At 39.3% G+C, this 144,179-nt stretch overlaps 7 protein-coding genes across 8 annotated transcripts; 1 reads left to right on the plus strand and 6 right to left on the minus strand.

The window, feature by feature from the left end:
- Positions 1 to 14,493: 14,493 nt before the first annotated feature.
- On the minus strand, positions 14,494 to 17,358 carry LOC145776896 (N-acylethanolamine-hydrolyzing acid amidase-like). The gene is made up of 4 exons (XM_082588113.1): positions 17,196 to 17,358; positions 16,245 to 16,322; positions 14,840 to 15,028; positions 14,494 to 14,656 (listed from the first exon to the last, which is right to left on the minus strand). The coding sequence occupies exons 1-4, from the start codon at positions 17,336 to 17,338 to the stop codon at positions 14,494 to 14,496; spliced, it is 573 nt and encodes a 190-aa protein (XP_082444239.1). The 5' UTR covers positions 17,339 to 17,358.
- A 7,015-nt stretch (positions 17,359 to 24,373) lies between these two features.
- LOC145777173 (N-acylethanolamine-hydrolyzing acid amidase-like) lies at positions 24,374 to 30,420 on the minus strand. Its single transcript, XM_082588486.1, has 9 exons — positions 30,200 to 30,420; positions 29,784 to 29,849; positions 29,400 to 29,588; positions 27,926 to 28,052; positions 27,266 to 27,430; positions 26,748 to 26,923; positions 26,292 to 26,421; positions 25,089 to 25,223; positions 24,374 to 24,898 (listed from the first exon to the last, which is right to left on the minus strand). The coding sequence occupies exons 1-8, from the start codon at positions 30,361 to 30,363 to the stop codon at positions 25,110 to 25,112; spliced, it is 1,131 nt and encodes a 376-aa protein (XP_082444612.1). The 5' UTR covers positions 30,364 to 30,420; the 3' UTR covers positions 24,374 to 24,898; positions 25,089 to 25,109.
- Positions 30,421 to 53,759: 23,339 nt separating this feature from the next.
- Positions 53,760 to 59,040, minus strand: LOC145776897 (N-acylethanolamine-hydrolyzing acid amidase-like). The gene is made up of 4 exons (XM_082588114.1): positions 58,786 to 59,040; positions 57,847 to 57,912; positions 54,106 to 54,294; positions 53,760 to 53,922 (listed from the first exon to the last, which is right to left on the minus strand). Exons 1-4 carry the CDS (start codon positions 58,926 to 58,928, stop codon positions 53,760 to 53,762), a joined length of 561 nt encoding a protein of 186 aa, XP_082444240.1. The 5' UTR covers positions 58,929 to 59,040.
- A 6,919-nt stretch (positions 59,041 to 65,959) lies between these two features.
- LOC145777070 (N-acylethanolamine-hydrolyzing acid amidase-like) lies at positions 65,960 to 72,698 on the minus strand. The gene is made up of 9 exons (XM_082588357.1): positions 72,509 to 72,698; positions 72,094 to 72,159; positions 71,715 to 71,903; positions 69,520 to 69,646; positions 68,858 to 69,022; positions 68,341 to 68,516; positions 67,884 to 68,013; positions 66,680 to 66,814; positions 65,960 to 66,489 (listed from the first exon to the last, which is right to left on the minus strand). The coding sequence occupies exons 1-8, from the start codon at positions 72,670 to 72,672 to the stop codon at positions 66,701 to 66,703; spliced, it is 1,131 nt and encodes a 376-aa protein (XP_082444483.1). The 5' UTR covers positions 72,673 to 72,698; the 3' UTR covers positions 65,960 to 66,489; positions 66,680 to 66,700.
- A 28,624-nt stretch (positions 72,699 to 101,322) lies between these two features.
- LOC145777071 (N-acylethanolamine-hydrolyzing acid amidase-like) lies at positions 101,323 to 108,230 on the minus strand. 2 transcript variants are annotated; one of them, XM_082588358.1, is made up of 9 exons: positions 108,018 to 108,230; positions 107,748 to 107,813; positions 106,998 to 107,186; positions 105,946 to 106,069; positions 105,466 to 105,630; positions 105,055 to 105,230; positions 104,344 to 104,476; positions 102,345 to 102,479; positions 101,323 to 102,119 (listed from the first exon to the last, which is right to left on the minus strand). In XM_082588358.1, exons 1-8 carry the CDS (start codon positions 108,179 to 108,181, stop codon positions 102,366 to 102,368), a joined length of 1,131 nt encoding a protein of 376 aa, XP_082444484.1. In that variant the 5' UTR covers positions 108,182 to 108,230; the 3' UTR covers positions 101,323 to 102,119; positions 102,345 to 102,365. The 2 variants fall into 2 exon arrangements, with proteins under 2 accessions (XP_082444484.1, XP_082444485.1); XM_082588359.1 differs by having other exon boundaries at positions 107,647 to 107,813.
- Positions 108,231 to 134,624: 26,394 nt separating this feature from the next.
- Positions 134,625 to 136,466, plus strand: LOC145776898 (uncharacterized). Its single transcript, XM_082588116.1, has 5 exons — positions 134,625 to 134,715; positions 135,067 to 135,273; positions 135,601 to 135,727; positions 135,958 to 136,043; positions 136,317 to 136,466. Exons 1-5 carry the CDS (start codon positions 134,671 to 134,673, stop codon positions 136,464 to 136,466), a joined length of 615 nt encoding a protein of 204 aa, XP_082444242.1. The 5' UTR covers positions 134,625 to 134,670.
- A 4,304-nt stretch (positions 136,467 to 140,770) lies between these two features.
- Positions 140,771 to 143,527, minus strand: LOC145777204 (uncharacterized). Its single transcript, XM_082588525.1, has 3 exons — positions 142,508 to 143,527; positions 142,062 to 142,223; positions 140,771 to 141,138 (listed from the first exon to the last, which is right to left on the minus strand). The coding sequence occupies exons 1-3, from the start codon at positions 142,653 to 142,655 to the stop codon at positions 140,987 to 140,989; spliced, it is 462 nt and encodes a 153-aa protein (XP_082444651.1). The 5' UTR covers positions 142,656 to 143,527; the 3' UTR covers positions 140,771 to 140,986.
- Between the last annotated feature and the right edge of the window lie 652 nt (positions 143,528 to 144,179).

Raw genomic sequence — 144,179 nt, forward strand, 5'->3', positions numbered from 1 at the left:
GACAAAAACAATCATTTTCTTCGTAATACTGTATTGGTTCACCTCTTGCTTTACGTTGACTTGATGCGAAAACCAATGATCAAAAAAAGATTTAAACGTCCGTTCAAATTACATGTAAGTAATGTAACTTAAACGGGGTGGCTGCCACCCCGCCACAACGGTTACGGAGTGGCGTGGCCACCCCGTAAGTCGGCGCCAGTGCTAAGAGGTATATATCAGCATCTGTAGCGCACTATTTAAAGGTAGGCTTCCCAGGGTGCACCGTAATTTGTCCCCTGAACACTTAGCCCCCGATTTCATCCCCTGAAAAGATCGAGAAAAAATTACAACAGAGTCGAAGTCACTTTTTTCGAATCTTTTCAAGGGCCAAAATAGGTTGCATCCTTATTGAGAAATGTTTCTATTTCTAACCAAGGGTTAGGAATTAGGTTAGGGTTAAACATGTTTCTATTTGTAACCTTAACCCTTAATAAGGATTCAACCTATTGCCTATTGGTTAGGGTCAGGGATAGGGTTAGAAATTTATAAGTGTTTTCTATATCTAACCTTAATAAGGATTCAACCTATTTTGTCCCCTGATTTCGGGGCACGAAGTGTTCAAGGTACGAAATAGGTTCCATCCGGCTTCCCATGTATAGCTGCAGTCGTGCAATGACATCCCGAGCATGACAGTAGTGGTCAAAAGTGAGAAAAACTAACTGGTAAAGGTGATCAGGTACTATGACACTTCCTCAAATGGGCGATCAATCTAACACAGAAAGCAATCATTAAGAAAATAAATCAATAGTTTTTTTTCAAGTCTAAACCTTAAACCATTTGACCAGGTTAACACTCACAATAGTATTTCAAAAATTTACTTAGTATAATTTATGTTGTGGAACCGGTTTTCTTCCTATAGGATTCATCAGCACAACTGGATCGAAACGAAAAAATTACAGAAGATTACTATCAGCACAACTAGCCCAAAAAAAAACGCAAATTTACATGTTAAATAAATAAAAAAATAAAAGTCACTAAATGTCCAAAACCTTCATATCTTAGTATTTCATATTTCATATCTTCATATCTTATATATAAGAAGGTTTTGGACATTTAGTGACTTTTATTTTTTTATTTATTTAACATGTAAATTTGCGTTTTTTTTGGGCTAGTTGTGCTGATAGTAATCTTCTGTAATTTTTTCGTTTCGATCCAGTTGTGCTGATGAATCCTATAGGAAGAAAACCGGTTCCACAACATAAATTATACTAAGTAAATTTTTGAAATACTATTGTGAGTGTTAACCTGGTCAAATGGTTTAGACTTGAAAAAAAACTATTGATTTATTTTCTTAATGATTGCTTTCTGTGTTAGGTTGATCGCCGATTTGAGGAAGTGTCATAGTACCTGATCACCTTTACCAGTTAGTTTTTCTCACTTTTGATCATAGATTGGTTTTTCTAGTTTTTCCATCCCTTGTCACCTATTTCGGCCGCATTGATTGCTAACCTTTTGCATCTTGCAAGTTTAGCATGATGATGTAATAGAAGCGTTTGTTCCATATTGCACCGTCATAAGCATTTCTTAATCATACTTGTAAAATTCATCTCAATTATTCTACTTTTTACTGCTGCTTGTACGGACAGTTTAAGTAAGTTAACGTATCAAATTGTTGCAATATTTTCTGTATTTGGTATATTTAGCAATACTATGAAGAAAAAAAAGAAATGAAAAAGAATAAAGCAAGGATATGAAGGTTTTGGACATTTAGTGACTTTTATTTTTTTATTTATTTAACATGTAAACTTGCGTTTTTTTTGGGCTAGTTGTGCTGATAGTAATCTTCTGTAATTTTTTCGTTTCGATCCAGTTGTGCTGATGAATCCTATAGGAAGAAAACCGGTTCCACAACATAAATTATACTAAGTAAATTTTTGAAATACTATTGTGAGTGTTAACCTGGTCAAATGGTTTAAGGTTTAGACTTGAAAAAAAAACTATTGATTTATTTTTTTCATGACAGTGGTGGGAGCTAAACAGAGAACGGTGTAGTCTATATTCTTAGTAGTAGTTTATTACCATAACACAAGCCAATTTGACACATCGGAACAAAGGAGAATAAGACCAGGCTGACGAAATTGAGCCAACAATAGAATTTAAACTGATTGAAGTCCGGAATGGCCCGTTTCAGCGAGTCCGATTCGGCGAGTCCAATTTGGCTAGTCCGATTCGGCGAGTGCCCTATTCGGCGAGAGCCCTTTTTGGCAAGTTCCCTATTCGGCAATTTTTTGAATTTTTTAAAAAAAATATTGGGTACCATAGCCTAATTATCATTGCCGTTTTAGGGTTAGGGTTGGAGTTAGGGGGTTAAGGGTTAGGGGGTTAATGGTTAGGAGTTTAAGGGTTAGGGGTTAAGAGTTAGGGGATTAAGGATTAGGGGGTTAAGGGTTAGGGGGTTAGGGTCAAAGGTTAGGGAGTTAAGGGTTAGGGGGTTAAGAGTTAGGGGGTTAAGGGTTAGGGGGTTTAGGGGGTTAAGGGTTAGGGGGTTAAGGGTTAGGAGGTTAAGGGTTAGGGGGTTAAGGGTTAGGGGGTTAAGGGTTAGGGGGTTAAGGGTTAGGGTGTTATTTGAACGTTTAGCAACGTTAAAACGATGTAAAAGTGGCAATGATAATTAGGCTACGGTACCCAATAATTAAAAAAAAACAATTTCAAAAAATTGCCGAATAGGGAACTCGCCGAAAAGGGATCTCACTAAATAGGGCACTCGCCGAATCGGACTAGCTGAATAGTAGCAGACCCATATAAGTCCCCCCTTGGTAACTCATGACAAAGACAGGACTCGACCAAACATATAGGGTGAAACTACTTTTGCTTTACTGTTCACACACTTCAATCCACATGTTTTGGTCAATTCCTCTTTGTCATGAGTTACCAAGGGGGGGGGGGGGGACTTGTATACCACCTTCCAATTTCATATAACTGGATTTGGTAAAGACCATATGAGTATACGTGACTCATTACCGCTTTATCTAAGCATCTTAGTGTTTTATAAACCAAATGGTGGTTTCCTGAAAATAATGTTGATTAGACCTCCCCAATCCCCGGACTTTCTTTTGTTTTCATCTATATTGTGACTTTTCTGCATGGGTTTTCAATGCTGATTTCAAAAATATGCATAAAATTTTTTTTCGATCAACATCTGGGAAGTTATTCGCTGTTGCTTAGCAACAACTTTTCAAAAAAATTACAAAAATCCCCTTTAAAACCCCTTTACTTTTAACCTAGTATGCTGATATCTAGATTATCTGAAAGCATTTCTTCTGCTGAAGAATTAAAAAAAAAAATTATTAAAATTGGACAATCGGTACCAGAGCTATGACCGTTTAAGTACCCAGATTATGCAGTCACGCATGACTGATTTTTGTTAATTTATTGCCAAATGATACTAGAAAAATGGTAAAAGTTGCTGTCAAGGGGTTTTTGGGGGTAAGGAGTTCAAAAAATATATTAAAAAGTGTCTCAGAGCAACAGTAAAAAAGTTATTAAAAAATTGATACGAACAGTCATGCATGAATGATTTTGTCGCTGTCGCTTCATTCCTACAACGAGATGTATTTCTTTGGCACCACAAACGTTAAATGCATGGAGTCATATACAGTATAACATGGAACCGATCATCTCAATGTAGCTAACATCTGGGTACCCATTGCACTTGATGTTAAAAAAAACAAAAAAACAATGAATCTTCAAAAAAAAACAAAAAAACAAAAAAGCAAAAAGGAAACGACAATCACGTTATAAGTAATTTATCTTTTCCTCTTTCTTGCTGCAAGTATCATTGGCTTGCTGACACAGCTCGCGATGTAGGCTTGCAACAATAGGCTACGGTATGTTCTGGTCAGATAGATCTCGAGATCCTTACCAAAGTTAAACAGGATGTTTAAAATATGATCGAAATTTGTACAAAAATATAAATGTTTACTTTCCTCTTGGCCGTTTTCCGAGTAGCCTACAGTATTTTACCACATAGACAAATCTTAGAGTTCAACTTATCTTATGAATCATTATCATAAGTTACGATGAGGCCCAACAGCTTCATCTGTCTCATTTCTAAGGTAACGCCTAGAACATCACATAACTAAGGCGAAAGAGAAAATTGAATTGAGTCCTGTCTTTGTCATGAGTTACCAAGGGGGGTGGGGGGGACTTGTATACCTGGGACTGGTATATAAGCCCCCACTCCCCCTGGTAACTCATGACAAAGACAGGACTCAATTCAATTTTCTCTTTCGCCTTAGTTGTGTGATGTTCTAGGTTTTTCCCATTTCTAAGAATCTCAGCAGCAGGGTTGCCAGGTCTGCTTATGGAAAAAATGCCAAACAGTTCAGTTCATTTATTTATTTGTCACAAACACAAACATGAAAAGAATACAAAGTATACAATAATAATCGGTTGTGTGTCATATGACGAGGAGACTGCGAAAAGACCAAACGGTCATCTAGTCAGCAGCCACCTCAAGCTTGGTGATGTAGGCCTAAATAACATATATACAGTAAATACACAAACACACATACAAAAAAAGAAAATCAAACAACTGGTCAAACAACTGGTCAAAAAATGCCAAATGACCTAAAAAAATGCCAAATAGGCAAAACGCTGTGAAATCGAACGTTTCTTTTAATAAGTAATGGATTCGGTTAAAGATGGATAAAACCATAAACTGCAACAAAGCTCAGCCTACACTTGCTGCTATTGCACAACCTAGCTATCTTCATTCTTGAGAGTATCGTACCGGTATTCTTCAAAAAAAAAAAAGAATTTTGAAGAAATGCCAAACAAGATTTTTTCATGCCAAACAGCATAAAATATGCAAAATTTGGCAATAAAAATGCCAACCTGACATCCCTGCTCAACAGCCCATCTGCCGTTTATGGCCTATCTTCTAAAAAACTACTTTACTAAATAAATAATTTAATAAACTGTGAGGTAGTAGTAGGCCGACATCTGAAGTGAAAAGCAATATAGTGGAGTAAAAAATAAGGGGATGACAAGGTCTTCTCAACAGAAGGTATGATCATTGTTTTATATTGATTTTGGCCTTGATAATTGTTAGTCATTTGCTTTCCAGTAGATCGAGCATATTTTTCAATAGCATAAAGTAAAGCATTTTTTTTACAAGTTCTCTTTTCTCATTATAAAAGGCTCACCTACAGTTATTAAGCGTAACAGGTCTTTTCTTGAGCCTATCTTTCAACAAATCTCCTTTCAATTTTAAAATTGATAATTGGTCTTTTCTTGTTCAAGCTGTAGCCTACGTCGTTTTCATCATAAACAAGTTTCTACATTTTTTAGCTACACATCTGTCAACCGAGTTGCAACCATATGCAGCTTAGCATCCGGAAGGGCGTGGTCGACAGGCTTCACGAGATAAATTGTTACCCTACGTCATTTATCGTGATGATAACTTATCAAATCTATCGCACTTCTGGACCGTTTATTTTACTTTATAATTTCGCTTTTTATGACGTACCGTAGCCTACTAGCAATGCGGCTGTTCTTCTGATTTTTTCTTTCTATTAAAAAATTGCTTCACTGTTTTCTATCTCAAAACACGTTACTATATGTAGATTGTAGAACGTAACGGGAAGCAGACCCACTCACTTTCACCAAGAAGCACATTCCACTCCACTAAACTTAAATGCACGCCAGGGCAGGACACAGAATGAGAATGAGGTCTTTGCCACTACCACACTACTTTTTTACACAAACGCAAGAAATTGCTCGCAGTCATGTCAATGGAGAAACAACCCTCGACGGTTGAATGATCCTGATTTTAAAAGATCGGTACAAGAAGACAAAACTGATTGATATGTAGCCTTTTGTGAGATTTGTGATCAGGCCCGGATTTAGAGGGGGGCAGAGGGGGCAGTTGCCCCGGGCCCCCCCGACTTCTGAAGGCCCCCCCCTATGTGGAAAAAATGTGATTTTGAGTTTTTTTTCCTTTTGGCCTTTAAAGTTTTTTGCAAAATGCTGTACAGTACTGGACTGATGCTATTGTAGACGTAGGCTAGAGATGGCCTTTTGCGCCGTAGGCGCGGACAATTTTTGGCACAGGGGCCCCCGATCTAAAAGTTCCCCGGGCCCCCCATCAGCTAAATCCGGCCCTGTTTGTGATAGCCTATTAAGTTAAAGATCACGAATTGAAAAAGAACAGTGATTTAGTAAACATGTATCTTCTTTAAACTGTTGATTTCAGAGTCGTGTTATTCTTCAACTTGGCGGAAAATGGGTCGCTGAGGTTCAATTTTGCAATCTTGTGCTTTTGTATTCAAATCTTGTGCTTTTTTTTCTTAAATCTTGTGCTTTTTCCGAATTTGCTGTGGCAGCATTGATTGTACCGGTAACCTGAAATCGCCTAGGCCCAAAGATATGTATTACAGAAACAGTATATCCATGGTTTCATCACAAACGTCAAGGACCTCCTAATTAATCGACCGTTACAACTCTGATGTTGCCGTTTTACGGATCTTTACAATCACTGCGTATCCTCTGCAGTCAGCTTCAGCTCAAGACATTTTGCTTTCAATCAACATTACAAGAGGATGCACTACGACAAAATGATCAGCAACGCTTCAATCAGTGCGGATCGCAATACCTCATGCAAATCCACAAACTTTGCAGATTTACGGAATCATCGACGACTCACGGAAGCACGAAACTTCTCAGCCAGAAGATACTAACTGCAGTGTTATTTATTGTTGTATTTCCAGATGTTTAATCTAAAATAAACAATAATAACAGTAGGCCTAGTAGCCAACCAAGTGAGAAAACCATTTACCTCTTGTACTTACTAATAATAATAATGTTATGGTTTTATTTATTGTCGCTCTACAACAGCTAAGGTCTTTTAGCGACAGGGCTCATTTTTTATACCAGGTTTACGGTGTTATCACATTATTACCCGACTCATTCTCACTGCGCTATGCAGGATAGAACACAATCGGTAGCCTACCGCTATTAAAAGTCTTCGGTTTGACCCGACCTGGAATCGATCTCAGATCTACCAGCACCAGAGTCGAAGGCGAAACCACTCGGCCACTCAGCTGGTTCTTGTACTTACTGATTCAGTGTATAAAAGCAACGCAATATATCATCATCATCACCATTTTCAGCCTGTGAGAGCCCACTGCAGAGCGTAAGCCTTCCCCTTTTCATGCCAATTTACAATTACAACGCAATATATAGTAAGAAAGAAACGCAAAACAATCAACTGAGGAATGTGATACAGAACGCTTGATTGATTACACGCGCAGTGCGGTGGTAATCAATTCCAGCGTCTGTACCAGAAAACGCTGAATGTAATTATGCAATGAGGCAGGTCACAAGTTACATAATATCAACGTAAAAATGACAACCATAACACCTATTGAATTAATGATGATGATTTAAGAATCGAATTACCGCCGGCACTATCGCGACAGGGTCTTACAACCCTCCCACTTTAGCGTCGACGTAGCTTCCAGGTGGGGTATTATGTAACAACCCCATATCACCAGCTACAGTACCCAGCCTACGTCACAGCTTGATAGAACTGGATTTCGTAAAAACTATGGTAGCCACTTTAACAAGTAGAAGTTCTGCCACTGCGAATGACTACAATGCAACCGCCAACCAATCAGAACATGTTATAAGAGGCTACCGTCCAATTGTGATGTTTCTAGCACTCAGCCAGAGAGGCTTGTTTTGAACTTTATTTGGTAATTACAGAAGAAAAAAGGGCAATAGCAGTGGTAGGAATCGAACCCGCGTCAATGAAATAACTAATTTCTAGCCCTAACCCCTAAGCCAACCAGCTGACAGAAAATCCATCACTTGATTTGCTTTGTATCATCTTCTTTTCGCTCTTTTTCACGTCAAAGAAAACGTAGCTTATGATTGGTTGGCGGTGCATTCTAATCAATTGCAGTGGCAGAATTTTTCCTTGTTAAAGTGGCCACCAAAAACTATACGTGGCTCATTATTCATCTTAGTGTTTCATAAACAAATGGTGGTTTCCTAAAAATAAATAATGTTGATGCCTCGGAAATGCATGCGAAGAGTGGCCCAAAGACTATACACAAACAGAGTGTTGTTATTTCCCCTGATCATTTATCGGACTTTTATGATCAGCGATATCGTGTTTGAGTTGTTGGGCTGAGTTCCTGCTACACTCGACTGCCGAGAAACACTCGTTTTATATATGTCGGAACCACAGGGCCTCCGAGAGAAATCAGCACTGGTCGGGAAACAATACGAAAAATGGGCCCCATAATATTTTTTAGCAAATAATGCGTTGCATGTTCGTGTTAAGCTGAAATTAGCCTACTTTCCTCAGCATGAAAAGAACTTCGTTCAACGTAAAAGTCATCATAATCACTGGATTACACTTGCAGCAAAAATGCCATTGAGGCAAACTATTTTGTCTAGAAAGCTTTGTAAACACACAATAGGCCTACAGGCAATGAAAATAGTTCAACCAAGCATTTAATTCAGGAGTGTCCAAACTTTTTTCCAGGCGAGCCAGATTTGATAATAAGAGTTCGCAGACCAACAGCCACAATAATTTTTCTGAAAACTGCAAGTTGAATTTATATGATTTTTGTGTGTCTGCAGGCCAAAAATAACACATTGTATGACAGCAGGCGCGGGCCATACAAAAACGTCTCGTGGGTCGGAGTTGGCCCGTCGGAGTTGGCCCGCGGGCTGGACTTTGGACATCCCTGATTTAATTCAACCCTTTCTGGACTTTTTGCAATGCAAAGTTACGGATCACAGCATCAAATGATAAAATTTTGCGACGTCTGAATTGCTGCACAACATATATAGTTAGGCTTTTCAATCGGTTTTGAGTCATAGGCCTACTGGAGCGCAAACAATTCTTTACAAATTTCAGTAATTGCTAAAACCACGTTCTCAAAGCGCAACCGTTGGAGGTAGCTACCGGATTCCTTGTGTAGGGATTATGGGGTGGTTCGTTCTGGTTTGCAGCTAAAGCTTGCTGTGTGGCTGGTCACAGCGGTAAACCATAATCTCTTCGTGGGAAAATTGTAACATAAGATTCCCAAATCCGTTCGTCTGCATGTAATGACCGAAAAATAAACACTCTTTTGAAACGTCTATTCAAAAGTGTATTCCTGTAAAATTAGCCCGCGGCTAACGAAAATGGGACGCAACACCGTACGCCTCTAAAACTGTCACTACAGAACAGATTACTGGATAAAAGACGGAAATTTTGTCCAGCTAGCAAGCACCAAGCAAACAGTTAAACTTGCGACTGACTTCCAACAAACAATTTTACGAATGACTAGAATAATTTGCGATATCTCAAATGCACGTAGACAGTAACTGTGACGCAATAATGAAAGACATTTATGAAGTCATTCAAACAGGTGTTCAAGCGGCTAATGCAATATTTCATCAGGTCTTACGACCGATGGTGCAATATTTGGACATTTTCTAGCAATTTTCATGACGTAAGATGCCAGCTAGGTTAAGTAGACCATAATGGTTTTTATATGACGTTTGATTTGGTGAAAATTGTCGGGAACATAGCGGCCCCTAGTTATGACAGTCTGACATGGCATAACTAAAAAGAATTGACGACAATTGTGAGCCAATGAATAAAAACACATGATACACAAATTGTTTGAATCACTCACGTTTAAGTTAATACGTAAATACAAAGGGCATGCAAAGAATGAACAACAATACGAATCATACACGACGATACATGAAATTGGTACCATAAGTACACGCTAAAATGACGCTATATACAATGGTTGCGATAATAACCGACTATTCTGGGCTCAGACAAGGGTCGGCCACCGCAGACAAAACCAGGCTCAAATCCTAACACTTAGGTGTTCTTTACGGGGGCGAGGCACGAAATATCCCTCAACACGTAGTCTACTTTCATTTTCCCCGTACTCTCATCATAGTTGCAGATGGCAACTTTAGCTCTACGAACCACAGGCTTCCCTTTCCTAATTTGTGAAACTACCTCATGCACCCTTCCAAGTTGATACTTCCCACGTTTACCAATGTCTTGGAGAGAACCTACCACTACAAGTTGACCAGGCTCCAAATTCTCGGCCATTTTTAACCATTTTTTCCGGCCCTGAAGCCCTGGCAAGTAAAAATCGATCCATTTACTCCAAAACTGCTGAGAAAGTGACAAATTGAACCGATAATCCCTTCTTAGTTGGTCACGATCATGTGGTTGCCCAACAGCACAGTATGGGTCTAAGAATGGGGTCAAAAGTGAGGCAGGGGTGATGACAGTAAAATCCCTAGGGTCGTCACTCAAAGGTACCAAAGGGCGTTCGTTCACGATCCGAACGGCACTGCCTGTGTACGTAAGCAGTTCAATAAAATTGGGCTTACGTACTGAAGAGTCCAAAATGTGAAAAAATGCAATTTTAAATTGTTTTACCATTGCCTCCCAGGCGCCACCTTGCGCCGGAGCATACGGAGGTATAAATTCCCAGTTTATCTCTCTCTGTCTCAGGGCGTTGTGAAATTCAGCTGATTCTATCAACTCGGGTAACTTCTTAGATGCTGCCTGAAAGGTGCTTCCATTATCGGAATAGATAGCATTAACCTGCCCACGGAAATCTGTAAACCTAGTAAAGGCAAGTAAAAAGTCGCTCAGCGACAATGACGTAACCAGCTCAACATGAATAGCGCGAGATGCCATACATGTGAACAAGAGTCCCCAAGCTTTTTTGTGACTTCTACCTTCAACAAAGGTCAAAGGTCCAAGATAGTCTAAGCCGCAATCAAAAAAGGGTTTCCTATGGGCAGTTGTGCGAGACAAAGGTAAATCAGACATGAGCTGCCTTATAGGCCGCGCTTTCTCAATCGCACATACACCACAATCATTAAGATACCTCTTCACGGAGGCATTACCATTAGCGATCCAAAACTTCTGTCGCGTAGACAACAAAGTGTGCTGTACTCCACAGTGCGCATTTCCATTATGATGCGACAGTACAACAAGCCTAGTGAAGGGGTGTTTCGAAGGCAAAACAATCGGATGCTTTGCTTCTAGAGAAATCTCTGGAGAATTACTTAAGCGCCCTTCAATGCGGATTACACCAGCATCATCTACACAAGGTTTGTACTTTTTAAGTGAACGCAATTCTTTCAAGCGTTCCTTCTCACGTTGTGAAGCGCCAACACTACCCCGCTTTATCACTTCCTCAAGGGCATCCGGCGATCGTTTGGTCATTAAATGTACCACATCGCCATACACGCTTTTCTGAACAAACTTCACAGTTAAGTCTAAGGCTCTATTAAGATAAGAGGCGTCCAGTTTTGGCTTCACAAAGCTACGCTTTCTCGTTTTACAGCACAAAAATTCAACAAAAGCAACCAAATAAGCGATTCTCTTTTTCATAACATACAAAGAAGGTGCGGCCTCGATCAATCTGTGAAGGCCACCCTGTCCAACGTCAAGCGACTCCTCTTCGTCACGAAGATTTAGGCTATGGATAGGTACTGAAGTGACATTTTCTACAGATGGAATTTCTTCACATTGATAGAGAAGACTAGAACCATTCAACCACAACTCTCGAAATTCTTTCTTTGTAATAAGATTTGGCCGTGTGCCAACATCAGCTGGGTTCATATCGGTAGGGCAAAAACGCCAATCCTGGGCTCCAGACAACAATAAAATATGCTCAACTCGACGCGTGATAAACTTATTCAAACGTAAATCAGGGTTTTTAACCCACTGCAACACGGTCCGAGAATCACACCAAAAATACTTAAGGCAGTCGGGCATCTTCAATGCCTCGTAGGCCTGCTTCACGAGTCTTGCTGTATTCAAAGCGGCAACAAGCTCTTTCCTAGCTATCGGCCTTTACAACAATGGTAGATTTACCCAAAACGAAAGACACACTAGGAACTCCATTAACCAGTCTACGTAAGTAAACAACAGAAGAGAAAGCTTGATTCGAAGCATCACTAAACCCATGCAATTGATATGAAACAACGTCATCCGGACTACACACACCAGAGTTTGCAAAATACCATCTCGGTAACGAAAAATCCTTAAGCAGGTCCAAAGAGCGAAGCCACGACTCCCACTCTTTAACAAAGCTATCAGGGACCTCGGTGTCCCAATCAAACTTGTCTATCGCCAATTGCTGAAGTATCAGGCGTGCTTTTAGAAAAAATGGCGCTCCAAAGCCTAGCGGGTCAAATTTTTGTCCAAGCTGACTGAGCATACTTCTGCGCGTGTGTTTAGCTAAGGGCTTTAAAGAACATGCGATACGCATCTCGTCAGACTCGGTTTGCCACACACAACCCAATGTCTTCGCTGATGGCAAAGTCATATTTTCAGTCTGAAAGTCAATGTCACGAATCAAAGGTGAAAGCATCTCATTATCCAAATTTGACAAGACAATCATAGCCTCCTTGTTAGCACTCCACTTAACAAGTTTAAACCCACGGCTATCAAACAAAGCAATTGATTCATGAGTGATTTGCTCAGCTTTCTCTAAGCTATCAGCCGAAAATATAAAATCATCCATGTACATATTATCTGCAATATTGCAGAGAGTTAGTTCACCAGCACCGCTGGGATTCTGCTCGATCATTTTCTTTACAGTCAAGCAAGCGATGTATGGGCTACTCTTTATTCCCCAAGGTAAATAACTCGGGCAAAAAATCTGTTCCTGGAATTGAAAAGTTGTCCAACAACAAATACTTCACACCAAAATCATAACTTTAGAGGAGATTTAACAAACATTTAGAACAAGGGATTTATTACACTAAAGCGGTGAAGCTCCCAAGGAGGACAGAGATATATTTGTTGAGATTACCTCCATCTGATCTTGATCAGTTAATTGCTGTCTCGTGACTTTAAAGACGACAACTATAAAGTATATTGAAAAGTGCTATAGCGATAAGACGAAGGCAATTGCGGATATTTCGGTTCAACATATTTGTGTGAGCAGACGTTCTCAGGTATAAACTTAAACTGTGTATGTGCATCTATGTACATATGCAACTATGTGCATGTGGTCTATGTACATGTGCAACTGTGTGCATGTGGTCTGTGTACATGTGCAAATGTGCGCATATGCATCTGTATGCATGTGTAACTGTGTGCATGTGCAACTATGTGTATGTGTATGATGCCAGTGGCGTACGCAGGGGGGGGGGCCATTGGGCCATGGCCCCCCCCCCCCCTTAAAATTTTTTTGTAGTTAACGACGTAGATTAAGGCATTTAATATGTTTTTCTTTGCTCTGTCAAAGCAATTACTGTAACAATGTTGTTTTATAGACTAAGCCAATACGAAATACATGGGGGGGGGGAGGGTTACAACTCCACTTTGGCACGCGTGTGACGTTACGATATTGAGAATGATGCTTTCAGTCTCTTTATGCTTGGGAATGGTGCTTTCAGTCTAAAAAAAAACTTGCCTAATTTTAAACAAAACTGCATTAAAAGAGCGAGTTTTGCCAATACCAAACATTCAAACATCTCAGCCAGGAATTAACAACAAGAAAACATAGAGACTTAGCTTTATTTCCGAAAAATGCCAAAGAAAACATGATCTTATCCTTTTGCTATGCCACCTGACAGCGCCATTTTACAGGAATATTTATACCCACGTGTTTGTTGAAAATACTCTAAGAATGCACCAAATTCAAAGTAAGTTTTCAAAATTTTCTGGGGGAGGGCCCCCAGACCCCCCGCTGCTGGGGGTCGTCTTCAGAGAAAACGCCGACGGGCTTCGCCCGCCGGTGGTCAAAACCCCCCCTTTCAAAATCCCTGGCTACGCTACTCTCAATGGCCCCCCCTTGAGAAAATCCTGCGTACGCCACTGTGTGTATCTGTATGCATGTGTATATATGTACATGTGCAACCGTGTGCATGTGCATCTACATGCATATGCAACTGTGTGCATGTACATCTGTGTGCATGTGTATCTGTGTGCATGTGCATCTTTCTTTACGCAAAACAAGATTGTCAGAGGCTATCGAGCCGCGAGCATTTTTGCACTATCGAATCCGGCCCACCTGGGAAAAATTTTGGACACTCTTGCACTAAACAAACAATAAGTCCACTGGTCTAGCCTGGAAGGGCTTGGTATGCCAACGTGGTGATGACGTCATCAAAAAAATGATGTGAATGAATTAGGGATTGTAGATCATAGGGATGCGAAACTTCATCCGCTTTTGGCTTATCCGCAACACTAGAAGGGTTACGTTTTTTTGTAATTTACAAAATATTTTACTTTTTATGGGTTATATAAGAAGAGTGAAGTTGCTTTTAAAGTAATTTAAGGTTTTTAGTTGAAAGCAAGCCAGCAGTAAAGCGTATAAAATATGTCAAATTGGCAATTGACCCTTCTAATGTTGAAGGAACAACGGAGTTGCGCGTCCCGTAATGTACCGTCCCTAGAATGAATGAATCGCTACAGAGTTGCGCATTGTGGCCAGCTGAAATCCGTTCATGTTGTCACAGATGCCACGTAATAAAGTTTGTTACGAATACCTTTCCCTCCTTCTCGAAGTTGACTTGCATCGTCAATGGTCTGAGACGGTCCGGAACCGCGTAATCCAAGTTCCGTCCATGAATGATCCTTCCAATCCTATCGACAGTCACAATGCTGGTGCATGCCCTGCAGTGATCAAAAATTGTTTCATAATATGAAGGATTTCTTGAAATTGTTGATATAATTCTTCATTACTTTACCTACAAATAAGCTCGTTACTGCTGCTTCAGTAAAATTATTTTATTCAGACAACTTGGTTGATTGTTCAATTTGAAATAATCGAAAAAATAGAAAAAATAATATAAATACTTGAAGTGGCTGCTGTTGAAAGCTGAAATGTCGTAAGCAAGATTGGCCGCCACAATTTCTCCCAGTCCAATATTAAGGGCAGCACTGACTCCTCTCATTTCATCGGCAAATGGATGGGGGATGTAGCGGTCGAGGTCGGCGGCCACCGCTTCAACTATTTCAACAAGAATCTTGGAAGGAAGATACTTGCTGAAATATAAAAGCATAACTCAATATCAGATATGTGTAAATCAGCTTTGAAATTGATCAAACGTCAAAGAGTATAACTTTTTAGAAATCAAGCCTTCATTCATTCACAATGTAGTAGAAACAAGACCTCATCTTGTAATAATGAGATGTCGAGAGGTATGTTCACTGGAGAAATGTGGCCATGGGTTCCAGTGGTGGCTCGTGGCAACTTTTATTGGATAGGCTGCAAAAATCATTTACATAGTTTTACATTACATTCACCTATTTTACAAGGGTAAGGTGCAGCCACAGGTGGGTTCACTGTCTGGAGGAGTCAAAAATCTTTAGTTTGTTTCGAGATGAATTTCTATCCAAGCCTGCTCACAACAAAATGGTGACTAATACCGGTCGGTATGACGCAACTTCAAACAAGTGCACACGGCATTTCAACCAAGGCCTATGCTTTCTGCTACCAAAAGTGTGTTTCAGTTCTAACACATGTTTCAGCACAACACATTAAATCTTGAACTACCGGGGATGTCCTCGCAAGGCTTGGTTGGGTCAGGCTTAACCACCTGCAAACTGGCGTCGGCCGCTTTCGTCCGGACATGCACAAGTGGGGCCTGGCTCCTTCATCAGATTGCAAGTGTGGTGCCACTGAACAGACCACAGACCATGTCATCCACCATTGCCTAACTCACCGGCCTCCACACGGTGCGCATGGTCTGAGGGTCCTGGATGACGAGACTGTTGAGTGGCTGATGCTTTCCTGCTCTCCAATCTACCCTGGAAAGATCTGCTCATACGCCGATGAGTGATTGGGCCTTGTTCATTGGCTTCCTTGCCTTCCCGTCCACTTAATCTAAATCTCCAACCACCAGGTGTCAGCCTGGATGCGACAAAGAAAGAAAAAAAGGACAATGCCGCAGCCAGAAAGAAAATTTAAGGCGGAAGAAACTGTTGGAGGGCAAACAGTTACACTTCAAATACAGAGTTTGTTTAAAAACAAATAAAGAATTAATGATAGCTACTGATTGCAGCCAAACATTTATTAAACGTCATTCAACATGTAACATGATGTCATTAAAACGTTGTAATAGCAGTAAAAACCCATTTTTTGGGAAAGGCAATATGCGATTTTGGGTCTTTGATTGCTTTCCCAACATCCGCGGCTACGTCGTTAGTGAAGGTTTGTTTGCGAACAGCAGTAGCTAGGCAAATTAGTTGTCAAGACAACGAAACGTCGCAACTGGTCAAGGCGTTGATTGCAGCTTTGACGTCATCTGGGTTGAAATGACTGAGAGCCTCTGTCCACCTGGAAACAATAGAATAATTGTGACGCATGTGGCAACTTTAGCCAATCGCAAACGGTGGGGTCCGGTTATCGAAGCTTTTGGATGTTTTTTTTTTGTAGTAGGCTAGGCTAGAAGAATGAACTTAGACAAAATACAACGTGGCCGAAAAAAAATCAGTTATAAAATAAAATCTAGCAAACAGTATAGTCAGGCTTCATATTTCGCTTTTAAAGGATTTTATTTTTAAGGGATGGAAGATTGCCAACTGTTATCTAATACAGAGATGTACGTATACGCCGCAAATTCTACGCCGCACACTGGCGGCGTAGACTTTTTGTTTACGCTAACGCTTGCGGCCACATTTTTTTGGATAGTTTGCGCTTGAGGCTACACCGTAAAGTTTTCGCGGTTTTTTAGCGCATAGCGTCAACGCATACTTTTTAATGTCTTTTTTTCGCTACAACACGTTAATACCTTCCAGCGCTGCAGTTGAAAGAATGTTTTCAATGGGCAAAGACATATTGGAACCAAAACACAGCAAAATGTCAGATGAACACTTTCAGATGCTTAGGTATCTTCGTGGAAATTCAAAATAAAACTTGTTTGTTTCGAGTGGTTTATACCGTGTGAATGTTTGGCACCTAGCAAACAAAATGAGTTTACGCTAGTGTATGCGCTGACGCCACCAACTTTTTTTACAAGTTACGTTGACGCATACGGCGTATGGTTTTTCGAACGTTTGCGTTTGCGCTGACGGCGTCAATATTTTTTGTATGCACGTACATCACTGATCTAATATAAGGGAAAAACTTATTTGCTATGTAGAAAAAGTGTAAAATTATCACGATAAACATATTTTTTAGTAATAATGACGCCATAAATCTGCAACCAACCTTTCCTTGGCAGGTAAGTCGAGATTCACGGTGAAGGTTTTTGCAGGAATGGCTGTTGCGTCATCTTTAGCTATAGCGATTTGATCGGAGGCCGGCCAACCGACGACACATCCGGTGAGAGCAAAAACTAGAAGCAGTCTCATCGCTTTGAAACAACCGTAAAGTTTTCTAAATCTACTCAAGAGGTATTCGATGAAGAAAGCCAAGCAGCGTTGGCTATATCATGAACTATTGTATCAGTCAGAGTATATAATAGCCTCTCTTGCTCAGTAAATCTTAACCCTCCCAGACTAAAAGACTTATGCCTCGCCCACTACAACCTATGTGTTGGAAGGGGTAAAAGAAAGTTTCAGGGGAGTAAAGCATCTGTTGGAGGAGGGAAACGTCCTTGAACATGCGAACAGTATTGAAACGTTGCAGGCTTAATAGCAGACTAAAACATATTTTTGAAAGGCGAGATAAAACTTTGGGGGGCAATTGTTCTTTGACCCTCCCCGTGGCTACGTGCCTGCTACATTGCAACCGTTGTTTGACAACAAGAATGTTGCATATCACAAATACGTTTCCAGCTGAAAGACATTGCCTTAATTTGTGAAACCGAAAGTTACCCTGTTTGTTTAAACTAGGTTCATGCAATTCGTATTCTACCGCACTATAAGATAACCCTGGCATTGAACTTTTGTGCCGTAACAATCACCTTTGCTATCGCGATATTCTTCCTACAACGCGACCAGAAACAAACGCCGCTCCTACCACTGGAAGCGACAGCTAACTTTGCTTGCACCAGGAACAAATACCAAACACGATTCTGGCAACTGATTAACAACCAGCGCTATGCATGAGTGGTTTTGTAACAAGACAATTTGATGCGTTTAATTCAGTTCGTCGGTAACGTTTCAACCTTTAGGGTGTTCCTTTCCTGGTGGCGATGTTTCACGACTACGCTGAGAAACTACTGGAGCAGCTGCTCTTTTTCCTCTTCATTTAAGGCAAGCAGACTTTCCGCTCCGTTTGCGTTAGCTCAGTATGACGGCCAGAGTTGATTCTTGCTTTGAACTTTGAAAATTAAAGAAGAGAAAGAGTGTTCCCCTGAAGACCATCAACACTTTTGATAACGCATCAAGATCGATCAACATAGTCGTAACATATGATAATAATAATAATCGTGTGTTTATTTGCGCCCATTGCGATAACATACAGTAGGCTACACTGCGATCACAGATGCGATACAACAGACGACAGAAAGCAGCGAAGTGACATTTAGTCTTCGAGTCAGCTGCTTCCTTTATGTTGGCTTGCCATTAAGTGTCTTTGCCGAGACACAGCCGCGTGCTCTGGAGCGGTGTCGAACCCACGTCCTTTTGAACGTCACGCAGTCGTTAAACTGATTGTTTTGCTTTGGTATCATGCACGTTATAACGTTTGTTGCTTCCAGGGGCGCCGGAACGATTTTTGACTGGGGGGGCAAGATTACAAAAAAAGGGCACTTTTGTTAACTAAAAGGCCATTTTTTTTTCAAGTTTTAAGATAAGATATAGCGACAATGCTAATCTATCAGCTCACTATGTATTGAGTAATGATAGCCCACAAGTGTCCGGTATACAAAGAAGGGTATCATACTATGTTATAATGATGTCACCTACTGTCAAGCTTTAAAGCAGCCCGCGGCCATGGCCGCTAAGTAGTGCTTGAATGACCGCGGGTGCTACCTCCTCAAATCGGCCAAGTTTGGCTGCCGGTCTCTTTTAGCCAATTATTTAATTTCGCAATAGAATGATCGTGGATTAACTGTCGAAAATATGTAGTGTTAAAGAGTGACGCAAAATTAGGTCAGCGCGTTATAATCGCCACTGTTGCATTGTGCGGGGATATTTGTTATTGATTGAATATATCCATCTGCGATCACCAGCGCTGTAAGTCTTGTTTGTAATTCTCGACGTTTATTTTAACAAAGTCTTAATCCGAAGTGCTAATTTACATCGGCTGGCAATATTGTCGTTTTTATGTCGATTCGATGTTGTCGGACATTGAATCGTTGTTAAAAAGGAGAACTAGATTAGTTGACATCCGAGGGGAAAACATTTTTGATCATATTTTGCAAAAATTATGCTTCTTTTAGTAATGTCCTTCACATCATTGAAATACTTATTTTATTACCTTGCCGTCATCGTCAACACATGTCATGTCGAACGTTGTTTTTCGTTGCTAAAAGAAAAATTCTAGGGGAGTGGCGAACTTTTTTAAAATCAGCCACATTGGAGACACTTGTGCGAGTGTCGTTAGATAGTCCCGCAGAAGGCTACTGGATTACAATCTCGATTAAGCAGTTATTGCGTGGTGCACCGATTCTATTGTAGGATGTCGCCCAGGCTTCAACAATGCTAAGTGATCATTTTAGCATTGTTGCAAGTTTACTTCTATTTGCTTATGCTATCGTTATTTTGGCCGCCAAGCACGCAGATTTGGCCGCCGAGAAGGAGCTCCCGGTAGGCCACGAAGGGTGTCGAAAAAAAAGCTAGTTTTAAGACCTGTAGCCTACTGTGTTGCAAAATTTTGTGCCGTAAATATTATTTTGAGGCAAAAATGAAAGATTATAATTAGGCTAAAAGCGAATAGCAGAAATTGTTATATTGCAAAATGTGCAGTAGCTTACATCAGGGTTTCCCAAACTTTTTTGGGCCACGGACCACTATTTGTAAATCTGTTTATTCGCGGACCCCCAATACAAAGGTAAAAATAAATAAAACCAAATTTTGTTTATTTAAAAAACTGACAACATCAATGGGACGGACGGGATTGCTTCTTATTGCATAAGTCATCAATTCTCGGAGTTATTTGTGAAAGACAAACTCGTAAGCCAGGGTCCACGGAAAGTCTGAACCTGTATTTTGTCTTCATGTTGGTAAGAGCTGAAAATGCTGTCTCAATCAATCAATCAATCAATCAATCAATGTTTTATTTGTCAGTAACAGGAACATAGGTACATGTTTGAAATATGCAATATACACAGTACAAAAGTTACACAAGTTCCCATACTGACAGGGAGACAACGAGACGACCATACGGTCTACTAGTCAATTGCCACCCTACGGAAATTACGATTTTGCCATTTAAAATAAGCTTACAAGAGAAAAAATAATAATTGAAACGTTCCCGCGCTTCAAGAACAGCATACGCACAAAAACAAAAAAAACATATTGATGATAACATAGGCCAAAACACAAAATTCCATGAAGCAAGCAGAGAATAATCAAGCTTCCGAAGAAACTGACAAGTTGGTTTCCATAACATATCACTTACGATGCACTGTAGCTTTGTAAAATTAACGTTTTGATCTCTTTTTTGAAACAATGAAATGATAAGTTTTTTAGCCTACTTGGAACCTCTGACCAGAGCATTGAACCCAATACCTGCATGGACTTCTTACCAAATTCTGTGTTTGATCTATTTATAAAATAGTTGTTGCTTGTTTGATATCTTGTGTTATGCTGATGAATAGATGAAGCATTTGTAAATAAATCACAATACGTAGACGGATACTCATTCATATGAACTTTGTAGGCTACATATGTTTTTTTATTTCAATGTTATGTATGTCTTTTAGTTTCAAGATGTTCATTTTGAAAAACAAAAAATTAGTGTGAGCAGTGGCGTACGCAGGATTTTGTCAAGGGGGGAGGCCATTGACAGTAGGCGTATAGCCATAAATTTGTAAAAGAGGGGTTTGACAAGGGCGGGCGAAGCCCGACAGCGTTTTTGCCTGAGAGGACACCCAGCGGCGGGGGGTCAGGGGGGCCTCCCCCAGAAAATTTTGAAAATTACTTTGAATTTGGTGCATTCTGAGAGCATTTTCAACAAAAATGTGGGTATGAATATTCCTGTAAAATGGTGCTGTCAGGTGGCATAACAAAAGGATAAGATCATGTTTTCTTCGGCATTTTTCGGAAATAAAGCTAAGTCTCTATGTTTTCTTGTTGCTAATTCCTGGCTGAGATGTTTGAATGTTAAGCATCATTCCCAAGCATAAAGAGACTGAAGGCATGATTTTCAATATCGTGATGTCACACGCGTGCCAAAGGGGGGTTGTAACCCCCAAACCCCCCCTGGCTACGCCACTGGCCATTGATATCCCAGACGTCTTCATGATATCCCAGTATGGTTTTAGTTTAGACTTTATCCATTTTTTCTCTCACAATAATAGGCTTACAGAACACTACGGGTGGGGTTGGTGGATTGGGCCATGTATTTCGTATTAGCTTAGTCTATAGAACAACATTGTTAATTGCTCTGACAGTGCAATCCAAAACATATTAAATGCCTTAATCTACGTTGTTAACTACTAAAACATTTTTAAGGGGGGGGGGGGGGGGCCAGGGCCAAATGCCCCCCCCCCCCCCTGCGTACGCTAGTGAGTGTGAGCATAGTAATTTTGTTTCGTAATTATTCTTATAACCTTTTTTTGTAATTTTATTAAAGGATCCAGTGCACTGTCACAGGCCTTTCCCCAGCTTGAAATACAATATTGCAAATGACATTAAATCAAAGCGTGATACACATCTTTTAAAGTGTCTGTGTTGACATAATTCTGAGTTTAAGCAACGCCATGGCCATGAACCTTTTGCTACTTTTCCGCAAATTTTATCTATGTGATATTTCCATGTTAATTTGTTATCTATGTAAACGCCAAGGTATTTTATTTGATCTTTTTGTTGAATGCTTGTGTTACCAATGTTAATGTTAAAATTTTTTATGTGTTTTTTATTTGTTATTAGCATGTATTCAGTTTTTGAGAAATTTAACGATAATCTATTAAGCTTCAACCAGTTGTAAACTTTTTGCATTTCGGCATTCACATTGTTCTGCAAATTTATTTCACATTTGTCGCACATGGTAAGTTTGGTGTCGTCAGCAAATAGTTTAACATTCATGTTTGTTGAATTTGGTAAGTCATTTATATACAGTAAGAAAAGAAGGGGTCTCAATGTCGATCCTTGGGGCACACCGCAGGTAACCTGTCTTGAGTTTGAAGAGATTCCATTGACGACCGTGTGTTGTAGACGATTGCTGATATAGCTTTTTAACAATTGTAATGGAAGGCCCCGAAAACCATATGTTTGCAGTTTCTGTATGAGAATAGTTTGATCAACTGTGTCGAAGGCTTTAGCTAAAACACATGTCTCACACATGTAGGTCGTGGCAAAAGGCAATAAAATCTTAGTTGCCTTTAGCGATAGCAATGGGTATTCCTCCACAACACTCAACCAGAAAGATGCAACAGCTGTTTGATTGAAACTAAGCATTATACTTCGATCAGATGATAATTCGGCTGATTCTTCTTCTTCTCGTCCTGACAGATCAGTCTTTGTAACAACAAAAGGGTTTAAAATCCAGTCAAAATTCTCATATGTCTCTTTTCAAAAATACTTCTTGAAATGTGCAGAAAGAAATTCCAAATGTTGTGTAACGTCAGAGAAAATCAACTCTGTATTAATTGAGGGTTTGTTGGTAATGTAGTCACACAGAACAGGAAACGTAAAATGCACAATATTATCATTTATCCTTGTTTCCCATATGTTAAGTTTCTTTATGAATGCTGTTATTTTGTTTGTTTGCGGCAATTATCTTTGACAGGGTACGTACTTTACAACGTATATGTGTGACTTTTTAATTTCTTGTCATATCACCATGGACCACCTGTGCAGTCGTCGCGGACCACAGTTTGGGAAACCCTGGCTTACATGACCTTAAAAGGGCACCATTGCCCTCCCTGCTCCCCCATCTGCAGAAAAATCGCCCCCCTCGCTTCCGCGCCCCTGGTTGCTTCTACCTTCTTTTAGACCTCAGTGATGTTCAGGGGCGTTGACAAGGGGGTCTAGGTGGTACTTTTGGACCCGGAATATTTAAGGGGCCCGGATTTAAAAAATTCCCCGCGACTGCAAACATCATCAAGATCTTAATATAATCAGATCTAAAGGAATTGCCATCAGAGGATAAAACAGCCATTTCAGCAGTCAGATGGTAAAGTACCGGGCCCCCTTCTGGGTACCAGGCCCACTTCAGCTTTCTGGTGGTAAAATAGCCACTTCAGCCACCAAGCAGTGAAATAAGACTTTAGTCTATAGTGATTTCCCTAACCACGAATATTACCTGAAACACGAATTTCAAAATAAACAGGCTAATATTTGTTCAAACTCAAATGACACAGGTAAGAAGGTTGCTTTCCCTATTTTTGCACTAAAAATTAGACCAAAACCTCTTTTCAGATTGCAGCAATTAGTAAGTGTTTGACCTCGGACCAAACTCCTTTCACAAATCAAATTGAAAACTTTCTGACTGTCTGCACTAACTTTGCTATAAATTCTCTTCTTGTGAGCCTGGAATGACCAGTGAAACATCAATGAAATCGGGAAGTAATCAGGGGTGGGCATTCACATTCCAGGCCAATTTGCGGCCATTTCCAGAGTCTAGCATCATGTTACAAATAAAAATTCGAAAAAGCAACCGCTAGATATAGTAGCCTAAGTTTTGCGGTTCAAGAAATTTTAAATTTGCGCAAGATTTGTTGAATGACCATGCTTAAACGACATCAATGAAAGTTTGTACACAACCTTTATATTCATAACTTTGGCGATTAAGGGGGCCCGAAAATAAATTGGTACCGGGCTCGAGAAATCCTGTCAACGGCCCTGATGATGTTTGGCATATGCTAATTTGTTTTTAGTTGTGATGGTCAGAATTGAATACAAACTGAACCGTACTACTGGCAGTAGCCGACAGAATGGTACTGTACCAACCTTAAAGCTAGACTCCCCCAAACCAATGTATGCACATTGCACAACGTTGCCATTTTAGCTTATTATGTCTGCTGTTGCTGCGTTTCAACTTGGGCCTAAAATCTTCCTCCAGGTGGTAACTTACTTATAACCTACCGTTGTCTGCCGGTCAGTAAAGTTGTGATTGATGCGTCACAGAAGTGCGATGATGACGCATTGAGTTGCTTCATACTGGAATGTGTTGCCCTGTCAGTGTGTTTGGTGAAAAAAATATGAAAGAATGTGGAATATCGCGATCTTAACTTATATTAGCATTTCTAGGCAAAACTAATGCGAAATAGAATTGGTCTGGAATATATCGCAAGAATGTGAAGATGGCCTCACACTTGTCCACTGGATGTGACTTTCAAGATATGTTTTATTGCACTTGACGTATGGTAGGCTAAAAACACACCAACAGTATAATGAATCAACAACAATGAAAACTGGCCGCATACGTAATTAACAATATGGCGTCCAGCTCCCTTGTGGCTTCATGATGACGTCATAAGCGCAATGAAGCAAACACAGGAAAGTAGCGACGACAAAGGTAAATATCCTACACATGCAATACCGTGCAAACTCCTGTGTAACGCAGTAAAGTGAATGATCAGGGAACATCAGCTTCCCTCCATAGAAGCACGAACGTTAGTGAAGCAGACAGTAAAGATATTCTTCTGTGAGGCAACAACGGGAATTAAGACGAAACACTGTAAAGATAAAATCTACATCTAATGATTTGAAACTTTTTAAGGAAGCGTCAACAAGTGCAGTGTATTAATGACGTCATTGAATCCTACGTCATGGCTGCGTGATGAAACGCGAGTAGCAATGTAGACCTTGTGGATTCGTGATGGTGGATTGGTCGATGGGTGAGCATGATGAAAGAATCTGCAGAGGCAATAGAATGGTAACAATGTGGGATAAAACTTCACTATCTTGCATACGAACAGTGCTGCGCTTTGTAAAACAGTTAAAACGTAACAAGCCAGAAACTGATGTAGCTTTGTATCTCCCATTTCTAGGAGGAAGTTTAGTGAGTCATCCCGACAATTGATGCCGTGTCCTTAAACGCGATTACCTCAGCGGCAGAAGACAAGTCTCACTCGGTTGGTCCATCGAACCTGACCATTGTCTTGTACGCGCCGGCATCGCTAGCGCTCATGATTGTTGTGAAGGTTGTCTGCTCGTTCAGTACGGGAGGGGTGGACAGGACCTGAATACAAATGCAGGGGTGATTATGAAGGGGTGGACAGGACCTGAACACAAACGCAGGGGCGTGGTTACGGTGGACAGGATCTGAACACAAATGCTGGTGGATAATTAATCTACTCATGAGATGAGGAAGCTGGATACTTCTGCTACTGAAATAATTATTATTATCCACCTTAGCTGCCTGGGAACGATCTTTATCTTTAAACCAGGGAGCGACCGTCCGCTCATTATCGAAATATTTCCTCCATATCGGCGCAATTGTGGCAGGGACAACTGTTTCAGCTGCTGAGCACCGCCAGCACAACATTAACCCGGTCGACCGTCGTATCATCCAACAGGCAAATGGTGTGGTACCTATGTATGACGCTCAGTAACTGCTGCCCATGTACTGGCTGTGTTGATTTATCGGAACTTTGCCTTCCGTGCATCACAATTGTCGCAAATTTGATGTCATAATTCTACTTTCGCTCCAATGTCATAACAGAAGTCATAGTCATCAAGAACAGTTATGTTGCCAGACAACCACAAAGGAGGGTTTCTGTCACAAAAGCGAACAGCCTTCTAGAACAAAGAGCTAACCAAGAAATGAGGAAAGCAGCATTCCTAATCGGCCAATACATGGGAATGCACAGGGACAAACTAAATGGGAAACTTTCGCGGTTTGCAAAGAATTTAAACAGAAGTGAAAGCGGCAATCCCGATTCCGCGAACATCAGAGAAGCCAACAATGCACAAACCCTACAAACGAGCATCGACTAATGGCGTCGTGCTGATGTCACAATGCAGGAACTATAACCGTAAGTGGAAGCGTCGTCTGATGGGGAAACGTTTCCAAAGTGGTCATAGCGCGATTGCCGCCAGGTCACAAGACAAAACAATAAAGTTTACATTCAAATATAGACACATACAAACAAATAACATTTTGTTGTCGATTTCGTGACAAAGCAATGTTACACGAAACAGGCTTCATCGCTTTCACGCTTCATACCGGCACGATTTAGCGGGAAGCATCACGTGACCAGCCGAACATTGCGGAATAAGCGGGAAAAATAGTTGCCTAGCAACAAACCTGGTACAGTCGATCCGTGTCCATCTTGTCCTTCCCCACAGCCATCATGGACTTAACTGCAGCGTGTCGCCGGTTGTCGGACTTGGGGGGTTTCTTCCAGGGGTCGTAGTTCGTCTCCACCAGAAACCACCTGAAAGAGATGTGGTTACCATGGATACCCTCCATACCCCACCAAGTGACCGGGGTGAGGCCTAGAGCCGCTCAAGTTATTCAGTTCAGGAAGTTGAAAGTCTCAGTCTCCAAACTTAGTTTCATTTTTTCCTTTTCTCGTCGAGGGAACTGACACTGCAACATTTGCATGTTTTAATTGCAGTAAATTTTTGAAGGGTGGAAATTCCATAATCATAAGTTGACTAAATGTGCGTTCTCGGATGCTTTGCGATGTCATACAGTTTGACGTCAGAGGCTTGCCCGACAGCAATTATGTCACAACACATAAACAAATCAGTAGCTCACGGATGCCTAGGGTAGTTGTCCATATGTTTCACCAACGCCACATCCTCCCCATTCCGCACCACCAAGGCCCCCTCGCTGGGGCGGATACCCCCCAGGATGAAGTAGACGGGGGCGTCCGTGGGGGTGTTGATCAGTTGGTTGAGGGCGCTCTTGTAATCTGATGACTCATCAAGGACCTGAAGGTTCAACACAGTGTTGCCAGATGAGTAATTAATTTGGTTCAACAAAACAGGTACTTGTCGCCACAAAGGGAGCTGATGCTGCGGAATTGATCTTCCATACAGTTACTCAAAGTCTAAATACAAAGTCTGCAGACGTTGAATTACTATAAGACTGAAGATGAACATTTTTAACTGGGGAGAGACCTGCGGCCAAAATAATAATAAATTAACAAACTGTTTGACACTGCTCATAATATTTTCGCACATGTTCACAAACTGCGCAATGCGCGTATGCTCCAAATCTCTTTTCATGGTTTAACCCATTTTTATTGTTCAATCACAAAGAGCTTGGATTACCTTTCGTGCAGCAAAGAAAGTGATGTGGCCGCCCTCCAATGACGTAATAATGTTTTTCCACAATGTTCCATAATTTCTCTGATCGCCGCTCAGTGAGAATGCTCCATGGCGAGTTCCAGTGGTCACTCCAACATAGCCAATATATGAACTTGCTGTGTAAACTGCCTAGAAATTTGCATAAAGTTATGCTTTCACTTAATTGAAATAGGGACTGGAGGGAAAAGTTGGCCAGCTGCGCATTAGTGTATCTGTGGTTCGACCTTTGAAAGGGCGCCGGTTCGACAACGCTCAAGAGCATGAGGCTGTGTCTTTGGCAGGACACTTAAATGCATGCCTGAAGGTGGACACAAAGATTGGCTTCCTTGCCTTCCGGTCCACTCAATCTAAATATTCAACTGGCGGGCGTAAGCTTGGATACGACAAAAAGTGTTGGTAATCACTTCTTTAAGTTCTTTGCCACCTGAGTCATAAATCATAGGAACAAGGTCGAAAGTGAAACGACACAAGTGACTGCCGTATCTATTGTGGTATCTTATAGCCTACCGAATGACAAGTATCTTAGTCTGGTCACCCGGTACGAATCGGTTTCACTGCTGCAACGCCATTTTAACTTTTTGAAACTGAATAAAGACCCAGCCCATCGTTATATTTACAACCGACCTTTCCATTCCTTTGAAATTCCACCTGAATTGTGAGGTTCTTCAGAATCTTGGGAAGAATATAATCAAGATTGCGGCCATGAATAATGCGGCCTGTCTTATCAACGGCAACAATGCTTGTGCAAGCTCTGAACAACAACTTGCCAATTAACTTCCACACCAACTTCATGAAAACGTTACCTCGTCGGTAAACTGCGAGTTTCGCGGCATGTCTCAATTGTCTCAACATACAAGGATGTACAAACTAAAGCAAAAATAAATTGTTTAAAAGCTTAATTAATTTTTTCATGTGCAATCAACGCACTTAAAACAAGCCGTTGTTGTACTCCATCCGTGCAAGGCAGGTGGATGAGTGAAATTGACTGTATTAAAATGTTGCACCATAGGCATACGAAGCCGAGAAACGTAATTAGACTTAATGTATTCACGTTTATTACTGCATAGTAACATTCACAGAAAACAAAACTAAAACTAAATTTCAAATCAAACGTTTTCGACATCACATTTTGGCAAAGTGTTTTGATTGTGGGAAATGTGATAAAGAAAAAGATTTACTTGAGGAATGAGGATAGCAATTTGTAAAACAGAGGATAGAGTTACTCTCATGGCATGAAACAGTGACATATTTCTGTTATTTGGGTGATCAAATAAATGGAAACGGTGGATGCTAAGCAGCTGTGATAAGAAAGACAAGGCTGGGTTGGGAAAAGTTCAGGAAATGTGGGGATTGGGAAAATGTTATACCGTACGGAAAAAGTTTTTGTTAAAAATGAAAGGGAAAGGATATCAGAGTTGTGTGCGGCTTGTACTATTACATGGCAGCGAAACATGGACATGGATATTATTAAGAGAGAGTGAACTGGCTATTCTGAGAAAAAAGGAAAAAGCAATGGTGAGAGCAAAGTGAGGGGTGAAAACGAGGTAGGAGAAAAAGAGTGAAGAGCTGATAGATACGCTAGCAACGAGGAAGACTATTGAACAACTTGCAAGGGCAAATGGCGTAAGATTGTATGAACCTGACCAAGGAGAGAGGAAGAAAGTTTTCTTTGAAAGGCTTTGACTTTGAAGGTAGATGGGAAGAGGAAACGGGGACGCCCAAAAAGAACATGGAAAAAACAATTGAATGAGGCAGACAAAGTCGGACTGAAGGAGGAAGATGCACAGGATGGAAGCAAGATGGAGAATAGGAGTTAAGGCAATCGCTACAAGCAAAGAATTGGCCACCCCCACTAGTGGAGGACAAAACCGAATTTGGATGATGAGGATGTCCTTTTTGGGCATACTATATATATACAGTAATTTTATGTACATCTGAACAAAAAAATTGTTAAACATTAATTATCAATTAAAATGAAATGTATTGAACTGTTTCTGCAAGAAAATTTTTTTCTTGATAGCCGAGCTTGAATGACTGCACAAATTAATGACTAAATGAGCTAAACACTTTGCAATACCAAATATTTTGTATGACTCACTTAATGCTGCTATTAGCGTACGCTGTAAAGTCATAAAGGATGTTGGTGAGGACAATGTCACCCAGGGAGATTCCAGTCGCCGCACTTAACCCCCTTATTTCGTCAGAATATGGCTGAGCTATGTAGCGATCCAAATCACCAGCGATCCGTTCAACGGCAGCCGCCATCTCAGGGGATTTAAACATCGGCCTGAAAGCAATTGGTAAAACACTAAAAGTAATGTTTGCAAAATCCAAATAAAGATAGAGCTTCGATGGAGAGTTTGTCTTACAGAAAGTTTCAATAAGGCTTTCTTTGTTTGAAGATAAATATTGTGCAGTAGCCTATCAAACAAGCCGAATGGAAATGTGTCTTTGTAATGGCTGGACCTTTCTTTAAACTTACCGGAGCAAAGCTTGGATTCCTTGTGCAAAATAATTGACATCAAATTGGTGAACCAATGCGCGCCACCTGAACAAACAAAATAATCAGTCGGCTAATCAAACAGGAAACATTGCCTCCACCTGATTCAATGTATTTTTCACATAATCTAATGTTGATATGCCAAACTACCAGAACATCACCGTCTTCGGTGATGAAATGACAATCAGACAGTAGGTTATTGCTAAAACATACCATATCAAGACATTTTCTGATATCTCACCGCAACCCTGAGCAATGGGTTCAAATGAGATGCCTGGCAAACAATCAAATTCAAAACAAGATCTTAGTTGAATATAAAACTTCAAAGCAAAAACGAAACAAGAATAATTGTAAGTTACAAAGTTCCCCATATCAAAAGTCACCAATATCACACCTACCGATCCATTGGAGCCTGATCAAGGTTGACAACGTATGATTTAGCTTGTGTGGCATTGTTCTTATTCTCCATCTTATCCATCGTTAAGACATAGTTTGAACGACTAGGCATCGATGACCCAAAGTGAACAACCAACAATAGTGAAAACAATTGACACAGATTCATTGTGATTGTTAACACGATAGATGACAATGAATCTTCATATAAAACAAAACTGAAAAACGTGAAATAAACAATTTTATAGTCAGCTGATGATGAGTGCAATTAAATAATAAAATAGAATATTAAATAAAAAGAATGGAGCTCAATCCATCAATGGTTGGAAAGATCTGTCATCAACATCATCAACCAATTTTGATTAGGCCTATACAGGCCATAAACTAATTCCTCATGTTGAGAGTGTCTAATCCTCACGTTGAGAGTTGGGTTGGCAAAGTCCATGGACTACAAGGCCATGCTTTACAAAAAAGGTAATATTATTATTAGTTCTTCCTAAGTCAGTTTCGATCTACCTTGACCCGGCTGTGCTGCACCTGACCTGCGAGATCCAGCTGTTTACAGTCAATGTTTACAATAACAAGTATATATAGCCTACCATACATAAAACCAGCCATGTTTTGTTTAACACTTGTATATTCATTGATAACTGAACAGAAGCTAAGAGGTATATATCAGCATCTGTAGCGCACTATTTAAAGGTAGGCTTCCCAGGGTGCACCCTAATTTGTCCCCTGAACACTTAGCCCCCGATTTCATCCCCTGAAAAGATCGAGAAAAAATTACAACAGAGTCGAAGTCACTTTTTTCGAATCTTTTCAAGGGCCAAAATAGGTTGCATCCTTATTGAGAAATGTTTCTATTTCTAACCAAGGGTTAGGAATTAGGTTAGGGTTAAACATGTTTCTATTTGTAACCTTAACCCTTAATAAGGATTCAACCTATTGCCTATTGGTTAGGGTCAGGGATAGGGTTAGAAATTTATAAGTGTTTTCTATATCTAACCTTAATAAGGATTCAACCTATTTCGTCCCCTGATTTCGGGGCACGAAGTGTTCAAGGGACGAAATAGGTTCCATCCGGCTTCCCATGTATAGCTGCAGTCGTGCAATGACATCCCGAGCATGACAGTAGTGGTCAAAAGTGAGAAAAACTAACTGGTAAAGGTGATCAGGTACTATGACACTTCCTCAAATGGGCGATCAACCTAACACAGAAAGCAATCATTAAGAAAATAAATCAATAGTTTTTTTTCAAGTCTAAACCTTAAACCATTTGACCAGGTTAACACTCACAATAGTATTTCAAAAATTTACTTAGTATAATTTATGTTGTGGAACCGGTTTTCTTCCTATAGGATTCATCAGCACAACTGGATCGAAACGAAAAAATTACAGAAGATTACTATCAGCACAACTAGCCCAAAAAAAAACGCAAATTTACATGTTAAATAAATAAAAAAATAAAAGTCACTAAATGTCCAAAACCTTCATATCTTAGTATTTCATATTTCATATCTTCATATCTTATATATATATAAGAAGGTTTTGGACATTTAGTGACTTTTATTTTTTTATTTATTTAACATGTAAATTTGCGTTTTTTTTGGGCTAGTTGTGCTGATAGTAATCTTCTGTAATTTTTTCGTTTCGATCCAGTTGTGCTGATGAATCCTATAGGAAGAAAACCGGTTCCACAACATAAATTATACTAAGTAAATTTTTGAAATACTATTGTGAGTGTTAACCTGGTCAAATGGTTTAGACTTGAAAAAAAACTATTGATTTATTTTCTTAATGATTGCTTTCTGTGTTAGGTTGATCGCCGATTTGAGGAAGTGTCATAGTACCTGATCACCTTTACCAGTTAGTTTTTCTCACTTTTGATCATAGATTGGTTTTTCTAGTTTTTCCATCCCTTGTCACCTATTTCGGCCACATTGATTGCTAACCTTTTGCATCTTGCAAGTTTAGCATGATGATGTAATAGAAGCGTTTGTTCCATATTGCACCGTCATAAGCATTTCTTAATCATACTTGTAAAATTCATCTCAATTATTCTACTTTTTACTGCTGCTTGTACGGACAGTTTAAGTAAGTTAACGTATCAAATTGTTGCAATATTTTCTGTATTTGGTATATTTAGCAATACTATGAAGAAAAAAAAGAAATGAAAAAGAATAAAGCAAGGATATGAAGGTTTTGGACATTTAGTGACTTTTATTTTTTTATTTATTTAACATGTAAACTTGCGTTTTTTTTGGGCTAGTTGTGCTGATAGTAATCTTCTGTAATTTTTTCGTTTCGATCCAGTTGTGCTGATGAATCCTATAGGAAGAAAACCGGTTCCACAACATAAATTATACTAAGTAAATTTTTGAAATACTATTGTGAGTGTTAACCTGGTCAAATGGTTTAAGGTTTAGACTTGAAAAAAAACTAAATATGATTTATTTTTTTCATGACAGTGGTGGGAGCTAAACAGAGAACGGTGTAGTCTATATTCTTAGTAGTAGTTTATTACCATAACACAAGCCAATTTGACACATCGGAACAAAGGAGAATAAGACCAGGCTGACGAAATTGAGCCAACAATAGAATTTAAACTGATTGAAGTCCGGAATGGCCCGTTTCAGCGAGTCCGATTCGGCGAGTCCAATTTGGCTAGTCCGATTCGGCGAGTGCCCTATTCGGCGAGAGCCCTTTTTGGCAAGTTCCCTATTCGGCAATTTTTTGAATTTTTTAATAAAATTATTGGGTACCATAGCCTAATTATCATTGCCGTTTTAGGGTTAGGGTTGGAGTTAGGGGGTTAAGGGTTAGGGGGTTAATGGTTAGGAGTTTAAGGGTTAGGGGTTAAGAGTTAGGGGATTAAGGATTAGGGGGTTAAGGGTTAGGGGGTTAGGGTCAAAGGTTAGGGAGTTAAGGGTTAGGGGGTTAAGAGTTAGGGGGTTAAGGGTTAGGGGGTTTAGGGGGTTAAGGGTTAGGGGGTTAAGGGTTAGGAGGTTAAGGGTTAGGGGGTTAAGGGTTAGGGGGTTAAGGGTTAGGGTGTTATTTGAACGTTTAGCAACGTTAAAACGATGTAAAAGTGGCAATGATAATTAGGCTACGGTACCCAATAATTAAAAAAAAACAATTTCAAAAAATTGCCGAATAGGGAACTCGCCGAAAAGGGATCTCACTAAATAGGGCACTCGCCGAATCGGACTAGCTGAATAGTAGCAGACCCATATAAGTCCCCCCTTGGTAACTCATGACAAAGACAGGACTCGACCAAACATATAGGGTGAAACTACTTTTGCTTTACTGTTCACACACTTCAATCCACATGTTTTGGTCAATTCCTCTTTGTCATGAGTTACCAAGGGGGGGGGGGGACTTGTATACCACCTTCCAATTTCATATAACTGGATTTGGTAAAGACCATATGAGTATACGTGACTCATTACCGCTTTATCTAAGCATCTTAGTGTTTTATAAACCAAATGGTGGTTTCCTGAAAATAATGTTGATTAGACCTCCCCAATCCCCGGACTTTCTTTTGTTTTCATCTATATTGTGACTTTTCTGCATGGGTTTTCAATGCTGATTTCAAAAATATGCATAAAATTTTTTTTCGATCAACATCTGGGAAGTTATTCGCTGTTGCTTAGCAACAACTTTTCAAAAAAATTACAAAAATCCCCTTTAAAACCCCTTTACTTTCAACCTAGTATGCTGATATCTAGATTATCTGAAAGCATTTCTTCTGCTGAAGAATTAAAAAAAAAAATTATTAAAATTGGACAATCGGTACCAGAGCTATGACCGTTTAAGTACCCAGATTATGCAGTCACGCATGACTGATTTTTGTTAATTTATTGCCAAATGATACTAGAAAAATGGTAAAAGTTGCTGTCAAGGGGTTTTTGGGGGTAAGGAGTTCAAAAAATATATTAAAAAGTGTCTCAGAGCAACAGTAAAAAAGTTATTAAAAAATTGATACGAACAGTCATGCATGAATGATTTTGTCGCTGTCGCTTCATTCCTACAACGAGATGTATTTCTTTGGCACCACAAACGTTAAATGCATGGAGTCATATACAGTATAACATGGAACCGATCATCTCAATGTAGCTAACATCTGGGTACCCATTGCACTTGATGTTAAAAAAAACAAAAAAACAATGAATCTTCAAAAAAAAACAAAAAAACAAAAAAGCAAAAAGGAAACGACAATCACGTTATAAGTAATTTATCTTTTCCTCTTTCTTGCTGCAAGTATCATTGGCTTGCTGACACAGCTCGCGATGTAGGCTTGCAACAATAGGCTACGGTATGTTCTGGTCAGATAGATCTCGAGATCCTTACCAAAGTTAAACAGGATGTTTAAAATATGATCGAAATTTGTACAAAAATATAAATGTTTACTTTCCTCTTGGCCGTTTTCCGAGTAGCCTACAGTATTTTACCACATAGACAAATCTTAGAGTTCAACTTATCTTATGAATCATTATCATAAGTTACGATGAGGCCCAACAGCTTCATCTGTCTCATTTCTAAGGTAACGCCTAGAACATCACATAACTAAGGCGAAAGAGAAAATTGAATTGAGTCCTGTCTTTGTCATGAGTTACCAAGGGGGGTGGGGGGGACTTGTATACCTGGGACTGGTATATAAGCCCCCACTCCCCCTGGTAACTCATGACAAAGACAGGACTCAATTCAATTTTCTCTTTCGCCTTAGTTGTGTGATGTTCTAGGTTTTTCCCATTTCTAAGAATCTCAGCAGCAGGGTTGCCAGGTCTGCTTATGGAAAAAATGCCAAACAGTTCAGTTCATTTATTTATTTGTCACAAACACAAACATGAAAAGAATACAAAGTATACAATAATAATCGGTTGTGTGTCATATGACGAGGAGACTGCGAAAAGACCAAACGGTCATCTAGTCAGCAGCCACCTCAAGCTTGGTGATGTAGGCCTAAATAACATATATACAGTAAATACACAAACACACATACAAAAAAAGAAAATCAAACAACTGGTCAAACAACTGGTCAAAAAATGCCAAATGACCTAAAAAAATGCCAAATAGGCAAAACGCTGTGAAATCGAACGTTTCTTTTAATAAGTAATGGATTCGGTTAAAGATGGATAAAACCATAAACTGCAACAAAGCTCAGCCTACACTTGCTGCTATTGCACAACCTAGCTATCTTCATTCTTGAGAGTATCGTACCGGTATTCTTCAAAAAAAAAAAAGAATTTTGAAGAAATGCCAAACAAGATTTTTTCATGCCAAACAGCATAAAATATGCAAAATTTGGCAATAAAAATGCCAACCTGACATCCCTGCTCAACAGCCCATCTGCCGTTTATGGCCTATCTTCTAAAAAACTACTTTACTAAATAAATAATTTAATAAACTGTGAGGTAGTAGTAGGCCGACATCTGAAGTGAAAAGCAATATAGTGGAGTAAAAAATAAGGGGATGACAAGGTCTTCTCAACAGAAGGTATGATCATTGTTTTATATTGATTTTGGCCTTGATAATTGTTAGTCATTTGCTTTCCAGTAGTTCAGTTCAGTTCAGTTGTTTTTTTATTTCTGACCATCATATCAACACAATACACATCAACATAGCAAAGGTCAAGAAAAAGGTAGAAGCGACAAAACGCGAACGTTAAAACGTGCTTGTGATCGAAGTAAGTTATTGAGTTGAAAAAAATTTGGCACGGTCGCAACACCTTCAGAAAAATTTAAGATATAAAGGGAAAATTAAAAAAATAAATAAATAAAAAATGTTACAAAACAAATAAACATATAGCCTATAGGCTATAACTTTATTAGCCTACATAACTTTAGCTGATATATTGAAGATTTGTATGGACAGTTGCTATGAAGATCGGCCATGGTGCGTTATCAAGAGTGCTGATGGTCGTAAGGGGAACACGTCTTGATGCGTTTAGCTCATAGCAAAGAGCAAGGCAGGCAAAGAAAACCCCACAAAGAAATCCTACCACGGGCAAAGCCATTTCAAGCGCAACGCACCAGGCCTTGCACGACTCACAAAATAGATAGGCTATAACTTGACGACATGAAACAATGACAAAAAAACAAACTAGCAAAAAACAACATCATCATCTTGCGGAAATTCAATTATACCCAGGGAAGTTATGTCTTAAAGATATCAAGCGTGCTTTGATAAAAGTTGCGTTGATAAAGCGATAATTTTAGACCCCAGTCAGCTAAACTCGCCACTTCCACACCGATCCAACGTTAGCTAACGTTGTATTAATGCAAAAATGACAGGCATCGCCAGCTGGGATGTAGTAGTGGTATGTCCCAGTAATATGATAAATTTGGGTTACCGTATGTTTTACACGTTAAACCATATTAAAGTGACAAAAAATATCCAATTTGGCATATTACGTTAAAAAAAAAAAAAAAAAATAGATAAACAATCAGACAATAGCATGACGATCCAGTCCAAGATATTGAAATAAAACAACTGGCCACCGCTTCACCGAAAGATGGAGATTGGTCAAAAAGGATGGAAAAACTTCTGCAGACTCTGTAGAACTTCTGTGGACAAAAAAACACAAGAACCAGAAGGCCAGTAGGAATACTTACAATCTTACTATTTTGCTAATAAATCTACACACATTGGCTTATCATTGCTGGGCAAAAAAAAAATATATATATGTATATATATATATCTTTTAAATCAAAAATATATTTATATATATCTATATATATATATATTTTTATATATCTTTTATATATTAGTATGTTTGGTGCATGATGTAATACTTAGATGGGATTATTTCAAGGAAGATTTAGCTTGTTTATTTTTGATTTAAAGCCTTTTACAGGTTTACATTCATTTCTTATAGTAGGGGGAAGCTTGTTCCAAACTATTGGCCCCATGTACCGTATTGATTGTTTGCAAGTGTTAATTCGGCAATATATCGGAATATAAGGAGAATTACTTCTTGTTGTTAGGCTACTTGATTGTTTACACATAAGTATATCATTGAATGTTGTGGGAAGCAGCTTTTTTGAATATTTAAACATAAAAGTTGCAATCTCTGTAGTTTTCATGTGGTTAATTGATTTTAAATTATTGAGTTCCATTACACCTTTTATGCTTTCTCTGCGGTCAATGTCAAATACAGTACGAAGAAAGTTATTGCATGTACGTTGTAGCTTTTGCAATATATTTTTGTTTTCATGACACCACGTTGAGATGCAATATAATATCTGACTCTCAACTAGAGAATGGTAAATGGAGAGAAGTGCTTGTTTGTTTAGGAAAGGCTTAATTTTTTTTGTCACGCAGAGTGTTGATCTTATTTTTTGAAGCAAGATTTCCATATGAGATTTCCATGACAAATGCTCGTTTACAATTATTCCCAGAAACTTTATTGAGGCAACTTGTTCTATGTTGCTTTTTCGAATATTCAAGGGTGGGTGGTATGATAGTGTCTTGCTTCCTTGACTTGAAAATAATATATGTTTGGTTTTGGTGACATTTAGAGACAATCGATTTGTTGATAGCCATTGATCTATGCATACAAGTTCTTGATTTGCCGTATCATATACCGTAGAAACGGTTTTATTTTTATATATAGGCCTAATGGTGGTGTCATCTGCAAACATAATTGCAGTTCCGTGTTGAATGCAGTTAGGAAAGTCATTTACATAAATCAGGAATAGAAGAGGGCCTAAGATAGACCCTTGTGGGACACCCAAAGATATGTTGTTAACATTAGAAGATAGTGTGCCATTGAAGACCACTCTTTGTTTTCTATTACTCAGGTAACTCATGAACCAATCATAGGCCACGCCTCTTATTCCGAAATGATATAATTTAGCTAGCAATATTTTATGGTCAATGGTGTCAAATGCTTTAGATAAATCAAGAAAGATTCCTAATGCAGGGTGGTTGTCATTGAGTATACTAGTGATACTATCTATTAGCATTGAAGCAGCATGGCTTGTGGAATGATTTTTTCTGAAACCAAATTGATTGTTATAGAAAAATTTATGTCTAATTAAAAACGAGTATAATCTGTTGTACATGAGTCTTTCTAATATCTTTGAAAAAACAGGTAGTAGGCTGACTGGTCTGTAGTTGTTTGAATCTTTGCAGCTACCCTTTTTAAAGATAGGTATCACCTTCCCCAACTTAAATGAATTTATGAATTTTCCACTTGTTAAAGATAAGTTAAATATATGAGTTAAAGCATGCAGTATGTTGTTTGGGGTTGACTTTACAACTATGGATGGTATTTCATCGATGCCACTGCTAGTTTTTGCTGGCATTGCATGAATAATATTGCTTATTTCATTTAAAGTAGTTTGATAAATATAAATTGTCTCAGAGCATGGAGAATCAAGATATGTTGAAAATATTGTATTTGATTTGGGAATTTTTTTTGTAAGGGAATGGGCAACACAGGAAAAGTGATCATTGAAGTGATTTGCAATAGTTAATCTGTCAGTGACTGTACTATCATTTATTTTGATGCCATGGTTAGTCTTAGACTGGGATTTACCTAATAGATTGTTGATTGTTCGCCAAGTAGCTTTCATATTAAACTTTTGCTTTTCAAATTCGGATTTATAAAATTCCTTCTTTTTTTGCTGAACTGTATGGAAGTATAAGTTTCTTGCAGAGGTGTAGTTCTGTTTGGAGTGAATAGTTTTATTTGATATGTACTTTTTAAACAAACGCTCTTTTCTTCGTAATAGATGTAGTAGTTCTTTATCAAACCAAGAATTATTCTTTTTTAAAGGTGTTTTTTTCAAAGGAAAATGCTTATTAAATTGACTGGTATATTCTCCTATGAATGACTCATAAGCTTCATCAGCATCAGTTTGATTTAAGCAACAAGTGATGTCCATATTTTCCAGAGCATTTGAGAAATTTTGTATGTTTGAGAGATTAAATGATCTGGTATATTGATGACATGTAACTGAGGGTTTTCCAATGTTAGTACAATACATAACTGGGAAGTGGTCTGAGATTTCATTAATTAGAATTCCACAGCGAGTTTCATTACCTGTTTGCACATTGGACCATATTTGATCTAAGACTGTTGCACTGGTGTCAGTTATTCTGGTAGGTTTATTAATTAGTGGGTAAAAAGAATTTGAAAACATCAAGTCTGTAAAATTGCCTACAAGTTCTCTTTTCTCATTAGGATAAAAAGCTCACCTACAGTTATTAAGCGTAACAGGTCTTTTCTTGAGCCTATCCTTCAACAAATCTCCTTTCAATTTTAAAATTGATAATTGGTCTTTTCTTGTTCAAGCTGTAGCCTACGTCGTTTTCATCATAAACAAGTTTCTACATTTTTTAGCTACACATCTGTCAACCGAGTTGCAACCATATGCAGCTTAGCATCCGGAAGGGCGTGGTCGACATGCAGGCTTCACGAGATAAATTGTTACCCTACGTCATTTATCGTGATGATAACTTATCAAATCTATCGCACTTCTGGACCGTTTATTTTACTTTATAATTTCGCTTTTTATGACGTACCGTAGCCTACTAGCAATGCGGCTGTTCTTCTGATTTTTTCTTTCTATTAAAAAATTGCTTCACTGTTTTCTATCTCAAAACACGTTACTATATGTAGATTGTAGAACGTAACGGGAAGCAGACCCACTCACTTTCACCAAGAAGCACATTCCACTCCACTAAACTTAAATGCACGCCAGGGCAGGACACAGAATGAGAATGAGGTCTTTGCCACTACCACACTACTTTTTTACACAAACGCAAGAAATTGCTCGCAGTCATGTCAATGGAGAAACAACCCTCGACGGTTGAATGATCCTGATTTTAAAAGATCGGTACAAGAAGACAAAACTGATTGATATGTAGCCTTTTGTGAGATTTGTGATCAGGCCCGGATTTAGAGGGGGGCAGAGGGGGCAGTTGCCCCGGGCCCCCCCGACTTCTGAAGGGCCCCCCCTATGTGGAAAAAATGTGATTTTGAGTTTTTTTTTCCTTTTGGCCTTTAAAGTTTTTTGCAAAATGCTGTACAGTACTGGACTGATGCTATTGTAGACGTAGGCTAGAGATGGCCTTTTGCGCCGTAGGCGCGAAAAATTTTTGGCACAGGGGCCCCCGATCTAAAAGTGCCCCGGGCCCCCCATCAGCTAAATCCGGCCCTGTTTGTGATAGCCTATTAAGTTAAAGATCACGAATTGAAAAAGAACAGTGATTTAGTAAACATGTATCTTCTTTAACTCGACCTGTTATCAGCCGGGACCTGATGGTCCCGCCCTTCACTAGTTTTGAAATTTTATATAGAAGGAATTTTCCTAAAGCGCTCATATTTCTTGACTTTTACTTTTTATCATTTGAGCATCGTTTAAACCTAATTTGGGTATTTTTGGAACATTATGTGGTTCACAATAAGCATTTTGTCACAGGTTGTTCAGAAATTTTGTATAAATTCCTATATTTTGGCAATCGGCCTCGAAATGACTCATCGCTTTTGCTATTGTATACACAGTGGCCGCAGTCAACCGCGAGTCAAGTCATCAGTCACACCTTTAAACTTAGAACTAAGCGCAATGGGACTCATAGTGCAATTTATCGTTTTATCTAAATCCCAGGCAGTTTTTGTTTCGTCATTGCACAATCTCGGCAAGTGAAGTTGACCAGTTTTTTCGAAGATTCGACGTGTTCAAAACATGAAAAGCAAACTTTGGCTACTAGGAATGATCCGTTACTTTAGTTTAGTATTTACACTTTGCTACTTCTGAAAAGAAAAACAGGGCTAATCACAACCGAATCATCAACCACAGTTATCCACAAAGCCTTGTACCATTATGTGTAGACGACATCAGAAGAACGGGTTATTCCAAAAAAAGAAATAATCTCGGCAAAGTTTCTGATCGTCGCTCCAAATGCAATATGCCTTTTTGCGCAAAGCACATGTTGAAACTATGTATGTCATGCCATTCATGACATGTTGGCTACAGTTGAGAAGGAGCGATCTTTCTGGCGTAAGCACTACCTGACTACTCACAACAGAACAGCGAGCATTGTGTTTCTCTAGTCTAAATGCTTGTAAACTGAATTTTTCATAACTCCACGATCATTTGTGTGTTGATCCAGAATTGTGGTACATTTCATTTTTAATTATGTAAAAGTAGAATTAACTATTCTTACATTGTTTCGACATTGCCAGACTCAGGTTAAACAACCCAGACAGAAAAACCCGTCATTTTTACATTGATTCAACGTCTGAAAAATGACGGGTTTTGCTGTCTGGGAAATTTAGCAAAAAGCAGCAGCCCAGGCAGAAAAGTTGGCTTTTATATCGTTTCAACGTTTAGCTACATTGAAAAGTATCCAAAAGAAGCTTTTTTTTCTGATTCTAAAACATTTTGGCAGGTTGAAATGAAAGCTACACTCTATGTTATGAAATAAAACGCCTGAAAAAACAGCTGACTGAAAATCGTGTTACCGTACCTATACTTCTAACCCAGCCAGTAAATCAACCACTTAAAACAATGATTCGACGTCTGCAGACGTTAAATAAATGTAAAATGGACCAATTTTGCTGGCTGGGAAAGAATGTGATAACCTAGAGTTCTTTCAACCAGAAAATCAATCTGCGAACGTTGAATCAATGTAAAATAATGATTTGCTGGCTGGGACGCGACAACTATTTTATGCTTTCATTCATCTTGATTTGTCATGAGAGACACTGCGATGCTAAGCAGCCATGACCACATGTGGAGAAGCTATCAGTGCAATTCATCACAATAAACTCAAAATCGCTTGATGTAGCATGAATATGAAAAATGCTGTATTTATTGTAGAAAAAAATAATTTGTTTCAAAGTATTTTTGTGAATGTTCACAAATCATCAAAATTAAAATTCGAACGAAGAAAATCGGACATAAAATGACTAAATGCCAGCAAAATTCGCGTTTTTAGAGCTTTTTTGCAACATATGTCTTCAGAATACACAAACTAAGCATTTATTTCGAAAACAAATAATTACAATATAAAATAAAAGCATTTGACTATGTACATGCATATTTTCTCAAATGTGCAATATTTAGCGGCTGAGTTATAACCCATTAATCAGGGCGTGGCCAAATGGTCCCGTCTCGTGCTTTTCGCGTGTCTTTGCAACGAATACCAGAAAGGGTTAAACTGTTGATTTCAGAGTCGTGTTATTCTTCAACTTGGCGGAAAATGGGTCGCTGAGGTTCAATTTTGCAATCTTGTGCTTTTGTATTCAAATCTTGTGCTTTTTTTTCTTAAATCTTGTGCTTTTTCCGAATTTGCTGTGGCAGCATTGATTGTACCGGTAACCTGAAATCGCCTAGGCCCAAAGATATGTATTACAGAAACAGTATATCCATGGTTTCATCACAAACGTCAAGGACCTCCTAATTAATCGACCGTTACAACTCTGATGTTGCCGTTTTACGGATCTTTACGATCACTGCGTATCCTCTGCAGTCAGCTTCAGCTCAAGACATTTTGCTTTCAATCAACATTACAAGAGGATGCACTACGACAAAATGATCAGCAACGCTTCAATCAGTGCGGATCGCAATACCTCATGCAAATCCACAAACTTTGCAGATTTACGGAATCATCGACGACTCACGGAAGCACGAAACTTCTCAGCCAGAAGATACTAACTGCAGTGTTATTTATTGTTGTATTTCCAGACGTTTAATCTAAAATAAACAATAATAACAGTAGGCCTAGTAGCCAACCAAGTGAGAAAACCATTTACCTCTTGTACTTACTAATAATAATAATGTTATGGTTTTATTTATTGTCGCTCTACAACAGCTAAGGTCTTTTAGCGACAGGGCTCATTTTTTATACCAGGTTTACGGTGTTATCACATTATTACCCGACTCATTCTCACTGCGCTATGCAGGATAGAACACAATCGGTAGCCTACCGCTATTAAAAGTCTTCGGTTTGACCCGACCTGGAATCGATCTCAGATCTACCAGCACCAGAGTCGAAGGCGAAACCACTCGGCCACTCAGCTGGTTCTTGTACTTACTGATTCAGTGTATAAAAGCAACGCAATATATCATCATCATCACCATTTTCAGCCTGTGAGAGCCCACTGCAGAGCGTAAGCCTTCCCCTTTTCATGCCAATTTACAATTACAACGCAATATATAGTAAGAAAGAAACGCAAAACAATCAACTGAGGAATGTGATACAGAACGCTTAATTGATTACACGCGCAGTGCGGTGGTAATCAATTCCAGCGTCTGTACCAGAAAACGCTGAATGTAATTATGCAATGAGGCAGGTCACAAGTTACATAATATCAACGTAAAAATGACAACCATAACACCTATTGAATTAATGATGATGATTTAAGAATCGAATTACCGCCGGCACTATCGCGACAGGGTCTTACAACCCTCCCACTTTAGCGTCGACGTAGCTTCCAGGTGGGGTATTATGTAACAACCCCATATCACCAGCTACAGTACCCAGCCTACGTCACAGCTTGATAGAACTGGATTTCGTAAAAACTATGGTAGCCACTTTAACAAGTAGAAGTTCTGCCACTGCGAATGACTACAATGCAACCGCCAACCAATCAGAACATGTTATAAGAGGCTACCGTCCAATTGTGATGTTTCTAGCACTCAGCCAGAGAGGCTTGTTTTGAACTTTATTTGGTAATTACAGAAGAAAAAAGGGCAATAGCAGTGGTAGGAATCGAACCCGCGTCAATGAAATAACTAATTTCTAGCCCTAACCCCTAAGCCAACCAGCTGACAGAAAATCCATCACTTGATTTGCTTTGTATCATCTTCTTTTCGCTCTTTTTCACGTCAAAGAAAACGTAGCTTATGATTGGTTGGCGGTGCATTCTAATCAATTGCAGTGGCAGAATTTTTCCTTGTTAAAGTGGCCACCAAAAACTATACGTGGCTCATTATTCATCTTAGTGTTTCACAAACAAATGGTGGTTTCCTAAAAATAAATAATGTTGATGCCTCGGAAATGCATGCGAAGAGTGGCCCAAAGACTATACACAAACAGAGTGTTGTTATTTCCCCTGATCATTTATCGGAATTTTATGATCAGCGATATCGTGTTTGAGTTGTTGGGCTGAGTTCCTGCTACACTCGACTGCCGAGAAACACTCGTTTTATATATGTCGGAACCACAGGGCCTCCGAGAGAAATCAGCACTGGTCGGGAAACAATACGAAAAATGGGCCCCATAATATTTTTTAGCAAATAATGCGTTGCATGTTCGTGTTAAGCTGAAATTAGCCTACTTTCCTCAGCATGAAAAGAACTTCGTTCAACGTAAAAGTCATCATAATCACTGGATTACACTTGCAGCAAAAATGCCATTGAGGCAAACTATTTTGTCTAGAAAGCTTTGTAAACACACAATAGGCCTACAGGCAATGAAAATAGTTCAACCAAGCATTTAATTCAGGAGTGTCCAAACTTTTTTCCAGGCGAGCCAGATTTGATAATAAGAGTTCGCAGACCAACAGCCACAATAATTTTTCTGAAAACTGCAAGTTGAATTTATATGATTTTTGTGTGTCTGCAGGCCAAAAATAACACATTGTATGACAGCAGGCGCGGGCCATACAAAAACGTCTCGTGGGTCGGAGTTGGCCCGTCGGAGTTGGCCCGCGGGCTGGACTTTGGACATCCCTGATTTAATTCAACCCTTTCTGGACTTTTTGCAATGCAAAGTTACGGATCACAGCATCAAATGATAAAATTTTGCGACGTCTGAATTGCTGCACAACATATATAGTTAGGCTTTTCAATCGGTTTTGAGTCATAGGCCTACTGGAGCGCAAACAATTCTTTACAAATTTCAGTAATTGCTAAAACCACGTTCTCAAAGCGCAACCGTTGGAGGTAGCTACCGGATTCCTTGTGTAGGGATTATGGGGTGGTTCGTTCTGGTTTGCAGCTAAAGCTTGCTGTGTGGCTGGTCACAGCGGTAAACCATAATCTCTTCGTGGGAAAGTTGTAACATAAGATTCCCAAATCCGTTCGTCTGCATGTAATGACCGAAAAATAAACACTCTTTTGAAACGTCTATTCAAAAGTGTATTCCTGTAAAATTAGCCCGCGGCTATCGAAAATGGGACGCAACACCGTACGCCTCTAAAACTGTCACTACAGAACAGATTACTGGATAAAAGACGGAAATTTTGTCCAGCTAGCAAGCACCAAGCAAACAGTTAAACTTGCGACTGACTTCCAACAAACAATTTTACGAATGACTAGAATAATTTGCGATATCTCAAATGCACGTAGACAGTAACTGTGACGCAATAATGAAAGACAATTATGAAGTCATTCAAACAGGTGTTCAAGCGGCTAATGCAATATTTCATCAGGTCTTACGACCGATGGTGCAATATTTGGACATTTTCTAGCAATTTCCATGACGTAAGATGCCAGCTAGGTTAAGTAGACCATAATGGTTTTTATATGACGTTTGATTTGGTGAAAATTGTCGGGAACATAGCGGCCCCTAGTTATGACAGTCTGACATGGCATAACTAAAAAGAATTGACGACAATTGTGAGCCAATGAATAAAAACACATGATACACAAATTGTTTGAATCACTCACGTTTAAGTTAATACGTAAATACAAAGGGCATGCAAAGAATGAACAACAATACGAATAATACACGACGATACATGAAATTGGTACCATAAGTACACGCTAAAATGACGCTATATACAATGGTTGCGATAATAACCGACTATTCTGGGCTCAGACAAGGGTCGGCCACCGCAGACAAAACCAGGCTCAAATCCTAACACTTAGGTGTTCTTTACGGGGGCGAGGCACGAAATATCCCTCAACACGTAGTCTACTTTCATTTTCCCCGTACTCTCATCATAGTTGCAGATGGCAACTTTAGCTCTACGAACCACAGGCTTCCCTTTCCTAATTTGTGAAACTACCTCATGCACCCTTCCAAGTTGATACTTCCCACGTTTACCAATGTCTTGGAGAGAACCTACCACTACAAGTTGACCAGGCTCCAAATTCTCGGCCATTTTTAACCATTTTTTCCGGCCCTGAAGCCCTGGCAAGTAAAAATCGATCCATTTACTCCAAAACTGCTGAGAAAGTGACAAATTGAACCGATAATCCCTTCTTAGTTGGTCACGATCATGTGGTTGCCCAACAGCACAGTATGGGTCTAAGAATGGGGTCAAAAGTGAGGCAGGGGTGATGACAGTAAAATCCCTAGGGTCGTCACTCAAAGGTACCAAAGGGCGTTCGTTCACGATCCGAACGGCACTGCCTGTGTACGTAAGCAGTTCAATAAAATTGGGCTTACGTACTGAAGAGTCCAAAATGTGAAAAAATGCAATTTTAAATTGTTTTACCATTGCCTCCCAGGCGCCACCTTGCGCCGGAGCATACGGAGGTATAAATTCCCAGTTTATCTCTCTCTGTCTCAGGGCGTTGTGAAATTCAGCTGATTCTATCAACTCGGGTAACTTCTTAGATGCTGCCTGAAAGGTGCTTCCATTATCGGAATAGATAGCATTAACCTGCCCACGGAAATCTGTAAACCTAGTAAAGGCAAGTAAAAAGTCGCTCAGCGACAATGACGTAACCAGCTCAACATGAATAGCGCGAGATGCCATACATGTGAACAAGAGTCCCCAAGCTTTTTTGTGACTTCTACCTTCAACAAAGGTCAAAGGTCCAAGATAGTCTAAGCCGCAATCAAAAAAGGGTTTCCTATGGGCAGTTGTGCGAGACAAAGGTAAATCAGACATGAGCTGCCTTATAGGCCGCGCTTTCTCAATCGCACATACACCACAATCATTAAGATACCTCTTCACGGAGGCATTACCATTAGCGATCCAAAACTTCTGTCGCGTAGACAACAAAGTGTGCTGTACTCCACAGTGCGCATTTCCATTATGATGCGACAGTACAACAAGCCTAGTGAAGGGGTGTTTCGAAGGCAAAACAATCGGATGCTTTGCTTCTAGAGAAATCTCTGGAGAATTACTTAAGCGCCCTTCAATGCGGATTACACCAGCATCATCTACACAAGGTTTGTACTTTTTAAGTGAACGCAATTCTTTCAAGCGTTCCTTCTCACGTTGTGAAGCGCCAACACTACCCCGCTTTATCACTTCCTCAAGGGCATCCGGCGATCGTTTGGTCATTAAATGTACCACATCGCCATACACGCTTTTCTGAACAAACTTCACAGTTAAGTCTAAGGCTCTATTAAGATAAGAGGCGTCCAGTTTTGGCTTCACAAAGCTACGCTTTCTCGTTTTACAGCACAAAAATTCAACAAAAGCAACCAAATAAGCGATTCTCTTTTTCATAACATACAAAGAAGGTGCGGCCTCGATCAATCTGTGAAGGCCACCCTGTCCAACGTCAAGCGACTCCTCTTCGTCACGAAGATTTAGGCTATGGATAGGTACTGAAGTGACATTTTCTACAGATGGAATTTCTTCACATTGATAGAGAAGACTAGAACCATTCAACCACAACTCTCGAAATTCTTTCTTTGTAATAAGATTTGGCCGTGTGCCAACATCAGCTGGGTTCATATCGGTAGGGCAAAAACGCCAATCCTGGGCTCCAGACAACAATAAAATATGCTCAACTCGACGCGTGATAAACTTATTCAAACGTAAATCAGGGTTTTTAACCCACTGCAACACGGTCCGAGAATCACACCAAAAATACTTAAGGCAGTCGGGCATCTTCAATGCCTCGTAGGCCTGCTTCACGAGTCTTGCTGTATTCAAAGCGGCAACAAGCTCTTTCCTAGCTATCGGCTTTTACAACAATGGTAGATTTACCCAAAACGAAAGACACACTAGGAACTCCATTAACCAGTCTACGTAAGTAAACAACAGAAGAGAAAGCTTGATTCGAAGCATCACTAAACCCATGCAATTGATATGAAACAACGTCATCCGGACTACACACACCAGAGTTTGCAAAATACCATCTCGGTAACGAAAAATCCTTAAGCAGGTCCAAAGAGCGAAGCCACGACTCCCACTCTTTAACAAAGCTATCAGGGACCTCGGTGTCCCAATCAAACTTGTCTATCGCCAATTGCTGAAGTATCAGGCGTGCTTTTAGAAAAAATGGCGCTCCAAAGCCTAGCGGGTCAAATTTTTGTCCAAGCTGACTGAGCATACTTCTGCGCGTGTGTTTAGCTAAGGGCTTTAAAGAACATGCGATACGCATCTCGTCAGACTCGGTTTGCCACACACAACCCAATGTCTTCGCTGATGGCAAAGTCATATTTTCAGTCTGAAAGTCAATGTCACGAATCAAAGGTGAAAGCATCTCATTATCCAAATTTGACAAGACAATCATAGCCTCCTTGTTAGCACTCCACTTAACAAGTTTAAACCCACGGCTATCAAACAAAGCAATTAATTCATGAGTGATTTGCTCAGCTTTCTCTAAGCTATCAGCCGAAAATATAAAATCATCCATGTACATATTATCTGCAATATTGCAGAGAGTTAGTTCACCAGCACCGCTGGGATTCTGCTCGATCATTTTCTTTACAGCCAAGCAAGCGATGTATGGGCTACTCTTTATTCCCCAAGGTAAATAACTCGGGCAAAAAATCTGTTCCTGGAATTGAAAAGTTGTCCAACAACAAATACTTCACACCAAAATCATAACTTTAGAGGAGATTTAACAAACATTTAGAACAAGGGATTTATTACACTAAAGCGGTGAAGCTCCCAAGGAGGACAGAGATATATTTGTTGAGATTACCTCCATCTGATCTTGATCAGTTAATTGCTGTCTCGTGACTTTAAAGACGACAACTATAAAGTATATTGAAAAGCGCTATAGCGATAAGACGAAGGCAATTGCGGATATTTCGGTTCAACATATTTGTGTGAGCAGACGTTCTCAGGTATAAACTTAAACTGTGTATGTGGTCTATGTACATATGCAACTATGTGCATGTGGTCTATGTACATGTGCAACTGTGTGCATGTGGTCTGTGTACATGTGCAAATGTGCGCATATGCATCTGTATGCATGTGTAACTGTGTGCATGTGCAACTATGTGTATGTGTATGATGCCAGTGGCGTACGCAGGGGGGGGGCCATTGGGCCATGCCCCCCCCCCCCCCCCCCTTAAAATTTTTTTGTAGTTGACGACGTAGATTAAGGCATTTAATATGTTTTGCTTTGCTCTGTCAAAGCAATTACTGTAACAATGTTGTTTTATAGACTAAGCCAATACGAAATACATGGGGGGGGGAGGGTTACAACTCCACTTTGGCACGCGTGTGACGTTACGATATTGAGAATGATGCTTTCAGTCTCTTTATGCTTGGGAATGGTGCTTTCAGTCTAAAAAAAAACTTGCCTAATTTTAAACAAAACTGCATTAAAAGAGCGAGTTTTGCCAATACCAAACATTCAAACATCTCAGCCAGGAATTAACAACAAGAAAACATAGAGACTTAGCTTTATTTCCGAAAAATGCCAAAGAAAACATGATCTTATCCTTTTGCTATGCCACCTGACAGCGCCATTTTACAGGAATATTTATACCCACGTGTTTGTTGAAAATGCTCTAAGAATGCACCAAATTCAAAGTAAGTTTTCAAAATTTTCTGGGGGAGGGCCCCCAGACCCCCCGCTGCTGGGGGTCGTCTTCAGAGAAAACGCCGACGGGCTTCGCCCGCCGGTGGTCAAAACCCCCCCTTTCAAAATCCCTGGCTACGCTACTCTCAATGGCCCCCCCTTGAGAAAATCCTGCGTACGCCACTGTGTGTATCTGTATGCATGTGTATATATGTACATTAGGCTGGCGCAAAATCTCGAAAAAAAATTTTTTTTCTTTTAAACTTTTTGTCAGTTTGGAATATTGTTCCTTTTAGTAAATATATCTCCTACACCAAATTTCACGAAAAAATATTAACGTTTGACCCTGGTTCACCTGGTTTGAATTTTTTCAAAATATCGAATTTTCGCTTATCCCTGAAACTGCTCACCCTCTATCTTCTAATGCACTCATCTTAATGGACACAATAAGAGGCAGTAACACAAACTTGTAGCAAGCAAAGTGGTTTAATTAGCAACTCCATGAACACTGACACATGTATTACTCTCAAAATGTCAAATTCTACGACATTTCAGACATGATTTTCTTTGTGCACCCTTCACGTAGTAAATATCTACTGCTTTCAGTTTCTTGAATCATTTGACGATGTTTATCGATTTTCATAGGCCAACAAAACTTTTTTTTATATAAAGACATGTGAGAGTCATTTTAAGGTATTTCGAGGCCCCTGATTCTGAAAATGCACTAGGTTTTCTCGAATTGGCTTTAGTTTTTGAGTTACAGCAAAAATATTTTTTTCGCTATTTTGAGACCCTATAGATTTAACGTCGTGTCGTTTACTACATACACAAAACTGGAAGTAATCCCAGGCACATTTCTGAGTTGTTTAAACGCTATTTGGAACCAATCACGTTGATTACAACCCAAACAAACAGCTATTTAAAGGGGTACTAAAGGAAAAACTTGACTTGGCGATTTTCCACGTTCTTTGTGTTTAACATGCTACCATAAAACGATTTTCAATAAAATTTTGCCCCATTGCGGTCTGACCACCATTGTGGGCGTGCTTTTGTCAGAGCTTTGAAAATGAGATTGAGCCTGAGCAACGAAGCGTGCGACTGTGCAGTCTACGTCATAAAGGCTAGCAATCAACCGATCACGCAATAATTGTTACTGCGGGCGATTTGACTGTAGGCTATGTATGTATTTACATCAAAACAGCACATTTTAACATCAAAACAGCAGACAGTTTGCTCAAAACATCAGATTGGTAACGTGGCTTTTGTTATTGCTGGCCTTTATGACGTATTCTCGAGCAGTGTTTGCACGTTTTGGTCATTTTGAAAAAAATGAAAATAAATGAAACTCTGGACTTTGGGCCTTGCCAGCGCCATTGAAAACAAATTTTTTTCGGTAATTGTTTTTGAAATGTATTCTTGAATGTTCAGTTTACTCATTTTAATGCTTAATTCCGGTTTGAAATTTTCCTTTAGTATGCCTTTAACGTTTACTGGCCTAGTACCAATCAAAATATGATGTGAAGTAAGCCTGAGGATACAAGATGTAGAATATATAACTTGCGTTTTGCATTAATATATTTGTTGATTTCAACAGTCTCAGACTTACTAAGTAAGCTACTAAGTACAAACAAAATGCATACATTGTTTTGCTTAACAAACTAGACAAATAAGCAAAACAAAGCTATCGATGAACGAACAAACGCAACTCTTTATTATGATTGGCCTACTGAGCAACACCCATCAAGGTACGAAGGCCATTTATATAATTACAGAATACAAAGTTATGTTCTTCAGTAAAGTAGCTGCTTAGAATGTTATCCTTGCTGCGGAAGAACGTAATCTTGGCCTTGGAGTCAAGAATGCCATGTTCATCGAGATGAGGAGCCAAGATTGCAGCTACCACTTTTGATAACTAAATCTTTAACTACTACAGTAGGTGGTAGAAATGGTTTTGAGAAAAAAACTTGACCTTGCTCCAAAACATTACTGAAGGTATTGAGGCTACTCTCAGTCACGCCCGTTTTCCTATTGTTTCAAGCAAATCACCACTTGAAACTAGAGAGGGGAAACAAAAAACAGAAATAGCAACATCCATCCAATGACTGCCTTGCACACTCCATGTAAACATGATGTTCCAACTTCCTTCGAACACCCTCACCGTGCAGAAGTATCAATTTTCATGGTGATTCCACGGCTCTCTTTATGCCATGGCACTCTGAACTTCTTAGCCTTGAGCCCAGAAACGGGTTTGAGTGCAATGATTGCATACTTTAGGAGGAACCCAGGACTTATCTTGATCACCCAGCTTCATGTCAAAGTAATAATAATAATGCTTGTTTTTATATAGCGCTGTATCTATCGCAGAATGTGTTGGTCCTCTGCGTTGCCTCATGCAGCAAAATATATCTGGGTTGTTTGTACATCATCCTACTTGTCAAAGGCATATTTTATTAGCCTATATGCCATTTATTTAGCCTATAGACCAGAAACAAAACTTCTTGCAGCAAAGACTTGGCCTTAGCAAAGGCTTAGCATAAAACTTCATTTGTACAAGTATCCATTTCAGTAGGCCTACCTTTTCAATGTAAAGCGGCATTCATAAACACATGACTTTCGGGATATTTTTCTTGTGATGTAGGCCTACTGATTCACAACTGTTTTCATTGAGTATTTATGTCTCCCATACGTTAAACACAGTTCATTTCAACCTTTGCTTGCGTTTTGAACTTTCGTGCAATATGAACCAATTGAACTAGACAAGTGCGATTATGACATCATAATGGTAAACAGGGCTGAAAATAAGTAATTTGCTAATTGAAGGCTTTTGAGAAACGATTTCAAAATACTTTCATTGTCGAATATCTCGAAAACTAGAGCCAATTCGAAAAAAATAAGTGCATTTTCGGAATCAGGGGCCCTGAAATACTTTAAATCACTCTCATCTTTTGTGCCAAAATTTTTTTGTTTGTCTATGTTGTAGATTCACTGACTGCGAAAAGACTGTAAAATCAACTAAAATGACACTAAAAGCATGCACTATTAGTGACTCTCAGACTTGGAGTAGGGTGAAGATGTTCCACGTGGAAGTTAACAGAGGAAGTGACGTCAAAATCACGTTGTCAAATTTTGAGAAATCCTCTCTTCAGATACTGCTAAACCACTTCGAAATGTACTAATTTTTCAGAAAAATTCAGAATTTCTCCTTGGGTGAACCAGGGTCAAAGGTCAAAACCCAACAAAAATTTTTGGTTTACAAATATCAGTGAGCAAAATGGAACATTATTCCAAACTGACAAAAATTTTAAAGAACATCAAGGAAAATGAGCCACCCTAATGTACATGTGCAACCGTGTGCATGTGCATCTACATGCATATGCAACTGTGTGCATGTACATCTGTGTGCATGTGTATCTGTGTGCATGTGCATCTTTCTTTACGCAAAACAAGATTGTCAGAGGCTATCGGGCCGCGAGCATTTTTGCACTATCGAATCCGGCCCACCTGGGAAAAATTTTGGACACTCTTGCACTAAACAAACAATAAGTCCACTGGTCTAGCCTGGAAGGGCTTGGTATGCCAACGTGGTGATGACGTCATCAAAAAAATGATGTGAATGAATTAGGGATTGTAGATCATAGGGATGCGAAACTTCATCCGCTTTTGGCTTATCCGCAACACTAGAAGGGTTACGTTTTTTTGTAATTTACAAAATATTTTACTTTTTATGGGTTATATAAGAAGAGTGAAGTTGCTTTTAAAGTAATTTAAGGTTTTTAGTTGAAAGCAAGCCAGCAGTAAAGCGTATAAAATATGTCAAATTGGCAATTGACCCTTCTAATGTTGAAGGAACAACGGAGTTGCGCGTCCCGTAATGTACCGTCCCTAGAATGAATGAATCGCTACAGAGTTGCGCATTGTGGCCAGCTGAAATCCGTTCATGTTGTCACAGATGCCACGTAATAAAGTTTGTTACGAATACCTTTCCCTCCTTCTCGAAGTTGACTTGCATCGTCAATGGTCTGAGACGGTCCGGAACCGCGTAATCCAAGTTCCGTCCATGAATGATCCTTCCAATCCTATCGACAGTCACAATGCTGGTGCATGCCCTGCAGTGATCAAAAATTGTTTCATAATATGAAGGATTTCTTGAAATTGTTGATATAATTCTTCATTACTTTACCTACAAATAAGCTCGTTACTGCTGCTTCAGTAAAATTATTTTATTCAGACAACTTGGTTGATTGTTCAATTTGAAATAATCGAAAAAATAGAAAAAATAATATAAATACTTGAAGTGGCTGCTGTTAAAAGCTGAAATGTCGTAAGCAAGATTGGCCGCCACAATTTCTCCCAGTCCAATATTAAGGGCAGCACTGACTCCTCTCATTTCATCGGCAAATGGATGGGGGATGTAGCGGTCGAGGTCGGCGGCCACCGCTTCAACTATTTCAACAAGAATCTTGGAAGGAAGATACTTGCTGAAATATAAAAGCATAACTCAATATCAGATATGTGTACATCAGCTTTGAAATTGATCAAACGTCAAAGAGTATAACTTTTTAGAAATCAAGCCTTCATTCATTCACAATGTAGTAGAAACAAGACCTCATCTTGTAATAATGAGATGTCGAGAGGTATGTTCACTGGAGAAATGTGGCCATGGGTTCCAGTGGTGGCTCGTGGCAACTTTTATTGAATAGGCTGCAAAAATCATTTACATAGTTTTACATTACATTCACCTATTTTACAAGGGTAAGGTGCAGCCACAGGTGGGTTCACTGTCTGGAGGAGTCAAAAATCTTTAGTTTGTTTCGAGATGAATTTCTATCCAAGCCTGCTCACAACAAAATGGTGACTAATACCGGTCGGTATGACGCAACTTCAAACAAGTGCACACGGCATTTCAACCAAGGCCTATGCTTTCTGCTACCAAAAGTGTGTTTCAGTTCTAACTAGAGTTGTAAATGCAAAAAAAACGAACCGTTTTTTTTTAAAAAAAACGTGTTTTTTTTCAAAAAAAACTTGGGCCAAAAAAAACACGCGTTTTTTGTTTTTTTTTGTTTTTTTTGTTTTTTTTCATATTTTTCTGGAAAAGTTGCAAATTTTTTACAATTTGCAGCTTAGTTTCATTATAGTGTTCTTGAAAAACATTAAACTAGTAAAATTGGTTTTATTGGTGTGCTGAAATTCCAAAGTGTGTGTGCTTGGCAGCAGCATATGTTTTTTGCATAGCCCTATACCTATAGCCTACGTTGTTTCACTTTCTTTTTCATTCTCAGGCATGTTTATGGCAGTAGACCTGACAAACATTGAATTAATGCAATTTGATACATGACATAATGTAGATGAGTTGATTTATTTTTCCTTTTATGGAAGTGCCCTTTATGGAAGGTAGCCTACGATGTTAGTATACCGGTAGGCCTACTGGTTATTTTTGTACACACTCAATGGGTTGACAAAATTTTGGCAAAAACAAGATGGCAGTATTCAGAACACACATTCCCTTGTTTGTGGTAATTTACTAATGCAAGCTATTGCCAATAGCTTGTTTAAACATGTTTTTTAACTGATAGCTTAACAACGATGTTTATGCTTTATAAATGTTGAAGCAGAAGTATTCTTTTCGTGTGTTGTAAGGTCTTAAACACTTTGTCATTGATGCTTCCTGCAGATCATTTGTGACATAATGCAAGAGATCTTATCACTGATATTTTTAGCTGTCAAAAGTAAGTGAATTTGTCAGAAAAGGTTTAGGTTAATGTTTCTTTTAAATGCCCACCACCCATGTTAACTATTGCTAGTAACTACCAACCATGAATGAAGAAAATTTCCCTTTAAAGTGGAGTTTTTCAGCATTGCTCAGTGTTCACATAGTGAATAAATGCTTCATAATACTTTTCCTGACAAGAATAAAGTTTTACCCATATTAGGCTACCGCAATGCAGGATAAAGATACAAAACAAACATCAAAGATGAAAACTTATTTTATTTGGGAACTACGCTGGAGTAAAAAGGAGTGAGAATTGACCTCTTGTCGTTACGCACCAATAAAACCATGATGCGTAACTTTAATTTTTTTTCTATTGGGCAGAGGAAAGATTGATGAAAAGTTTGGCAAAAACAGAAAAGTGATAAAGTCTCAAAGTCCTGAAAACTACAGTAGTTCAATTTGAATGGATAAGTGCAACCATACTTCTTTTAAACATGTCTATGACAGCACAATGGTGTGATTAAGGGAAAACAAACATGACTATGACATCACAAAGGAGTATTGAACCTCTTCAGGGAAAATAAAAAAACATCAAAATGTTTCCATCTTTTACTACATTTAAATGTGATTTGGGCTACAAGTTGGGGCTTTAGCACTACACTGCTTTTGCCAAACTTTTCATCAATCTTTCCTCTACCCGATTAAAAAAAATTTTTTTTTTAAAGTTACGCATCATGGTTTTATCGGTGCGTAACGACAAGAGGTTAATTTCTTTTTATCTCAAAAAGTAGTCGCCAAAACTTGTTTTAATGTTCATAAACAGATAGCCCACCCCAGAAAACATGGGGTAGAGGTAAAAATTGTCCAAATATGTTGAGCGGTTCTTGAGATATTGCCATTTTTCTATTGCTCCTTATCTATGAAGCCACCTAGTGGCTAAGGTTACTACACTTATAACTCGAGAACCGCTTGTGTGATTTTCATCAAGTTTGCACCAAATGCACATCAACTGGAACAACCTTTTGGCGTTGTACTGGAAAAGGTGTGGAGTGCTGGTCAAAAGTGCCTTTGTTAAGTAGAAAAACAGGACACTGACCACCTGGTCTTAACATGCCCATTAACCAAAATCCCAGGTGGCTTCGAAACTGTACACGAGTGTGGTACTGCATTTAACAACTGGCTCGACCAAATTCCAGACAATACTTGAGATGTGCCAACCATAGGACACTGTTACTACTATTTGAGACAGTGAGAAATCTTTATGGCTCGTGTGTTGAGACTTGGGATCTACAAAATTGCAATGAAAAAATAGGCCTATACCAGACATATAGTCTGATTTAAAGTAAGTTATACGAGTTATGAGACTGCTTCTTTGTTGAAAGAGACGCTATTGCAATGAGTTTACCCTAATTGCTGCATATTGTGACATTTAATGTCAAAATAGGTAAAAAAAACAAAAAAAACAAAAAAAACGAATAAAAAACAAAAAAAACAATAAAAAACAAAAAAAACGAGCTCGTTTTTTTTAAAAACAAAAAAAACCGTTTTTTTACATCTCTAGTTCTAACACATGTTTCAGCACAACACATTAAATCTTGAACTACCGGGGATGTCCTCGCAAGGCTTGGTTGGGTCAGGCTTAACCACCTGCAAACTGGCGTCGGCCGCTTTCGTCCGGACATGCACAAGTGGGGCCTGGCTCCTTCATCAGATTGCAAGTGTGGTGCCACTGAACAGACCACAGACCATGTCATCCACCATTGCCTAACTCACCGGCCTCCACACGGTGCGCATGGTCTGAGGGTCCTGGATGACGAGACTGTTGAGTGGCTGATGCTTTCCTGCTCTCCAATCTACCCTGGAAAGATCTGCTCATACGCCGATGAGTGATTGGGCCTTGTTCATTGGCTTCCTTGCCTTCCCGTCCACTTAATCTAATCTCCAACCACCAGGTGTCAGCCTGGATGCGACAAAGAAAGAAAAAAAGGACAATGCCGCAGCCAGAAAGAAAATTTAAGGCGGAAGAAACTGTTGGAGGGCAAACAGTTACACTTCAAATACAGAGTTTGTTTAAAAACAAATAAAGAGTTAATGATAGCTACTGATTGCAGCCAAACATTTATTAAACGTCATTCAACATGTAACATGATGTCATTAAAACGTTGTAATAGCAGTAAAAACCCATTTTTTGGGGAAGGCAATATGCGATTTTGGGTCTTTGATTGCTTTCCCAACATCCGCGGCTACGTCGTTAGTGAAGGTTTGTTTGCGAACAGCAGTAGCTAGGCAAATTAGTTGTCAAGACAACGAAACGTCGCACCTGGTCAAGGCGTTGATTGCAGCTTTGACGTCATCTGGGTTGAAATGACTGAGAGCCTCTGTCCACCTGGAAACAATAGAATAATTGTGACGCATGTGGCAACTTTAGCCAATCGCAAACGGTGGGGTCCGGTTATCGAAGCTTTTGGATGTTTTTTTTTTGTAGTAGGCTAGGCTAGAAGAATGAACTTAGACAAAATACAACGTGGCCGAAAAAAAATCAGTTATAAAATAAAATCTAGCAAACAGTATAATCAGGCTTCATATTTCGCTTTTAAAGGATTTTATTTTTAAGGGATGGAAGATTGCCAACTGTTATCTAATACAGAGATGTACGTATACGCCGCAAATTCTACGCCGCACACTGGCGGCGTAGACTTTTTGTTTACGCTAACGCTTGCGGCCACATTTTTTTGGATAGTTTGCGCTTGAGGCTACACCGTAAAGTTTTCGCGGTTTTTTAGCGCATAGCGTCAACGCATACTTTTTAATGTCTTTTTTTCGCTACAACACGTTAATACCTTCCAGCGCTGCAGTTGAAAGAATGTTTTCAATGGGCAAAGACATATTGGAACCAAAACACAGCAAAATGTCAGATGAACACTTTCAGATGCTTAGGTATCTTCGTGGAAATTCAAAATAAAACTTGTTTGTTTCGAGTGGTTTATACCGTGTGAATGTTTGGCACCTAGCAAACAAAATGAGTTTACGCTAGTGTATGCGCTGACGCCACCAACTTTTTTTACAAGTTACGTTGACGCATACGGCGTATGGTTTTTCGAACGTTTGCGTTTGCGCTGACGGCGTCAATATTTTTTGTATGCACGTACATCACTGATCTAATATAAGGGAAAAACTTATTTGCTATGTAGAAAAAGTGTAAAATTATCACGATAAACATATTTTTTAGTAATAATGACGCCATAAATCTGCAACCAACCTTTCCTTGGCAGGTAAGTCGAGATTCACGGTGAAGGTTTTTGCAGGAATGGCTGTTGCGTCATCTTTAGCTATAGCGATTTGATCGGAGGCCGGCCAACCGACGACACATCCGGTGAGAGCAAAAACTAGAAGCAGTCTCATCGCTTTGAAACAACCGTAAAGTTTTCTAAATCTACTCAAGAGGTATTCGATGAAGAAAGCCAAGCAGCGTTGGCTATATCATACATGAACTATTGTATCAGTCAGAGTATATACCTAATAGCCTCTCTTGCTCAGTAAATCTTAACCCTCCCAGACTAAAAGACTTATGCCTCGCCCACTACAACCTATGTGTTGGAAGGGGTAAAAGAAAGTTTCAGGGGAGTAAAGCATCTGTTGGAGGAGGGAAACGTCCTTGAACATGCGAACAGTATTGAAACGTTGCAGGCTTAATAGCAGACTAAAACATATTTTTGAAAGGCGAGATAAAACTTTGGGGGGCAATTGTTCTTTGACCCTCCCCGTGGCTACGTGCCTGCTACATTGCAACCGTTGTTTGACAACAAGAATGTTGCATATCACAAATACGTTTCCAGCTGAAAGACATTGCCTTAATTTGTGAAACCGAAAGTTACCCTGTTTGTTTAAACTAGGTTCATGCAATTCGTATTCTACCGCACTATAAGATAACCCTGGCATTGAACTTTTGTGCCGTAACAATCACCTTTGCTATCGCGATATTCTTCCTACAACGCGACCAGAAACAAACGCCGCTCCTACCACTGGAAGCGACAGCTAACTTTGCTTGCACCAGGAACAAATACCAAACACGATTCTGGCAACTGATTAACAACCAGCGCTATGCATGAGTGGTTTTGTAACAAGACAATTTGATGCGTTTAATTCAGTTCGTCGGTAACGTTTCAACCTTTAGGGTGTTCCTTTCCTGGTGGCGATGTTTCACGACTACGCTGAGAAACTACTGGAGCAGCTGCTCTTTTTCCTCTTCATTTAAGGCAAGCAGACTTTCCGCTCCGTTTGCGTTAGCTCAGTATGACGGCCAGAGTTGATTCTTGCTTTGAACTTTGAAAATTAAAGAAGAGAAAGAGTGTTCCCCTGAAGACCATCAACACTTTTGATAACGCATCAAGATCGATCAACATAGTCGTAACATATGATAATAATAATAATCGTGTGTTTATTTGCGCCCATTGCGATAACATACAGTAGGCTACACTGCGATCACAGATGCGATACAACAGACGACAGAAAGCAGCGAAGTGACATTTAGTCTTCGAGTCAGCTGCTTCCTTTATGTTGGCTTGCCATTAAGTGTCCTTGCCGAGACACAGCCGCGTGCTCTGGAGCGGTGTCGAACCCACGTCCTTTTGAACGTCGCGCAGTCGTTAAACTGATTGTTTTGCTTTGGTATCATGCACGTTATAACGTTTGTTGCTTCCAGGGGCGCCGGAACGATTTTTGACTGAGGGGCAAGATTACAAAAAAAGGGCACTTTTGTTAACTAAAAGGCCATTTTTTTTTTCAAGTTTTAAGATAAGATATAGCGACAATGCTAATCTATCAGCTCACTATGTATTGAGTAATGATAGCCCACAAGTGTCCGGTATACAAAGAAGGGTATCATACTATGTTATAATGATGTCACCTACTGTCAAGCTTTAAAGCAGCCCGCGGCCATGGCCGCTAAGTAGTGCTTGAATGACCGCGGGTGCTACCTCCTCAAATCGGCCAAGTTTGGCTGCCGGTCTCTTTTAGCCAATTATTTAATTTCGCAATAGAATGATCGTGGATTAACTGTCGAAAATATGTAGTGTTAAAGAGTGACGCAAAATTAGGTCAGCGCGTTATAATCGCCACTGTTGCATTGTGCGGGGATATTTGTTATTGATTGAATATATCCATCTGCGATCACCAGCGCTGTAAGTCTTGTTTGTAATTCTCGACGTTTATTTTAACAAAGTCTTAATCCGAAGTGCTAATTTACATCGGCTGGCAATATTGTCGTTTTTATGTCGATTCGATGTTGTCGGACATTGAATCGTTGTTAAAAAGGAGAACTAGATTAGTTGACATCCGAGGGGAAAACATTTTTGATCATATTTTGCAAAAATTATGCTTCTTTTAGTAATGTCCTTCACATCATTGAAATACTTATTTTATTACCTTGCCGTCATCGTCAACACATGTCATGTCGAACGTTGTTTTTCGTTGCTAAAAGAAAAATTCTAGGGGAGTGGCGAACTTTTTTAAAATCAGCCACATTGGAGACACTTGTGCGAGTGTCGTTAGATAGTCCCGCAGAAGGCTACTGGATTACAATCTCGATTAAGCAGTTATTGCGTGGTGCACCGATTCTATTGTAGGACGTCGCCCAGGCTTCAACAATGCTAAGTGATCATTTTAGCATTGTTGCAAGTTTACTTCTATTTGCTTATGCTATCGTTATTTTGGCCGCCAAGCACGCAGATTTGGCCGCCGAGAAGGAGCTCCCGGTAGGCCACGAAGGGTGTCGAAAAAAAAGCTAGTTTTAAGACCTGTAGCCTACTGTGTTGCAAAATTTTGTGCCGTAAATATTATTTTGAGGCAAAAATGAAAGATTATAATTAGGCTAAAAGCGAATAGCAGAAATTGTTATATTGCAAAATGTGCAGTAGCTTACATCAGGGTTTCCCAAACTTTTTTGGGCCACGGACCACTATTTGTGAATCTGTTTATTCGCGGACCCCCAATACAAAGGTAAAAATAAATAAAACCAAATTTTGTTTATTTAAAAAACTGACAACATCAATGGGACGGACGGGATTGCTTCTTATTGCATAAGTCATCAATTCTCGGAGTTATTTGTGAAAGACAAACTCGTAAGCCAGGGTCCACGGAAAGTCTGAACCTGTATTTTGTCTTCATGTTGGTAAGAGCTGAAAATGCTGTCTCAATCAATCAATCAATCAATGTTTTATTTGTCAGTAACAGGAACATAGGTACATGTTTGAAATATGCAATATACACAGTACAAAAGTTACACAAGTTCCCATACTGACAGGGAGACAACGAGACGACCATACGGTCTACTAGTCAATTGCCACCCTACGGAAATTACGATTTTGCCATTTAAAATAAGCTTACAAGAGAAAAAATAATAATTGAAACGTTCCCGCGCTTCAAGAACAGCATACGCACAAAAACAAAAAAAAACATATTGATGATAACATAGGCCAAAACACAAAATTCCATGAAGCAAGCAGAGAATAATCAAGCTTCCGAAGAAACTGACAAGTTGGTTTCCATAACATATCACTTACGATGCACTGTAGCTTTGTAAAATTAACGTTTTGATCTCTTTTTTGAAACAATGAAATGATAAGTTTTTTAGCCTACTTGGAACCTCTGACCAGAGCATTGAACCCAATACCTGCATGGACTTCTTACCAAATTCTGTGTTTGATCTATTTATAAAATAGTTGTTGCTTGTTTGATATCTTGTGTTATGCTGATGAATAGATGAAGCATTTGTAAATAAATCACAATACGTAGACGGATACTCATTCATATGAACTTTGTAGGCTACATATGTTTTTTTATTTCAATGTTATGTATGTCTTTTAGTTTCAAGATGTTCATTTTGAAAAACAAAAAATTAGTGTGAGCAGTGGCGTACGCAGGATTTTGTCAAGGGGGGAGGCCATTGACAGTAGGCGTATAGCCATAAATTTGTAAAAGAGGGGTTTGACAAGGGCGGGCGAAGCCCGACAGCGTTTTTGCCTGAGAGGACACCCAGCGGCGGGGGGTCAGGGGGGCCTCCCCCAGAAAATTTTGAAAATTACTTTGAATTTGGTGCATTCTGAGAGCATTTTCAACAAAAATGTGGGTATGAATATTCCTGTAAAATGGTGCTGTCAGGTGGCATAACAAAAGGATAAGATCATGTTTTCTTCGGCATTTTTCGGAAATAAAGCTAAGTCTCTATGTTTTCTTGTTGCTAATTCCTGGCTGAGATGTTTGAATGTTAAGCATCATTCCCAAGCATAAAGAGACTGAAGGCATGATTTTCAATATCGTGATGTCACACGCGTGCCAAAGGGGGGTTGTAACCCCCAAACCCCCCCTGGCTACGCCACTGGCCATTGATATCCCAGACGTCTTCATGATATCCCAGTATGGTTTTAGTTTAGACTTTATCCATTTTTTCTCTCACAATAATAGGCTTACAGAACACTACGGGTGGGGTTGGTGGATTGGGCCATGTATTTCGTATTAGCTTAGTCTATAGAACAACATTGTTAATTGCTCTGACAGTGCAATCCAAAACATATTAAATGCCTTAATCTACGTTGTTAACTACTAAAACATTTTTAAGGGGGGGGGGGGGGCATGGCCCAATGCCCCCCCCCCTGCGTACGCTAGTGAGTGTGAGCATAGTAATTTTGTTTCGTAATTATTCTTATAACCTTTTTTTGTAATTTTATTAAAGGATCCAGTGCACTGTCACAGGCCTTTCCCCAGCTTGAAATACAATATTGCAAATGACATTAAATCAAAGCGTGATACACATCTTTTAAAGTGTCTGTGTTGACATAATTCTGAGTTTAAGCAACGCCATGGCCATGAACCTTTTGCTACTTTTCCGCAAATTTTATCTATGTGATATTTCCATGTTAATTTGTTATCTATGTAAACGCCAAGGTATTTTATTTGATCTTTTTGTTGAATGCTTGTGTTACCAATGTTAATGTTAAAATTTTTTATGTGTTTTTTATTTGTTATTAGCATGTATTCAGTTTTTGAGAAATTTAACGATAATCTATTAAGCTTCAACCAGTTGTAAACTTTTTGCATTTCGGCATTCACATTGTTCTGCAAATTTATTTCACATTTGTCGCACATGGTAAGTTTGGTGTCGTCAGCAAATAGTTTAACATTCATGTTTGTTGAATTTGGTAAGTCATTTATATACAGTAAGAAAAGAAGGGGTCTCAATGTCGATCCTTGGGGCACACCGCAGGTAACCTGTCTTGAGTTTGAAGAGATTCCATTGACGACCGTGTGTTGTAGACGATTGCTGATATAGCTTTTTAACAATTGTAATGGAAGGCCCCGAAAACCATATGTTTGCAGTTTCTGTATGAGAATAGTTTGATCAACTGTGTCGAAGGCTTTAGCTAAAACACATGTCTCACACATGTAGGTCGTGGCAAAAGGCAATAAAATCTTAGTTGCCTTTAGCGATAGCAATGGGTATTCCTCCACAACACTCAACCAGAAAGATGCAACAGCTGTTTGATTGAAACTAAGCATTATACTTCGATCAGATGATAATTCGGCTAATTCTTCTTCTTCTCGTCCTGACAGATCAGTCTTTGTAACAACAAAAGGGTTTAAAATCCAGTCAAAATTCTCATATGTCTCTTTTCAAAAATACTTCTTGAAATGTGCAGAAAGAAATTCCAAATGTTGTGTAACGTCAGAGAAAATCAACTCTGTATTAATTGAGGGTTTGTTGGTAATGTAGTCACACAGAACAGGAAACGTAAAATGCACAATATTATCATTTATCCTTGTTTCCCATATGTTAAGTTTCTTTATGAATGCTGTTATTTTGTTTGTTTGCGGCAATTATCTTTGACAGGGTACGTACTTTACAACGTATATGTGTGACTTTTTAATTTCTTGTCATATCACCATGGACCACCTGTGCAGTCGTCGCGGACCACAGTTTGGGAAACCCTGGCTTACATGACCTTAAAAGGGCACCATTGCCCTCCCTGCTCCCCCATCTGCAGAAAAATCGCCCCCCTCGCTTCCGCGCCCCTGGTTGCTTCTACCTTCTTTTAGACCTCAGTGATGTTCAGGGGCGTTGACAAGGGGGTCTAGGTGGTACTTTTGGACCCGGAATATTTAAGGGGCCCGGATTTAAAAAATTCCCCGCGACTGCAAACATCATCAAGATCTTAATATAATCAGATCTAAAGGAATTGCCATCAGAGGATAAAACAGCCATTTCAGCAGTCAGATGGTAAAGTACCGGGCCCCCTTCTGGGTACCAGGCCCACTTCAGCTTTCTGGTGGTAAAATAGCCACTTCAGCCACCAAGCAGTGAAATAAGACTTTAGTCTATAGTGATTTCCCTAACCACGAATATTACCTGAAACACGAGTTTCAAAATAAACAGGCTAATATTTGTTCAAACTCAAAACTGAAATGACACAGGTAAGAAGGTTGCTTTCCCCATTTTTGCACTAAAAATTAGACCAAAACCTCTTTTCAGATTGCAGCAATCAGTAAGTGTTTGACCTCGGACCAAACACCTTTCACAAATCAAATTGAAAACTTTCTGACTGTCTGCACTAACTTTGCTATAAATTCTCTTCTTGTGAGCCTGGAATGACCAGTGAAACATCAATGAAATCGGGAAGTAATCAGGGGTGGGCATTCACATTCCAGGCCAATTTGCGGCCATTTCCAGAGTCTAGCATCATGTTACAAATAAAAATTCGAAAAAGCAACCGCTAGATATAGTAGCCTTAGTTTTGCGGTTCAAGAAATTTTAAATTTGCGCAAGATTTGTTGAATGACCATGCTTAAACGACATCAATGAAAGTTTGTACACAACCTTTATATTCATAACTTTGGCGATTAAGGGGGCCCGAAAATAAATTGGTACCGGGCCCGAGAAATCCTGTCAACGGCCCTGATGATGTTTGGCATATGCTACTTTGTTTTTCGTTGTGATGGTCAGAATTGAATACAAACTGAACCGTACTACTGGCAGTAGCCGACAGAATGGTACTGTACCAACCTTAAAGCTAGACTCCCCCAAACTAATGTATGCACATTGCACAACGTTGCCATTTTAGCTTATTATGTCTGCTGTTGCTGCGTTTCAACTTGGGCCTAAAATCTTCCTCCAGGTGGTAACTTACTTATAACCTACCGTTGTCTGCCGGTCAGTGAAGTTGTGATTGATGCGTCACAGAAGTGCGATGATGACGCATTGAGTTGCTTCATACTGGAATGTGTTGCCCTGTCAGTGTGTTTGGTGAAAAAAATATGAAAGAATGTGGAATATCGCGATCTTAACTTATATTAGCATTTCTAGGCAAAACTAATGCGAAATAGAATTGGTCTGGAATATATCGCAAGAATGTGAAGATGGCCTCACACTTGTCCACTGGATGTGACTTTCAAGATATGTTTTATTGCACTTGACGTATGGTAGGCTAAAAACACACCAACAGTATAATGAATTAACAACAATGAAAACTGGCCGCATACGTAATTAACAATATGGCGTCCAGCTCCCTTGTGGCTTCATGATGACGTCATAAGCGCAATGAAGCAAACACAGGAAAGTAGCGACGACAAAGGTAAATATCCTACACATGCAATACCGTGCAAACTCCTGTGTAACGCAGTAAAGTGAATGATCAGGGAACATCAGCTTCCCTCCATAGAAGCACGAACGTTAGTGAAGCAGACAGTAAAGATATTCTTCTGTGAGGCAACAACGGGAATTAAGACGAAACACTGTAAAGATAAAATCTACATCTAATGATTTGAAACTTTTTAAGGAAGCGTCAACAAGTGCAATGTATTAATGACGTCATTGAATCCTACGTCATGGCTGCGTGATGAAACGCGAGTAGCAATGTAGACCTTGTGGATTCGTGATGGTGGATTGGTCGATGGGTGAGCATGATGAAAGAATCTGCAGAGGCAATAGAATGGTAACAATGTGGGATAAAACTTCACTATCTTGCATACGAACAGTGCTGCGCTTTGTAAAACAGTTAAAACGTAACAAGCCAGAAACTGATGTAGCTTTGTATCTCCCATTTCTAGGAGGAAGTTTAGTGAGTCATCCCGACAATTGATGCCGTGTCCTTAAACGCGATTACCTCAGCGGCAGAAGACAAGTCTCACTCGGTTGGTCCATCGAACCTGACCATTGTCTTGTACGCGCCGGCATCGCTAGCGCTCATGATTGTTGTGAAGGTTGTCTGCTCGTTCAGTACGGGAGGGGTGGACAGGACCTGAATACAAATGCAGGGGTGATTATGAAGGGGTGGACAGGACCTGAACACAAACGCAGGGGCGTGGTTACGGTGGACAGGATCTGAACACAAATGCTGGTGGATAATTAATCTACTCATGAGATGAGGAAGCTGGATACTTCTGCTACTGAAATAATTATTATTATCCACCTTAGCTGCCTGGGAACGATCTTTATCTTTAAACCAGGGAGCGACCGTCCGCTCATTATCGAAATATTTCTTCCATATCGGCGCAATTGTGGCAGGGACAACTGTTTCAGCTGCTGAGCACCGCCAGCACAACATTAACACGGTCGACCGTCGTATCATCCAACAGGCAAATGGTGTGGTACCTATGTATGACGCTCAGTAGCTGCCGCCCATGTACTGGCTGTGTTGATTTATCGGAACTTTGCCTTCTGTGCATCACAATTGTCGCAAATTTGATGTCATAATTCTACTTTCGCTCCAATGTCATAACAGAAGTCATAGTCATCAAGGACAGTTATGTTGCCAGACAACCACAAAGGAGGGTTTCTGTCACAAAAGCGAACAGCCTTCTAGAACAAAGAGCTAACCAAGAAATGAGGAAAGCAGCATTCCTAATCGGCCAATACATGGGAATGCACAGGGACAAACTAAACGGGAAACTTTCGCGGTTTGCAAAGAATTTAAACAGAAGTGAAAGCGGCAATCCCGATTCCGCGAACATCAGAGAAGCCAACAATGCACAAACCCTACAAACGAGCATCGACTAATGGCGTCGTGCTGATGTCACAATGCAGGAACTATAACCGTAAGTGGAAGCGTCGTCTGATGGGGGAAACGTTTCCAAAGTGGTCATAGCGCGATTGCCGCCAGGTCACAAGACAAAACAATAAAGTTTACATTCAAATATAGACACAAACAAACAAATGACATTTTGTTGTCGATTTCGTGACAAAGCAATGTTACACGAAACAGGCTTCATCGCTTTCACGCTTCATACCGGCACGATTTAGCGGGAAGCATCACGTGACCAGCCGAACATTGCGGAATAAGCGGGAAAAATAGTTGCCTAGCAACAAACCTGGTACAGTCGATCCGTGTCCATCTTGTCCTTCCCCACAGCCATCATGGACTTAACTGCAGCGTGTCGCCGGTTGTCGGACTTGGGGGGTTTCTTCCAGGGGTCGTAGTTCGTCTCCACCAGAAACCACCTGAAAGAGATGTAGGTTACCACGGATACCCTCCATACCCCACCAAGTGACCGGGGTGAGGCCTAGAGCCGCTCAAGTTATTCAGTTCAGGAAGTTGAAAGTCTCAGTCTCCAAACTTAGTTTCATTTTTTCCTTTTCTCGTCGAGGGAACTGACACTGCAACATTTGCATGTTTTAATTGCAGTAAGTTTTTGAAGGGTGGAAATTCCATAATCATAAGTTGACTAAATGTGCGTTCTCGGATGCTTTGCGATGTCATACAGTTTGACGTCAGAGGCTTGCCCGACAGCAATTATGTCACAACACATAAACAAATCAGTAGCTCACGGATGCCTAGGGTAGTTGTCCATATGTTTCACCAACGCCACATCCTCCCCATTCCGCACCACCAAAGCCCCCTCGCTGGGGCGGATACCCCCCAGGATGAAGTAGACGGGGGCGTCCGTGGGGGTGTTGATCAGTTGGTTGAGGGCGCTCTTGTAATCTGATGACTCATCAAGGACCTGAAGGTTCAACACAGTGTTGCCAGATGAGTAATTAATTTGGTTCAACAAAACAGGTACTTGTCGCCACAAAGGGAGCTGATGCTGCGGAATTAATCTTCCATACAGTTACTCAAAGTCTAAATACAAAGTCTGCAGACGTTGAATTACTATAACACTGAAGATGAACATTTTTAACTGGGGAGAGACCTGCGGCCAAAATAATAATAAATTAACAAACTGTTTGACACTGCTCATAATATTTTCGCACATGTTCACAAACTGCGCAATGCGCGTATGCTCCAAATCTCTTTTCATGGTTTAACCTATTTTATTGTTCAATCACAAAGAGCTTGGATTACCTTTCGTGCAGCAAAGAAAGTGATATGGCCGCCCTCCAATGACGTAATAATGTTTTTCCACAATGTTCCATAATTTCTCTGATCGCCGCTCAGTGAGAATGCTCCATGGCGAGTTCCAGTGGTCACTCCAACATAGCCAATATATGAACTTGCTGTGTAAACTGCCTAGAAATGTGCATAAACTTATGCTTTCACTTAATTGAAATAGGGACTGGAGGGAAAAGTTGGCCAGCTGCGCATTAGTGTGTCTGTGGTTCGACCTTTGAAAGGGCGCCGGTTCGACAACGCTCAAGAGCATGAGGCTGTGTCTTTGGCAGGACACTTAAATGCATGCCTGAAGGTGAACACAAAGATTGGCTTCCTTGCCTTCCTGTCCACTCAATCTAAATATTCAACTGGCGGGCGTAAGCCTGGATACGACAAAAAGTGTTGGTAATCACTTCTTTAAGTTCTTTGCCACCTGAGTCATAAATCATAGGAACAAGGTCGAAAGTGAAACGACACAAGTGACTGTCGTATCTATTGTGGTATCTTATAGCCTACCGAATGACAAGTATGTTAGTCTGGTCACCCGGTACGAATCGGTTTCACTGAGCTGCAACGCCATTTTAACTTTTTGAAACTGAATAAAGACCCAGCCCATCGTTATATTTACAACCGACCTTTCCATTCCTTTGAAATTCCACCTGAATTGTGAGGTTCTTCAGAAACTTGGGAAGAATATAATCAAGATTGCGGCCATGAATAATGCGGCCGGTCTTATCAACGGCAACAATGCTGGTGCAAGCTCTGAACAACAACTTGCCAATTAACTTCCACACCAACTTCATGAAAACGTTACCTCGTCGGTAAACTGCGAGTTTCGCGGCATGTCTCAACATACAAGGATGTACAAACTAAAGCAAAAATAAATTGTTTAAAAGCTTAATTAATTTTTTCATGTGCAACCAACGCACTTAAAACAAGCCGTTGTACTCCACCAGTGCAAGGCAGGTGGATGAGTGAAATTAGCATGACCATGACCTGTGACTGTATTAAAATGTTGCACCATAGGCATACGAAGCCGAGAAACGTAATTAGACTTAATATATTTACGTTTATTACAGCATAGTAACATTCACAGAAAACAAAAATAAAACTAAACTTCATATCAAACGTTTTCGACATCACATTTTGGCAAAGTGCTTTGATTGTGGGAAATGTGATAAAGAAAAAGATTTACTTGAGGAATGAGGATAGCAATTTGTAAAACAGAGGATAGAGTTACTCTCATGGCATGAAACAGTGACATATTTCTGTTATTTGGGTGATCAAATAAATGGAAACGGATGCTAAGCAGCTGTGACAAGAAAGACAAGGCTGGGTTGGGAAAAGTTCAGGGAATGTGGGGACTGGGGAAATGTTATACCGTACGGAAAAAGTTTTTGTTAAAAATGAAAGGGAAAGGATATCAGAGTTGTGTGCGGCTTGTACTATTACACGGCAGCGAAACATGGACATGGATATTATTAAGTGAGAGTGAACTGGCTATTCTGAGAAAAACGGAAAAAGCAATGGTGAGAGCAAAGTGAGGGGTGAAAACGAGGAAGGAGAAAAAGAGTGAAGAGCTGATAGATGTGGTAACAACGAGGGAGACTATTGAACAACTTGCAAGGGCAAATGGCGTAAGATTGTATGAACCTGACCAAGTGCTGACAACGACTGACCAAGTGCTGACTGAATACTGTGCTGCTACTTGGTGCAGAAGTGTCCATACTGACCTTGTCGATGTACCAATCAACAACTGCCTGCGAACTGTCACAGGTTGCCTCCGCCCAACTCCAACTGACTGTTTGCCTGTCCTTGCAAGCATTGAGCCAGCTGCACTACGGCGCCAACGTGCTGTTCTTTCCCTGAGCCGTAAAGCCCTAAACCCTGGCCATCCGCTACACACAACCACGCTGAGATATCCACCAAAGCAGCGGCTAAAATCAAGAAAGCCATTTGTACGCGCTGCACAAGACCTTCTGGCAGCCTCTGGTGGAAGCCCTAGCAAACAGTGGTGCCACGCGGCGTGGTGTGAACAATGGTCAAGCAGCACGTCCCCACTTCGCCAAGTATTCAGATCCCCGTCCGAAAACCAGCTGGGACATGGCCTCTCTAGACTTGCCTCATCAAGGCGTAACCGTTTGCTCACTGGTGTTGGACGCTATGGTGCAGACATGTTGCGCTGGGGCTTGGCAGAGAGTGCTGCTTGTGAGTGTGGCGAAATGCAGACGGCAGCCCACATTATCAAGGATTGCCGGCTATACAGACCACCCCATGGTATGAAAGGCCTAATTTCCATCGATGACGACACCAGGCAGTGGCTAACCAACGGATGCCCTGACATATAGCGACAACACGAGAGAAGAAGAACCTGACAAAGGAGAGAGGGAGGAAGTTTTCTTTGAAAGGCTTTGACTTTGAAGGTAGATGGGAAGAGGAAACGGGGACGCCCAAAAAGAACATGGAAAAAACAATTGAATGAGGCAGACAAAGTCGGACTGAAGAAAGAAAATGCACAGGATAGAAGCAAGATGGAGAATAGGAGTTAAGGCAATCGCTACAAGCAAAGAATTGGCCACCTCCACTAGTGGGGGACAAAACCGAATTTGGATGATGAGGATGTCCTTTTTGAGAATACTATATATATACAGTAATTTTATGTACATCTGAACAAAAAAATTGTTAAACATTAATTATCAATTAAAATGAAATGTATTGAACTGTTTCTGCAAGAAATTTTTTTTCTTGATAGCCGAGCTTGAATGACTGCACAAATTAATGACTAAATGAGCTAAACACTTTGCAATACCAAATATTTTGTATGACTCACTTAATGCTGCTATTAGCGTACGCTGTAAATTCATAAAGGATGTTGGTGAGCACAATGTCACCCAGGGAGATTCCAGTGGCCGCACTTAACCCCCTCATTTCGTCAGAATATGGCTGAGCTATGTAGCGATCCAAATCACCAGCGATCCGTTCAACGGCAGCCGCCATCTCAGGGGATTTAAACATCGGCCTGAAAGCAATTGGTAAAAGACTAAAAGTTTGCAAATTCCAAATAAAGATAGAGCTTCGATGGAGAGTTTGTCTTACAGAAAGTTTCAATAAGGCTTTCTTTGTTTGAAGATAAATATTGTGCAGTAGCCTATCAAACAAGCCAAATGGAAATGTGTCTTTGTAATGGCTGGACCTTTCTTTAAACTTACCGGAGCAAAGCTTGGATTCCTTGTGCAAAATAATTGACATCAAATTGATGAACCAATGTGTGCCACCTGAACAAACAAAATAATCAGTCGGCTAATCAAACAGGAAACATTACCTCCACCTGATTCAATGTATTTTTCACATAATCTAATGTTGATATGCCAAACTACCAGAACATCACCATCTTCGGTGATGAAATGACAATCAGACAGTAGGCTTTGCTAAAACATACCATATCAAGACATTTTCTGATATCTCACCGCAAGCCTGAGCAATGGGTTCAAATGAGATGCCTGGTAAACAGTCAAATTCAAAACAAGATCTTAGTTGAATATTAAACTTCAAACCAAAAACTAAACAAGAATAATTGTAAGTTACAAAGTTTCCCATATCAAAAGTCACCAAAATCACACCTACCGATGCATTGGAGCCTGATCAAGGTTGACAACGTATGATTTCGCTTGTGTGGCATTGTTCTTATTCTCCATCTTATCCATCGTTAAGACATAGTTTGAACGACTAGGCATCGATGACCCAAAGTGAACAACCAACAAAAGTGAAAACAATTGACACAGATTCATTGTGATTGTTAACACGATAGATGACGATGAATCTTCATATAAAACAAAACTGAAAAACGTGAAATAAACAATTTCATAGTCAGCTGATGACGAGTGCAATTAAATAATAAAATAAAATATTAAATAAAAAGAATGGAGCTCAATCCATCAATGGTTGGAAAGATCTGTCATCAACATCATCAACCAATTTTGATTAGGCCTATATACAGGCCATAAACTAATCCTCATGTTGAGAGTGTCTAATCCTCATGTTGAGAGTTGGGTTGGCAAAGTCCATGGACTACAAGGCCATGCTGTACAAAAAAGGTAATATTATTATTATATAATACTAGTTCTTCCTTAGAAGTCAGTTTTGATCTACCTTGACCCGGCTGTGCTGCACCTGACCTGCGAGATCCAGCTGTTTACAGTCAATGTTTACAATAACACATATATATAGCCTACCATACATAAAACCAGCCAGGTTTTGTTTAACACTTGTATATTGATTGATAATACTGAACAGAAGCTAAGAGGTATATATCAGCATCTGTAGCGGCACTATTTAAAGGTAGGCTTCCCAGGGTGCACCCTAATTCGTCCCCTGAACACTTAGCCCCCCCGATTTCATCCCCTGAAAAGATCGAGAAAAAATTACAACAGAGCCGAAGTCACTTTTTTCGAATCTTTTCAAGGGCTGAAATAGGTTGCATCCTTATTGAGAAATGTTTCTATTTCTAACCAAGGGTTAGGAATTAGGTTAGGGTTAAACATGTTTCTATTTGTAACCCTAACCCTTAATAAGGATTCAACCTACTTCGTCTCCTGATTTCGGGGCACGAAGTGTTCAAGGGACGAAATAGGTTCCGTCCAGCTTCCCATGTATAGCTGCAGTCGTGCAATGACATCCCGAGCATGATAGCAGGCCTCGAATTCACGGCAGACATGTCCGCCGTCACAGCATGTGATATCCGCGGGAAGTACCATCTAGATCGGTCATATTTATCCGTCGAAAAATAACACAAGAACCAATCCAAATCGTCATTGCATAGCACGAACAATTGTTGCGAGAATACAATTTCCTGCACATTCTAGCACGCATCTAGAAAATGTGAATACTGTATGCCTTAGCTTTCACTCAAGTCAGAAAGCTTTTGATTTTTACGTTGTTTCAATGATTGATGACATTGAATCATCGTAATATTAGGTAAACTCTTTGCAAAGAATCGATAGGAGTACGGGTACTTCTACACTAATCACGCGCAGTGTCTGGCTTTGATCTCCGAGTAATATTGATAAAGAAAGGTTGGCTACAAAATTATAAATACGAGTAGGCTATTACAGCAAGATACAGCAAAATTTGTTAAGTTTTGGTATTACAGCAAGAAAAAGCCCAAGGAAAATTCACTTTCGCTCACATGACACGCAAGAATAAATCTTAAAAAAGCGTAGTGATGCTTTGCACAGCAGAAAATAGTAGCATTAGTGTAGAAGTTTTCCGACTTGTGCCCAGAGCATTGTGAGTAACCTATTTTTTGTTTTTTTTGCTGAGACTTTTCGGTCATTTGTCCGAAATGACTTGAAAAAACTCGGTCATTTTTTATTTATTTTGGTCGTTTTTTCTGATGAAAATATTTTCTTTCAAGTAGCTGATACAAACCAAAATTTGGATTTCCTGACTAGCTACAACATTAAGTTTCGCTGAGAAACGTTGTCGTGTTTTTATCTAAGAAAAGTTAGAACAGACAAACGTTTCTTCTACGTTCATCAGCGAAACTCAACCAACAACACCCGGCCACAGACATTGACTATATTTTTTTTGGACATTTTGACCGAATTGACTATATATATATGTTTTCGGACATTTTAACCAAATTGACAATATTTTTTTTCGGACATTTTGCTAAAAAATCGGGCAATGACCGATAAATAACCGAAAAAAAAACAACCCAGATTGTGACGCAAGAAGCCACATGACCTCGTTCGGTGGAAGTTAATCAGTTATGCGGCATATTAAGCAGCTACTCGGCGCTTTTACTCTTCAAGCGCATGTCGTTGGTCTGATGAAAGCCTTTCAGAGTAAATTCACTGAAATTTAAAGCCTTCTAAACCGTATAGTTATAGTTCTCAAATGGCAAAGAAATATCAAGATAAAGTGATTAAGCATGATGATCGATGTCAAAACTGGTGTGTCCACCATGAGACTTAATTTGTCCGCCGAGATAGCTGCTCAGACCGGACACGTTTGTCCACCGTCAACAAAAACGAATTTTGAGGCCTGTGATAGTGGTGGGAGTTAAACAGAGAATGGCGGCTGTATTCTTAGTAGTAATTTATTGCCATAACACAAGCCAATTTGACACATCGGAACAAAGGAGAATAAGACCAGGCTGACGAAATTAAGCCAACAATGGAATGTAAAATTGATTGAAATCACCCTTAAAACTGAAGCCCATAACAAGAGTTTCTACACCTGGAACGTATTGCTCATCTTAAAAACTATTGAAACTACTCTTGATTGGACTGCATGTTAAAAAATACAGTATATATTATATGGTACCAAACGTACATATTAAAAAACCAACTCATTCCATAACATATCAAAAGAGTTAAGACTCTTACTAGTTTTCATACTAAAAATCAGGACGCTGGACATTGCAGCTTAAGATCCAGCTTATAGATTACAAACAGTCAAACATGGCCTGAGTTATCGATTAAACACAGCACATAACAGGCAAACAACGCAGATAGATGCAAAGTCATGTGAATGCAACCTAATGCACGAGAGCAAGCAAGCACTTTGTGAAATTCTGGGAGCAAGTCTTTTAGGCGCAGACAGCTAGGCGCCGATCATATCGGAATGCCCTGTTTCGGTGAGTCCGATCCCTTAACGGGGGATTTTTTCAATTTTTTTAGTAAATTATTGGGTACCGCAGCCTAATTATCATTGCCGTTTTAGGGTTAGGGGTTAGAGGTTAGGAACTCACCGAATCGGACTCACCGAATAGTAGCAGACCCCGATCATATAGGCGCGCACTGTGGCGTCTAGACATTTAGGTGCGGAGCACTGTGGCGCTCGTTCATTTAGGTGCTATTCCTAGTAAAGTCTGCAGATTGTATCAGCTTGGCAGATAGGGCAATACTTTTCACACAAAATGTTATATTGAACAGAAAAATATATTGTATTTTAATGCGCGTGTTCGGCATTTATTTGTTGTTAGTCCAGGTTTGCGTCGGCAAAAGCTTTATCAATAAATTATTCAAGTTTCCAAACATGACTGAGTTCACTTTTAGTGAGTCAAATAATAACTACACTAAACATCAGTAAAAAATATACCGTAGCCTATATTCAAGCAGGTGGTAGGCTTGAGTAAGAGTAACTTATGTTTCTCGGCAGCCGATTTGTAGCAAGAATTGACAGCGATAGACACGTGTTTCGCCCATGAGGCTGGGCTTAGTTTTCCGTCAAAACCTTAAATAGGTTTAATAACGAGCAAAGTCGCACTGGTCATTATGCTTGCAACTTGTAGCCAGGGTTCATATGCCCTATAGAAATGTATTCATGTAGGAGAGCGTTGTCTCATACGAACTTGCCACACGACTAATAATCCCGAGTAGAAGTAATTGCGAAAGATAACAGATTAAGTAAGGTTCCATCTGGCTGCAACCTGTGTTCAGGATGCATAGCAAATGTCCTGTGGAGATGTGCTAATATCAAAAGTAGTAGAACGTTGTCTCGCACTTCATCTCCACACGCGCATTAACAAAGCAACATATTTTTCTGTTCAATATAACATTTTGTGTGAAAAGCATAGCCCTACCTACCAAGCTGATACAATCTGCAGACTTTACTAGGAATAGCACCTAAATGAACGAGCGCCACAGTGCTCCGCACCTAAATATCCCGACGCCACAGTGTGCGCGCCTATCTGAACAGCGCCTAACTGTCTGCGCCTAAAAGACGTGGACCCTAAATTCCAGCCTGAGGGTTTGTACCAAAGTACACAGCCCAGAAAAAAAACATGAGCTTGTAAGGTTACACAGATTGCAGAACCAATTATGAAAAGACATATGCATAGTCCGCAGGAGCTACACATTATTGTTGGATCACCTCTTATAGCACTTTCGGTCCCTAATAACAAGCATCCTAACTTTCTATATCTTTCTTTCTTCACCCAAATGCACACTATATTACATGCCACAACCACTATGTTTGCTTAAATAATCATTCAGTGAATAGCCTAGCAAAACATGTAGTCTAGGGCATAGAGGTAGGCTGTAACAACCCCATATCACCAGCTACAGTACACACTACGTCACAATTTCAGGAGCTGGTATATATTATAAGTCCGGAATGGCCCGTTTCGGCGAGTCCAATTCGGCGAGAGCCCTTTTCGGCGAGTTCCCTATTCGGCGATTTTTTTTTAAATGATCGGGTACTGTAGCCTAATTATCATTGCCGTTTTAGGGGTTGGGGTTAGAGGTTAGGGTTGGAGTTAGGGGGTTAAGGGTTAGGGTGTTAAGGGTTAGGAGGTTAAGGGTTAGGGGGTTAAGGGTTAGGGGGTTAAGGGTTAGGGGGTTAAGGGTTAGGGGGTTAAGGGTTAGGGGTTAAGGGTTGGGGTTAAGAGTTAGGGGGTTAAGGGTTAGGGGGTTAAGGGTTAGGGGGTTAAGGGTTAGGGGGCTAAGGGTTATGGGGTTAGGGGGTTAAAGGTTAGGGGGTTAAGGGTTAGGAGGTTAAGGGGTAAAGGTTAGGGGGGTATTTGAACATTTAGCGACGTTAAAACAGTCAGTTCAGTCCACATGTTTTGGTCAATTCCTCTTTGTCATGAGTTACCAGGGGGGGGACTTGTATACCACCTCCCAATTCCATATAACTGGATTTGGTAAAGACCATATGAGTGGGCTATATGTGACTGATTACCGCTTTATCTAAGCATCTTAGTGTTTTATAAACCAAATGGTGGTTTCCTGAAAATAATGTTGATGCCTCAAAAATGCATGCGAAGCGTGGCCCAAAGACTATACACATAGTGTTGTTATTTCCCCCGATCATTTATCGGAGTTTCAGAATCGGCGATATTGTGTTTGAGTTGTTGGGTCGTTTTTTATATGTCGGAGCTTTTGTAAACATATCGGACCCATGCGTGATTTACTCGAAGGATATCACGGCAGAATCGGATTAAATAACTTAATGCAGAGTAATAAATTATATATATATATTATCATTATTTTTTTATTATTGTTTATTTGCATCAGGCACTAAAGAGACAGGCCCATATTCGTAAACACAACACAAGTCACAGAACACAAAATATAAACTTTCGTAGTTGCGTTTATTTGATTGGTCAATGAAGTGTCAATGTGAACCTATTCAAGTATTTCATTGGCTGGACCAGACATAAGCAGGTGTTTGCTTGCCAGAAGTTGGGTTTTTATCTAGACCAGCTCATTTGCGCGGCAAGCATCGGCATATGTTTATATGGCTGGACCTATTGTGTTAGACTGCTTCAACACATTGTATAATATAACATGTGTTGTGGTCTTGTCCAGAAAAGTTAAGCCAGGGCAATAATCAGGACTCACAAACAATTTGGACCATGAACTCAGCTCAAACCCTGAATAAGTCAACTTAATTTAATTACGTTAATCGGAACTATACAATATTTATATGAGCACTCTAGGCGACATGTGGGTGCCATATTTTGGTGCAGCCCAAGTGAGGATAAGGTTGTTGTTCTGTGCATATCGCTTCTGGACAGGACCATCAAAAGGATGCACCCAAATTCGTACCTTGAAAAGATTGAGAGAAAAAAATTAAATAAAGCCGAAGTCGCTGAGCGGAGTTTTTGCAAACAAACAAAAACTCTTAGGATCATTACCGAAAATTTTGAAATGTTTGCGGAAACTCCGATCAACCCTAACCCTTTTAAAATGTTTGCGGAAACTGCCATCAGCGACTTCGGCTTTGTTCTATTTTTTTCTCTTGATTTTTTCAGTTTGTTAGCGGAAACACCCTAACCCTTTTAAAATGTTTACGAAAAACTTCGATCAACCCTAACTCTTTTAAAATGTTTGCGAAAACTGCGATAAGCGACTTTGGCAAACTCTTTAGGATCATTACAGGAAATTTTAAAATGTTTGCGGAAACTGAGGAAAAACGGAAACTGCAATGTTCTATTTTTTTCTTTCGATCTTTTCAGTTTGTTTGTTTGTTTGCAGAAACTCCGATCAGCGACTTCGGTTTTTTTAAATTTTTTCTCTCTATCTTTTTAGGGTACAAATTGTTCAGGGTACGAATTAGGTTGCAACGAAGAATCTTCAAGATCAAGGGGCGCTGGTTCAACTCTCGTGGTGGGCGCTTGAGCAACGCACGTTAAGGACTGCTCTCCATTCAGCGGCATCTAATGAATGGAATAGTTCAACGGCAACAAGATTTCAGCAATCGGAAACTTCACTCTGTCAATCTCGGTGACCGGGCCTGCGTCAGTGATTCAAAGCCTTTATAAGTATGCGAAACTGCCAGGATTAAGCTCTGCAAAGAGTTTTCCCAGTCCGAGGATAAAGATTCAACCTACCAATCAATCACCCCCATCAAAACTATATTTGGATAGGACAGGGAATTATTCTACATACATTGAATTTTAAATTATTTTGTGCGAGCTATATTATAATTGATTGTAGTGCTATTGCTTAGATATGGCCCGTTTCGGTGAGTCCGATTCGGTGAGTCCGATCCCTTAATGGAAGATTTTTTCAATTTTTTTTTTAAATTATCGGGTAGGTTACCGTAGCCTAATTATCATTGCCGTTTTAGGGTTAGGGGTTAGAGGTTAGGAACTCACCGAATTGGACTCACCGAATCAGACTCACCGAATAGTACAGTAGCAGACCTGCTTAGATTATAGCCAAACAGGCAAATGCGCGGAGGTTTTTTAAAAACTTTATTTTACACCATTTAATAAGCGGAAAATTCGTCTTATTTTTGTTCAGTTATGTTAGTCTAGTACTGCTCTATGATCGTGCAAAAAATCACAAACTTACGACTTGTGGTTTCGCGTCACGGTAATTAACGCTATTACTCGCGCATTCACGCAATAAAGATGAATGCGCGTCGCGTGTTGGCCTAACGCGCTCGTGCATTTGCTAATACGCGGTCCATGATTAACTAGTGAATTACGTCTTTGAACAACAGCAAATAAATCTGCCAATTATTGCCACACTCGCCCAGTTTGCAAAAAGTCGTTTTAACGTTGATTCAACGTCGTTAGACGTTAAATCAACGTTAAAGCATCGACATCGACATTTTTCAAAAAATACGTTATTTATATAAGAATATATAGTGCATGCTAGGCTAATTAATAGTTATTGTTAAACTATATTTTTTAAGCTCGTTCTGACCTTTTAAAAAAAAAATCACAACCTCACTGTATTTTCTTAAGCTTGTTCTGACCTTTCAAAGAGAAAATCACAACTTCTTTTTAGTATTTTTGATCATTTAACTTCAGACAGCAAAATCCGTCACTTTACATTGATTCAACGTCTGCGGACGGTTGAATCAATGTACGCGCGCCGGTATTTAAAAGAGAATTGCGGAGGAAAAGAGTGGGAAGCAAGATAAAGTTGTTTACCACAAAAATGAGCGTCACCGCGTAATAACTAAATTCTCGAAAACCTTTTCGAATGCACTGATTAATGATTTTAATTGGGAAAGAAAGCCAGAAAGTAGAAATTTTCTCATTCAGGTAAAAGTGAAACCACTCGACCTTGGACTAAAGCGGAAAATAACTCTATCACGTTGCCTTGCAAGGCGGCAGATCAAAGATAGCAAATCCGGTCGTAAAGTTGATTTTGCGTGAAAATTAGGTCGTTGAAATCAAGGCTTGATTACTCCTAACTTTGATGTGATATAGGCTTAATTTTTTTTTGTAGTCAGAGTGTAAAAATGGAGGTTTGATATTATCGAATTGAATCGCCGGTTTATACTTGTTTTGATACTCTAAATTGATGGACGGCGCATTATCGTAAAAACTGTCCGACCGCGCATTTGCCAGTTTGACTATATAGAATAAGAATGAATGTTCAGCGGAACGACTTTATTGGCTACTCAATTGGTGCATTATTGCTGTTAATTCTTGCTGTAGGCTACTAAAAAATATACATATAAACAATCAATCAATCATTTTAATTTTTGTCATTAACGCATCTGGGACGAAAAAGACACTGACTACAAAAATCGATAGAGACCTACCAGCACGTTAATGAAAAGGAAAAGGTGGCAAAACCTTGAAAGGTTTAAAATGTGCCTGAATGGAAAATCATGTATGGTAGTAGGCTATATATCTGTAGTTAGCACGGCCACAAACCCAAATCAACGATAGATTACCTACAAAGGATTTAATCCTACAACAAAAAGGAAACGACGATCACGTTATAAGTAATTCATCTTTTCCTCTCTCTCGCTGCAAGTATCATTGGCTTGCTGACACAGCTCGCAATGTACGGTAGGCTTGCAACAATATGTTCTGGTCAGATAGATCTCGAGATCCTTAAAAGTTAAACAAGTACGTATGTTTAAAATATGATCAAAATTTGTGCAGAAATATAAATGTTTACTTTCCTCTTGGCCGTTTTCCGAGTAGCCTACAGTATTTTACCACATAGACAAATCTTAGAGTTCAACTTACTGTATCTTATGATGAGGCCCAACAGCTTCATCTGTCTCATTTCTAAGGTACAGTAACGCCTAGAACATCACATAACTAAGGCGAAAGAGAACATTGAATTGAGTCCTGTTACCAAGGGGGGTGACTAGGGGGGGGTGAGGGAGACTTGTATACCTGGGACTGGTATATAAGCCCCCACCCCCCTTGGTAACTCATGACAAAGACAGGACTCAATTCAATTTTCTCTTTCGCCTTAGTTGTGTGATGTTCTGGGTTTTTCCATTTCTAAGAATCTCAGCAGCAGGGTTGCCAGGTCCGCTTATGGAAAAAATGCCAAACAGCTGGTCAAAAAATGCCAAATGACCTAAAAAAATGACAAATAGGCAAAACGCTGTGAAATCGAACGTTTCTTTTAATAAGTAATGGATTCGGTTAAAGATGGATAAAACCATAAACTGCAGCAAAGCTCAGCCTACACTTGCTGCTATTGCACAACCTAGCTATCTTCATTCTTGAGAGTATCGTACCGGTATTCTTCAAAAAAAAAGAATTTTGAAGAAATGCCAAACAAGATTTTTTCAAACAGCATAAAATATGCAAAATTTGGCATTAAAAATGCCAACCTGACATCCCTGCTCAACAGCCCATCTGCCGTTTATGGCCTATCTTCTAAAAAACTACTTTACTAAATAAATAATTTAATAAACTGTGAGGTAGCCTAGTAGTAGGCCGACATCTGAAGTGAAAAGCAATATAGTGGAGTAAAAAATAAGGGGATGACAAGGTCTTCTCAACAGAAGGTATGATCATTGTTTTATATTGATTTTGGCCTTGATAATTGTTAGTCATTTGCTTTCCAGTAGATCGAGCATATTTTTCAATAGCGTAAAGTAAAGCATTTTTTTACAAGTTCTCTTTTCTCATTAGGATAAAAGGCTCACCTACAGTTATTAAGCGTAACAGGTCTTTTCTTGAGCCTATCCTTCAACAATCTCCTTTCAATTTTAAAATTGATAATTGGTCTTTTCTTGTTCAAGCTGTAGCCTACGTCGTTTTCATCATAAACAAGTTTCTACATTTTTTAGCTACACATCTGTCAACCGAGTTGCAACCATATGCAGCTTAGCATCCGGAAGGGCGTGGTCGACAGGCTTCACGAGATAAATTGTTACCCTACGTCATTTATCGTGATGATAACTTATCAAATCTATCAAATCTATCGTCGGCAGCAGTGGCCGAGTGGTTAGCGCGTTGGGCTCGCAGACAAGAGCCTGCATGTTCGACTCCAGCCACCCGCACTTGCTGTTGTTTCTCTGGGCAAGAAACTTTACGATAATTGCCTCTACCCAGTGATCGATTTCGAGTAATGGGTAGTACCAAATTTAAGTCATAAGTAGAGTAGACAACCAGAAACAGACATTGCCGTCGGCTGCAGCGTGGGTCAGGTGTACGTCGGAAGGCGTACACCGATGCATAGCGCTCAAGTCCGCTTTCCCGCAATGCAGGATAAATATATGAAAAACAAACAAACAAACAAACTATCGCACTTCTGGACCGTTTATTTTACTTTATAATTTTGCTTTTTATGACGTACCGTAGCCTACTACCAATGCGGCTGTTCTTCTGATTTTTTCTTTCTATCAAAAAATTGCTTCACTGTTCTTCCATCTCAAAACACGTTACTATGTAGATTGTAGAAGGTAACGGGAAGGAGACCCACTCACTTTCACCAAGAAGCACATTCCACTCCACTAAACTTATATACACGCCAAGGCAGGACACAGAATGAGAATGACCGTCTTTGCCACTACCACACTACTTTTTTACACAAACGCAAGAAATTGCTCGCAGTTATGTCAATGGAGAAACAACCCTCGACCAAAAAACTAGATAACCTAGTTAGAACGGTGGCACTAACTGGGGATTAGAATGATGACCATCTATTTACTATTTGTGACAAACTAAATAATATTAGCTTTCTCATCGACACAGGTTCAACATCTTCTTTTATTACTTCTGATAAACACGCACTAGCCTACTACCTAACGTCCAACTTTACGGCGGCTAATAATACAAAAATTCCTGTCCATGGCTAACAGCAGCTCACAATATGTTTAGGACTTCCCTTCAAATTGCCATTGGAGTTTTATCTTGCTACCGATCTACCATGCTTCATTATAGGTAACGATCTGTTGTCTCACTACAACTTACTCGTAGATGCTAAACAAAAACGCCTCATTGGTCAACACTCTTGTCAACCGGCGCCAGACTCCCACAAAGCGCAACCTCAATGCCCTACGGTTGCGACTCTCCTGTGTGGGCAATCAGGAGGGAGTTACCCTTTTTCAACAATCGCACAGCGATTCTTCAAGGTGTTTGACATACCAACTTACACGACGCGAGTCATAGGCTACCTAACGTATTTCATTATATCTTGACCACAGGTCAACCAACACGAGGCAAACTAATTAGATAGCTTTAGTTTGGGGCGTGGTCTGGACAGTATGGTTGTTTAAAATCACTATCCCCACATTGGTTTCAGCCATACGCTACCGCTCTTCATTACGACAACGTTGCTTTTCATCTATCGCTCCGGTTGGGCCAGCCGAATCGATGCTAGCCGCGCATCAGACCCCCAATGATGCATGAGATCTTGTATCTCCCTTTGTACTTATATTAACTAACTTGTAATCGCATATGTAGCCTACTGTAGGCTATACAATGATTATTGTACCCAGTGGTGCCACGGCTTGCGTTTTAGCACAAGATCTTGTGTTTTTACCTTTGATCTTGTGTTCTTGTGCTTTCCGATCGATTTTTGGCTAAATGTTGTGTTTTTTAATCAAAGTCAAATTAATTGTTGCTACCATAGTTTCAGTTTGGTAGAGAACAAATGGTTTTGGTAACTAGATTTCTGGTACCAGGTCGGCAGCTGTGGCCGAGTGGTTAGCGCGTTGGGCTCGCAGTCGAGAGCCTGCATGTTCGACTCCAGCCACCCGCACTTGCTGTTGTTTCTCTGGGCAAGAAACTTTACGATAATTGCCTCTACCCAGTGATCGATTTCGAGTAATGGGTAGTACCAAATTTAAGTCATAAGTAGAGTAGATAACCGGAAACAGACATTGCAGTCGGCTGCAGCGTGGGTTAGGTGTAGGCTACGTCGGAAGGCGTACACCGATGCATAGCGCTCAAGTCCGCTTTCCCACAATGCAGGGTAAAGATATGAAAAACAAACAAACAAACCATACTTAGGCATATTGACCAATTTTACTCAGTGAGTTATCAAGCCTGACAATATTAGCTAAAAACTTGATCTGAAAAGAGTAGCCTACGGTATGTGCTCGTTGTCAGACTCAGAGGTTGTGTTGCTCAATACTAGATAACAAGAGCAGCGGAAAGAGTAGCCTACATCAGCATCAAATAATAACAATCATTCACCAAGTCCCAAAACGAAAAAGTGGTATTAAACAGCCTTTTAATCGTCAATGGTTGAATGATCCTGATTTTAAAAGATCGGTACAAGAAGACAAAACTGATTGATATGTAGTAGGGTGGAGCAGTGGCGGCTCGTGGCCTGTAGAAGTGAGGGTGCTGCAAGTGACATATCCCTGCAAAGTTCGCCGAAGGCGAACGTTCCGGCGGGGGGTCTGGGGGTCTCCCCCAGAAAATTTTGACAAATTACATTGAATTTGGTGCGTTCTGAGCGTATTTCCAGCATAATTTGCAATCAAAATAATCGAGATTAATGTATTGATTACCTTTACAAAGAGTTTTCACAGACATAAATTTCCATAATTAAGGTGCAAGTAGATTTTATATAACAAGAAGTCTCAAATACAGGTGGAGTAGCCCTACTGTTCTTTGAAAAACTCTATGGGGTGCTGGGTGCTACGACGGAGGTTTATTAAATTTCTTCCAGCGCATACAAACAACGACAAAGTGTAAACACACAAAAATAGCACTAAAAACAGCAGCTAAACGATGATCGTTAAAACACGCATAGGAAAGTGTGTATTACTGCAGCGAAATAAAATGCATGGCTACTGCACCTGAAATGAAACAAAGGCCTTTACAAAACATATACACAGCTCGGACAGCTGTAACTTCAGCCAGGGACACTATCTGGTAGGCTACTACACCTTGCCCCAAGGAGCAACGACAATTAAGAGGTAACAGTATTCTGTCTCAAAGTGAAATTTCTGCTGCTGGTTGCAGTTTATAGTAAGTACCCAAGGACCAGGACTACATCACATACGGTGATATTTAAAATAAACAATTTTTCTTTGTTTATTGGGGTAAAGTCACTTGAATTTACTTTATTTTGTTGAGCAGCCAACTATAAACTATAATAGTTTGGAAGATGTAATCAAACAGTAATGTCGAAGTGAATGAAGAGACCAAGTTCAGATAATATACTGACATAGTTCTCGTAAATTTTGCCTTGAATATTATCGTTTGACCGTGTTTTTCGATACAACCCTTTTGACGTACGAAGAAAGGCGAGGGCATTGCAGCAACAAAATTTAGAGAACAACATGGCAAAGACACACACAGCTAACTCAGACAGATAACAAACCACATAATATGATGATGATAATACATTTAAGGTGTGCTGACTTACACATTTAGACGATAGTGTCTACAGTCGGTCAGGTGCCGTGAACCATGTTGTTAGGAGGGCTAAGTCCAAACAATTTTCACGCATAATAATACTAACAATTACATAGCACCACATCCACAGTGCAAACTATGCTCCTGTGCACTGTGCATGACAATGGTGATAAATAATACGGTACTTTCAGTCATAATGTTCAGTGAAATAGAACGTTTTCAAGCGAGTTTTAAATTCATTTAAATTTTCAGCTTCTTTTACACAAATAGGCAAACAATTCCAGCAACTGGCAGCAACAGCTGGGAAAGTGCGATTTCCATATTGTGTCTTACATGAAGGGTTGCAAAAGAGCAATGTTGAGAACGCAAAGTTCTGGAAGGTTTATAATGAATAAGTAAAGTGTCCAGATAGTTCTGAGCAAAACCATGGAAAACTTTATAAATTAATAGACATATTTTGAAACGAATACGATACAATACTGGAAGCCAATGCAGGGATTTTAGTATGGGAGTAATATGCTCATGTTTACGTGTTAAAGTAATTAGTCGAGCGGCAGTATTCTGAACTCTTTGAAGACGTAAAATAGCACAATGTTATTTAACAATGAATTTAAATAATCAAGCCTGGATGTGCATGAGTTAAAGTTTTACAAGCATCAATATTTATGAACTGTCTGATGGAACCAATATTTCTGAGATGAAAAAAGTAGATTTAACAGTGTCACTGACAAATTTTTCCAAACATAAATGTTGATTTAATAATACACCAAGCAATTTAATTGAATCAGAAGTAGAAGAAATAATATTACTCAGGGTAAGGGTCATGTCGTTAAACTTTGAAATACACCGTTTTGGAGAAAATACAATAAACTCACATTTTTCTTGATTCAGTTTTAACATATTACAGTATAGTACACCCAAGTTGAAATATCAACCAAACATTTTTGATTTTTAATACAACACAATGAATCTTCATCAGTAACAAGCAAATACAATTATATATCATCAGCATATGAGTGGTGTTGTAAAACTCTATGTATGAAAGCCCATATCGCTTCATGATGTCGAACAGACGTTTGTAGAGGCAAAACCAGACAGGGCCGAGAACAGAATCCTAAGAAACTCCAGAAGAAAGGAATGTTGCAAAAGACATTGAGTTTTCAATTGCTACAGACTGAGTTCGGTCAAAAAGATAAGGAAAGAACCAGTCAAGTGCCATTCCTGTAATGTCAAAATCTGATTTGAGACGATTTATAAGAAGTTTGGGAGCTGGTATACAAGTCCCCCTCCCCCGGTAACTCATGACAAAGAGGAATTGACCAAAACATGTGGATTGAAGTGTGTGAACAGTAAAGCAAAGGTAAAGTAGTTTCACCCTATGTCTTTGGTCGAGTCCTGTCTTTGTCATGAGTTACCAGGGGGGGACTTGTATACCAGCTCCGAAGTTTGTGATCAATGGTAGCCTATCAAAAGCAGCTGAAAGATGAAGAGAAAGTAGAACAATGCTATGATTACAGTCAAGTACAGTAGCAATATCATTATGAATTCTTAGTAAAGCTGTTTCTGTGGAGTGATGTTGACGATAAGCAGATTGATTCATATCAAATAAATTTTGCCCGTATAAATCCAAATGAAACTTCCAGCATAAAACTATGAGATAGAGCATTTACTAAAAATTTTATATTTAATGGTAGCCTACAAAACTTCAAAAATTGCAACTAACCTCAACTGGAATGCATTGATTGTTGCACCACTCATACTTAGTCATCATGCAAATGAAGCGATTTCAGAGAAATTAAAAACAGTTAATACAGCAGGCATGAACTCTCATAGAAGTAAAATCACAGCGTTGTAAGGATGAGTGTTAGATGGTATGTAACAATAAAAATTAGCTTAAGAATGGCTCTGAACATAATGAAAAGGTGCTTAGAAACCTAACAAGAAAAAAAAACAACTAAAACCTAAATCTTAGTGTAGCTACCACTTTGCAAGCAACTTCTTTGCAATAATGGATTGCTACCTCATCATGACCTCTGAGTGGCAACTCAAATTTCTCACACAGTTTGATGCAGTTGATAATTTTTGATAAAATTTGCTGATTTTCTTTTACTTTCTCATTGTGCCGAGCAATTGATTATCTGTATCCAGAATCAAGCTGGGAAGCAATATTAGCTGTTCCTAAAAGAGGTAAATTTACCATGTTGTTCAAATGAAGTTGCGATTTATCATGTCTTGCAATGTTTCGATTGATATGATTTAAATCTTTAATTCTAGACTTTGTCCATGATGTATCACCACCAAACAGTAGGCATGGAAAGCAAAATAATGCATTTTTTGCACTGCAGCCACATAGCCACAAGTTAGTTTTGTATAAATGTTGATTAAAATGCCGGGTATAAAATTTAGCCTACTACTGCTGAATGGTGCTCTTTGTGAAATTTCAAGGGGAGGCGTTGACCTACCTTCAAGTTTAATATTGATCTTTTCTTGTAATGATAACCTATTGAAAGTTGTACTTTACAAATATTGAACAGAGTTGTCTGCTGATCAGATCAAAAAAGCTTTAACATTCAGTATAATGATGGTAGCACAATTTGAAACAATAATCTTACATAAGCTATGTGTAGGTAAAATGAAAGATAGTCAGGCAGAGTAGCCAATTTAGCAGCTTAGTTAATACAATATGAGTTGCCGGTACCGGTACTTATTTGTTCTACCTGTCTACAGTAGGCTACACAATTAACAATTCAAAAGGGATAAGACAGTAGGAACTAGGAATATATCAATAATCAGGCTATAATACTTCAGACTGGTTCAATATCTCACAGGTTAGTCTTAAGTGCCCTACCTGGCTATTGCTCTTGCAACCATGTATGCTAAAAATTGCTCACTGTAGACTGGTATAACAAAGTCCTGATATGCTATAAGGCAAATCTAGTCAATGAACAGCTAATTATAGGCAAGTTATGTCAAATAACAAAACTTTTCTGCGTTTCATAGTCTATCGTCAATGACCGGTAAGCTGTCTAACGAAACCAGCAATGTATGTGCTGACCTGAGCAACATTGGAATACAGTCAAACTGCTGGGAGCACAGCTCCCAGAGGCTATCAAGAGTTACCACTTTTGCCTGCGTTTGCGTTCGCGTCATTGGGGTTTTCCCAAATCGTCATAATAGAAAGAACACCCTTCGTGGAGCTACTTGGTTGCTCAGCTCCACAGAGTTTCCATTCAAATCTTTAAAAAGAATGCTAAAGAGTGAATATGCAAGAACAGCGAAGGTAAGTTGAATCATCACGAGGACGTCGAGGAAAATTTTTGTAAGGGTATTTTCAACAAGTTCTATTTGGATGTCAGATCGCAGAGGGAGCTGCAGCTCCACAGCTCCCTTTAACGAGCCGCCACTGGGGTGGAGTGAAACATAGGGTCAAAAATTTAAGTTGATAGAATTAATCTGTAATAGTTACTAAAAGTTGTGGTCTGGTAGATGTATTCACAAGCTGAAATATTTTCGATTTTGATCATCGTTTACGTCTGCCGCAAGTCCATTGAAATTTTCTCTAGTATTTTGGAGCTATGACGTCATCAAAATTAGCAGATTGTCACTTTTATCTCACTTTTACCTTCGGAACTTCTATCTAACAATATCAGAGTTGTAAATTACACATAAATCGTTGCAACACAGTGGAAAATACGTCTTGTAGAACGCTTGTTGCGTGTATATTATCAACTGACAAGAAAAAAACACAGATTTTAAGATATTTTCTTCAAATTTCTGTTCCTTCCACAGGTTTATCAGCACAGTTTAAGCAAGTATGTGCAATGAATGCAAATCAAACTACAGTAGAAAAGTGTTTTTCTTAATATAACAATGGTGAGAATTCGGTTGCCTGTTTACTTTTGATTCCATACAAATAGTGTAAACGCGTTTAAATCATCAGCTTATACAATACATGGGCGTTGGCAGAAAAATTGCAGGGGTGTAAACATCTTTCAAGCCAAACATTTTTGAAATATCGTTTTCATAAGGAAAAAAAACGTCTATGAGACCCAAATCCAGGGGACAAGTGCCCCTCTCTGCGGACTTCCATGAATTCAAATCTCATTGAGCACTCCATTTGCCAAAAATTGCCGTTTTGTATTGAATGCAGGCATTTCTAATCTTGACTGCAGTCTACTTCGAATGAATCCGTCCCGTTGTTTCTGCCCACACACCACAGATGCTGCTTCAGTAACGAGGCGCACGGACCTTTCCACGGCTTGCGTGTGACACGGATAGCTAGGAAATTCAAACTCTGGAGCTGTAGCATCGTCAATGAAGGACATTAACTGACTGTCCGGTATGTCTCGAGTTAGTGGTGGTTCATATCTCTCTGTATGCTGCCAATCAATCAGATCAAAGTATTCGTTTGCTTCAAAGTTCAAGAGTGGAACTTTAAAGAGACGAATGGAATCTCCATGACCTTGTTTTCTGGCTGCAAGTATCCTCCGCAGTGCTAATTTTCTGATGTGCAGACGTTCATCTACCAACATGCACAGCAATAAGTTCTCTTGGTGAGCAAAAAAGGCATTTCGGTTGATAACAGGTTCAACTATTGCTTTTAGTTCAGCGCTAAGATAGCGCGACTTTTTAACTACTTGAAACAGATGTTGAGCTCCTTTAGTACAGGAAGGTTGCGTTTTCACTGCAAACCACGTTGGAGCGTATACCTTGGCAATGTACTCCACCAACGCTCTCAGATTTTCACAGGGATTCTTTTGTGAAACATAGAGCCTCAAAATGCGATTGGCTGTTGTCAGCCATCTGGAGTGATTCATCTTTCCTGGATTACGATAGGCAAGCTTGGCATCACAACACCCTGAGCTAATGGCTTTACAGATGTCATACAAGTACTGCTGGTCTGTGCTTAAGTTTACGTCAATTAAAGGCAGTTGAATATCAATAGTCTTAAACTCAGCGACTGGTAAACTGTCACAGTCTTCAAGTTTTTTACCAATGGAGCCACAAAAACTTTGTGGACCAGATGTAACTCCATCAAGATATTGCATTAAATGCCTAAGTGGTAATTCATTAAAATGCAACAAACATATAAATCGCTGCAATGGCTTTTTCAGGCCCTTTTCAAGAATTCGCACCACCCCTCCTTTGCTCCCTGTATTTACGTTTGTACCATCACAACCAATGACACATAGAGTACCAGAAGAAACATTGGAAGCCCAAAATTCTAATATACCTTCGGCTATATCCTTAGCCTTTCCCGAACTTGCTGCAAAATGACCTACATAGGTTGCATTTGGTTCCCCAATTAAGGAAATATGCTCCTCTGTTACAATTTTCATGCGGGTAGATACATCAGTTTGTATTACCATAGTCTTGTCATTTCTTCCATCAAAGTACAATCCGTGAAAGACAGTTTTAGTGTTTATATTTTGTAAGTGTGATTGGTTTCGTTTTCTTTCTCTTTTAATTTTACTTCTGTCAATAACATTGGTTCTGTTTGATTCGCTTATTAACCCATAATCTTGCAGGACAGCGGATGCTATAGCAGCACCCGCTCTGTCTGAAACTCCGTAGCGAGCACAGGTTTGAGCAAGTGAAATTAGGGCATGTCTATTTTGAGGTTCAGTTGTAACTATATCTTGTGAACATGATGGAAGAGTAGCAAAAAAATCCATACCACTTTCAATTGAATTTTCATCATCTTCTAAGAAATCATAACCAGCTCCTATCTTGCCCTCACCATCCTCTTCAACTCGGATTCTCTTCATCAAACCCTCTTGCTCTAGCAGTTTTCGCTTCGTTCTGTTTTGTATCTGTACTGTTTTGGCTTTGTCGATGATGCCTATTATCATGTTTCTCTGTGTACGTTGGTCTGCTAAGAAAGCTCTTTCTTCCAGCGGTACTTTCATAGCCTTACAGCATGAGCAGGAAATATCATTTGCTTCGCACTTGCATGCTGCTATATCAAAGAGTTTTTTTGACTCTTCTTGAAACTTTTCTATTTTTGACATAAATATTGGCTGTCCTTGTCTACTTTTATAAGACTTAAGCAAATTTCGATGCTTATTGTGATACGCTATGATAATCTGTACGACTCGACGGCGACACACAACAGGAATTGACGCTCACTTCTAAAGTTGTTCTATATTTTTTGCTACTTCCTCTGCCACTTTATAAACTGTAGGGCGTTTTCTCTTATAAAAGTTCACCTCCGTCAATTGATGCCTTGCATAGAAGTAATATTTCATCATATCAGTAAAAGTGGGTAGAAGCACCTGACTTAGTTCCTGGTGTAAACCAAATACAGGGCTTTGTAATTTCTTTCTAGTGCCTATTTTTGATTTTTCGGACATATTAAGTTTCTCCTGTAAACAAAACAGTACAAAGAATGATTCCAGTCTACACTGCGGGGTAACTAATAGTAATCTGCTACAAAACAACTTTGAACTTAAGTTACATAGAGACATTCAGCACAAATTATTATCAGATGATCGTGGTTAATGGTTCTTTGCATATTATCGATTATGTTGCTTGAATGGACTAATTGAATCGTAAGAAATATCCTCTATGACGTCACATGCGATGGTTTTGCTATGGGAAAAATTCTGAAGCAAATCGTGATATTTAATCTGCTGGTCCATTGTAATCTTGAACTTGCTTGCGGCAGACGAAAACTTTATTTTAAAACGCTGAAATTTGCAAAGCTAATTATTCAAGCCACACCACAACTTTTAATCGCTATTACAGAGCAAAAATCAAAAAAAAATTTTTTCACTCCACCCTAATATGTAGCCTTTTGTGAGATTTGTGATAGCCTATTAAGTTAAAGATCACGAACTGAAAGAGGACAGTGATTTAGTAAACATGTATCTTCTTTAAACTGTTGATTTCAGAGTCATGTTATTCTTCAACTTGGCGGAAAATGGGTCGCAAAGGTTCAATTTTGCAATCTTGTGCTTTTGTATTCAAATCTTGTGCTTTTTTTTCTTAAATCTTGTGCTTTTTTTTTCTTAAATCTTGTGCTTTTTTTTCTTAAATCCTGTGCTTTTTCCGAATTTGCTGTGGCAGCACTGATTGTACCGGTAACCTGAAATCGCCTAGGCCCAAAGATATGTATTACAGAAACAGTATATCCATGGTTTCATCACAAACGTCAAGGACCTCCTAATTAATCGACCGTTACAACTCTGATGTTGCCGTTTTACGGATCTTTACAATCACTGCGTATCCTCTGCAGTCAGCTTCAGCTCAAGACATTTTGCTTTCAATCAACATTACAAGAGGATGCACTACGACAAAATGATCAGCAACGCTTCAATCAGTCGGGATCGCAATACCTCATGCAGATCCACAAACTTTGCAGATTTACGGAATCATCGACGACTCACGGAAGCACGAAACTTCTCAGCCAGAAGATACTAACTCCAGTGTTACCTATTGTTGTATTTCCAGACGTTTGATATAAAATAAACAATAATAACAGTAGGCCTAGTAGCCAACCAAGTGAGAAAACCATTTACCTCTTGTACTTACTAATAATAATAATGTTATGGTTTTATTTATTGTCGCTCTACAACAGCTAAGGTCTTTTAGCGACAAGGCTCATTTTTTATTTATACCTGTATCAGGTTTGCGATGTCATCACAATATTACCCGACTCATTCTCACTGCGCTATGCAAGATAGAACACAATCGGTACCGTTTTTAAAGTCTTCGGTTTGACCCGACCTGGAATCGATCTCAGATCTACCAGCACCAGAGCCGAAGGCGAAACCACTCGGTCACTGCATAAAAGCAACGCAGTATATAGCAAGAAAGAAACGCAAAACAATCAACTGAGGAACGTCGTACAGAACGCTTAATTGATTACACGCGCAGTGCGGTGGTAATCAATTCCAGCGTTTGTACCAGAAAACGCTGAATGTAATGATGTAATGAGGCAGGTCACAAGTTACATAATATCAACGTAAAAGTGACGACCATAACACCTATTGAATTAATGATGATGATTTAAGAATCGAATTACCGCCGGCACAATCGCGACAGAGTCTTGCAACCCTCCCACTTTAGCGTCGACGTAGCTTCCAGGTGGGGTATTATGTAACAACCTCATATCACCAGCTACAGTACCCAGCCTACGTCACAGCTTGATAGAACTGGATTTCGTAAAAACTATGGTAGCCACTTTAACAAGTGGAAGTTCTGCCACTGCGAATGACTACAATGCAACCGCCAACCAATCAGAACATGTTTTAAGAGGCTACCGTCCAATTGTGACCCTTCTAGCACTCATCCAGAGAGTTAATGCTTGTTTTGAACTTTATTTGGTAATTACAGAAGAAAAAAGGGCAATAGCAGTGGTGGGAATCGAACCCGCGTCAATGAAATAACTACTTTCTAGCCCTAACCCCTAAGCCAACCAGCTGACAGAAAATCCATCACTTGATTTGCTTTGTATCATCTTCTTTTCGCGCTTTTTCACGTCAAAGAAAACGTAGCTTATGATTGGTTGGCGGTGCATTCTAATCAATTGCAGTGGCAGAATTTTTCCTTGTTAAAGTGGCTACCAAAAACTATACGTGGCTCATTATTCATCTTAGTGTTTCATAAACAAATGATGGTTTCCTAAAAATAAATAATGTGGATGCCTCGGAAATGCATGCGATGAGTGGCCCAAAGACTATACACAAACAGAGTGTTGTTATTTCCCCTGATCATTTATCGAAGATTTATGATAAGCGATATCGTGTTTGAGTTGTTGGGCTGAGTTCCTGCTACACTCGACTGCCGAGAAACATTCGTTTTATGGGGAAAGGTGTGTATTTTGAACCCCTTAAAGAAAAATAAGCACAACTCAGCCAACTTCCGGTCAATGTGTATTATTTTTCACCCAGATACAGTCTAGGTACTTGCAAACCAGTGTAGAAAATATAAATCACATACAATAAAAAAATACAGAATAATTAAGCAATAAAAAATGTTTAAAAATGGTCCAAATTACACATAGGCTATGGTGTGTATTTTGGACCATTGGGGTGTGTATTTTGAACCATTGGAGTATATAATTTCAACTGAAGTTGCTTGAGGTCTTCGAAATGAAATTTCTGGATGACGGTTCAAGAATCCCTTAAGCCAATCTTTTTCAGCCAGACCCTTTTCACTGTTGAAGCGGGTATTGATATTATTGGCAGACGCAATGTCATATGCAAGCTTTCTTAAATCTATGGCCCCTAAACCATAAAATCTTCACTCCATTTCCAAAACATGTTTGACCAGTTGATCTTCAATATTTTCGGGAAGATCAAGTTGTCGACCAATGGTTTTTGACATTTGTGTAGCATATTTATTGGTAGCCTGTTATGGACATGTTTTAACACTACAGCTTTGGGAATTTTGAACTGACGCGATGCTGCATAGGTGAGATGACTGGTCCAAATTACACACTGCCATGCACTGTTAAAAATTACCAACTATGACTTCCACACTTGGTTACAAGTCTTGTAATTGATCACAACATCTCCTTATAGGTTAAAGATAATACCAACATCATATCAGACTCAAACGTCATGCCAATAACGTCTCAGCGCTTAGCAATCAACTCCCCAAAATAACATCAGCATACCCAAAACCACAAATTCCAATCTCCCGTCCACGTTTCTAAACCTAATGAGCTGAGTTTTTCACATCCGGGCTATTATTATTTTTTCTTTCAAGCTGTTCAAAAATACTGACAAAACGATTTTTATTTTTTAAGTTAGGAGACTGGTCCAAATTACACACTGGTCCACGTTACACCACTTTTCCCTATGTCGGAACCAGGGCCTCCGAGAGAAATCAGCACTGGTCGGGAAACAATACGAAAAATCGGCCCCATAATATTTTTTAGCAAATAATGCGTTGCATGTTCGTGTTAAGCTGAAATTAGCCTACTTTCCTCAGCATGAAAAGAACTTCGTTCAACGTAAAAGTCATCATAATCACTGGATTACACTTGCAGCAAAAATGCCATTGAGGCAAATTATTTTGTCTAGAAAGCTTTGTAAACACACAATGAAAATAGTTCAACCAAGCATTTAATTCAGGAGTGTCCAAACTTTTTTCCAGGCGAGCCAGATTTGATAATAAGAGTTCGCGGGCCAACAGCCACAATAATTTTTCTGAAAACTGCAAATTGAATTTATATGACTTTTGTGTGTCTGCAGGCCAAAAATAACACATTGTATAACAACAGACGCGGGCCATACAAAAACGTCTCGTGGGTCGGAGTTGGCCCGCGGGCTGGACTTTGGACATCCCTGATTTAATTCAACCCTTTCTGGACTTTTTGCAATGCAAAGTTACGGATCACAGCATCAAATGATAAAATTTTGCGACGTCTGAATTGCTGCACAACATATATAGTTAGGCTTTTCAATCGGTTTTGAGTCATAGGCCTACTGGAGCGCAAACAATTCTTGACAAATTTCAGTAATTGCTAAAACCACGTTCTCAAAGCACAACTGTTGGACTTGGAGGTAGCTACCAGAACACATACCGGAACACAAAAAAAAATCATAACAAAACTATTTGGAAAAACCTTTTGAAAGTTGCAATCAATGATTCCTTGTGTAGAGATTATGGGGTGGTTCGTTCTGATTTGCAGCTAAAGTTTGCTGTGTGGCTTTCTGTCAAAAGTACCAACTCATCCAAAATGTCTTGAAAAATGTCATTGCATGCTCGCAACTGCACAACAGACATACGATGAAATTTTTATGGAACTTCAAACTCATCGACGATATATTTGAGTTTGTTGATACATTTGTCAATTCCAACAACTATCGAATCCCTTGCAATGTACGGTAGAGTACATTTCCTTCGAATGATTCAGCTTGTTAAGTGGAGTTATAAAAGCGTTCTGTCCTCAGGAAAAGAAAGTCATTTTCTTTTAAATTTATAATTGCCACTGCAACTTTAGCTTGCGAGTAATAGCCTACTCTTCTCAGCTTTCTCTTACTTAGATTACACCTTCCTTTAATTTCATTAAATTTATCAGTGAATCTTGTTTAGGACCGTAATCCACATAATGCAAAGCAGTCACAAATTTAAAACTGCTAGATGTAGGCTACTTTAGCATTGACTCAGCTTCCGATCAAGCTCTTGTTGGTTCCAACTTGATGCATTTAAGAAACGTCTTTAGAGCTTCAATTGCAAAAGGGTGATGTAAAGCATTGGGTTTGACTGCACCACGCCTTGATTACATTCTCGAAGTCAATTTTCTTTGCAAGATGATAGGACAGCTTTCTTTAGATTTTTCAGAATTTTTCCTCTGACTGGACTATAACTTTAAAGATGCCACAAGCTTACAATCAATTACTCCAAAAATGAAAAGACATTTGAACAACGCTGTCTGTAGGCAACATTATGAATTCCAACTAGATTTAAGCAACAACATCCATAAACAAAAAACTCAAATAAAGAAAAACCTCACTACCTTCCAAAATGACATCATGAGAAGCATAACCAACAAAAGGCTACTTGACCACACGAAAACAGAAAATCTTTTAACTATGACAAAATTACATCCAATTGCAGCAATAAGTTAATAAAATCAAAAATTTTAAAACTGTTCGGCCACACTAAAAGATCACAATTCGGAATCAGCAAAGTTTGCACAGAAGGAAAAGTAGAAGGAAAAAGAAAACGTGGCAGACAACCAAAACGATGGCAAGACAACATTCAATCATGGACCGGACCAGTGGCGTACGCAGGATTTTCTCAAGGGGGGGGGGGGGGGGGCATTGAGAGTAGCGTAGCCAGGAATTTTGAAAGGGGGGTTTTGACGACCGGCGGGCGAAGCCCGACGGCGTTTTCGCTTAAGACGACACCCAGCGTTGGGGGCCTCCCCCAGAAAATTTTGAAAAATTACTTTGAATTTGGTGCATTCTGAGAGCATTTTCAACAAAAATGTGGGTATGAATATTCCTGTAAAATGGTGCTGTCAGGTGGCATAGCAAAAGGATAAGATCATGTTTTCTTCGGCATTTTTCGGAAATAAACCTTAGTCTCTATGTTTTCTTGTTGTTAATTCCTGGCTGAGGTGTTTGAATGTTTGGTATTGGCAAAACTCGCTCTTTTAATGCAGTTTTGTTTAAAATTAGGCAAGTTTTTTTTTAGACTGAAACCATCATTCCCAAGCATAAAGAAACTGAAAGCATCATTCTCAATATCGTGACGTCACACGCGTGCCAAAGTGGGGTTGTAACCCCCAAGGCCCCCCCCCCCCCCTTTGGCTATGCCACTGGCCATTGATATCCCAGTATGGTTTTAGTTTAGACTTTATCCATTTCTCTCTCACTAATCACTATAATAGGCTTACAGAACACTACGCTACATTGGCATACCTGGTGTGGGGGGTAGGTGGATTGGGCCATGTATTTCGTATTGGCTTAGTCTATAAAACAACATTGTTACAGTAATTGCTTTGACAGAGCAATGCAAAACATATTAAATGCCTTATTCTACGTCGTTAACTACTAAAACATTTTTAAGGGGGCGTGGCCCAATAGCCCCCCCTGCGTACGCCACTGGACCGGACTCAACTTGGCGTCACTGGGCGAGCTGGCTCGAAATCGCCACTCTTGGAAGCAAATAAGTCATGTTGATGCACAATCTGCTGCAGGCGGAGATGATGACTGATGATGATCCATAAACAAAAAATATACAGGATTTACTTTCTTTAATCGTGCTTGGACTATTACCTTTAACTTTCCCAGATAACTTATGCTGGATACAACATCCTATGCCTGGCCAACGCAGATTTTGAAGTTAAGGTTCAGTTGTCAAGCAAAAATGGTTCTCGCTTAGCTAAGCAGCGCCAGTTTTCAAGTTGAAATTATCAATATAATCGAAACCGTTCACAGTGATACAGAAATCATTTCAGCTTCAGATTTTACGTCTTGAAGCTGTTCAACATCGCCTACCTTAACACGAAAATGATTTGTTCTTGATGAGAAGCATCGAGAGTGACATTTACAATGATTGAGAAATACTTGGAACTACGCACTTCATTTAAGAATTTGTTGAATATATAGTTGGTACATTTTTACTTTAGTACTAAAAATGGGGCCCCCTCAAAAGTGCAAAAACAAAAAACTACTTGTTTTTCCTTTACAATGTTTTGCTAGGGGGGAAACTGGCCCGACTTCCCCCCCTCTCGGAGCCACTGGTCGGAACTTTCGTAAACATATCAGACCCATTCATGATTCACTCGTAGGATATCACGTCAGCGTCGGATTAAATTACTTAATTGCAGAGTGATAAATTATATAAACTTTCGTGTGAACCTATTCGAGTATTTCATTAGCTGGATCAGACATATAGCCTAAGCAGGTGTTTGCTTGCCAGAAGTTAGTTGGGTTTTCATCTAGACCAGTTCACATGCGCGGAAAGCATCTGCATATGTTTATATGGCTGGACCTATTGTGTTAGACTGTTTCAGCGCATTAATATATAATCAATGTATATTATAACATGTGTTGTAGTCTTGTCAAGAAAAGTTAAGCCAGGGCAATAATCAGGACTTACGAACAATTTCGACAATGAACTCGGCTCAAACCCCAAATAATTCAACTTAATTAAATTACGTTAATCGGAACTACACAATATTTATATGAGCACTCTAGGCCATATGTGGGTGTCACAAGGCTATGAGCTTAACAATGAAATAAAGTCTTTGTCCATTTAACGTAGGCCTGTTAGCCTACCTTGTAACTCATGCATGTATTGTTCATCTCTCTAACATCACATACTGCAGCATTGGGATTTAGCAAAACTATCGGAACCGACATCCTGAATCCTAACATCATCAACTTTGACCACACCCTCAGTGTTGCCACAAATAGGCTACAATGATTCAAAACTTTCTCCCTTGTTCAGGTGTTTTTGTGTTCAAAATTACAAAAAGTCATGCAAACTTAGGATCCGGATCCTGTTTTTATCCAAAAACCAAGATTTAGATCCGATAAAAAATAGTAAGATTTAAGTGCGGACCCCGTCTGGAACCTGTTCTTGTGCAATGGAGCCTACCCCTCTGCCAACTTGATTAAATTGGAAATCAGAGTTACCAGGTTTGAATAAGTCAAATCACAATTTTGACTAATCGATAGGGAATAATGCGAATTGTTTTGTTCAGTTGTTGAAATTGTGGTTGAGTGCTGCAAGCGTTCAAAAAGGTGTTGATGTTGACAGCGTTACTGTAAAATTTTGTAAAAGTTGACACCACTAGCCTATTGGTTTGGTTTTGAATCTTTATCCTCGGACTGACAAAGCCTTGATGGATTATTCCTGGTAGTTCCGCATACTTGTAGAGGTTTTTGACACAGGGGCGGTCACCAAGATTGGCGAAGTGAAGTTTTCAGATTGTTGAAGTGTTGTTGCCGGGGAATTATTCCATTCACTAGGTGCCGCTGAATGGAGAGCAGTCCTGAAATGCGTTGCTCAAGCGCACACCCCAGGAGTCAAACCAGTGCCGCTTGATTGAGCCGGGTGCGTAACCACTGAGCTATAGGGGTAGACACTAAGAGTATTTATTTACCTCAGAAAATAGAAATTGCAAAATTGAAGTCGAAAAAAAATAAAACGAATACGGTACGGCACAGTAACACCACGTGTGGTCAAAGAGCGCATCTACGACACTGAAAACAATGAGTGTCATGAAGGAAATCCTTGCAAGCTGCGTCGCACAACTTGTGATGAAACATAAGCCTTTTAAAGCAAAGATTGGGCTGTTGGGATCTCGGACTGAAATTTCGTTGCGTGCTAGTTTTCATTAGTGGCTAAGGTCATCAGTTTTTTTTTTAAATAAGGTTGCAAAGATTTTTAACTGGTCTGTTCACAAATTTCTCATGTCAGTTTTGCTGGATATTAAAAGCTTGGTTACTTTGCTTTGTGGGTAGACCAACACCAGAGTTAGGCCTATGTCCCATTGCAATTCTGAGTTAGCAAAGTTATAATTTATTCATCAAATGAGCTGTCATAGCGATAGCTTGCACTGGGTGTAGTTGAACATATAAGCGGAACAACACCTTCAATCAACGTTGTGGAAAGCACCTCGCTCTACAAAAAAGCGGCAAGTTCACGATAGTTCAACTCAGAGGCGTGCAGATGAGCAAGTCACTTCTCCATTCAGCGGCAGTCAGCGGGTAGAGTTTGCAGGCAGCACTTCAACAAAGCGCTAACTTCATTCTACTGACCTCGGCTGCGCTCAAATCCAGTCCACGATACTGCCACCAAAAAGCATATTCAGCAACTGACTGCGCTGAACGATGACAACTTAAACCAGTATTTAGTAAAGTGATGACGTTGAATACAAACTATTGCACGATCTTCAAATACTCAACACTTTCCAATTCACCAGTGGTGAAATAAAGTGATTTATTGATTGAAAATGATCAGCATTTGCACGCGCACGTTGTATACAGGCATACAATGGCTGATATCATCCGGCAAATGAAAAAAAAGTTGGCACATTACACAAGTGAATTGAACGATTCTCCACCAGCACTGCTAGCTAGATGGCAACACAGAAGAACGGAGTAAGGAAGTTGCCACGCGATGGTCAGAAATCAATTTTTGGAAACGACACCTCATCTAATAAAGCATTTTATGAAAGTCAAATAATCTTTCATCCGAAGCATGGTTACAATGACAATTGTGATGAATCACCATTATGTGTCATGACTACGCAACAATAAGCGACATCATGCGAAGTACTCAGCGAGGAAGTGCATAGTCTACGTCATTTGTTGCTCCATGATGACGTCACTAGTGCAACAATAAAGCGAACACAGAAAAGTAGCGACGACAAAGGTAAATATCTTACACATGCAATACCGTGCAAACTCCTGTGTAACGCACTAAAGTGAATGATCAGGAAACATCAGCTTCCCTCCATAGAAGCATGAACGTTAGTGAAGCGGACAGTAAAAATATTCTTCTGTGAGGCAACAACGGGAATTAAGACGAAATACTGTAAAGATAAAATCTAAATCTAATGATTTGAAACTTTTTAAGGAAGCGTCAACAAGTGCAGTGTATTAATGACGTCATTGAATCCTACGTCATGGGTCATGGCTGCGTGATGAAACGCGAGTAGCAATGTAGACCTTGTGGATTCGTGATGGTGGATTGGTCGATGGGTGAGCATGATGAAAGAATCTGCAGAGGCAATAGAATGGTAACAATGTGGGATAAAACTTCACTATCTTGCATACGAACAGTGCTGCGCTTTGTAAAACAGTTAAAACGTAACAAGCCAGAAACTGATGTAGCTTTGTATCTCCCATCTCTAGGAGGAATTTTAGCGAGCCATCACAACAATTGCACATCCCGATTCGGAAGCAGCATCCAGGACACTGATGCCGTGTCCTTGAACGCGATTACCTCAGCAACAGAAGACAAGCTTCACTCGGTTGGTCCATCGAATCTGACCATTGTCTTGTACGCGCCGGCATCGCTCGCGCTCATGATTGTTGTGAAGGTTGTCTGCTCGTTCAGTACGGGAGGGGTGGACAGGACCTGAATACAAATGCAGGAGCGTGGTTATGGTGGGGTGGACAGGACCTGAATACAAATGCAGGGGCGTGGTTGTGGTGGGGTGGACAGGCCCTGAATACAAATGCAGGGGCGTGGTTATTGTGGGGTGGACAGGACCTGAACACAAATGCAGAGGTGTGGTTGTGGTGGGGTGGACAGGACCTGAATGCAAATGCAGGGGTGATTATGATGGGGTGAACAGGACCTGAACACAAATGCAGGGGCGTGTTTATGGTGGGGTGGACAGGACCTGAACACAAATGCAGAGGTGTGGTTGTGGTGGGGTGGACAGGACCTGAACACAAATGCAGAGGTGTGGTTGTGGTGGGGTGGACAGGACCTGAACACAAATGCAGAGGTGTGGTTATGGTGGAGTGGACACTGGACAGGATCTAACAACGATCGGATAAGTCATCGGGATCAAGCACATGCCCAGTATCACAGACAGGAAAAACTTGAAAAATAAAACACCACATTTCTTTGGATAAAGTGCATTTTTCTTAGACGTGACTTGATTGGAGGCCTCAGGATCTCCTCGGTACCGGGCCAAATTCACCTCTCAACGGCCCCACAGAAACCCCTCAGTAACGAAACCAACACTGTTTATAGTTGTTGGTGGCCATGGAAGCATCTGAGGCGAGTAACAGAAGTGAAAAGCGACAATCTTGATTCCACAAACACCAGAGAAGCCAACCATGCACAAATCCTAGAAACGAGCATCGACCAATGGCGTCGTGCTGATGTCACAATGCAGGAACTATAACCGTAAGTGGAAGCGTCGTCTGATGGGGAAACGTTTCCAAAGTGGTCATAGCGCGATTGTCGCCAAGTCACAAGACAAAACAATAAAGTTTATATACAAATATAGACATACACAAACAAATGACATTTTGTTGTCGATTTCGTGACAAAGCAATCTTCGGGGAAAGATTTCTGCGCTCGACGATTAATGTGTCGAAATTAGATTCCGGTTAGCGCACTGGTCCGCAGGAGGGCGGTCATGCGTCGACGCTTGTTTGCAAACAATTTCCTCAACATATTCCAAGTTACAAATGTCATGACTTGGCGGAAAGCCACGGTCACATGACCGGTCATGATTGTGACGTCACAATGATAACATTGCCAGAAACGCCAATAAGGCGCTGGTCGAAATGGGAATGTCATTTCACAGAGCAGGGCTGTTCGAAGAAGAATGTGGACTCGGTAGCAATGAGAGAACCGGCTCTCAAACAAGACATCTCTAAAAGAAACAATAGAACTTCAAACTTTGCGATGTTTTTTTCGTTCCCTGGCTACTGAAAGATTCCTGGTCCTTATATGATCCGAGTCTTGCGTTATTCTGGTGACTATTTACTAGGTTACCTCCTGATGTTAAAGATGATAACCTAGTAAACAGTCACCAGAAGAACGCAAGTTACTTTAATTGTCAAATGCCTGGTGAACAGTCTCACTCTGTTTTTATGATCAGAGTCTATTACCCGGCCCCTGCTGCTGTAACAGAGAGATTGACACAAAAACACTAAGCGCGAGAAGTTCCATTATGCAAAGACCTAAAGATGCCAAACGGCACATTGGCACTTTTGCAGAGCTGGCACATTTCAAACAATTATTAACAAACAAGTAATGTAGTTAGCACCACACCGTGCCACTAATTCCAAACGACAAACGCGGCAATCACTAGATTTAGTCAAATCATTTCCTCGTAGATGATCTGGCATAAGTGGTATGGTGATTTAAGGCCAATAACCAGTTCATACTTTCTTTAATGAGGGGAATAAAACACTTGCCGAGGCAGCAAAATTCACAAATTTTGTTCCAGACAGCCCGACAATGGTTGAGAGCCCACCTTGTACAGTTGGTCTGTGTCCATCTTATCCTTCCCAACAGCCGTCATAGAAACAATGGCCGCCTGACGACGATTGTTATCGGACTTAGGGGGGTCCTTCCAGGGGTCGTAGTTTGTCTCAACCAGGAACCACCTGAAAGAGATGCAGGTTACCATAGTAACTGCAATGACGTATTTGAAGCATTCAATAACGTATTTTTTTGAAGCAAATTTTTTATTTATTTGCCTTTTTTCTCAACACTAATTCTTTTGATAGTTTCTGGCCATATCCAGTAAAAAAAGCAGCAGAAATTTATCGAGTTTAAAATAATATAAAAACATGAGGTCATGACGCAGATCCGTGATAAACCGGCCTGGATTGGTCGAGCAATTAATTTCCTGCGTTGCTTACTTCGCAATAAACACTTTTTAAAACGATTTTTAAAACGATCTTTCAGAATTGAATGTTGCTTGAAGCTGTTGAGTATGCGGGACGCAAAACAACGTTTAAGAATCCAGATCACTTAGATTTTCTCACTGATTTGCCTTACTCCTGCAAGCTTCTGTAAAGAAAAGCATAACTTTAATCATCTTTTAAGTTTTCGCCAATTACTTTGCCAGGAACCAAACCTAGACACTACCCGGCTTGCTTGGATACCTTAGTTCAGTTCAGCGCATGGGCGGGCTCAGACTGACATCACAATGGCACAACGCGCGGTGCGCACAACTTACGGATGCGTAAATGAGTTGTCCATATGTTTCACCAACGCCACATCCTTCCCATTCCGCACCACCAAAGCCCCCTCGCTGGGGCGTACACCCCCCAGGATGAAGTAGACGGGGGCGTCCGTGGGGGTGTTGATCAGTTGGTTGAGGGCGCTCTTGTAATCTGATGACTCATCGAGGACCTGAAGGTTCAACACAGTGTTGCCAGATGAGTAATTAATTTGGTTCAACAAACAGGTACTTGTCGCCACAAAGGGAGCTGATGCTGCGGAATTGATCTTCCATACAGTCACTCAAGGTCTGCAGAACAACTAACAAGCTTTTAAGGAACTATGACAGAACATCTTCGCATATGTCCACGTGCGTTCCAAATCGTTGTTATTGTTGCATTGTTCAATCACTAAGAGCTTGGATTACCTTTCGTGCAGCAAAGAAAGTGATATGGCCGCCCTCCAATGACGTAATAATGTTTTTCCACAATGTTCCATAATTTCTCTGATCGCCGCTCAGTGAGAATGCTCCATGGCGACTTCCAGTGAGGATGCCGATGTAGCCGATATAGGAACTTGCTGTGTACACAGCCTGGTGGATACAAAAGTTATAATATAATTTTAACTGATTTAACAAGAATTGCAACAACGTGCAAATAATCGCAAGTTGGGTCGTGAAGTCAAACGGTTGTTCTAAAAACAGGTCGGCCCAGTTCATAAAAAGGGCCTCAATTTGGGGGTTGCAACACATCAGTAACAGTAATTTGAACCAGCCGATAGACCAGCTATAAGACGAACCAAACAAAAGCTTTAATTTTATTCAGTATGAGTAAGAATCGATGTTGCTTCTTCAATACCATTATTAGTGCATTCACATATAGAGTCACAATTCATACAACCAACCGACCTTTCCATTCCTTTGAAATTCCACCTGAATGGTGAGGTTCTTCAAATACTCAGGAAGATAATCAAAATTGCGTCCATGAATAATGCGGCCGCTCTTATCAATGGCAACAATGCTGGTGCAAGCTCTGAACAACAAGTTACCAATTAACTCACGTTTCAGCTTATAAGCTGGTGGGAAGGTCTTGTCGCTGGTTTAGGATCATCATATAAAATACAAATACTTTAAATCTAAATGTTTAAATAAACAATAAAATACACAACCTCGTGTTTTTATTATTAATGTGTCAGGGAAGAAGGTGCCAACCACAAAATCAACAACAAACGTAGAAAAGTTTCAAACACACATGGATACACGGAATGGATATTTCGGTGAGTCGGATCCCTTAATGGGGGATTTTTTCAATCTTTTTTTTTAAATTATCAGGTACCGTAGCCTAATTATCATTGCCGTTTTAGGGTTAGGGGTTAGGAACTCACCGCATAGTAGCAGACCCTGGATACATACACCCAGACAGCAAATCAACCACTTTTTACATTGATTCGACATCTGTAGACGGTTGATTTGCTGTTTGGGCCTTTGTTTCAGCAGCAAGATGCAAGTCTGCAGCATAGCCTACACAATCACAACAATGCAAACACTCAATACAAGGGAAGATACAGTGACATCAATGTCAGTTAAGTTATTTTATGATAGTTCTCATTGGCGTGAATGTGGAATTGGCATTGTAAGGTGGAGGAGGAAAACAAATGTTAACAAAATCATCTTCAGGCCGATGCTCGCTTCCATGTTAGCCACAAGAACATGATGGCGGACATCGTCTATGGTCAGGCTGCACATAGGAGGGCAACACAATTGAAACCAGGTGTCAGTTATGTTTGACTAAGTTTTGATTGGTAGCCTACTGCAGTGATTACTGCACCAGCAATTTTGAAAATTTTGATTACCTTTATTCCACCGAACTGTTTTTTTATATAATTGAATGATCTAACACACTTTGCAATACCAAAGATTTTATACCAAAGATTTATTACCAAAGATTTTATAGAACTCACTTAATGCTGCTATTAGCATATGCAGTGAAGTCATAAAGGATATTGGTGAGGATGATGTCACCCAGGGGGATTCCCGTTGCCGCACTTAACCCCCTCATCTCATCAGAATATGGCTGAGCAATGTAGCGATCCAAATCACCAGCGATTCGTTCAGCAATGGCTACCATTTTGGGGGATTTGAAAACTAGTCTAAAAGAAATTCGTAAAAGTAATATTTGTGAAATGCAAATAAAAACTGCAAGAATGTTGCCAAGAAACTGGTTTTAAGTCCTGTGATACAGGAAGTGAAGTCCATTAAGACATAGTGGGCTAAGGGCTTCAGTTGAAATAATCCAAATCAAAATTCTATTCTCTAATTTCACTGCATTGAGTAGAACCTCAAATTTGAAAAAGTTGGTTCCTGTCTGCAATCTGGTGTATGTGGGATAAAACAAAAACTTCTCAGAGAACATAATTGATTAAAAAAACAGCTTTCAAATCAGAGAAATAATACCTAGTGAAAAGAAAGCTCTTTAATTGCAAGCAGAAACTTCCAACCTCATTACCCAGATCTGGCCCCTGGGCTAGTTCTTTCACGTTCTAGCTTCAAAAATAACCATCACAGTTTGAAAATGAAAACCCTATAACGATGTAAAGTTTTATTACTCACTTAACATTTTAACAGACAAAAGAGATTGATCACAATCTCAAATCTCATAAATGTCAGGATAGGTGTGTTACTGAAAAAGTAATATCATTCTTCAAACATACTTAAGCATTGCATGGACTGCTTGCACGAAGTAGCTAACATTGACTTGATGTACCAATGCCTGCCACCTGAAAAACATTTGGAATCGATTGGTAGAATATCACAGATTGAATACAATACCATATCAATTGGTATCGTAACTAAGCATCAATCTCTGTTGATGGTCTGACTGAATTAAAAGTGTAATGCAACAAACAAAATTTTGAGTGAGTACGTCAATTAAAATTAAGCATCAAATATCTGACATCAACCATAAAGGAGATCACACCTACCGATGCATTGGAGCCTGATCAAGGTTGACAACGTATGATTTAGCTTGTGTGGCATTGTTCTTATTCTCTATCTTATCCATCGTTAAGACATAGTTTGAACGGCTAGGCATCGATGACCCAAAGTGAACAACCAACAAAAGTAAAAACAACTGACACAGATTCATTGTGATTATTACTTAATTGGATGTTCATCAATTAATGGGTTTGAGGAAAAAATTCTGAAAAAGTATAAACAGTTAGTTGTTTTGGATGCAGTCTAAAATATACATATTCAATTATTCATATAAAGTTAATTAGATCCTGCTCAGTGAAGATAAACCATGGGTGATGTCATAGATCTATCTCCTCTCAATTGCTTGTTCAGCTCAAACACTTTATTGTGCTTACAGTCTTTACATTCCTTAAGGGTTTGTGGTCCATGAGAGCTTGAATCAAATGAGATAATGTCATTTGTATGATTGGATGTATATGAGTTTTATGATGCCTAATCTGAGAGACAAAATTTTCCCTTTTTCTAATTTTTTTGTCTCTCACACAGTTGCATAGCTTAAAACTCACAAGTCCTAATTTTCCTGTTGGCAACAATCAAAATAAATTAATACAGCTAATTTCTCCTCTTAATCCATTCAGTGTATCCTAGCCTACATATTACCTAGTACGGTACAGTGTTTCTCAAACTTTTTTAGTTCATCGCCTCCTTTTCGTTATTGAAATAAAATGTTGCCCCCTAATTCTGTCAAGTAAAATAAACATTGACAATTAGAGTGATAGACAAATTTAGTTTTGGGAATTTAATCAACGAAATTGACAGTAATATGATAATGTTCAATGGGATGGATAAGCTTGGCGACTTTTATAAAGTTTTGAAATGTTTGGCGACATCTTCGTTAAATAGAGTCGAAGATCATCCCGTTTATGAACTAGCAAGCGTTTCTTTGCTTTGAAAGCATCAATGTCACAGCCGAAAACCCTTTTTCAACCATATATGAAGTAGGAAACGACAAAATCCACATTCTAGCTTCTTTCCAGAGAAGCTCATATTCGCCAGCAACCTGGCATCAAAACAAACCGTATCGATCATTTCTGAATTTCACTCTTGACTCATCATCTGTTTTCATATCAATAAACTGCTCTTGAAATTCCACTTCTGCAGTATGTCTGTAGGTTCGGTAGAAAATGGTTGCACCACCCAGTTTGGAACATGGAGGTCCACAAAATCTGCAAAACGAAGTTTCATGTCTTTATGAAGCATGTCTAAATGTGACCAGTATTTTTGCCTTTGTTCTTCTGCAATAACATTTTCGCTCAAATTGGAAAACTGAGTTAAGACATTCTGACATGCGGTTTTATCTTGTTGACACATTTGATCACAATATTCAGTGATTCATGCAGTTCAGGACTGAGATTACGGGCAACCAAATGCTGATGATGAATTACACAATGTACACTTGTACAGTATTGCAGTAAGTCCAGGAATTGCTCTTTTCATCAGTGCAATGAACCCTCGATGCTTTCCAACCATTGCCGGAGCACCATCAGTTGCGCATTGTAGAATACTCTTCAGTGGAATTCCCTTCTCTTCGTAGAAGTTTTTCACTGCATTAAAATTGCTTTATGCCCGAATATTTGTAGGAAGACTGAGCGTAAAAATCATTTCTTTTTGTTCTCATATTATGAACAAAACGTACATATCCAAGCAGAAGCAGCAGCAGCGATAAATTGTTGGTCAAGTTGTATTCATCTTTTTGCAGTAAATAGTTTGCGCGTTGGACTGTTTATAGCGCATTGGACTGTTATTGGTGGTTTGATAAATTCGCCCCCTTTGAGTGTTTTCGCCCACTTTGAGAAATGCTGTATTAGTAGAATGCAATAATTAAGTTAACAAATTCTTGTAGCTTTTCAAGGTCAACCCAGTCTGTTTGTCAACAGTTCACTGTTTCCTTTTACATACAGTTCTCTAACACAACAGAACAAGATGCTTTCAGTGAAAAGTTTTGCAAAGTACTTAACAGCTTTAGGAAATTAGTCAACTGTAATGGAGTAGCCTTGTAAATAAACTGTTGCTGTAGCATAGCCAAAATGTTTGAAATAGGCTTATGCAAGTTGTATATACACTTCAAAAGCGGCACAAACTCCCATACGGAGTGACATCTTCATCATGCTATCGGCCAGCTGTTGCTCCTAACAAATCACGTTTGCAGACACGTTTTCCCAAGCAGAAAACTTGACGCACAACCCACCAGCAGGGTTGCCAGATCCAAAATAGCTTTGCCTGCCAAATGTTTCATAAAAACTGCCAAAAAACTGCCAAATTTTTCAGGGTTTCAAAAAAAAACTGCCAAAAAAACTGCCAAACTGTTAGTGTTAGTAGTTACTTGTCCTGTTAGTCAGAAAGGTCATACACCATACTATTTGGTGCTACACATAGCTCTGTCTGATGGTATATTGTCTCAATTTAACTTGATAAACCACGGCACTTAGTATGAATAATAAAACACAAACTGCATGTATCAAGCTAAATTAAAACAAACTTTCAAAGGTTGTACGCGGCCACATAGTTGGAGCTATCAAGCATCAACCAAGCGCAATCAGAGGAAGGTGATAAAGACCAATTGGCCTTGTAGTGCATGTTTTTACAAGTGGATGTGGAGCTATTCTGGCATCCGATGGGTTTTCATATGCATTTATAATATCAAACAGCTGTCTGAAACTTTTGTATCGCAAATATTCTGTTTGAATAAGCTTAACTGAAGGTGATCTACAGTGGCGTATCTAGGGGGGTGGGGGGGCAGACCACCCCGGGCGGCACGTCTGGGGGCGGCATTTGCAGACTACAATTTTAGATTTTGATTATAATCTGATAAAAAAACGCATTTCATTTTCATCTGCTTTTTCACATGCCATATATAATAGACTGCATGTACGGTACTGGTGAGGAACTTCCGGTACCAATTCAGCAGCTCAAGTCAACGAAATTCCTGGTAGGTTGCACAGTGACCGTGTGCTCTTCGAGACAGTAGCCTCCCGTATAGGTTTATAGCCTACTGCCTACCTGTATGTCAACATGTTCAGCCCAGCCAGCCATTCATACACAGTACAGCATACCGGTAGGCCAAATACGTTCCGGTTCAAATTTCTACAAGATCTCTGGCCTAAGCTATGCTTTCAACTCAAACAGTGCGACTGCGCATCATTAACCATACCCTGTTAACACTTACTATTGGCAAGAAAATAAATGTCAAAACCGCATCCCTCCAGCTGCCCAGTCCAACTCCAACTTTGGTTGGTGAATGGTGACTGCCGACTGGTGTGACTGGCCAGTGGCCTCTGGTCTGGAGCTTCCATTTCAATAAATTAGGAATTCGGAGTTTCCAGACCATAAATTAAAGTTTTTTGATGGACTTTCATTAATAAAAGTTTTTTAAAAAACTGTAGTGGTGAGTTGTACCGGTACCGTAATAATTACAAAAAAATGCCAGACACAAAAATAAAAAATGCCAAAAAAATGCCAAACTGCCAAACGTAATTTTCTTCTGCCAAACGCTTTCAAAAAACGCCAAATTTGTGGAATTTGGCAGGAAAAACGCCAATATGGCAACCCTGCCCACCAGCACACCAAGTCTTGACAAGACAAAATCAGGGTTGCCAGATTTTAAATTGAAAAAAAAGCCAAACCTTCATAAAAAAAAGCCAAAAAAGGCCAATAAAACTGTAAAAAAAAGCCAAACATTAAACTAAAAAAGGCCAAAAACCAGCCAAACAAGTCACTTGTAAAAACCAAGTTTGATAGGTAATACTTGATAGGCGTTCTAACAGTTTGTAATTCATTAAAAAAAAGCAACAGGAGCTGGTAATTAGTGATGATTTTAGCTGTTGCAGTATGCTACCCTTTGCATTTGCAACAATTATGTCTTGGAAATGGTCAATTGCATTGATAGAGCTGTGGCATGCGACAGACAATGCTAGTTTCAGCTCAATCTTCTTTTTGCTTTTTCAGTATCAAGTGCAGTAGCTGCAAGCGTATCAAATAATAAAGAATTTTGAGCTTGTACTGGAAGTTTATGTTTATGCTTCGTTGTCTTTTCATGGTTATTAAAATTACTTTTCTTTGGGACAATGGTTGCTTGGCATAACTTGCAAAAAGCATCACCTGTGCGCAGGCCCGTAGCCAGCAGGGGGGCCTCGCCCCTCTGAAAAAAATTTTGCCCCTCCTGGTAAAATCCCAACATTCTCGAGCAACAGCTACAATTATAATGATTTTGCCCATCTTTCCCGTTGCAGAGCTTTTTCGGCCCCCCTAAAAAAAGGTTGGCCCCCCTTGCTCTGCGGTCTGGCTACGGCCCTGCCTGTGCGTTCATCTTTTTTAAGCTAAGAAAACTCATTTTCCCATTCAGGTAGATATTTCTTGCTGCTATCATACATTGCCTTCCACTTTCGTTTTGACATATTATCAACAGCTACAATACTTTTGAACAGATAATAATTAATACGGTACTTTAAATAATAGCCTGTCAAAATGGTTACTTTATAAAAATTAACAAGCATCGCCAAAAGAGCAATACTTCATCCTTGCACACGCTGTCAGTGTGCCCCTGCAGTATCTGCACAGTGCACATGCGCATCAACAAATAGCAATTCCTCAATCCACAGTGAAAGAATAAAGGACAAGTGTTGCCATTGTTGTTTCAATCTTACAAAATACAGTAAATGTAAAACAAGCCAAACAAATAATTTGCGGCCAAACCAATATGAAAAAAAGCCAAAATAAAGCCAAAAAGCCAAACCCAAAATTTGTGGCCAAGCGACTTCAAAAAAGGCCAAATTTGTAAAATTTGGCCGTAAAAAAGCCAATCTGGCAAGCCTGGACAAAATGGTTGTGGACTGTGGTTCTGCAACAATGGTTATAAGTCCCAGTGTTGCCAGATCAAAAAAGGAATTCCATTTTCCAATCTCTTACGCATCAGCCACTCATTGAAGTGTGAGTGAACAAAAACAAGTAACAGAAAATTGTTTTCGATTATACATCTAGACTTTGTCAAGCCTTTAAAAAATATGTTTCCTTGCTTGAATAAGAAATATTGTTTATTCTCCACTCCACTCTAAAGAAAGTACTTGATGCATCTTCTTCTGGATTGCTATGGTGTTTTTTTTCGTTGGCTCTTGTGTATAATTGTCAGAGATGTACGTATGCGCCGCAAATTCTACGCCGCATACATGCGGCGTAGACTTTTTGTGTGCGTTAACGCTTGCGGCCACATTTTTTTGGATAGTTTGCGCTTGAGGATGCGCCGTAAAGTTTTCGCGGTTTTTTAGCGCATAGCGTCAACGCATACTTTTTAATGTCTTAGTTGTTGTTTGCAATTTTTTTTGTCAAACTGCGAAATGTTAACGTCTTGCAATTGCCCATTGATCTAGTGTTGTGTCACAGTGTCATCTATTGTTCAGTCAGCTGGAGTTTGTTTGTATATCGCACTACTGCCTTTGACGCTAGAGTCCCACGTGGAGACTGAAGTCTTGCAGAAAAAATAAAAGAATTAGTTAAAACAACTTAGGCCTACTGAGAAATTACGGGTCAGAACAGAAATGTAATGTAAGCAAGCAAGTAGGTAGGTTGGTAATGCCGCTCCATGTAAAATGTAAACAATGACTTGGCTTCGTAGTGTGAAGTTTTTTTTAGTCAAGCAGTGTTGAAGGCGTTTGTAAGTAATTGTGAGCACTTTAATTTATATTAGTTAAGTCTTGCATTTTGGAGCAAATCAGAAACTTCTCAGGCAATGAGCAGTGCAGCCTATGTATCTAAACAAACTCAAATATTTGGTCTCCGATCGTGATTGCTTGCATGATGTTGTACTCTGTATGTTATATCGAGGGCTAAATAACAGAACGAGCTAAGTCCATTTTTGCATTTTTTGTGGTTAGATACTGGAAAGTGTTTCTCAAGCCCAGTGGCTCCGAGAGGGGGGGGAAGTCGGGCCAGTTTCCCCCCTAGCAAAACATTGTAAAGGAAAAACGAGTAGTTTTTTGTTTTTGCACTTTTGAGGGGGCCCATTTTTAGTACTAAAGTAAAAATGTACCAACTAAATAATCAACAAATTCTTAAATGAAGTGCGTAGTTCCAAGTATTTCTCATTCATTGTAAATGTCACTCTCGATGCTTCTCATCAAGAACAAATCATTTTCGTGTTAAGGTAGGCGATGTTGAACAGCTTCAAAACGTAAAATCTGAAGCTAAAATGATTTCTGTATCACTGAACGGTTTCGATTGTATTGATAGTTTCAACTTGAAAATTGGCGCTGTTTTAGCTAAGCGGGAACTATTTTTGCTTGACAACTGAACCTTAACTTCAAAATCTGCGTTGGCCAGGCATAGGATGTTGTATCCAACATAAGTTATCTGGGAAAGTTAAAGGTATCATTCCAAGCACGATTAAAGAAAGTAAATCCTGTATATTTTTTGTTTATGGATCATCATCAGTCATTATCTCCGCCTGCAGCAGATTGCGCATCAACATGAGTTATTTGCTTCCAAGAGTGGCGATTTTAATCCAGCTCGCCCAGTGTCGCCAAGTTGAGTCCGGTCCATGATTGGATGTTGTCTTGCCATCGTTTTGGTTGTCTGCCCCGTTTTCTTTTTCCTTCTACTTTGCCTTCTGTGCAAACTTTGCTGATTCCGAATTGTGATCTTTTAGTGTGGCCAAACAGTTTTAAAACTTTTGATTTTATTAACTTATTGCTGCAATTGGATGTAATTTTGTCATAGTTAAAAGATCTTCTGTTTTCGTGTGGTCAAGTAGCCTTTTGTTGGTCATGCTTCTCATGATGTGATTTTGGAAGGTAGTGAGTTTTTTTCTTTATTTGAGTTTTTTGTTTATGGATGTTGTTGCTTGAATCTAGTTGGAATTCATAGCCTAATGTTGCCTACAGACAGCGTTGTTCAAATGTCTTATCATTTTTGGTGTAATTGATTATCTGTAAGCTTGGGGCATCTTTAAAGTTATAGCCCAGTCAGAGGAAAAATTTTAAAAAATCTAAAGAAAGCTGTCCTATCATCTTGCAAAGAAAATTGACTTCGAGAGGGTAATCAAGGCGTGGTGCAGTCAAACCCAATGCTTTACATCACCCTTCTGCAATTGAAGCTCTAAAGACGTTTCTTAAATGCATCAAGTTGGAACCAACAAGAGCTTGATCGGAAGCTGAGTCAATGCTAAAGTAGCCTCCAACTAGCAGTTTTAAATTTGTGACTGCTTTGTATTATGTAGATTACGGTCCTAAACAAGATTCACTGATGAATTTAATGCAATTAAAGGAAGATGTAATCTAAGTAAGAGAAAGCTGAGAAGAGTAGGCTACCACTCGCAAGCTAAAGTTGCAGTGACAATTGTAAATTTAAAAAAAAATGACTTTGTTTTCCTGAGGATAGAACGCTTTTATAACTCCACTTAACTAGCTGAATCATTCGAAGGAAATGTATTCTATCGTACATTGCAAAGGATTCGATAGTTGTTGGAATTGACAAATGTATGAACAAACTTAAACATATCGACGATGAGTTTGAAGTTCCATGAAAATTTCATCGTATGTCTGTTGTGCAGGTGCGGGGATGTGGGACAAATTTAAACCATTTTTAGGCTACAACAATGACATTTTTCAAGACATTTTGGATGAGTTGGTACTTTTGACAGAAAGTCACACAGCAAACTTCAGCTGAAAACTAGAACGAACCACCCCATAATCTCTACACAAGGAATCATTGATTGCAACTTTCGAAAGATTTTTCCAAATAGTTTTGTTATGATTTTGTTTTGTATTCCGGTAGCTACCTCCAACGGCTGTGCTTTGAGAACGTGGTTTTAGCAATTACTGAAATTTGTAAAGAATTGTTTGCGTTCCAGTTGGCCTATGACTCAAAACCGATTGAAAAGCCTAACTATACATGTTGTGCATCAATTCAGACGTCGCAAAATTTTATCATTTGATGCTATGATCCGTAACTTTGCATTGCAAAAAGTCCAGAAAAGGTTGAATTAAATCAGGGATGTCCAAAGTAAGTTTGAATTAAATCAGGGATGTCCAAAGTCCGGCGCGCGGGCCAACTCCGACCCACGAGACGTTTTGTATGGCCCGTACCTGTTGTTGTACGATGTGTTATTTTTGGCCTGCAGACACACAAAAATCATGTAAATTCAACATGCAGTTTTCAGAATAATCATTGTGGCTGTTGGCCCGTGAACACTTATTATCAAATCTGCATCGCGTGGGAAAAGTTTGGTCACTCCTGAATTAAATGCTTGGTTGAACTATTTTCGTTGCCTGTCGGCCTATTGTGTGTTTACAAAGCTTTCTAGACAAAATAGTTTGCCTCAATGGCATTTTTGCTGCAAATGTAACCCAGTGATTATATATTGATGATTTTTACATTGAACGAAGTTCTTTTCATGCTGAGGAAAGTATGCTAATTTCAGCCTGTTTGAAGGTTGGGGGGGGGCTGTCAATTCAACTTTTTTGCATCAACAGTTGTATCTCTAAAACCACTGAGGCTGCGACTACGAGATTTCTTGACTTTTCCTAACTTTCATTCACCTCTATTGAGCTGAAATTTTGAGCGAATAAAGGTTATAAATTGAGAAATATAAGGCATTTCTCAGCACATCCTCTGAAATATTTCATATTCTATTGTTCAAAACTTTCCCACCAGTTGGATGAAAGTAATTAATTTGGTCCATGTCTCGTTAATCCTAACTGCTTCACAGCGTGAAGGAAATTGGCAGAATGCGTGGATCTTTTGTTCTCACCACGGCTTATAAGCGACGTCGATACAGGAAAAGCTTCAACTTTGATACGATGATTTACCGTCGCTTGCGGTTGAAATTGCGTAAAATTAAACATAAGACTTGGTGACAATACATCTAGCGCGACAATTGTTTTTCGCAGAAAATGATGTCCTTTCAATCAAACAAAGCATAGGCTACAACGTTATTGCAATGACTCAGCGTCATTTGGAGTAGATTTGATATAAAATGTGAGATAAGTATTGAAAGTGATTGGCTGGTTTCTTTTGATTGCATTTTCCTTTCTCGTGACATATTCAACGTTGTGGACTGGTTTTAGATTGTACTGTTTGGGCCACAACGCTTTTTTTGAATAATTAGAAATTTAGCTACTGTAGAAGCTGCGCTGTAACATATCATGATTTTGGTTTCAAATCTTTCCTTTTGTCCGACACACTATCAAAAGCAGAAAAGGCGTCGATGTTCCCAAAGCTTCTCACATATACTTGTAAACATTTATTTCCAAGTCGACATGTAAAGATTTGAAATGCAATACGCTTCTCATTTGTGTAGGATAAACCAGAACATCACGCTTTTGTGAAAAGGACGATCGTTCCACCACGTTTATACGTGATGCAGCTTAGTTGAATCAATATATTCGAGGCTTTTTGTACCAGGTTCACTGTCACTGATAAACTAAACCACAATGCAGTACCTCCCAAAGCAATTGTAGCGTAACATTTCCATGTGCTATAACTCGTCGTAAATTGTGAAAACTTGTATATTTACTTGTCAAGTTGTCTCATGTGAAATATAAGTTTACATAGCAATGTCACAATGAAATATTATCTCTGTTTACCAAACTAAAGATATGAACTTATGCGACGTCTTGCAATGTTGAATCGACGGAAAGGCGGGTAACTGCCAACCTGAACTGAGAATGCATGAAAGAAATCGTTTGTTGTCGAATGGACGTGACGTCAGAAAACGGTGAATCGAGATAGGCTAGCGGCGAGAGATATTTTAGTTAGATAATGACACGCGGCAGCGCGTTTACATTGAATAAAAATACCTTTATTTTATCCATTTCTATTTCCATTCTTCCTAGTTTCGTCTCACAATAACAAACAGATGAAGTTACTCATATTTACTAAATTATTCAATAAACAATAATGCATCATCCAGCATTATGTCAGCGCTGATTGACTAGACATATTCACGAGTTGTGTGAGAATTGTATTCGATTAATCGCATTATTTATTGTAGGTCACACCTGCAAAAATTCAAGTAATTGCAGACTCTGCCTTCATAAGTGTAGTTTAGAAGTAGCCATCGCATATTGAGCCAATCGAATCAATGTAAAATAGAACGCTTTTACTTGATAGCGCGTGTGATATATAGGTTTTATCTAACAACTATTTTCAGTTACATTGAAAGTGAATGAGTGAGCATTATGCAGTCTGTGACAAGGACTGGAAATGTATAATCAGAAAATATAATATCATAAAGTATATTGCGTTATGCAGGCTACATCGAGTAATTTTTATGAACATGGTATCATCTTGCAGGCAGGCGTTTTTATAGGGAAACAAACTTATTCCATAGTTTGATTTATGGCACTTATCCAACTGTTTCATAATGCGAATAGCTGTTTTAGTTCAATTTAGAAAAAAATATAACTTATAACCGCAGACAGATGCAACTTTTTTCATGCTTTAGGCAATCGGCAGTACGGTGAACCATAGTGGTACATAACATAACCCATATGCGGAGTAATCGCAAGGGTCAACCCAAGTAATGGAAAGGTTCTTTTTGAATTATGGTGATGGAATTCTTGTAATGCTATTGAACTTCATCTTGTTATGAAAAACTTATATTGTTTGCATTTGCAAGAAATATCAAACTTTTGGATTTTTTTTATCACTGAATTGTCCGTTAGTAGAATGTTTCTTTATTACCTTAGTTAGGCCTATTTGTAAGTCAGGAAAGTATTTGTTGATGTGACATATGAGGATATTCTAAGAGATCGAGTTATTTTGTAAATAATATTTGATTTTTGGACACCATCAAAATTTTACACAATACACAAATGCGCATCGAGATATAGTGCTCATAGTTGGGAAAAGTTAGATTGTGATAATTACAACTTGCCTAAGTACGCCTACAGCAAGGGACAATCAAAATAGATGAAACCGCATTCATGGTAATATAGACGTTTTGCAAACTTTTTTTTAATTTTCAATATAATAACAAGAATGACAGCTTATTTTCACTAAACATATAAACAAATATCAAAAATTATGGATGAACAGCGCATCTATATTTTTCGGTTTAGGTTCAACAATGCATTCTAGCCGTCAAAATGATGGAATATTTGGTAATTTTGTTGAGACATACCATTGCCCAATCGTTGAATTTACATCAGAGATTATTTTATTAGATAAATTATCAGCTTCATGCACATGGTTTCATTCAGCGTTATAATGTTGTTTTTCAAGCCACGTGGCGTTCATGGTCATAACGCAACATTGCAGAAACAGCCAATATTGATACCAGGTAGGCCTACTAATTATTACGCCGCTTTCGTCGAATCTACGTCGCTAAACGACGAAATTGTGCAAACGCCTGTTGGATTTCCCTTCTACGTGTAGTTTATCATAAACGTGAAGCATTGCTCAAGAAGCTAATCTGAATCACCATAGATAACCATAGCATTCATATAGTTTCATCATCAGTAAATATGTAAAGTGCACTTCACAATTTTTGACAACGGTCTGACAATTTATTATATTGCAAAGTTTTGGTTTATTCTTGACTTTTATAATTCTGTGTAAAAGTTTTTTTCTAACTAGTTTCTACGTGACTAACAATTTGTTTCATTATACATTTTCTTTAGTGTTTCAACGCCATTATTAAAAAAATTACGTCCTTTTCACTTTTAAATAAAACATGGCAAGGCAAGGATTCAGTGCTGAAGAAATATTGCAACATGTTTTACTGGATTCTGACGACGAAAGCCAGGCGGATGATTTGGAGGATTTATGGCACTCCGATTTAGATGAAGAAGCGGATTCTTCTCCGTCAACTTCCGCAACAGCGATTCCGATCGAGATTGACGACCAGTTACCTTCCATGGGCGATGTTCAACCGGAGTTTGCGCCACCACGACAGATTATAACATCGAAAAGACTGCTGAACAGCATAGATTCCTCTCTCGACATGAACAACTACGATGCTGTTGAGTTTCCCGACACACTGAAGTCTTATACAACTTTTGTAGAAAAGCCAAAGAACAGACAAGAGGGCGGCGTCAGCATTACTTGGTCTAATGCGAGACCGGTGCACAATGGGAGAAGGGGCCGGGCTAACATTATATCTGGCCCGACTGGTGTTAGAGGAGAAGCCAAAGAAGCCAAGACTCCTCGGCAAGCATGGGAACTATTTTTTTCTTTAAACATTTTGAACATTATTGTTCAAGAAACAAATAGAAAAATTGCCACACTCATTTCTCAATTGCCAGAGAGAATTTTACATGACAGCAGGTACTGCTATTTTGGCCCAACCAACAACGAGGAGATGCTGGCCTTTGTTGGATTGGGGTATTTTCGGGGGCTTTTAGGACAGGCTGGTCATTCCACGGATGTATTGTTCAATCAACTGCAAGGGCATCCCGTGTTTAGTGCAACAATGAGCAAGAACCGCTTTAAATTTTTATTTTCGAACATTTCGTTTGACGACCAAAATACTAGGCCGCAACGTTGGAAGAATGACCGGTTTGCCGCATTTCGAGTCATTTTCGAAATGTTTAACGAAAACTGCGGCAAACATGTCATTCCAGGTGACTACTTGTCGTTGGACGAAACGCTATACCCCATGAGGACACAAATTGCCTTCAAGCAATATAATCCAAACAAGCCTGCGAAATATGGCCTTCTGTTCAAGTCGGTAAACGCCAGCAGATTCCCATACACATTTACGGCATCGGTCTATTCAGGTAAACCGAAGGAAGAGCCATTTCATTTTTACGTTCGTGGAACAGAAGAAGTGGTAAAAGGAATGGTGATGAGCCTGGAACAACACGGTGACCTTCAAGGTCGGAATATTTCGTATGACCGCTTGTACACCTCCATACCACTCGCGCAGTGGTTGCTTGACAGTGGTATAACGTCAGTGGGAACCCTCAACGCTATACGTAGAGGAATACCCCTGGAAGTGAAGCAAGTGAGTGGTAGAGAGAAATTTTCGTACGAAATTTATTGGCAGACGAGTGAGGCTGATCTTAGTCTACATTCTTATGTAGTAAAAACGAAGAGTTCTGGCATGCGGAATGTTTTGATGTTGACGACCATGCAACCTCTATTGGGGATTACCAAGGATGACGGCAAAAAGAAGCCAGGCTTGTATAAGCTTTACGACTTCACAAAGGGTGGCACCGATATCATCGACCAAAGGATGGGTTCATTCACGTGCAAAGCGAAGTCCCCACGGTGGACAACTACTGCGTTTGCTTATTTTTTGGATACTTGCCGCGTCAACGCATCTACAGTTTTAGCACTAAATGAAGGGACTGATCCACGCAAGCGAAAATCCTTCGACTTCGGTTGGGAACTGGCCATGGAACTCGTGAAGCCATTCATAAAGTCGCGATCTCTCCAGGGCCTGAACTATCACACCATACATAAGATTGAAGCAGTAATAGGGAAACAACCTTCAACAACAACTCCAAGCGGCAGAAGGGCCACTCTGCTCCAACTATCGTCGACACGACGTAGATGCGACGTATGCAAACACGCTATTATGGGAGAAGGTGCCAAAGCCAGAAAAAATAAACTACCAAAAAACCGTGGCCAATGTCAGTGCTGTGAAAAGCCTTTATGCCCTGCACATTCCACACGAGTATGTCAAGCTTGCTTTTGGGCAGAATAAACTATTTGAATGATTGCGGTTTTATAAACATTGGCTTCAACCACAGCCTAAATAAAACGCGGAGCTCAATGAAAGTTTTTCCTTTCATTAGACAGATAGCTATTTTTAGGTTGATTCAACATATCAAGACGTTGAATATTTGTAAACATGCGCGGTTTTGCAATTTGATTGCTTATCAAAATCATCTATCCTTCTTTGTATAAAAAGTGGGTCATAAAACTAATCGTAATACTGGATGTAAAATTCAGCATTTTTATATGCTGAAACAGTATTGTATTCATATTTTATAAATCCATTTTCTATTTAGAAAATATCAATATAATGCGGTTTGAACATAGCTGAATTTTAGCACGGATACAACGACTGATTTTATGACTTTTATACAAACAAGGATAGAAGAGAAGTAATCTAATTGCAAACCCGCGCATGTTCACATTGTCTTGCAATGTTGAATCCACGTCGAAATGATTGTATTAGCTTGTATTCAATTCCTCGTATTATCGAACTGTAAATGTGCAGCCACTTGTAATTTCAATGTGCCTCATTGCATATTCCTAAATATTTCTGAACTTGTGTGTACATAACCTGACAGAACACAGGTTGCTTTACCATTGAATCAAGTTGAAAAACGTTGCTGCAAGAGCCTTGTGCCAATTGCTGCAGTCCGGTATTGCTGTAACCAAATCAAAATACTTATCAATATTTTGCTGCCAAACTGACATTTTTATCGCATAAACGCCCATTAGGCAGCTAATTCTTTGTAAAGTATTTCTCCAGGTTCACAATGATTTGACGCATAATAAATACTACTTTGAATAAATCTAAATATTGTTTGGATTTTAGTGTGTGGCATATGAATCTTAGAGAGCTTATTGAATCCACAAGAAAATGACCCGAGGCATTACAGATTTTCCTTTTGATGAAAAGCGTTGTGACGTTCTGTTTATTAATGAACCGTAACTGTTTTATTTTGAATTTCTTTCTGACTTATGTTTACGTAGAGCATCATCGACTTTATCGGGTAATCTTACTCCTAGTACTAGCCTTGTATGTAGCCGAGTTCACATTGAACTTACATTGAGAGACGCTGTTGCAACTACAATACATTGCATTTAAACCGCGTTTTTTGTTGCATGATCTTCCATTCGTTTCGTGGATTACATAATAGTATTTGATAAACGCGACCCTGCTTCTTCAGCTGGTCTACATTTGTTAATAAAGCGTAGGAGTTGCTGTTCTTGGAACCGAGGTCACAAGATCATAATCCAAATTGGTGTGACACGCGTTCAGAAATCTCATTACTGCATGTAATAGATGAAGCATTGTTCTTTTAGTCAAGTAGCGAGGTTTATTTTGAGCGTGGGAAAAGTTATTATTTTGCATGAAAAATATAGATTCAAATTGAGATTATGTAAAAAAAATTTAATCACAACATTGCAATGCATGTTCTTCATTACTCTATCAAAAAATAATGTGTAAACTCACGCTACAATCGCTTTAATCGCAAAATAATCCAAAAGTCATAAGTCACCTCAACATTTCAACGTCTATGAGCAGTTCTAAAATTCACATAGGTTTAATTTTCGGATATGCTCAGCGTAAATAATTTTACAAAGTGAATCCCAAAGTTTGAAACCGTACCTTAAAAAATAACAGAGATATCACTCCTAAAGCATAAGAAGAATCGACAGCCCCCCCCCCAAACTGAGCAAGACTCCAGGGAGCCCAACCTCGTAAGGGTTAACACGAACATGCAATGCAATATTTGCTAAAAAATATTATGAGGCCCAATTTTCGTGTTGTTTCCCGACCAGTGCTGATTTCTCTCGGAGGCCCTGCTCAAGCCCCGTATTTTTACTGACAGAAAGAGCTAATTTCTAGCCTGAACAGGTTCCTCAGAACTGATCCTTAGAATTTACTGACCGTTAGAATTTACAGTTCATTAAAAATTTTAAAATGCTATTTTCTCAAAACTACTTTTGGGTGACTTAGCTCGTTCTGTTATTTAACACTCGATATGTAGTACATTACGTAGCCGGTTATTCTTGTTGTAGGCTATGTAGCGTAGACTGCGTAGTAATGTGTAGGCCTACATACAGTAGGCTATCAAGCTAAGGTAATTTTTACTTGACAATTTATACATTCTGTTGCGTAAGTATGTAATTATATATGTTTTGTAACTTGATGAGCAGTTTAGCAAAACATGCATCCAGGGGCCAATTGTGAGAGGCTTTTGAGTAGCCTACTGCTAATAACACTAGTAATGCTAACTATCCCTGAATGCTAATAACAAAGAGTTGTGCAGTTCAGAATCTAAACTTGCTTGTGTCTGGCAGTTTTGTCTTCCATTAACTCACTTTTTAAAAATCTTATCAGAAAAAAGCATAGAGCTTACTGAGAGAATTATGGCATTAAAAGCAACATTAGTCTTATTCAAACGGAATTATTTTAAAAATAGTGTTTTTTATAATGGATTTTTAAGGAGCGACAGTTAGTAGCCTATAATAGGCTACTAGAATTTTCTTGATAGGCATATGCTACAGTTTCTTACACTACACTATTGTATTCAGGGAATAACTTACGGTAATACTAATCTCCAAGTGAAATGGAGCATGATAATACAAATCCATGGTCCTACATGGAAAAGTATTTTAAGCTCTTCTTCGAAAGGCAAAAACTTATATTTTCAATGCCAGATGTGCCTACCGGCCAAAAAGATAATTTCTTGTAACGAGAAATCGCGAAGTGGCTTGAAAAGTGTGTTGGTTCGAGTGGTTTATACCGTGTGAATGTTTGGCACCTAGCAAACAAAATGAGTTTGCGCTAGAGTATGCGCTAACGCTGACGCCGCCAACTTTTTTTACAAGTTGCGTTGACGCATGCGGCGTATAGTTTTTCGAACGTTTGCGTTTGCGCTGACGGCGTCAATATTTTTTGTATGCGCGTACATCACTGATAATTGTAGGCTACTGTACTAATCTCGCAACAGACGAAATAAAAGATTTATCTTTCTCTCCGATCGTTTAATCGGACACATGTGGGGATGGTTCTGTCATCTACCTCAGAAGGCCAACATTTCTCAGACTGCACGGGCTCTTAGAGAGCAGCCCGTTTTTCTCATGTTTTCCAAGCCTGGAAGACTTCCCGCTCTTTTTTCTGAGATGTATCGCCACCTCATCTAGCAACAGTCCTGGAGCAGCAAACACGAGACACAGACGCGGGCGTAGATGTAACAACTAAACTTAAACAACCATGGATCTTCCTCTTTGATTTTCTGGAACCTCAAATTTTCTATTACCAACCCAACCCAGATTTACGACGTTCTAAGACTAGGCTGAAAGGCTACTAGAGGGCAGTCAGTTTTTAGTTTCGTCATCTTTCAAGACAAGCAGACCTTCCAGGCTTCCACACCATTAGGTGGGTTGAAGATGGTGCAATCGTTGATGATGAGGCCTGCGGTGTGTTGTTCAGCACCACATTCACAAGAGGAAGAAGAAGCAATTTTCCATTGGTGCATGGTTGAGCGGAATCAGTCAACGCCAGTACGAAAACGGTGAAAATGAACCCACGCGTTTCGGCAGCGCCAAGCCGGCGGGGCGGGTATCAGCGTCAGGGGTGATGGAACTGTGTCTGGTGTTTAAACTTTCATTTAAATTATTCTTTCATTTGTTCATTTTAAGCTTTGTGGGCTTGCTTACTATAAACCTGCACTTTACTATCCCAACAATTGTCCAATGTCCATGCATGTTGAACCCTTTGCGGCTACACCATCGCTTCTCTTAGCTTGGTAAGTTACTATAGGCTAAAAGGTTTCTCGATGCCTTGTAGCCTACTATAATGCTCACTGCAGTTGCGATTCTTGTTTCCTTTTAGATACATAAATAACGATGAAAAATGCATTCAGAAATAAAACTGGATTCAATTCAAAATTGGAAACTAAACCTGATTTCCGACCAGGCTTGCGTCAGTCGTTCATCAAACCCTCTAAAAGTTTGCGAAGGTGACAGAAATGAACTTAAGAGGAGATTTTCTGGCTTTGAGGATACAATTCCTTACAATAAATCAAAACTAATTGGAGTTGTGTTCTCATAAACAAAACTATTTGCTGTTATATCCGCTTAATTAATTAGCTTAATATAGTAGGCGACTACATACACTGTAAATGAAAAAGGTTCGTTTAGGGTTCTTTTAGGGTTCTTTTTTCGAGAAAAACCCTAGGCTTAAGGTTCTTTTAACAAAAAAGGTTCTTTATTGCAAAAAGAACCCTTTGCTTGTCAAAAGAACCCTAAGCCTAGGGTTCTTTTTCGGAACTTGTTTCGAAAAGAACCCTGCAGAAAGGTTCTTTTCGAAAAGGTTTTTTTTGGAACTTTTCTGTGAGATTATTTTAACAACAACGCAACTACACTGTAAACGAAAAAGGCTCGAAAAATAACCAATAAGGGAGCTACTGCGAATGGGGTTCTTTTTAAGAAAAAAACCCTTTGGGGTTCTTGAAAGAACCAATACAGGGTTCTTTCAATAACCCCCAAAGGTTTTTTTTCTTAAAAAGAACCTTTTTGAGGTACTATAAGGAACCATCTGAAGGTTCGATAAAATACCTTTTAAATTTTTTTTTAATTAGTACCTTTTTGAGGTATTATTATGAACCTTCGATAAAACACCTTTCAGGGTTTATTTCCTATTTAGTACCTTTATGAGGTACTATTACGAACCTTCGATAAAACACCTTTCAGGGTTTTTTTCTTATTTAGTACCTTTTTGAGGTACTATTATAAACCTTTGATAAAATACCTTTCAGGGTTTTTTTCTTATTTAGTACCTTTTTGAGGTACTATTACGAACCTTCGATAAAACACCTTTCAGGGTTTTTTTCTTATTTAGTACCTTTTTGAGGTACTATTATGAACCTTTGATAAAATACCTTTCAGGGTTTTTTTCTTATTTAGTACCTTTTTGAGGTACTATTATGAACCTTCGATAAAACACCTTTCAGGGTTTTTTTCTTATTTAGTACCTTTTTGAGGTACTATTATGAACCTTCGATAAAATACCTTTCAGGTTTTTTTTCTTATTTAGTACCTTTTTGAGGTACTATTACAAACGTTCGATAAAATACCTTTTAGGGTTTTTTTCTATTAGTACCTTTTTGAGGTACTATAAGGAACCTTCTGAAGGTTCGATAAAATACCTTTTAAATTTTTTTTAATTAGTACCTTTTTGAGGTACTATAAGGAACCTTCTGAACCTTCGATAAAATACCTTTCAGAGTTTTTTTCTTATTCAGTACCTTTTTGAGGTACTATTATGAACCTTCGATAAAACACCTTTCAGGTTTTTTTCTTATTTAGTACCTTTTTGAGGTACTATTGTGAACCTTCTGAAAGTTCGATAAATTACTTTTCAGGGTTTTTTCGTATTTAGTACCTTTTTGGGGTACCAACCTTCGTATGGTTCCAATAGACACTTTTAGATAAACTTACAGTACTATAACTGCTTAAGGTTTTATTGAAAAAGACGGTACAAAGCAAATACCTTCACAAAACACGATTATCAAGTAATAGTGTTTTGTAGAAATGAACAAGTGTAAAGAAAACGAAAAACGATGAAGCATCTTTATTCTTTACATAATACAGAAAAGTATAACTTATACAACTTGCACTTGATTTTCTTTGCAAAAAATGTGCCCATTTTGTAGAAAAAAGCTTAGTGGTGGGGGTGAGGATCCCGGGGATGAAAGGTGAGATATGCCTTAGTCTACCTTATTTAGGTCGCCAATCGTCCCATTATACCCAGTAAACATCACATTATTGGGCCGATACTGTTTTTGTATCGGCGCGTATGGGGTTGGGTAACGTTTGCACCGTATCGGGCCGATACCGGACAGTACGTAGGCTACCGTATTGTATCAAGAAATGGTACAGTTTGTCCGATACAAACCCAGTATCGGCCCAATACAATGTTGTAAAGTTTGTACTGTACAGTGTGTGTAAGGTCACACCGATATCGGCACAGTAGAGTTTTGTAAAGGCAAAACTATATAGTTTGTGTGAGGGCAATCCGGTATTGGCACAGTAGGCTACAGATTAGTAAAGGCAAAACTGTACAGTTTGTGTATGGGCAATCCGATATTGGCACAATACAGTCTGGTAAAGGAAAGACGGTACAGTTTGTGTAATGGCAATCCGATATTGGCACAGTAGGCTACAGTTTAGTAAAGACAAAACTGTACAGTTTGTGCAAGAACAATCCAATATTGGCACAGTACAGTCTGGTAAAGGAAAGACGGTACAGTTTGTGTAAGGGCAATCCGATGTTGGAATACAGTTTGATAAAGGCAAAACTGTACAGTTTGTGTAAGGGCCATGTGTGGGCCACAGTAGCCTATGTAAGGCCATGTAAGGGCCACAGTAGCCTACAGTCTACAGATGGTGAGGCACTCACTTTTTCAAGTCACGTTTACAATAATTTTTCTTTGACAACAACAAAAACGATATCATACTAATCAAAAAAATAACAATTAGCAGCATAATTTCACATTTATTTAAAAATAAAATTCATGCTCGATATATCCTTTTGAACAAAAACATCTGTTTCCTTTATTTATGACTTCAACTTTAGATTGGAAGTTTAGTTTTGAAAAATCTCTCAGCTTAGATACTAAGTCTTCGATGATTTTAGTTAAATTTTGTATGAAACAGTCCTTTACATTTACACTGCAAGACATCACATAGGCTACACGTTTTTTGCGGGCGTTCCAGCTTGACGAAAAAGGTTTCATACTAGCTGTGACGTCACATTTTAGACATGCCTCAAATCATAGTTAAATCGCTCATCATGATTTCTGGGCGACTTTGCGAAAGAAAAAGGCACGCATAATGCAGTCTATGGAAGTTTTCTGATCTGAAGTGAGGCACAGCTTGGAGCTGCCTTTCCTCGCGTATTTCAACAATTTTGACCACGTGAACGCTCGATATGAATATCGCCACGGAAACAGAAAAAATTAAAGCACAGTTTGGGTGTAGAAACGTAAAATTTGCGGGAAAGGGGGCACGACTACAGCAATTCACACAAATTAAAGCACCTAAAAACGTGCAATACTTACTACTTTTTAACAAATAATATTAATTCTGTGATAACTAATTCTTTGATATAACTTTTGCTTGACCAGGGACGTGTAGTCAGATGAGGCACTGCCTCACCTGCCTCCCCTGACTACACGTCCCTGGTCTACACTTTATAACGTTTGTAAAATGAGATGAAACGACACACGAATTTTGATTTGGTTTTTGTTTATGCTTTTAATATGCTTGATGTGCATTAATTTATGCTACTTTAATGTGCGTATTAGACAATTTCACTTGCGCTGTAACTTTTGAGCTTTCGATTTGTGGACTGTCTTTGAAAAATTGAAATGAGCAATTTTAGAATGAATACAAATCGACTTATCAGTTACGAATCCTTTTTTTCTTTTGGCCATCAGTGCAAGAGAGTGCAAAACAATAAAGAACGCATGACGAAATATAGGAACACAAGTAGGCTAAACAAAAAACTAACGTAAATTTATCAAAACAACTTGTTGCTGGTTTAAATTATGCCGTTCACATTACACAAGACGTGCGGAACGAGGCCAAGACTTAGAAAAACAAATGGCGTGGCTGGGACTATAGGCCTACTGGTCAACAACAACAAAAATTCCGAGTTAATTTCAGTTTGAATATGGTCTAGGGGTAATTTGAATGCGCTGAATCAAAAAATGAAATTATTTTTTCTCTGTCACATCAAGTTTTCTTGCAATTTTGGAATTTATTTTTCCGTAAGCTTTTTTACGCTTATGACAACATCATGTTACTTGCACTTAACCTTCCAGAAACAAAGTGAAATTTCAATCTGTCACTGCATATATTTTTTTTTGTAACTGATCAGAAAACTGCTTAATTGTGCTACTGTAGAATGATAGATTGATAGGCGACAGAATTCCACTTTAGGTCTTATTTAACCGGTTACAGATGGCAGCTGTTACTTCTTACACCCTTAACTAAAAAGTAGTTAACTTGATCGCTGATGAAATGACAGCGCAGAACACTGTATCTGTGCTGTTCATCTTATATTATCACCAGAGCTGTCATAAAGAGCCTACTTGGTCAGTTGCAGACTTTGATTCCCGTACAAAGCAATTGTTGGGCTACCCAAGTCTGGATTCTGCTACATAGACCTGTGGCTCATTGCAGTGCAACTCCTAAGCCAGTATATGTACCAAATTCCCTGATCTTGGAGACAATGATTTGGTCTATAGTTGAAATCATCAGACCAGGAACATATGTCGATTTTTAGCGATGAGTTTACCCATCCTAATGGAGTCTCCTACAAGTCAGCAGTTGTGAAATGAGCAATCAGTGACAACTGAGCTAGCAACATTTCAGCAAGTGCCTGAAGTTGGTAAAGGATGAAACTGAGCAAGCAACAACTGAGCAAGCCGAAAATTGGAATGTCACAATTATGTCACCAAAATAAGTTTGACAAGCGATGACCAAGCAAGTTCGACGTGAGCACGTAAATCTCATTTGTGGACTTGGCAGTAGCTAAAATGTTCTTGCTGAGGTGAAGCACTTGCTGAATTGTCGCATGCCGAGTGGTCCGACGATCTTCTAATGTGTCATTGAAGCCTTCGTTATCAGAACAGATTCAAAATGATTACATATTTTATACCGATTTTTAGGGGGCACATGACCTAGTGCTCCCCTGAATCCGTTCCTGTCTACCAGGGTCAAGTCAACTGCATCATCTGTGTTACTTTATTGCAAAAACTTGTTATGTTGGCAGTTATCTGGATCTATAACTGTACTTCATTTTGAGGTATCTGAGATCTGTGATTACGTGTTCTTCTTCATGTCAAAATCGAAAATATTTTGTCCATCTTGTTTCATTTTACACGTGTGCATTTCGAAAAATTCGTATAATTTCGTATACCGTCCCTTTCCAAAATTTGTCCTTGTTTCAAAGGGCAGCGTTTTATAGAAACTCCATTGTGTTTACTTCTAAAAAAATGTAGGCCTACTTATTTTGGACACACGTCTTTATTTTCTCTCCATGCGCTGAAACCGGAGCGACTGATGTAAAGTGTGACACCTTCGGAGCTGGAGCGACTGATGTAAAGTCTGACACCTCCGGAGCTGGAGTCACTGGAGTAAAGCCTGACAGCGCAGAATCTATAGAGCCATGTACCGGTACCTCTTTTATAGCGGCACTGCAGCCCTGAGTCAAGTTGCAAATTAAATTTCAATAAAGCTTAAGCTCCTTGCAAAATAGCAGCACCAAGTGATGGAAGAGAGAATATATAGGCTTAAGCTTGTTCTGCTACAAATTCCAAACACAGAAGACAGAAATTACCGCAAAAACGAAACATTCAAAAGCAGTGGCGCAGCCACAAAAAAAATTGGGGGGGGGGGGCAAATATTTGATGAATTGAAGAGAACGACAAAGTGTTTGATTTAAGACATCGCCACCTGATGTGCAATGGCGTATCCTGGTGGGTTAAGCAAAGGAAGCAATAAAGCTGGCGGGGGGTTAGAGCGTGCCGAAGGCACGCGTATTTTAGGGGGGTCCGGGGACATGCTTCCACGGAAAATTTTTGCAAAATTACACTCAAATAATGGATTATAGCGCTTTCTGGAAACACTTTTAGGGTAATATTTGTATGAAATTTATAGGCAGATAAACAGCTAGGCTATTAACTTATTAAAGATAGCTGTTACACACAAACGGGCAAAAACTGCGGCTAAAATTAGAGAACACAAAAAACTCAGCTACACAAAAACCCAACAGAGTAAGCGATTCTGAAATTGCTTCCACAGATTAGTTAAAAGAAGCGTAAATCGCGTAAACTTTGCGCGATTTACGATTTGCAAAATTTATTGGTGTCTTTCTGTGTGTCTAAAACAAGTCCTAATGGAGGGTGTTAATAGCCAGATGTCTTGGAAAACGATATAAATCTATACAAATTATATTATATTTTCAACAAATGGTTCAACTTCGGAATCCAAACTTTGAAAAACTGGGGGAGGGGGCATGGCCCCTTTTGCCCCCCCTGGCTACGCCTATGCTCAAAAGCAGCCGCTCCCACGCTCCATCAACCCACAAAAACTTGTTGATGATACACGGGAGGCAGTGGGTGCATCGAAAAAAAAACAGCCATTTACGTAAGTTAGATGCCCCTATAATGTTTCACATGAATTGACCGAAAACGCAAAAATTAGTCACTAACGCATTTTTATTGATTTCGTTGCGCTCCCTATGCGATTGTTGAAATTGCACCGAAACAAGACCACAGACATATAGATCTATGAATCCCTGATATAGGTCTTCTAGTTTTTATTAAGCAACAGACGGTACGTAATGCAGGTGCATCATTGATCTGTGATCTTGCATCTTCAATATCTGTCATAGTAGGATTCCTTTAGACTGATGGGAGAGGAGCTTCATCGTATCTCTCTACAAAGATAAAGGGGGTGCATTCAAAAAGATCGTAGATCTCTAAAAGCTTTTTGATCGTGTTCCCTGTAAAGTTATCTGGTGGACACTGAGAAATATTTAATGGAAATGGTGGATTGTGCGACTTATACAAGGTTATGTACACTAATGCCAGGAGCTGGTGTTCGTGTTGGTGACCACTTGACGTAGGAGTAGGAGTACAGTAGGAGTACACACTAAAGTTTAGTATTAAGCTCTCTACTCTTCATTGTCGTTCTCAGAGGCTTTGTCAAGAGAGTTTCGAGCCGGTGTTCCTTGGGAAGATCTTTATGCAGATGACTTAATTATTTTAGCCGACGGCCTGGAACAATGAGTGTGTACAGAGAGGCTCCTGCCTTGGAAAGAAGCATTGGAAAAGAATGGCTTGAGAATGAACACTGATAAAACCAAGGTCGATCTGTGGTATACGCCTTGAAGAACTACACGATTCAAGCAGATTTCCTTGTGCTGTCTATCGCAAAGGTGTAGGTCGCAACAGCATTCACTGCAACGGATGCCACAGTACTGGGTATAAAGAGATGCAGTCGATCTGATCACTTTGTCCGAAGACTCTGACTTTAGATGCTCTCGATACCTAGGCACAGCCCATTCGATCGACGGAAAAACGCAAACAGATGTTCAAGTGGTCGGGAAAACTGCAAGTTGTAAGCTCTTTTCGTTTTCTTAGAGACTTACTTTCCGCAGCAGGAGGATGCGATTACACAATAACGCCGCGTGGAAAAGCAGCTTAAAAAGCATTCAGAGAACTGTTGCCAGTCTTAAGATCACTCCACCTGTCTTACAAAACGTGTGGGAGAGTGTATAATAGGCTACTTGTGTGCGACATCGACAAATATGTTATGTGAAGTCCAACAATGCAACAACAAAAATGGTCTGACCACAAATGCGGTCATCCGTGTTGCAAGATCGACTGCTGGTTCTTGCTGACAAGGCTCCGCTGGTATGCACATGTAGAAAGATCTAACAGTGCATTGAATTTGGCCCGCAATTTCCAAATTCCAAGAAGACGTGGGGTTGGTATAGGCCAGTTAAATTGGGAATCGATAATAATAAAAGATCTTCGAGAGTGGAGTTTATTGAGATCTGACCCCTGTGACCCTGAGAAGTGGAGTGAGATGTGCAATTTGCCACGTGTGCAGCTAGCCAGTTATCTGGAGTGGGGACTACAAAAGAACTGCCTCTCAAAACCTAAACGTTAAAAAACAAAACTCGGCTACAATGAATGGAAGATGGAATGGAAGATTTCTATGGTGTAATGGAAATGGGATGGAAGAAAACTTCAGGATGGAAGATGAAAAAAACGTCCAATAAGAAAATTTTGACAGCCTTTTTAAAGGAACAATGGTTTGGACGAGTCTCTCCACACGATGATGGTTGAAGTGGAATCAAAATATACTAAACTCCAAACCTATCGTTCCGATACCGGTAACTTTTGACCCTCGCGATAATGAGCCTCTAACACCAAATAATCTTCTACTGATGGTATGCCCTTTACCAAATTTCCCCCTAGGTTGTTTGAAAAGAAGGACTGATTTGACGTTCGACGTCGGTGGGAGCAAATCCAATAAATAACACATCAATTTTGGCAAAGTTAGAACAGGCAATATTTGCCTCAAATTATCCAGCCACAAAAATGTTACCAGAAGAAAATAAATCTTCTTGTTCATTGATCGACCATTCTCAGCGGCGCTCTAAACGATCTATGGGTAAGGTTGTAGAAACCTATCCTAACAAGTGCGGAACTGTTCGAACTGTACTTGTAGACCCAACACAATGCGGTAAAATGGCCAATATCCAGATTATTCGTCATCTAGATGGTATTGGTTAATAAGTGAACCTTTAAACAGGTCAAAAAACTGTGCACTCGATGTAGCCTAACTTATGTTGAAGTTTTAAAGTAAATTCATACATTTGTAGGGGTAGGCTATGTTACAATTCGTTTATATTATACTACGTCTTGTATATATCCATTATGCAACCATGTGTTTTTATCATTTTGTGTCGCTGTTCAGTCAAGCTTGAAATCATTGTTCAGAAAACTTTTTTTTCTTCTTGTCGTCGTAAGCTAAGGAATCGTTTGTGCGTCTCTTGACGTAATTTCTACTAGTTATCGTAATTTTGCGGGTCAGACCAGTTTACGGGTCAAACTAGTCCATTCTCTGTGTCTCTGTGTGAATCTAAATATGTCCATCAAAACAAAACAGATATTGAGTGGTGGCTACAACGCATTTCACAGTTTACGATAATTAGATTAGTGTATCATAGAGTCAAGACATCTGCTGCTGCATAAGATAGTATCATTTTATGCCAACTATCGAAGTGCAGAAATGAACTCGTGAAAATCTGTATGCTACAACTATTTGGTCCAAAAATACGGCAAGCAGAAACGTCAGTCGACTTCTGCTATTGATGATGGTGATGATAGTGTTGATATGGATATGAGGTGCAAAATATCAAGAATCAGTGAAAATCTGCAGGTATTAATTTACTAGTTGATTAGTCTGAAATGTAATAGCCTATATGTCGGTTTTATTTGACTTTTCATAGGCATATTGGCCCATTTTAACAAGAAACAGTACAGAAACCGACTACTATACACTTTTCTGACTGCTGGCTCTGACTCAATCTGTCAGGAGCTTGTACTCCACACTGCACATGCTTTGAAGTCGTGGTTGAGAGCTTTACTATCTTCCAGTTAGGCGTAGAAGATCAAGTGTAGAGCAAGTTCAGTCGTATGATCAAGGACTGCCTTTTGGATAAAAAGAAGGCCGATGCTGTCTTTGTTGATATTGAATGATTGTATACGCGCTAATTGTTGTGTTTTACAGTTGGTTGGCGAGGTAGAAGATGCTTTCAGCATTGAGCGTCATTTGAAGCAATTGAAAGGGGAGATGGCGAAGGGGGAAAGCCGTCGCAACAACGGGTCGGTTCGCGACCGAATGTTGCGCACTCGATCCACGCGTTTGTACGATGTGAACGAAATGTCGGTTGCGGATCTGCAAGCGAAATATCCGCCGTTAGGAACCGCTATTTGGGTATGTTGAACATTACGTTCATTTTTATATACATATGGCACTGTTTCAAGACTAAAGCCAGTATGACGTACGGTACTGGTTAGTAAGGTGACTAGGATCTAGCTGACATCAGATATATCAGGCGATCGCTACTGGAACTTGCTAGCTTAGTGTAGTAAACTCACAGTATAAACACAGAAGCCTGATTAATTGACAAATAGATTTCGCTTTTAAGGATTATTATCCGACTGACCCTGTGTTTATACTATATGAGTTTTAATATATCCTATATAATGATAGAAATAGTGGATGTATGTGAGGGTTAATTTGAGGTTTTTGTCTGTGCAGATGATCGAAGAAATGAACAGTCTGGTGCAAAAAGATTGTGTTGAACTGCTCTCAGAAACTAGCTACCACCGTTTTTATCAGAACGTTAAAAAGCAGAAATTGCCGGCGGACATTCTGAACTTAACAGGTAACATGACTAAACGTGCATTTTCATTATATCAAGTTAAGTTTAAACTATTTTTTCTTGCTTGAAGAGAAGGATTCACAATTGACGTCACCCAGTTTTTTACCCCCTCCTCCAATATCAACTTTTAGGTACCCTCCCCAGTTACCGGTTGACGTTGAACGCCCCCTTATTTGTAGTTCGTACAGTATGCATAGTAACTATTAATTAATAGATAATAGTTCATTTTTTAGACAAGGACGAGTTTACTCCAAGCTGGCTACTCACGGTACCGTCACTCTTTCATGATAGTTATAATGGCTACATCACAACCAATGCAGTAAGCATCAATTTTCAATGCATGCTTTGTTGCAGCAATTGGTGATTATAATTAAGCTAATTAAGAATGTAAAAGTTGATTAAGAACATTACTGATGTCCTGCATAGCGAGCCATCGCACTTGATTGATAATCGCTAAATGTGATACCAAGAAAAAGGCCCTTGATGGTTGTGTGTCTCCCTCCCATTATATTGTTTAGTGAAGCGAATGTTGCTCAATGCCCGCACTTGTGCTGGCCATCGAGTTGATCTATATGCTTATTGTTTGTTGTAGAATCCAGAATCAACATATCCGGTTGGACGGTTTAAAGAAGAAAATGGCTTCACTGTCATGGTCGACGGGTGTCAAGTAATTGGCATGGATAATTTAGTGGATGCAGTCGCCGTGCTGTTGAGTACTTACTGGGTGTTTAACATCCAGTAGCCTACCCCAAATCCACTAAGCATACCTTGTCTTTTTTGTCTACCCACATTTTACATTTAGATGTGGAGGTAACAAGCAAGGTATTGCGTTTTGTGAATAAATTGTAATGGGCAGTGATTATGCAGGATGCTCGGAAGGTTTTTAGGAGATCAGAAAACGTGCACCGGTATCTCGTTGTTGCAAGCATGTTTTCTTAGCTCTTTAAAAGCTATCCATCATCCTATGTAATTTTTGTAGTTGTTGTGGTCTGTATTTTTTATCGTCCTATATGTAAAGAATGAAGATGCTTCATCGTTTTTCGTTTTCTTTCCACTTGTTCATTTCTACAAAACACGATTTCTTGATAATCTTGATTTGTGAAGGTAAATTTGCTGTGTATACTGTCTTTGTCAATAAAACCTTAAGCAGTTATTGCACTGTAAGTTTATCTAAAAGTTTCTATTGGAACCATAGGAAGGTTAATTGGTACCTCAAAAAGGTACTAAATAAGAAAAAAAAACCTGAAAGGTATTTTATCGAACCTTCAGAAGGTTCATAATAGTACCACAAAAAGGTACTAAATAAGAAAAAAACCCTGAAAGGTATTTTATCGAACCTTCAGAAGGTTCATAATAGTACCTCAAAAAGGTACTAAATAAGAAAACAAACCTGAAAGGTATTTTATCGAACGTTCAGAAGGCTCATAATAGTACCTCAAAAAGGTACTAAATAAGAAAAAAACCTGAAAGGTATTTTATCAAAGGTTCATAGTAGTACCTCAAAAAGGTACTAAATAAGAAAAAAACCTGAAAGGTATTTTATCGAACGTTCAGAAGGTTTATAATAGTACCTCAAAAAGGTTCTTTTTAAGAAAAAAAAACCTTTGGGGGTTATTGAAAGAACCCTGTATTGGTTCTTTCAAGAACCCCCTAAAGGGTTCTTTTCTTAAAAAGAACCCCATTCGCAGTAGCTCCCTTATAGGTTCTTTCAAGAACCTCCTAAAGGGTTCTTTTCTTAAAAAGAACCCCATTCGCAGTAGCTCCCTTATAGGTTCTTTCAAGAACCCCCTAAAGGGTTCTTTTCTTAAAAAGAACCCCATTCGCAGTAGCTCCCTTATAGGTTCTTTCAAGAACCCCATAAAGGGTTCTTTTCTTAAAAAGAACCCCATTCGCAGTAGCTCCCTTATAGGTTCTTTTTCGAGCCTTTTTCGTTTACAGTGTAGGCTAGGCCTACATATCAATTACTTTTGTGCTGTACTGCCAACAACTCAACTTAAAGCCGCCCTCTGCCGGCAGGGTTTCAACATAGTCGCCTTTCTTAGCTAACCACTAGAGGGACTATTAAAACATCTGAGGTCAAAACAAAAAGCATCTTTCAACTGAGAGCATTGACGAAGCGTCAACAAACCGACGCAGTCATAAAACGCAGCAAGTAGCATCTAAGGATGGAGGGTTAGCTTTCTCTAATATTCCCAATTATCACGTAATAGCTTACATGTCTCGATGCTCCCATCGTCGTACTGTGGTTGGTTCATCCAAAAACAAAACCGGCAAGTCAAGCTGTAGGGTTTTTCAAGTAACAATGCGTCTCAAGTAACAATGCAGCGGCCACATTTTATAGCGTTGCTGTCAACTCGTTTGCAAGTCGGTTCATGTTAGGCTACATGTTAATTGAGGCTTTTGTGGTATCCGGTGGAGGTAGTCCTTTGTAATTTTTGTACATTAAGTAAAGGTTAGCCTACAATAATTAATATATTTTCAGGTAGCCTATTATCCTAGGCCTATCGATTTATTACTTTTGAATATTTTTCAAGACCTTTTGAAGACCCCCCTTTTAGGGTGAAACGAGCTGCAGAGGTTTTAGAAAGTAATAACTATATTTGATGTAATTAGATTTAATTTGCTTTGTTTAACACTGAGCACTTTTTGTAGTAAGTTATTAATTGTTTAATTTGGTAAATAAAATTATTTGTTTGTTATTTTCTTTTTGAATCTTGAATACATTCAAAGGAAACTATTGAACAAAACTTATTTTCACACTTTCGTTTGTGCGACCATCAGTACTTCCAGTGTGATTACATCCAAATAGTTGCCACACGCCAGTAGGCTACATTATCTTTCATTGTGCATTACCTCACACATCATCATTGTCGTCACGTGCCGTCTCCGAGCCGAAGGTTGCCTGTCATTTGCTTCCCCACGTCACGTTCTTCCGTTGCTCTTCTCCGATGCTTGACAAGTCAGCCCACTGTTTTACATTATTTCCCCAAGTTTTACATACATTCTACAAAGCTTGCTGTGTTTTTACAGGACTCGTATTTAACCAAAGACAGAATAAGTCAAATACAAGCAAAATAAGTCAAAGTGAAATGTTGTAGTCGATTGCACAACAGTAGTAGACTCATAATAATAATAATGTTATGGTTTTATTTATTGTCGCTCTACAACAGCTAAGGTCTTTTAGCGACAAGGCTCATTTTTAATTTGTATCAGGTTTACGATGTTATCACATTATTACCCGACTCATTCTCACTGCGCTATGCAAGATACAGTAGAACACAATCGGTACCATTTTTAAAGTCTTCGGTTTGACCCGACCTGGAATCGATCTCAGATCTACCAGCACCAGAGCCGAAGGCGAAACCACTCGGCCACTGAGCTGGTGCAGTAGACTCATAATAATAATAATGTTATGGTTTTATTTATTGTCGCTCTACAACAGCTAAGGTCTTTTAGCGACAGGGCTCATTTTTAATTTATATCAGGTTTACGATGTTATCACATTATTACCCGACTCATTCTCACTGCGCTATGCAGGATAGAACACAATCGGTACCGTTTTTAAAGTCTTCGGTTTGACCCGACCTGGAATCGATCTCAGATCTACCAGCACCAAAGCCGAAGGCGAAACCACTCGGCCACTGAGCTGGTGCAGTAGACTCATCTGAAGTGATGTTAAACGCTACACAATTTATACTGAGAAAGGAACGCAAGAATGTAATTGCAGTGAAGAGTACAAAGGCGCTGGTTTGATTGGAACGCCTTGCGCGTATTTACTGTAAATCAGACATTTGTACCCTGTATACAAAAATTTGACGTTAACTCACGAAAGACCACAACAAAGCTGTTTTACTAGATACCACAGAGAAAATGGTATTTGGAAAGCAAAGTTTGGAAAGCATAATTTCGTCGAAGCGGTTGGTTCCTGTTTGACAGATGATCAATTTTATTGAACCGAAACTGTAGCACCAGGAGATTCCCCGATATGAGTTGTCTTTTGAACAATTAGTTGCCTTTTGAAGATTTTGAATCGTTATTTGAATTTTTAATCGTTATTGCAAAAATGTTATAATCTCAATAGAAAAAGCAAATATCATTTTATTGAACAATAGATACTATTAATAGGGCCTACTACAAAAAGTACTCAATGCCAAGCAAAAAGCCAAGCAGAGCGAGTTACATCAAATATCACTTAGTTATTAGGCCTACTCTCTAAAATCTTTACAGCCTGTTTCACACCAAAAAGGGGATCATCAGAAGGTTCTTATTCAAATAGAATCTAATAGAATCTATCATTCTATTGAATGCTTAACTGATGTTGGTTGTCTATTTTTACACTACTAGGCTACACAACTGCTTGATTCGTCTCAATTACACAACTGCTTGATTCGTCTCAATAGCAACTTGGAGGTTTCAATAAAAACACAAAAAAAAAATTCGTCAAATTTCTCAAGATCTTTTTTGTTATGACAGTTTTAATTCTAATATTCAAACTCTAGCGAAGAGTTGACCAGGTGCTCTGGTCAATAGAAATTCTGCACTTTACATTGACTCTGGTGTTGCTACAAAAGCCAAGCTCCCCTTTGTATAATGTCTACTTTCAGATGCAACAAAATAAATCTGGGCACTTAAAAGATGTATTTTCTCTGCCTCTTTGCTTTTCAAGTAAGCTGCTATGTGATTTGCAGAGCTGATATCAACTTTCTTTACAAAGAATTTTCAGTATTAATGAAATTAAATGAAAAGTCCACATATGATTTTTGTGCAATTTATATACTTTTTTAATTTTTGCATTTTTTTTTTTCTTTATTTATTTATTTTTAATTGGAAATCTTTTCCCAAAAGGTTTCATCTAAGTTGGCAACAGAAACTTTTCGGCAACAAAGAAGAAATGCCTCCTTTGCCTTTCTACGGCTATATCTTGAACACGGCGACTGCAGCAGCAATTAGATAAAATTTTATAATCACTTTTTTTTTTCGAAATGATAGAATCGTTTTTGTTCATTTCATATTCTGACAACCAACCAATACAAGGCACAACACCGATGTTTTTCAAAATTTTATATAAACTTGAGATGAAATATAAACAGCGATCGATTATAAAATTTTTGGGCTTTTCCTTTAACTTTAATTTTGGCGTCATGTAAGCTTCATTTGTAATTCAACAAATTTTAAACAAGTTTTCAATAAAAACCACATTCGACCATTCAGAAACTGTCTTTGCAACGAGTGGAGAATGTCATCCTGATGTCATCAAACATCTCAATTATTAGCCACTCGTATCGCCAAAGCGCCCCCTACAATCCCGAAGACCACAGCAATCCAAGCGAATCCGAAACTGACGCTGTACATCGCGTTCCGACCAAAAGTAAACTCCCCTGCAAAGATCGCGGCTCCAATGAGGATGAAAAGTCCTGAAAAGTATTTATCATCAACAATTATCACTTTCAGTAATTATCCTAATTATTTATTTCCATTATCACCTTATACATCTTGTGATAGTTCAGCTTAGTCTGCACCAATAGTACGTTTATGTTATTCAATAAATGCCTGGAAAACACTCATTCAGTTTTTCGCATTACCATCATCAACAACATCCTTATCGATTATTGCCATCAACAATTGCCGCTGTTAACCATTATTATCATTAACAATCAACCCCCGGGAATAGAAGCCTCACTGGGGCCCAACACAAATCGGCCCGATCAAGAAAGCAATCTGGTGGCCTCAATCAAGCTGGTAGTCTCATTAAAAGAAGGAGAGGAGGCGGGGAATTGTACAAACAATTAAATCTATGGTCGGTCGAACAGATTGGGCGGGTATTCTTGTCATCGTGCGAAGGTAGAATAATGACTGGAGGCCGACGTAACATAACCCAAAAACAATTCGTTTATACCTTAAAACTTCTTTGTTAAATTTGAATTATTTTGATCAGCCAAATTATTATTTCGTTTTCCTTCTACTATAGCTAACTCTACTTCATCACATTTAGGTTCATTTTATTCTGACGACAGCTCCTGAAGAGAGTCAGACGAATAACTGCAGCTTCGAGGTATGAGCAACTTTTTACTTATTTTTTGAATGTTACCAATAAAACAAAAGTAGCTCAAAATCACACACAAATTTACACACAAATATTTCTCAACTGCTACTCAAATTATAAACTTATGTTGGCGATTTTGACTGCTATCAAGCGTAACAGATCGGTTTCCAGTTATTGTTATACTGTAGGTTAGTAAAATCTGTGTATAATTTATAAGTCGCTACGTTCATGACACCGTTTTGAAAGTAATCAAGATGTTATTAACCGCGTAGACACCGTGGCCTCATATCTCACCACCCAGGATGTTCAGGATTCCTCCTCGCTTTAGTAGGGACGATTTGGAGCCCATGCCTCCGATGGAAACTAAGATTGCTCCAGCTAGGAGGACAACGGTTCCTATGATCATGAAGGAAAATGAAGCTTGGGTACCGACCGTCGCATTCAATATGTCTGTGTCTGGAAGAAAAGCGGAATAAGAAAATGGAAAAGAAGTTCCATAAATTATTGTTTCAGTGGTAGTTAGTAGATGAGGTTTGGCTTCAACCATGGGATTTCTTTAGATATCCAGCTTTACAAAGTACAGCTAGACATTCCTAGTTTTAGTGGAATATACTTTGTTTAATACAGGTTGCAGTTTATCAAAGATTTCATTTAATTGTGTGAAAAGTGAATAGAAATAAACGAAAAAATAGATGAATAGCATCAAGATTGTTGAGTAATCTTTATGACATCACATTTACCTGAAGCACATGTCCCACGAAAGCAAACTCCAAAGAACCCATAATAAATATCCCCGACTGAGATCCAGGCCGGCGCGAATGTGGCGACGATCGCGAAAACAAAGGCGAGGATGGAAAGAGTTATGGCGCCAACTTTTGAAGCATCCATTGTTTAGCAAAGTGTTTAGAGCTAATGGAACTTAAATTGTAAGCGTCGTTGGGAACCTGGGCAATGAAAACATTACTTAGATGTCTTGTAACGTTGTAAAGTTGCAATAAGTTACTTCAGTACCCCATAAAGTTCCTACAGATGCAAAACAGAAATTGACAATTGATCGAGCAGCATAACCAGAATAATTTAAAATTCAAAAGCAATCTGTATAAAAATTCAATCCAATCTTATGCCACCAAAAACAATTCGTTTATGCCTTAAAACTTCTTTGTTAAATTTGAATTATTCTGATCAGCCAAATTTACAATTCGTTTTTCTTCTACTATAAATACTTCACCACTTTTGGGTTTATTTTATTCTGACAATAGCTCCTGAAAAGAGTCAGACGAAAACCTACAGCTTCGCCTATGTGCAACCTGCTCGCAATCTTCAAGTTTTGTAACCAATCAACTCTTCAAGATCATTGTTATCCAAAAATATTTTGCAAGTTGTTCTTACTTCAAAATGAAAGATTCTGCAGCGTACCATGCCAATAAAACTAAAGAACTATTTCTATTTGAATAAAACTTGTTAAACAAACTGCCAAACTTAGCTTGATGACAAGAATATCATTTAAATATCATCAGCATGAAATTTATTACAGCTAAAATAAGTACTACAGTCTATTTAAAATAATATCTTTCATTGTAGTTGATATTTGTAAGTAGTTTTAATTAAATGCTCTGATGTTTGAAAGTTTAAGGTAAAGTGCAACAACTTGTCAATGTCTGTTACTTTCTTTGGTTTCTAGTTAGAAAATCTAACCACATTTTTGTATCTTTGAAATACCTAACCCTTGTTCCTGGGAATGAAACCAGAAGCTTTCTATAGACCGCTCCGACTTGCTCCCTGTACGTGGCGGAGATAGGGATGGGCTCGGGCTGGGTTCGGCTTTATATGGGACGGGTTAATTATTGAAAGGTGCGAGGGTAAATTGCTTTAAGAAGAGAAATCCCTGTTGACTATCTTCGCAGCAAAGGCGTAAACCGAAATATATAATTAATCGACAAATAACTTGAGTGACTTGCGCAAATATAGATTTTCGTGATTCCATAAAACAAACAAGTTATATTTAGGGACGTTGCCGATCTTGTTGAACTTTCATACTGATTTGTATAATGACGTCATAATTGTCTACCGTTAGATTGAACTACTCACATGACCACAACTTTCAAGTTTCCTTATTGTCTTGTCGATGCTACCGGCTCCACATCGCGGCATTGCGCTCCGAGAGAGCACAGGGAAGATGATTGGTGACGTGGTTTCCAAGCAAGATGATTCCACAACATCTTCTTTATAGATTCCAAGTTCCTCGCCAAGGAAATTGCGGAGACATTGATGCTTTGTTGTGAAACAAAATCATCTTTGATTTAAAAATTAAAACAATGACGGTTTGTCCACAAACGTTCACACCTATGTTGCTTCCCCATGAACTTGCTTTAATTATTCAATTCTTCAGCCACATCTCATAACGCTGTTAAA

This window comes from Aplidium turbinatum, chromosome 9 (genome assembly GCF_918807975.1).
Source record: "Aplidium turbinatum chromosome 9, kaAplTurb1.1, whole genome shotgun sequence".
Taxonomy (NCBI): domain Eukaryota; kingdom Metazoa; phylum Chordata; class Ascidiacea; order Aplousobranchia; family Polyclinidae; genus Aplidium; species Aplidium turbinatum.

Excerpts from the sequence above, each read along its gene's own strand:
- LOC145777173 (XM_082588486.1), bottom strand. The coding sequence starts at position 30,363 with ATGAATCTGTGTCAATTGTTTTCACTATTGTTGGTTGTTCACTTTGGG. Across the intron at positions 28,053-29,399 it reads TACGCTAATAGCAGCATTAA|AGCTTGCACAAGCATTGTTG; the intron begins GTGAGTCATACA and ends GTTGTTGTTCAG. Across the intron at positions 27,431-27,925 it reads AATTTCAAAGGAATGGAAAG|GCAGTTTACACAGCAAGTTC; the intron begins GTCGGTTGTAAA and ends GCAAATTTCTAG.
- LOC145776897 (XM_082588114.1), bottom strand. The coding sequence starts at position 58,928 with ATGAGACTGCTTCTAGTTTTTGCTCTCACCGGATGTGTCGTCGGTTGG. Across the intron at positions 57,913-58,785 it reads GACTTACCTGCCAAGGAAAG|GTGGACAGAGGCTCTCAGTC; the intron begins GTTGGTTGCAGA and ends TATTGTTTCCAG. Across the intron at positions 53,923-54,105 it reads TTTAACAGCAGCCACTTCAA|GGCATGCACCAGCATTGTGA; the intron begins GTATTTATATTA and ends TGATCACTGCAG.
- LOC145776896 (XM_082588113.1), bottom strand. The coding sequence starts at position 17,338 with ATGAGACTGCTTCTAGTTTTTGCTCTCACCGGATGTGTCGTCGGTTGG. Across the intron at positions 16,323-17,195 it reads GACTTACCTGCCAAGGAAAG|GTGGACAGAGGCTCTCAGTC; the intron begins GTTGGTTGCAGA and ends TATTGTTTCCAG. Across the intron at positions 15,029-16,244 it reads TTGACCAGTTGCGACGTTTC|CAAGTATCTTCCTTCCAAGA; the intron begins GTTGTCTTGACA and ends TTTATATTTCAG.
- LOC145777070 (XM_082588357.1), bottom strand. The coding sequence starts at position 72,672 with ATGAATCTGTGTCAATTGTTTTCACTTTTGTTGGTTGTTCACTTTGGG. Across the intron at positions 69,647-71,714 it reads TACGCTAATAGCAGCATTAA|AGCTTGCACCAGCATTGTTG; the intron begins GTGAGTCATACA and ends GTTGTTGTTCAG. Across the intron at positions 69,023-69,519 it reads AATTTCAAAGGAATGGAAAG|GCAGTTTACACAGCAAGTTC; the intron begins GTCGGTTGTAAA and ends GCACATTTCTAG.
- LOC145777204 (XM_082588525.1), bottom strand. The coding sequence starts at position 142,655 with ATGGATGCTTCAAAAGTTGGCGCCATAACTCTTTCCATCCTCGCCTTT. Across the intron at positions 142,224-142,507 it reads TCGTGGGACATGTGCTTCAG|ACACAGACATATTGAATGCG; the intron begins GTAAATGTGATG and ends CTTTTCTTCCAG. Across the intron at positions 141,139-142,061 it reads AATCCTGAACATCCTGGGTG|GACTTTTCATCCTCATTGGA; the intron begins GTGAGATATGAG and ends AATACTTTTCAG.
- LOC145777071 (XM_082588358.1), bottom strand. The coding sequence starts at position 108,181 with ATGAATCTGTGTCAGTTGTTTTTACTTTTGTTGGTTGTTCACTTTGGG. Across the intron at positions 105,231-105,465 it reads CTTTCTTTGCTGCACGAAAG|GTCCTCGATGAGTCATCAGA; the intron begins GTAATCCAAGCT and ends TTGAACCTTCAG. Across the intron at positions 104,477-105,054 it reads GACAACTCATTTACGCATCC|GTGGTTCCTGGTTGAGACAA; the intron begins GTAAGTTGTGCG and ends CATCTCTTTCAG.
- LOC145776898 (XM_082588116.1), top strand. The coding sequence starts at position 134,671 with ATGGATATGAGGTGCAAAATATCAAGAATCAGTGAAAATCTGCAG. Across the intron at positions 135,728-135,957 it reads GGACATTCTGAACTTAACAG|ACAAGGACGAGTTTACTCCA; the intron begins GTAACATGACTA and ends TTCATTTTTTAG. Across the intron at positions 136,044-136,316 it reads GCTACATCACAACCAATGCA|AATCCAGAATCAACATATCC; the intron begins GTAAGCATCAAT and ends TGTTTGTTGTAG.